At 40.3% G+C, this 144,179-nt stretch overlaps 6 protein-coding genes, 2 long non-coding RNA genes and 2 pseudogenes across 12 annotated transcripts; 8 read left to right on the forward strand and 2 right to left on the reverse strand.

The window, feature by feature from the left end:
* The first annotated feature begins 4,075 nt into the window (after positions 1-4,075).
* Positions 4,076-13,720, forward strand: LOC131250909 (2-alkenal reductase (NADP(+)-dependent)-like). The gene is made up of 5 exons (XM_058251308.1): positions 4,076-4,405; positions 9,399-9,576; positions 10,677-10,843; positions 12,571-12,653; positions 13,144-13,720. Exons 1-5 carry the CDS (start codon positions 4,181-4,183, stop codon positions 13,520-13,522), a joined length of 1,032 nt encoding a protein of 343 aa, XP_058107291.1. The 5' UTR covers positions 4,076-4,180; the 3' UTR covers positions 13,523-13,720.
* A 5,225-nt stretch (positions 13,721-18,945) lies between these two features.
* On the forward strand, positions 18,946-19,809 carry LOC131251912 (uncharacterized). Its single transcript, XM_058252906.1, has 2 exons — positions 18,946-19,126; positions 19,232-19,809. The coding sequence occupies exons 1-2, from the start codon at positions 18,946-18,948 to the stop codon at positions 19,807-19,809; spliced, it is 759 nt and encodes a 252-aa protein (XP_058108889.1).
* Positions 19,810-24,934: 5,125 nt separating this feature from the next.
* LOC131250904 (2-alkenal reductase (NADP(+)-dependent)-like) lies at positions 24,935-42,687 on the forward strand. Of its 2 annotated transcripts, XM_058251299.1 has the most exons (6): positions 24,935-25,346; positions 31,866-32,043; positions 32,160-32,243; positions 33,160-33,326; positions 41,443-41,525; positions 42,111-42,687. In XM_058251299.1, exons 1-6 carry the CDS (start codon positions 25,119-25,121, stop codon positions 42,487-42,489), a joined length of 1,119 nt encoding a protein of 372 aa, XP_058107282.1. In that variant the 5' UTR covers positions 24,935-25,118; the 3' UTR covers positions 42,490-42,687. The 2 variants fall into 2 exon arrangements, with proteins under 2 accessions (XP_058107282.1, XP_058107283.1); XM_058251300.1 differs by lacking the exon at positions 32,160-32,243 and having other exon boundaries at positions 24,942-25,346.
* On the reverse strand, positions 33,504-68,112 carry LOC131250914 (uncharacterized). The gene is made up of 2 exons (XR_009173493.1): positions 67,768-68,112; positions 33,504-33,620 (listed from the first exon to the last, which is right to left on the reverse strand). It is a non-coding gene; the product is annotated as an uncharacterized LOC131250914 (long non-coding RNA).
* Positions 58,154-78,386, forward strand: LOC131250905 (2-alkenal reductase (NADP(+)-dependent)-like). 2 transcript variants are annotated; one of them, XM_058251301.1, is made up of 6 exons: positions 58,154-58,688; positions 66,498-66,675; positions 67,327-67,493; positions 69,218-69,300; positions 69,849-70,203; positions 78,275-78,386. In XM_058251301.1, exons 1-6 carry the CDS (start codon positions 58,461-58,463, stop codon positions 78,356-78,358), a joined length of 1,095 nt encoding a protein of 364 aa, XP_058107284.1. In that variant the 5' UTR covers positions 58,154-58,460; the 3' UTR covers positions 78,359-78,386. The 2 variants fall into 2 exon arrangements, with proteins under 2 accessions (XP_058107284.1, XP_058107285.1); XM_058251302.1 differs by lacking the exons at positions 69,849-70,203; positions 78,275-78,386 and adding an exon at positions 69,353-69,790 and having other exon boundaries at positions 58,182-58,688.
* Positions 78,387-87,017: 8,631 nt separating this feature from the next.
* LOC131250913 (uncharacterized) lies at positions 87,018-88,469 on the forward strand. Its single transcript, XR_009173492.1, has 3 exons — positions 87,018-87,344; positions 87,560-87,998; positions 88,102-88,469. It is a non-coding gene; the product is annotated as an uncharacterized LOC131250913 (long non-coding RNA).
* Positions 88,470-90,829: 2,360 nt separating this feature from the next.
* Positions 90,830-94,082, reverse strand: LOC131250903 (putative disease resistance protein RGA3). The gene has a single exon (XM_058251297.1). The coding sequence runs from the start codon at positions 94,009-94,011 to the stop codon at positions 90,928-90,930; it is 3,084 nt and encodes a 1,027-aa protein (XP_058107280.1). The 5' UTR covers positions 94,012-94,082; the 3' UTR covers positions 90,830-90,927.
* An 8,555-nt stretch (positions 94,083-102,637) lies between these two features.
* On the forward strand, positions 102,638-107,403 carry LOC131251915 (2-alkenal reductase (NADP(+)-dependent)-like; annotated as a pseudogene).
* Positions 107,404-121,006: 13,603 nt separating this feature from the next.
* On the forward strand, positions 121,007-139,291 carry LOC131250907 (2-alkenal reductase (NADP(+)-dependent)-like). Of its 3 annotated transcripts, none has more exons than XM_058251305.1 (5): positions 121,007-121,491; positions 135,013-135,190; positions 136,242-136,408; positions 138,136-138,218; positions 138,713-139,291. In XM_058251305.1, the coding sequence occupies exons 1-5, from the start codon at positions 121,264-121,266 to the stop codon at positions 139,089-139,091; spliced, it is 1,035 nt and encodes a 344-aa protein (XP_058107288.1). In that variant the 5' UTR covers positions 121,007-121,263; the 3' UTR covers positions 139,092-139,291. The 3 variants fall into 3 exon arrangements, with proteins under 3 accessions (XP_058107288.1, XP_058107290.1, XP_058107289.1); XM_058251307.1 differs by having other exon boundaries at positions 121,009-121,491; positions 138,754-138,913; XM_058251306.1 differs by lacking the exon at positions 121,007-121,491 and adding an exon at positions 125,675-125,788.
* A 767-nt stretch (positions 139,292-140,058) lies between these two features.
* LOC131250911 (2-alkenal reductase (NADP(+)-dependent)-like) overlaps positions 140,059-144,179 on the forward strand; it is an 8,893-nt pseudogene continuing 4,772 nt past the window's right edge.

A 144,179-nucleotide genomic window follows, 5' to 3' on the forward strand; every position in this document is an offset into this window, starting at 1 on the left:
TCAACGTGTGGCCAGATCACTAACTTAATTCATTCCAATATTGTCTCAACTTTAGTTTCACATAATCCTTCAGACGGAGTTAACTCAATATAACAATTAACTAATATCTAAACTAGGTTGTATTCAATAAACATATTGGATCATTAAGAGTTGAACGGTTCGTCGGATAGCCGCACACAAGTTTCAAGTTTCATCGATTAGTGGCTATAGTTTAATCAACGTAATATATTGAGTTGACTCATCGAGTCCAACTTTGTTGCTTTATTTCATGTTAGCTTCATAATACCGGAACCTACACACACACACACACACACACACACACATACATACATATGATTTTATGTAGAAATTCTCCCGTTGCATCGAAAAGAGTATCGAAACACCTTAAGTACAAGTACAATGAATTACATTTAACTTGAACCGAGTCGGACCATCTTCACGTGATCAGACCTTTATATGTCAAACTAGGTAGGTGATCATCCCTAGTTGAGAATTTTACAAATTCTATCTTTTGTAAGTCCAGACGTTGAAATATTTTTAACTAAATTCAAAACGTTAATTTACACAGGGCGTTGTCTTTTCATTATATGTCATGAACTTTTAGTCTTGAATTTAGATCATATTACTGTGAGCGTGAATGTTGAATCTATCATTTCCATTGGTAATTGTACATGTGTAAATGTTAATCATGAATTTTTTACTTGCATTGTCAATTCCTAATTCAAATTGTTGCTATAATGTTTAGAGAATCATGGATATAGAATTCTAAAATAGCGAGGGAGGTTGTTGAGATTGTATGCCATGGATGTATATTTTTATTCCTTGAATATATAAATTCAACCCTATGAACTCTACCATTTGAATTATATACTTTTGAATTTTGTTGTTAATCTTTCAAGTGTAATAGTGTGAATTCGTTTGGTTAAATTGTTAAGTCAAAGATCATACTATTCATGTATATATCTTTCATTGTCTATTAGTAAGTTGCTGTGAATATTGAGGAAATGAAAAAAACGGTTCAATATATTGACACGGATGCTCTGCTTGGAGTCATTACCAAAAGGATCGGTGCGATATGGGGCCTCTGCCCGGGGTATTTAATTTCCTAAAAGATATGCACACATGAGTGCTTTGCACTAGGCTTTCCTCACTAAAAGTTTGTATCGATGCTCTGTCGAGGATCATACCAAGAAAGGATCAACACCGGTGCTCTGATGTGGGTCATCCCCTAAAAGAATCATCACAGATGGGTGTCTTGCCCACTATTCTAAAAAAAGTTGTGTTAGAATAATTTATTCATTTATATTCATGACTGACGGATTATTAACTGTGATTTTAAATACAATACTTGTCTTATTTTGATTGATGTGTTGGACTCATCTTTGATAACATTTGTGAAGCTTTCAACTCGGGATTGATGCGATCCTATTGAGTTGTCAACTCATTATGTTTTAACCATTTCAAGTTATGAATATTTCGAAGTACAACATGCTATTATTAGTATTGAGAGTATTGGATGTGATTGGATGCACGTGATATATCATTATGCATATAATTAGTTTAATTTTCTTTTAAAATTATGAATGTGATAAAGCCTTAAACTTGATTATAATTCTTTTACTTTGAGTTAAGTTAAATAATTATGGATTAATAAATTGACTGACTATAGAATTATTTATCTTAATATGTGGTTTAGATTTTTAATTTTGTAAAATATGGTGGGAGGAAATTAAATAAATATTTCCTTATGATACTTTACCTTTTTCATAGATCACGGGTTTGAAATTCAGGTATTGGATACTCCATTCAGATACGCAAATTGGGGCGTGACAAGTGATATGTGAAATCAATGGATTCAAATCTCTCCCTCTCTCTCTCTCTCTCTCTCTCTCTCTCTCTCTCTCTCGCAAATTGGGGCGTGACAAGTGATATGTGAAATCAATGGATTCAAATCTCTCTCTCTCTCTCTCTCTCTCTCTCTCTCTCTCTCTCTCTCTCTCTCTATTAGGGATTTGCTAAATTCGTGGATTTCTTGGATCCACGCCTCCATTAATTTAGGAAGCTGTGACAAATTCAAATCCTAAAAAAATAACAACTTATCAAATCCTCAAATGAGTCATTTAAAAAAATATATATCTTTGCAATAAATGCCACCTGAGTTCATGGATATGTAGTTGGATTGGACCTTGGAATTGCCAAATTCAAATCCAATGCAAGTCCATGAATTTGACAAGTTTCTGGATTTTCCAAATTCCCATTCTCATTTCCTTAATCCCATAAGGCCCTAAATTGATGTAAACTGGGTCGCGGACAGTTTCATGGCCAAGATGGATCAGAAAAGGCCCAGTCGACCACAGAAGTGATCCGGACCGTTAGACCTTAGATCGGGCGTATCTCGCAAACTGGAATGAGTTATCTGACGTAAAATATATGATTTTGGGGTAGTACGAGCTACTTTAGCCAACCAACCCAGCCATGTCAGGTTGTGCAGCCCGGATTTGTGAGAAACCCCTGGATCGACGGTCGTTTCCTTGTTTTATATTTGTTTTTACTATAAATAGTAAGTTTTTGTTTGAGTATAACTCTTCATCCATTGGGCCTTAGGAGTTGTGTCCAACATGAAAAGTGCTTAGAATAATTAGGAGAACGGTTTGGTGAAGCCAAATAGGACACTTACTATTTTTGGCCAAAAACCTTGCGTACTAGTAGACATCACGACCGTCTATAAATAGTAAGTTTACTATTTATAGTAAGTCGCGAATTCTACGAGTGTAAGTTGTAGTTTGATTCTGATTTCTTTCCTATTGCTTGGTACGCTTATTTAAGGGGTTGTGAACTTGTTTTTATTCATTCATTAATCAATTTCAAATTTTATTAGAATTTATTTCTATTCTCTTGCTTTCTTTCCTCGTGGATTCGAGAAGTCTCTGTGAGGAGTCCAAAGAAGCTCCGTGGATTTGGAGTAGTTATCCTTGAGGAAGACGGTGACCGACTTTATCATGTTCATCCCTGTGTCATAAATGGATAGTACACATTCAAATTAACTGTACTCGACTCTTTTATAAGGACGTGGAATCCATCCAGGCAAGGCTTTGTGGGGCCCAACTTGATGTAAGTATTTTATCCACTCCATTCATCGCTTTTCTCATATCATTTTAATTCCTATCATTATAAAGGATGGACATCTCTCTTCTAAATATTTCCTTCATTGTGGCCACTTGAACACATCTCAACTTAATTCTTTTATCCCTAGAATTAACACGTGATTATACATCTAATTGTCAAAGTGGATCTCACCTACACGTGTTAGTGGGTGCCATATAAAAGCAAGGATGGGGGCTTCGGAACTTAAAAAAAGAAGAAGAAGAAGAAGAAGGACAGAGAGAGAGAGAGAGAGAGAGAGAGAGAGAGAGAGAGAGAGAGAGAGAGAGATTGTGTAAGTCCGGGGATGGTGAGCTATGGTCCACCCATTGGATGACTTCCAACCTATTGATCGAATTAACATCCCTTCCAATAGGTTAGCCCAACCGTAAGGATCACCTATGAAAAATCGGCCTCATTTAATCATTGAGTTGGCCAGACTATATAGAAAACAATTTTCTTCATTAATAAGTAACAAAATACAAATGACCTCCGGTGAATAAATGAATGTGACTGACTTTTACAAGAAAATATAACAGTGGTGATCCCAACCATATTGGATCAGCTGAATGTTGCACTCATATGAAAGGTTGGAATGTATCTTTTGGATGGACAGTCAATCATTTGTGGTCCAATAATTTATTATCCAACTAATGACAGATATCTCATACCTTTACTTTATAAATGACCCACTGTATCATATATGTGAAATGTCTCCAACCTTTAATTTTTAAATGGCCCACCGTATCATATATTTGAATTTTCTCCGACCTTTAATTTTTAAATGGTCCACTGTATTATATATCCGAAATCCAATAAGCTTCAGAAAGTTCGAGAGAATAGGTGGTACGTCATGCGAGACGTTTCAATGCGAAATCATTAATGCTTTCGCCAGGACGTATCAGAGGCGGGTTTACTTCCATTCCTAACATATATATAGCAAAGGTGGAAGAAGCGAGTGTTTTCAACCGAAGTAATAAAAAGAAGTAAACTCTTCTGTATTCTAGGAGCTTCGAATTTTCTGGAACAGGGAAGAGAAATGGCAGAAGAGGTTAGTAATAAGCAGGTCCTTTTTCAAGATTTCGTAACGGGATTTCCAAAAGAATCCGACATGGTATTGAGTACCGGCACGATACGTTTGAAGGTGCCGGAAGGATCGAAGGCAGTTCTCGTCAAGAATCTCTACCTTTCTTGCGATCCCTACATGCGTATACGGATGACCAAGGGCGCCCCTGATGATTTTTCTCCTTACATTCCAGGATCGGTAATCTCTTTTATTATCTTTTTACTATTAATAGCATTGGTTTCTTTCTGTTAGATTCGAGGGGTGCGCGGGATTTACTGCAGTAGCCTTTGGCATGAAATTATGCACTGGGAACCTAGGTGGGGCCCGCTGTGATGTTTTTGAGAAATCTAATCCGTCCATCCGTTTTGTGAGTTCATTTTCGGAGACCAGGACAAACATTAGCAAGATCCAATACTCAAGTGCCGAAAACGTGAGAATTGAACATACACGGTTGAAATATTCGTGGCTTCACATAAGTTCTGAATCATGCTAATATGTTTGTTTTCAGCTCATCCTAGTAGGAATGACGTTGTGAACAGTATGGATGGCATGTAAACATGACTGTCCACACCTCATGAAGGTTTCCTTTAGTGCAGCCAACTTGAGTCTTGGATCTGCTCACTTTTGGTGTCATACCTAAGATGAGCTCAAAAAAGGAATGGACGGGATGGATTTATAACAAACATCACGGTGGGCCCCACCAGATTTACAGCGCAGGAACTTTTTGGCAGGAAATCCGCGTACGATTCGAGGGATCTTATCTTATCTAGGAAGCGGATTGGCTGATGTACCACACACTAGCTATATAGCTAGTGTAGGTACGTGTCGTGCGAAGACTAACGCTGACGATCTTCGAGCTCCTGAGTTGTACGAACGGTTCAAAGGAGATCAAAGTTACATGCCCCCAAAAGGATGTATTTATTATATCCACACCGTTCATCAATTTTTCGATATCACGAGCATGCTCCAAAAAAATAATCATATCCAAAGCTCAAGACCACACCACAAATAGCAGCGGGGAGAATGATTTTAATCGTTAAAACATTCGTAGGGCCCACCATAATGTTTAGTTTCCATCCAATCTGTTCATAAGGTCAAAAGGACCTGGATGAAGTGGAAAATAAAAATTCATATTGATCCAAAACTTTTGTGACCGCCAAAAGGGTTTCAATGGTAGACGTTTAATCCCCTATTGTTTTTTGCAGTGTGGTCCATTTAATTCTTATATCAGTCTTATTTTTAGTTCCAAGCCTTAAGATGAGCTCTCCAAATGGATGGACGGTTTGAATATAATACATACCTCATGATGGGACCCACAGAACTTGCTGACGTGAATACACCCGCTATATAGTTGGTGTGTGGTACACCAGCCAATCGGTTTCCTCTTATCTAAGGGTGTTTGGCATACATGCCAGATCCAGACCATCCATTATCAGGTCTAGAGTTGGGCATCGGTCCGGATCAGATCGGATTAGGTCCAACTCGATCTGATCCAAAATCTCCATGGCCTGACCCGAACTCAATTCGATCCGGGAACGAGTCCGGGTCACCTGACTTGGACCGATCCGATGCAAGGTTGGCCTGACCCAAACTAAGTTCGACTCGGTCGGGGAAACCAAGTCGGATCGAATTGGGTACAATTCGGATCGTATGAATTTAATCTAACTGTTTCATGTGGTGTGGTCCACTTTAGCCTTCAATATACCGCATTTTTGTACTCAAGGCCTAAAATAATATATCAAAATGGATGAACGGCTTAGATAAAACATATACATCAAGGTAGGCCCCACATGGCTCTGAAAGAACTGTATCCGCGCTTTCATCGGACGTATTATAGTGTTGACGTGCACTGCATGAAAGTGTAGTGACGTCCTTTTCACGCAAGTCTGTGCACAGTGTGACTTGACGTTAGCAAGTTCTGTGGGTCTGATCATGGGGTATGTATTATATCCAAACCGTCCATCCATTTGGCGAGCTCGTCTCAAGGCTTGAGACAAAAAATAAGAAAGATCTAACTATCAAGTGGACCACATGCGAATTGTTCAACGGTGAAAATTATTCTCTGCTGCTATTTGTGGTGTGGTCCAGATGATCTTTGGATATTATTCATTTTTTGGATAATGCTCTATAATAATCTCTAAAATATATATTAATGGTGTAGATATAATAAATATATCATTGTGGGGCCCATGTAACTTTGATATCCTTTGAACCGTTCAGACAACTCGGAGCTCGAGGAGCGTTAGTGCTCGTCTTCACACGACACGTACCTATAGCAGCTATATAGCTGGAGTGGATGTCAGACAGACATCATGGTAGGTGCATAGAGAGTAGGTGTTGCAGAGAATTCTGGTCCAGAGAGAGAGAACTAACCAGTTACTTTCTCTGTCCACCTGATCAAATTCAACACTCCTGTGTAGTATCCTGTGCTTGCTCCTTGCCGTTTGGAAGCGAGCCAAGCTAATCCATATCTGGTTGTGAAGCCACCTCCACACCAGTAGTAATTGGATAATCATCATGTTTAGCAAATCTTTCTCTCCTTTTCCCACGCAATACATATAGAAGCTACGTCCCATAAACGGTGCCAGCAAATGCATGTGGTTTATCCACTCCGAATCGGGTTAGATCTAATTGGATTGGATTCCGGAAAGGATCGGTTCGAGTAGGCATGGATCCGAACTCGACCCAAAAAGCTTTCGGATCTGGACTACCCTACTGGATCCGCACTAATCCAGGTTGTCGAATCGGGTCGGATCCATCGGATCGGATCAAGATTGCCCAGCTCTAATCAGGTCCCATCGTAATCGTGGCCCTCGCCTAAAATTTGGTGGGTGTGCTCATGGAACGGGTTGGTGTGGACTGTAGATCAATCTTTTTGTGGAACGGGGCCGCATGATGAATAGCTTAGATTTCAAACACAGGTTTCACAGCCAAAAGGATTGGGATTTTGACTGTACCGAGTGGTACGAACGGTCCAAAGCTGATCAAAGTAACATGGCCCCCACAATGATGTATTTATTATATCTACACCGTTCATCCGTTTTCTGAGATCATTTTAGAGCATGAAACCAAAAAAGAGTTATATCCAAATCTCAAGTGGACCACACCACAAATAGAAGTGGGACAATGATTCTCACCTTTAAAACATTTGAAGGGCTCACGATAACGTTTATTTTCCATCCAATCTGTTCATAAGTCACACAGACCTGGATGAAGAGGAAAAACAAATATCATATTGATCTAAAAATTCTGTGACCCTCAAAATGGTTTCAACTGCTGTTTTTTACATTGTGGCACACTTGATCTCTGGATCTATCTTATTTTTCAGCTCAAGCCTTATGACATCGATTCAAAATTGTTGGATGGTTTGGATATAACACATATCTCATGATGGGACCCAAAAAGTTGGTGATGTCAACACACCAACCAGATCGGTGGTGTGGTACACCAGCCAGATCCCATCTGATATGGTTTTAAAAGTTTTTTCGAATTGACTTCATTCATTGTCTTTGTAAGCATCTATTTATGTGGGAAGATGATAATTTCTTGCTAATACGATCTTTATGTGCCCCGCAAAACCTGATAACTTATAACGGTGTCTGTTTGATACGAACTATTTTTTTATAATGTGGTCAATGTAACTAGCGGATGTTAATCATGCTTCTAACCATGATATTTCATGAAGTTTCGAAGTTATTGGATGAAGTGAATTCCATATATATGTGACAGTGGACCTATAAGAGTACTCTTATAAAGGCCCAAGCATTACATTTTTTACACTTTTACATGAGTCCTTTCTCTTTCTTGGAAAAGTGAATATCATAAGACCCATTATCACTTTTTCTCCGTCATTTCTCTCCAATATTTTTGAGCTCATTATTTAAAGGATTATAATTTCTTTTTTTTAATTATTTTTTAAAATTTTATTATCAATCAATTTATTTCAAATTTATTAGAAATTATTATTGTTATTTTTTTAATCTCTCGGGGATTTGAGGAGTCCAGAGAGCTCCGTAGATTCAAAGTAGTTATTCCCTGAAGATGACGGTGATCAACCTCATCATGTCCCTCCCTGCGTCAGTTATGTTTTTTTTAATTAATTATCTATCTGCAGGTCACCTATCAAAGGGTCAGGATTGTCCCATTGAAGAGATCTCTGGGGCCTATTCCATCCGCCGTTAAATCGATTAATTTATGGTGTGAATCATGCAATCATGGGCTCTGTTGTACGAACTGATCACCTAAAGAGAATATACATATCCCAAGGTCGACCCTGGTATAATTCTGTCCCCGGCATCTAATGCCGTCTCCTTGCAGATGCAACTCACACCCTTCATTTGAGCCATACATCAATTACTTACTGGCCGTTCACTTTCTTGTGGAATCTGTCACGCACCCAAATTCTTATTTATACGTTCGCACTTTGTGACCCAAGAACTATAATTGAAATGATCCTTAGGACTGTTTAGATGCAGTAGAGCCATGTATCACATGCTATGGTGCGTGGACAGCATAAGCGCAATTTGGCGCCCTTTAGCACAACAAAGAAGAAAATAAGGACATGTACAGCCAATAAAACCATTACTCGATGATAATTTATACTCCGCTAAAATGGTTAGATAGACTACACATGCTAAAAGTCTCATTTGGTGCATGCTAGAATATGATGTTTTATGCATATGCATTAGTGCTATATATTCTATATGTACAACGATCCATGTTTAAGCAATCACATGTGCCACTATTAATCTTCAAGTGCCTCAATGTGCCACATGAAAGATGCATAAAGTTCAATTTTTTTTAATTATTTTATGGAAAAACTAATCTATATCCTCATAAAATAAAAATAAAAATTGGTTGCTTTGCTTTTCTTTATATAGAAAGAATTGTATGTGTTAATCGCTTTCTTGCAAAGATGACAGATCTATTAACACTTAAAAAGCACAAAACTCTCAAGCTTATTATATGTTTAAAAATAGGTCGAGTATGAGAAATGAAGTTGGGAAATCATTTTTCTTTCTTTTCTATGTTTCTATAGCATGAATTTTTTTGAAGCTAAAAGAACTCATTGACTACTGACACTATTTCATGCTAACTTGGACAAACGTAATTAAAATTTGAGTTTTCAAACCTTTTTCTTCCTATTTTTAAGTATGGAACTTGCATTTGTTAATTTCTCATTATTGTGCAGCCCATTACTGGCTTTGGAGTGGCTAAAGTTTTAAACTCAGGACATCCAGACTTTAAGGAAGGTGACTTGATTTGGGGGATAATTGGATGGGAAGACTTCACTCTTATATCAGAGCCCGAGACCGTGTTTAAAATTAAATATACTGATGTACCTCTTTCTTATTATACTGGTATTCTCGGTAAGTTGTTTTTCCTAATTGGTTTTTTTTTTTTTTTTACAAAAAATAAAAAGCAAGAGCACAAATAAACCCTAGGTTTCTTTAAAATAATTCAGGACAAGATGGAAGAGAGACCAAAAAGAGAATATACATACAAGAGCAGAGGTTGTACGACCTACCTCTGCGTTTGTTAACGTTCTACTCATATGTCATTTTACAGTTTCTTATTGTTCATCCAGGCTCTATTTTCAATTGGCCATTAGCATGAAAATCAATCCCACTTGAGTCATACTACCTGTTTGATTAAAGGACATTTCACTTGTTAGAAGTGAAGCCATTGTTAAATTTTTCTAGCTGCCCATTTATGAACCATTATTTTTTTTAGGATGTGTCCAGTTAAAGCAAGTTTGGGCTATGGCCCTAACACGATGGACCTGCCCTATGAGAGGAATGAAGCATGTTGACACATGTAGTTAAGCCCAAGGATCTTACCAATAATTTCCTGAAAGGGGTAAGATATGTAGAGAGAGAGAGAGAGAGAGAGAGAGAGAGGATGTTGGGAGGCTCATCTCCTCTTTATATTGTTGTTGCCCACTCGACTTCCAGATTTGCCTCAGTTTTAGGCCCACGTCTTAACATGAAGCAACACAAGAAATGTACAGAGTGGATGCGACTGTCATCATGGTGGGCCCACATAACCTTTGTTACATACGCTCCCTGAACACTACATGTCTATGCGGGCGACACACAAGGAAGCATGAGCCAATGCCAATAAAGAAGTGAAAGGAAATAAATGCCCTCAATTAAAAGGCAACATGCATCCATTTTTCTTTTAAAATAAAATTTGTATGCCCCTTCTTATGATGGATTTTTAAAATGGGTCACTGAGCTATATTCCAATTAATATGCTGCTTTCAGCTACCTGAACCATTTGTGTAAGGCACTAATTCCAAAGGCCCCACAAGTAAAATTATGAAGTGTCTCAGTTTAACCATCAGATGGAGTTCAATCAATCCACTTAAGCAATTTATGTGACAACCACATTCATTTCAGATAATGGATTAGCATTCTCATTTCCATAAAGTCTGACACCTCATCTGACTACATTGTTTGATCTGCAGGTATGACTGGTCTTACAGCTTATGCTGGATTTTATGAGGTCTGCACTCCTAAGAAAGGCGAATACATCTTTGTGTCAGCAGCTTCCGGTGCCGTGGGTCAGCTAGTAGGACAATTCGCAAAGTTGTCGGGCTGCTACGTTGTTGGAAGTGCTGGTTCTAGTGAAAAGGTTAGTCGCCAGTTAGCAATGACAAGTGACATTTTCACTTTGTTAAGTGAAAGATATATTACCACACAACATATTAGTTCATAAAAGCAAAAGATCTAGTAAAAACAAGTATTTTATGATCCTGAACTAAAGGCTTTGCACAACTTGCCGAGGTTTTCAGCTTCTAAGAGTAGGACCTTGGTCCAGTGATCCAGACGATTGATCTGTTGCAAGCATAGTTTTGTAACTCGCCAACTCAACTCAAAACTTCGCCGAATCAACTCGATTCAACGAAGTTTCGAGTAGGATCTGTAAGAAACTTTTCACTAGCTTGACTTACTCTGAACTCAACAAGACTTGTAGGATCAGCTCGATAACTCATCCGACTCGAAATGACTGATGTGACTCCAACAAAGTCAACAATCCAGTCAGGGGCTTTTGGTGATTAAGAAAGATAGCCAATGAGAACCAAACCCGCATCAGTACTTTGCAAGTGTAGCAAGTTACCAGCATTCTCCAAGCAAAGTTTTATTTTTTAGATAATTTTATACATTATGATTTTAAAATTTTATTCACATTACTTCAATTCTTGAACTACATATTATAATATTGAGTCGAGTCGATTTAAGACTTCTTTGAGTCTTTGAATTGAGTTTTGGGCATTTGAACTATGGTTGCAACAATCCATGGATGGACCATGTGTCAAATACCTCCCAGATTGGAAGATCCTAGCATCAATCCTTGTCTTTTTTCCATTGCATGTGGACTGTTGATGTATTCCTCTTCTCAAACATTATGTTGAGGCCAAAGTTTGATTGGTTAGGTTTTTTTATTGAGGAGGTTCTCAGATCATGGTTCATCCACATTGGGGCCCATCATTCCAACGGTCGGGATGGATATCTATGGATGGATATCTGGTAGTTCCTAGTAATATAGATATGTTGGTGATGCAGGGAAGGCCTTGATGAAGTCGTTCACCGTCTTCCTCAGGAATAACTACTCCAAATCTACGGAGCTTCTCTGGACTCCTCACAGAGATTCCTCGAATCTACAAAAGATAAAAATAGGAATAATTTCTAATAAGTCAAAATAAATTGATTGATGATATAAAAAAATAAAAAACAAAATTACAATTCTTTAAATAGTGAACTCAAACCTAGGAAGAAGTTTTAGACCCAAACTCAAACTTAAAATCCCTAAAAGCACGATTACTATAAATAATAAACTTACTATTTATAGATGGTCATAATTCCTACTAGAATTCATAGTTTCCAGCCAAAAATAGTAAGTGTCCAATATGGCCTAACCACGTTATTCTCCTAGTTTTTCTAAGCCCTTTTCATGTTGGGCATGACTCATACAACTCAAAAGGATCAAGAGTTATGATTGAATTAAAACTTACTATTTATTGTAACCATCGATCTGATGGAATCTTGCAAATCTGGTGTGGACAACCTGACATAGCAGGGTTGGTTGGCTAAAGTAGCTTCTCCTACCCCAAAATCATATATGATATAACAAAAAAACTCATTCAATTTTCGAGATATGACTATTTTAAGGTTCTGACAGACCCGATCACTTCTGCCTCTGATCGGGCCTTCGCTGGTCCATCTTGGCCATGAAAGTATCCGTGACCCACTCTACATCAGTTGGCGTGCAGTCCTAAGGTGCAAACTTCTAGAAAGTGAAGAGTTTCTGTTATCACTTGTACCTAGAAATTATTTTCTAATATCATTTTGTGGGCTCAGGTTGATCTATTGAAGAGTAAGTTTGGGTTTGACGATGCTTTCAACTATAAGGAAGAACCTGACTTGAACGTGGCTTTAAAAAGGTAAGTAACGCTGTTAGTGTTAGCATATAAGAATCTCAAATACCATCGATTTGGTTTCCTTCAAAAAACATCATTGTTTGTTCATCCACAATCCCCTACACATGGCTAATTAAACACACACACACCAACCACATTGGCTTTGTCATGCAATGCAAATGACATGGCCCATTAATCAGGTTGGCCCACCTGAGAGGCAGGCAACACTGGTTGAAGATGCTTTAGAAAAACCAGCCAAAATCCAACATTCTACTTGTGTGATGTCCGCCTGTACTTGATTGCATAACCTGATTATTCAGATAGATCATCTACTCAAACAGATACATAGCCCAGTTGCCCCTCAAGAGGCATCTGCATGTGAATGTGGGCTTAGCAAAGCTCTACACTGCTTAGGTGGCAATTCAAAACAAAGAAAAATGGCATCTGGGTCATGCTTAAAGACCCCACATGTTCTGTTTCCTAGTTTGTGAAAATGTTTGGAATCTATTGTCAGGTATTTTCCTGAGGGCATCGACATCTATTTTGAGAACGTAGGCGGCTCGATGCTTGACGCAGTACTAGCGAACATGAGGCTCCATGGTCGCATTGTGGTGTGTGGTATGATCTCTCAGTACAACCTTGAGAAACCTGAAGGCGTGCACAACTTAATGTACCTCATCACAAAGCGCATCCAGATGAAAGGGTTCGAGGTGTTCGACCACTTCTCATCATATCCTAAATTTCTCGAGGTTACTCGACAATATGTCAAAGAAGGGAAGATTGTTTATGTGGAAGACACAGTGGAAGGTCTCGAGAGTGCTCCTGCAGCCTTAATAGGAATCTTCACTGGACGCAATGTCGGGAAACAAGTAGTTGTAGTTTCCCATGAGTGATTCCGAGGCACATTGAAGTAGAAAGGACATAAAAATGAACTTAAATTAGTCATAGAATAATCCATGATTAGATTTTAAACATGCATGGAACTTTTAAGTTGTCCCATTTCGAACAATGTTTTATGTATCAGATTGTCACTATGTATTACATCTCTGGATTACGAAAATATCATGGAAAATATCATAGGTATTACCAAATGTCTACTCTTATCTTGAATTTTTTAAAATTTAGAATTCTTAAATGTTTAGGTTGAGTCTTCAAGTCAACCTGCACTGGCTAAACATGGGCTAAGTCTATACTATAGACCGTACTTTCTTCTATAAACTGGAAGGACAAAAAAATCAAATAAAAGGAAATAAATCCCTCACCAACGCAACTTTGCAAAACTCTGCGCGATTGTTCGGTGGCGCTTTTGATGGCATTTTTTATGGCATTTCGATGGCATTTTTTATGGCACTTCGATGGCATTGACAGACTGTGGATGTCATCGAACTAAACATCAAAACGTTCCAACAATAAAACATGAATTTTCGGAATTTTCCTATGGCATCGAAGTCTGCTCGATGGCATTGTGTTGTCTTCGAAAGACCTATTGATTTTCAGATTTTAAGACAACGACAACAAGATCCACTTCTGAACCTCTTTTATAAGCATGTACTATGACCTTAGGTGTATCAACATCCCCAGCTTCAAGAGAACTTGCCTCAGAGTTGGGTTCCTACATTGATCTGTCTCACATTCACATTTCCATCATGCAGCTCAAGCCTCTCATTAATTACTACCACAAGTAGGCCTTCAAGATGAGAGGCTGCTATATATTATTGCAAGGCAAGGATCATAGAATCAAGGCAATAGACAGTATTTATGTTTGTACAAGTCCCACGGTGCAGTAATCCAGACTTTCTCATCAAGAACCGATCACCTACGGGCAATTAATGGACCACAACTTGCAGTGTCATGTTGATAATTTTTCTGGCATATACCACTTGTGCAAGACATCAGTGCCATGAAAACTTTAGGTGGCCCATTTATACTGGGGAATCAGTTTGGTGGTTTCTAGCACGTCCTGTTTTGGGCATTATTAAATCCAAATTTGATGCAACTACAAGAATTTTGGGCTATCGCCGGGTTTGGATTTGAATCATCCCATACAATAAAAAGTTCCATGAGGCTCACTATGATGTCTATGTGATGTCCACTCCATCCATCAGTTGGTGCCAGATCCCAAAAATGGTGGGAATCCAAAACTCAAGTGGGCCACAGATGGGAATGCCATCATCAAAACCTTCTTGTGGCAGATCAAAGTTTTGGGAGTTGTGGATCAAGCTAATGTTAGTTGCATTCATCCAGGTAGAACGAATTCACCTTATAAAGGGATCAGATGGCAAATGACATCATGGTGGCCTCAATATGTTTCAAGTGTATACCTATCTAAAATTATAGGGACCGACTTTCTCAAGGGGATAACTGTTCCGAATCCACGGAATTTCTTTGGACTCCTCATAGAGACTTCTCGAATCCACAAGAAAAAGAATAAGAAAATAGAAAATAAATTCTATAAAATTCGAAATTGGTTGATGAGTGAAATAAGCGATTTCACAACCCTTTAAATAGGGATACCAAGCAACGGAAAAAATTTCAGAATCAAACTACAACTAAAACTTTGTCTACTAGTTTGCAGGTTTTCGGCTAAAAATAGTAAGTGTCTTATTTAGCTTCACCTAGCTGTTATCCTAATTAAGTTATAATCAAACTAAAAGTTACTATTTATAGTAAAAATAACAAATCCGGCTTGGGCAACTTGGTGCAGCAGGTTGGGTGGCTAAAGTAGCTCGTCCTACCCTAAAATCATATATTTTACGTTCGATAACTCATTCCGGTTTGTGAGATACATCCATTTTAAGTTCTGACGGTATGAATCATATCTGTCTCCGATCGGGCCTTTTCTGGTCTGTCTTGGCCATGAAATTATCCGTGACCGGCTCTACATCAATTCATCTTTAGGCGGCATCATAACAAGCCCTTAGGTTTTTTGGAATTTTGATTTGACCAAAATTCATGGATCTCCCAAATCTACATATATTATGGTGGGCCCACCGTACCTGGTGACTTCAGTAGCCAATTTGGGTATGACTATGTCAGTAGCTGGGGACGCCGATTAGCTGCGTGTTTGGCTACAAGTGATGTCACCACGTTTTTTTGGGCCCCACCATGATGTATGTGTTGTATCCACACCATTCATCCAGTTGGAGAGATCATTTTAGTATATGATCTAAAGAATGAGGCAGATCAAAAGTTCAAACCCCACCACAAAAAAGAATGGAGACTGACTCCCACCGTTGAAACCTTCTTAGGGCCCACCATGATGTTTATTTGAGATCCAACCTGTTTACAAGTTAATGTAGACTTAGAACAAGGGAAAACATAAATATTAGCTTGATCTAAAACTTTTATGGCCCAAAGAAGTTTTTAATGGTAGGCATTTAATCCCCATTGTTTTCTGTAGTGGGGTCCACTTGAGCTTTGGATCTGCCTCATTCTTTGGTTCTTCCCCTAAAATGATCTCTCCAAATAGATGGATGGTATGGATGCAACACATACATCATGGTGGGCCCTACAGAATGTGGTGACGTCACTTCAGTAGCAGACTGCTACTGTCGAGTTCAGTAGCTAATCCGCGTCCCCCATAAACAGGCCCTAAACCGACATTACACATTCATCCAGTACAAACTCTCGTGACAGGGCACATCTTCAGTGGGCCTACCGTGGTCAATACGTCAAGTTGATTTTTGGGACTTGGGTGGTGCCCCTCGAGCGCTAGCTTGATGTTGGTCGCTGAGGGGAAAAAAAAAAAGTCTACGTGGCCCACCATGATATATGTGTTTTGTCTACGTAATCCTCTTATTTTCTCATATCATTTTAGGGCATGAGACTAAAAAGAAACAGGTCCAAATCACAAGAAACAATGGATCAAAAGCCTACTATTAAAAAAAATTTGGCCCAGGATAAAGCTGATATTTGTATTCTCTGTCCAAGTTGTATGACCTTACAAAGATCCATAGCTCAAGTGGTAGACTGAGTGAAAGATACCTCATTTCACCGCGAGGTCTTGGCATCGATTCCTGGTGGGGCTGGCTAACAGTGAAGTGTGATCTGACAGTGGGTGTACTAACAAGCTAACTCAAAAAAATTTCTTTTTTGTAAGCTTTTTAGTGCACACCCATGTCAGTACACGCTCCACTGTATGACCTAATCAATAGGTTAAATGTCAAATAAACTTTACAAAAAACTTTGAGAAGTTTTAATGGTGGGCATTCAATCACCACCGCTTCCTACAGTGAGGTCCATGTAAGATTTGGATCTACTTCATTGTTGGGCTAATGCCCTAAAATTAGCTCGCAAGATGGACGGACAATGTGATAAAATACATGCATCATGGTGGGGCCTACAATACTTTTTTTTAGTGCTAGTGAATTAGGAGAGGGAGGAGATTAAGTGAGACCCCAACTCACCCAAGATGGTGCTACCGTGACCAAGCGCCCATCTTGATATATGTATTTTGTATCCACACTGTACGTCCTTTTTTATGGGTATTATCCCAAAAATGAAGCAGGTCCAATTATCAAGTAGACCATACCATAGGAAATGGTATTGATTGACCATCAAAGGGTTACAAAAGTTTTGGATTAAGCATATATTTGTTCTTCCTTTCATGGAGGCTTATGTGACCTTATTAATAGATTGGATGGCTAACAAACACTAGGGAAACACAAAGGTATGCCCTAAGAAGTTTTCAATCGAAGGTGTCTAATCACCATTGTTTCCTATGGTACATTTTCACTTGATAATTGGATCTGCTTCATTTTTGGGATAATACCTTAAAATGATCTGAAAAGGCCGAAGGACAGTATGGCTACAGGATACATATATCAAGGTACGCCCTACGGTTGGGCCACTCTGTTTTGGGTAAAGCTGAGGTCTCACCTAAGCTGCTCCCATTAGAAGATACTGCATCTAACATGGGAAAAAATTGGAGGCATCTTCGCTGCGACCCGGAACCAGCTATGTGAGTGGTACCCTGGCCATGGGGCTCAACTCTCAGGTGGACTGCACTACAGGAAACTGTGGTCATTTGGCCATCAAAACTTTTATGGGCTGCAAAAGTTTTAGATCAAGCTAATGTTTGTACTGTTTTCCCTTCATTTAGATATGTGTGACCTTATCAACAATGCAAATAAATATTATGGTGGACCCTAACAAGTTTTTGATGGTTTGCATTCAATGACTACTGTTTCCTATGATGTGGTCCACCTAAGAATTTAATATGCTTCATTTTTTGGAAGATGCCCTAAAATAAGTTGTAAAATTGGATGGAATGTGTGCATATACATTGCATACATCACTGGTTCAGTTGCAGAAAAAAGGCGTTAGAAAAAATTACTAATCCAAAACATGCCCAAATCCAGGAGCTCATTTACAAAACAATAAAAATCTAGGTGAAGAAATAGAGTGGAGATCTCATATAGCCTGCCTACCTATACAGCATATCACCATAAATAGTTGAAATATGTAACAAGACAGTCCACTAAAGAAAGGACGAAAAAAGGACACGTACAAAATTCATCGATTTCTTCTTCAATAATGAATCATTGGTTTAGCTAAGCAACTAAATAAAATAAATAAATTAACCTTTCTCTTCATCTTAGGCCAATAGATCTTCCATAACCATAAATCTCCTTAAGGGCTGTTTTGAGGTGAGGGATTTGGAGCGGTGATTCATGAAATCCATGGATTTCAATCATTTTTTTTAATCTTATTATTATTATTATTATTATTAGGGATTTGCTTATAAATTTGTGGATTTCTTGGACACACACCTCTATTTAATTCAGGAAGTTGAGACAAATTCAAACCCTCAAAAAAAAAAAGTTATCAAATCCTCAAATGAGTCATTATTATTATATATATATATATATATATATAACCCAAGTTCATAGATTTGACAAGTTTATGGATTAAAAAAATTCACAGTAAACTAGCAGATGGTCACGGTCAACGTAGCAGATTTCTCACGTGAAACTGATGAATGCAATGGAGAATTACATGGGGTGTGATTCTTCCCAGAGTCACGTCCAACCACTCTCCCATCCTTCTATCAAATGTGGAACACAATTGAGGGCCAAAGCCCTTTAGGTTTGATTCATCTTGGTTTAAAATAGAAGGATTCTATCAAATGTTAGCTGAATGGTGGGCTGCCTTTCAGGATGATGGTTTTGCACGGTATTCCTTGTTTTCTAAACTGAAGCGGCTGAAGGGCCGCCTGAAGCAATGGAAGTAAACAGAACTTCGTGCTAGAGAGCAAGAAACAGAGGAGCTACAAGCCGAGCTACACAAGATAGATCAGAAAACTGAATCCTCCCCCATGTCCCCTGCGTCGATGAGAAGCAAAATCCAGCTGATCCAAACCCTATCTTCGAGGGCTCTTGAAAAGAAAATAGCCTGGAAACAGAAGTCAAGAGCAAAGTGGCTCAATAAGGGCGACAAGAACAGCCGCTACTTCCACAGAATTGCTAACATCCATGCCAGCTGCAACAAAGTTTCCAGTATAATTATGGAAGGGGTCAGAATCGAAGCCGAGGAATCCATCGCTGAAGAGGCGATCTCACACTTTAGCTCCTTGCTAAAAAGTGAAGAATGACATCGTCTAGGCCTAGACCACCTCCGGATAGATAGCATCTCGTCGGACGAAGCTTCTCAGCTGGAAGCACCATTTTCAATTGAAGAGGTGAAGTCTGTAATTGATTCTCTCAGCAGTGAAAAGGCCCCAGGGCCGAATGGTTTTCCCATTATGTTTTTCCAACGTTGTTGGAAGGTCATAAGGGCAGATGTGATGGCTTTCTTCAAGGAGTTCTTTGATAGAGGCAGACTGTCCAAAGGTTTAGGAGCATCCTTCATCACCCTTAATCCCAAAATGCCAGGGGCTGCCTCCTTTAAGGACTTCAAATCGATCAGTTTGGTTAGAGGGCCATACAAAATCCTGGCGAAAGTTCTCACCTCTTGGCTCAAGCAGGTGATCGACAGGGTTATTTCAGGCCACCAAAGCGCCTTCATAACCGGGAGACAGATAATCGACAGCGCGTTAATAGCAAATGAGTGTCTTAATTCAAGCCACCGATCTGAGGTGAAGAGTCTGGTGTGTAAGATAGATATCGAGAAAGCTTACGATCATGTCGATTGGAATTTCCTCGACTACATGATGAAGAGGATGGGTTTTGGGGACAAATGACGCAGGTGGATAGGAGAATGCATAGGTTCAGCGTATTTCTCGGTGCTCCTAAATGGATCTCCCAAGTGGTTCTTCAAGAGCTCTAGAGGCTTAAGGTAAGGCGACCCCGACCCCTTTTCTTTTTCTCATGGTGGTCGAGGCCTTATCAAAGCTCCTCCTAAAAGGTCTTTCAGCAGGCATCCCAGGAGGCATTTAGATAAAAGGCATGAGCAGTCCGTTATTGCACATTCAGTTCGCAGATGATACAGTAATTTTCTCCAAAGTCAGCCCTGTCCAACTGCAAAATTTGCGGACAATCATCTGTTGTTTCGAAGCTGTGTCGAGTTTGAGAGTTAATCTCGCCAAATCGAAGCTATTCAGGGTAAACTTAGAGCTTGAGGAGCTCGAATCCTTCGCTGGCATCCCCCATTACTCACCTGCTGCCCTTCTGGTTACTTTCATGGGGTTGCCTTTATGCATAGGCAGCCCTCCAATGTCCCACTAGGAAAAGATTATATCCAGAATTCAAAAATACTTGGCAAGATGGAAATGCCGATGCTTATCATTAGGAGGTCGCCTCACTCTCATTAAGGCGACTTTGTCGAATTTGCTGATCTACTATATGTCCCTGTATAGATGCTCAGGCAAGATTATATCATCAATCGATAGACTAAGACGTGACTTCCTCTGGCATGACAAGGAGGAGAGGAAGTTCCATCTCTTGCGATGGGAAGAGGTGTGCCAGCAATATTCAGTAGGAGGGGCTGGTGTGAAGGACTTAAAGGTGATGAATCGGGCTCTTCTTGGCAAGTGGATTTGGCAACTAGGAACAGAAAATGGGGCCCTGTGGAATTCGGTCATTAAAGGTAAATATGGAAAGTATGCAGGTGGCTGGTGGACCAAAGAGTCCTCATTTTACAAGGCGTCGACAATCTGGAAAGGAATCTTAAAGCAGCATCAAGTTGTGTCGAGGGGTGTGGCCTTTGAGTTGGGCAAAGGGACTAGAATTCGATTTTAGACAGACCTCTGGATTGGTTCCTCCCCTCTGAAAGAAAGATTTCCTAATATTTATCTCTTAGCACCCTTAAAGGACTACTTTGTAGCCAATTGTTATGACCTCTAAGGTAATAACATCGTGTGGGATCTGCCAAGCGGGCATAACTTGCAGGATTGGGAAGTCGCTAAATACGCGGAATTGCTGAGTTGCTAGCCATAGCCTCTCCAAATCAGTCCGCTAAAGACTCCTTAACCTGGAGCTTGGCAAAAGACAGTTCGTTCTCGGTTAATTCATTGTACACCTCACTTCTCATCAGTCCGGCGCCCTCTGAACTCTGAATCTCAGAAGGTTCATTGGATCTGGTAGTCCCTCACCCCGCCAAAAATTCAGGTGTTTGGTTGGCTCGCATACAAGCAGAGAATTCTCACTGTCAACAATCTACGCAAGAGAGGTATGGTTCTTGTTAACATCTGCCTCTGCTGCATGCGGAATGAAGAATCCATGGATCATTTTCTGCTCCACTGCCCTTTCTCTTCTCAAATCTGGGATGATTTCTGCCTCCAGTTTAACGTCAGTTGGTGTGCTCCTAGCTCGACAAACCATTCCTTTCAAGCCTGGTATGGGATTAGCTTCAGCAATCTCAAAACCATCCTATGGAGGATGGGTATCTACACGGTCTGGTGGGTAGTTTGGGAGGAAAGGAACTAGAGATGTTTTTCGGACGTATCTAGTTCAGCTCACGTGGTTATTTCTAGAGCTAAGTGTTTGCTGGTGGAATGGGCGTCCCAATCAGATAGGCTAAAGGGTCAGGATTTGTCTTTTATTGGCATGTAATGGCGTCGGTTTCTTAGGAGTCTCTGCCCTCTCAGCAGATTCTCCTCCTTTGTATTTCCTCCTTTTTTATACATATGACATTACCTTTCAAAAAAAAATTTACATGGGGTGTGATTGAAGAGGTGAATCACATCACACATGCCAATGTGGGACATTTGCAAGATCTAGTGCAATTACTTGTTGGGGCCAACCGGTTAATCAATGCGCTGGCCCATATAAATCAGTTTAGTTTATTCACCAGCTGGGTAAAACTCATGTGGATGGTTAGAAAGAAAATCTCCAACAGCCAAGGTAGATGTTTGGCCCACCAGATGAGTATACAAGTCACGTTCTCATAGACGCATGGTTTGATCTCACATATGTCCACCGGGTGTACAGCTCAGATCTTGCATACACATGCCATGTTTTGGTTCTTCAATGTTATACCGAGGGATTGTTTGGCACCATGGATTTGGGGGATTTGAGGGGATTTCAATTCTCGTTGCTTGTTTGGCACCCTAAAGTAACTAGGGCTTGAAATTGATTGTGAGAGCTTGAATTACATTTAAAGTCCTTCCAAGAGTTGCATGTGTAACATGTGTGTCACTAGACTATTAATTTATTAGACACATGGCCTACTAATGATATCTTAAAATAATTAGATTATCAATTGCATCACTATAATTACTTTAATAGGATGATCATCACCATCCAAACATTGTCCATGTAAATCAATGGTTAAAAATCATTGGTTAGTCACTCAGACATGATCTTGTGCTTGTGACTCATCTGAGACTTCGAATTTCATCAATTTCTGGCAAAGTATATATTTAAGCAGGCTTATTACAACTATTGTATCAAAATTGTAACAACCCTGGATTTAGGTACATTATAAAAAAAAAAAAACTAAATTAAATATTTAAAGATTTTATTTTTAAATAAAAAAATAACAACAAGTCAATAATTGAGTTGGTAGTGAAATTCTTAATTGAGAGAGAGGTTTAGGGATCGATTCTTGAAGTAGTAATAATAATTTTTTTATTAAATATCATAAAAAAAAATTTAAGAATTTTCTTTAAAAAGGGATACGGAAGGTTTCTGCATTAAAAAACAAGGGAGATAGAAAGCCCTAAAGTAAAAGGAAGAGGAAAATCTAAGAAGGCTCGATCAGGTAAGTTTTAATCGTTAGATCTTTTTAACTTTTTATTATGTTGTTAATTTCTTCTTGATTTATATAATGGATGACGTGGATCATCCACACCATCATTGTATAGGTGTGTAGAGTCAATTTTAATAAAGTGATGTTTTTATGATTTTGGTCTAATTAGTAATATTTTACGAATAAATTAAATGGATGGAATCTGATTATGCTAAGATAGATCTGTACGGATCATATGATCCTTAAGGCCAAAATATACAAGGGCCATAATTTTTAGATCAATCTAACAATCAGATAGGCCACATTAGTCAGATCTAAAAGTGTTTAATAAAGGAATCTTAGATTTTTGCACAAGTGTTGGTATCACTTGGCATAGAAGGTCGAGATGGGCCATCGGTGTATATGTGGTTAGATCCACACCATTCATCTAATGTGTAGAGGCAAAACATGATAATACCTCAAGAATCTGAATGATCTGACCATCCGATGGACCACCCCGATCAAGTAATTATCATTCAATTTTATAATCTTAAAAAGGAGAAAAAAATAGAATAGAAATTTTAGTTATTTGATTATTTTGGATCTGGCCACCTAGGATGTTAATCAGAGGTGGGCCCCATCATGTAATAAAAACATATGAATAATAATGTTGTTGATATAACTGATAGGATTTCTGAATTCAAACCAACATAAGACTCAGGTGAGTAACCCAACTTGTCTCATAATTCATTAAAATTAAAATAAATCATTGTGAATGTTTGATTTATTTACTGGTTTGAATATTTTGATATGATGATTGTACGATAAATTTATATGTGAATATTTTAATTGAGACAACTATGCCAAATATGAAAAATACGCATTTACTTATCATCCCTCATTCATTGCATTGCATAATGCATGGTCGATCCTAGGGGCCCTCCCTGGAAGAAATGTCGATCCTGGTAGAGCGTTACTAGATGCGGGCTATGCCTAAGCCTACCGAAAGGTGGAAGCCTACCCAACGGGTGGATGCGGGTTGACGACCTCCAACCTAAGCAGATGGACGATCACCCCATCTGATGCATTCATATATCATTTTACATTTATATCATTGTATATATATTTATGTATTATTTTAATTGCTATGATTATGAACCATGCTGGGTTATATCACTAAGCCTGGCCAGCTTACATTTTTATTGATGGAAAAACCGTACAGAGAAGCCATTAGCAGATGATGTGACGCAAGAACCGGAAGGATCTACTGTACTTGAACACGACATGCCTGAAACATGGCCATACCTATCCAAGGATGAAGTGGCGGCATTAGAAAATTTTTAATTATATGTTATATTTTGTTAGCACAGTTTAATTAACGAATAATGCATACTGGCATTTATTTTGAGACTTTAAGCAATTATTTAGATTTATTTCTTTGTAATAATGTTAGCATGGAATAAATATCATTATATTATAATGGTATAATAAATTAATAATTTTAAGGTTCATTTTATTTTAAGAGTCGTCAAGATTTATATATGTTTAGTTGATTGGTGCTAAGTATTATGTATGTGTGATTGACATTATGGTGGACCTTATATTGAATATAATTATTATCTTTGATTAAATTGATTAATGAATTAAATTAGTACACTTTGTGTACGAGTTACAAACTGAAATTCGGGTCTGAGGGTGCACACTCTGTACTCAAATTTTGGAGCGTGACAAAAATTACATAACTTCACTAATTAGATATATTAAAATTGATTTAGTAATTAAATTCAAACAGCTATATATACTATTAATAGCTACTTTTGGATTAAAGTTAATTTTCAAAATCGGGGACCGAACACAGCAAGAGGATTTCAATTCCAGTGGGTTGTAAATCCACGCTCCCAATGGGGCCCTAATGTCCATCATATTGCCTAGATGTACGGTCCTAGATGTCTAATAAATGGATTTAAGGTGACAATTAAAAAAAAAAAGAAAAGGCCTGGTGATTCGCATGGAGATTCGAGCTAAGTTTTGGCTCTATAATCTAAAAGAACTGAAATTCAACTTTTTATTTGAAGTTTTGCCAACCTTTAATTTTTAAATGGTCCACTGTATTAGATATCTGAAATTCTATTAGCTTCGAGATAGGTCGAGGGAATTGGTGGTAAGTAGTGCGACACGTGTCAATGCGAAATTATTAATGCTTTCGCCAGGACGTACCAGAGGCGAAAGATTGCTCGGAAGAAAGAAGAACTTAAAGCTAGGATTTCCATTCCAAAGATATAGTAAAGGTGGAAGAAGCGAGTGTTTTCAACAGAAGTAATAAAAAGAAGTAAACTCTTCTGTATTTTACAAGCTTCGAATTTTCTGGAACAGAGAAGAAAAATGGCAGAAGAGGTTAGTAACAAGCAAGTCCTTTTCCGAGATTTCGTAACGGGATTTCCGAAAGAATCCGATATGGTATTGAGTACCGGCACGATACGGTTGAAGGTGCAGGAAGGATCGAAGGCCATCCTCGTCAAGAATCTCTACCTTTCTTGCGATCCCTACATGCGTATACGGATGGCCATGACTGACTTCGCAATTGATTTTCCTCCTTTCATTCCAGGATCGGTAATTTCTTTCTATCATCGTTTTACTATTATTAGTTTTGGTTTCTTTCTGTTAGATTCGAGGGACCTTATCTTCTCCTCTTGAAGAGGAAATAAGGGATGTTTGGCACACGTGCGAGATCCAGACCGTCTATTATCAGGTCCCATCGTGATCGTGGCCCTCGCTTAAAATTTGGTGCGTATGCTCATGGAACTGTGGATCGATCTCTTTGTGGCACGGGGCCGCATGATGAACAGCTTAGATTTCAAACACAGGTGCCACGTTCCCATGTTCGCAGCAAATTGGGATTTTGATACTAGCCTTTTGGTACGGTCAAATTCCAAAGGCAACGGATTGGCTACTCCCCCTGTCACCAGCCAATGGCTGGTGGTGGGTGCTGTGGGCCCCACCATGATGTATGTGTTTCATCCATGCCGTCTATCTATTTTTCTAAATCATTTTATAGTATGAGACAAAAAGTGAGGTATATCCTAATCTCAAATGGACCACATTATAGGAAACAGTGTTGAATGAACGTCGACCATTAAAAACTTTTTGGGGGTCATAAAAGTTTTGGATCAAGTCGATATTTGGTTTTTCCCTTCATCTGGGTCTGTATGACCTAATCGAAAGATTAGATGTCAAATAAACAATACAATAGGCCTTGGGAGGATTTTAATGGTAGATATTCAATTGCTATTGTTTTCCTGTTGTGTGGTCCACCTGAGATTTATATCCCTCTCATTTTTGGGATGAAGCCCTAAAATGATATTTAAAAAATAAAAATGGAGGAAACACATACATCATTGTGTGGGGCCCACAAAGCACCAACCACCAGACACCGACGGTTGGCAGGGGAGTAGCCAGTCCTTTTTCAATTCCAAAAAAGGTAATGAAGTTTATTAGTTTTGGTTTCTTTCTGTTATATCCGAGGGACCTTATCTTCTAAGGTAATGAAGTTTAAAATTTTTTGGAAACGGATTGGCTACTCCCCTGCCACCATCCCGGGGGCTGATGGTCGGTGCTCTGTGGGTCCCACCATGATGTAGGTGTTTCATACATGCCGTTCATCCATTTTTATATATCACTTTAGGGCTTAATCCCAAAAATGAGAGGGATATAAATCTCAGGTGGACCACACCACAGGAAAACAAGTGATTGGATATCCACCATTAAAATCCTCCTAAGGCCCACTGTACTGTTTATTTGAATTCCAATCTATTGATTAGGTCATACAGGCCCAGATGAAGGGAACAAATAAAGATAAACTTTATCCAAAACTTTTATGGCTTCCAAAATGTTTTTCATGGTCGATGTTCATCCAACTCTATTTCTTGTAATGTGGTCCACTTGAGATATATACCTCATTTTTAGACTTGTACCATAAATGATCTAGAAAAATAGATGAACAACATGGATGAAACACATATATCATGGTGGGGCCCACAGAGCACCGAACACCAGCCATTGGCTGGGGGAGTAGCCCATCCGTTTCCAATATTTCGAGGGTAGTACCACATACCTACGACCTGGCTGGTGTGGGTATGTGTAGTGTGAATACGAGTTGTACCAACAGTCCATAGGAGATCAAAGTAATATGGGCCCACAATGATGTATTTATTATGTCCACACTGTTCATCCATTTTTCGAAATCATTTTAGAGCATGAGACCAAAAAAGAGTCCTATCCAAATCTCAAGTGAACCAAACCACAACTAGAAGTGGGGACAATGATTCTCACCTTTAAAACATACATAAGGCCCACCATAACGTTTATATTCCATCCAATTTGTTCATAAGGTCACACAGACCTGGATGAAGAGGAAAGACAAATATCATATTGATTCAAAACTTCTATGACCCCCAAAATGGTTTTAATGGTAAACGTTCAATCTCCCAATGTTTTTTTACAGTGTGGTCCACTTGATCTTTGGATTTGTCTTATTTTTCAACTCAAGCCTTACGACTTGCTTTCGAAATTGATGGATGGTTTGGATGTAACACATACCTTGTGATGGGACCTGCAGAACTTGGTGATGTCAACACACCAACCAATCCGCTTCCCCATCTAACTGGGTTTTAAAAATTTTTCAAATTAAATTACTCCTGTCTTTGGATAAGCAATTATATGGATTTTGAGTGAAGAAGTTTTCCTTGTATCAAATCTTGAGGTAGTGATGTTGATGAGATTGTTATTGGGCTTACTGGAACCTAGATTAAATTCGTTCATTTTCTTTGTAGCTCTTTATTTATATGAGAAGATGCAAACTTCTTACTAACATGATCTTTGTGTGGCTCACAAAACCTGATAAACTATAACAGTGTCCATTCAATATGAACTATTTTCTTGTGATGTGCTCAATGTGACTAGCGGATGTTGATCATGACTCCAATCATGACCTTTTATGAAATTCCAAAGTTAATGGATGGAGTGAATTCCACACATGTGATGGTGGACCCCATTGATAGTGTATGAACGCCCTTAGAAAGGGCCAAACATTACATTTTTTACACTTTTTATAGAGGTCGTTTTTCTTTCTTAAAAATTTAAAGATAGTGGGACCCACTACCACTTTCTGTTCGTCGTTTCTCTTTGGCATTTCTCTCATTCGGCGTGCATCTAGCACAATCCGACGTTCATAAAAAACAACTCATCTTCTTTGAAGTCCGTTGTTTCTCTTTCCTATTTCTCTCCTTCTGCGTCTATCTAGCATTCTCCAGCGTACATCCCAAAACTCATCTTCGTTAAAGCTTCGTCCACCACTCCCACCACGATTACAGCATTCTCCGGCGTCTTCTAGCGTCTATCTAGCAGTTCTTTGGTGTCCTTACTATCATAGTAAATTACAATATTAGTCATTTTTTAAGATAAATAAAACATTAAATATTGGCATTGTCGAGGTTGTTTTTTTAAGGGACTAGGTTGTGATGTGTTTTGACATTATTTTAAGGAAGATTGAAGTGGAGAAGTGATAATAGTGGAAAATGTTAACCAATAAGGGTCGTGATTATCATCCAATAACGATCATGGTTATCATCCAATAAGGGTCATGATTATCACCCAATAAGGGTCGAGCTTGACAGTCAAAATGTGAAGGGTCGAGATTAGGGGGCGTGAATGGTCGGGGTTGACAATTGAGGAAGTTGACAAACTTGACCCTTAACATTTGACAACCTCGATCCTTCATATTGTTTTGCAAACTTCGACCCCTAGTCGATGACAACCTAGGCCCTTCACATTTGACAACCACAATCCCTTAACAGATGACGACCTAGACCCTTAACAATTTGACAACATCGACCCTTAACAGATGACAACCCTTCACGTTTGACAACCTTGTCCCTTCACATTTGACAATCCGTACCGGTCTATTTTTATTATAGGTTAACCCATATTAAAAGATTATGGCTCATCGTGCCATCCTATGCTATTATGATGGGGAGGGTGTATTCAAAAATAGGACTGTCAATGCACGCGAGGAAAAAGAAAGCAAGTTTGCATTCTATCATGTAATGAATTTCTTCGAACTGGACATGCTTGGGGCCTAGTCATGTCATGGCTTACGTAGGATTGGGTTCAAATCTAACGGATTACTTCTGATTCCACTTGGCCTTCTTTTGGTCCATCCATGTTAGGAATGTATCTACTCCATGTCCTACATTAGCTCCCTCTACTTGTAAAAACTTGTCCTTGAGTTATTCAATGGACTTGGTTCATGAAACTCATATTGGCATGTCAGACTTATATAAGATCTTTACACCCTCAGGAAGATTAGCAATATATGTGTTATCACTAATTTTCTTAAGGATTGGAACATGTCTGATATCTTCTGATTCCTTAACTTATTATATGTCCCAGTTGAAAACTTTCCCTTGTGCAGGTGAACTAGCACATTAATTATCACCTACCTCAAATACTTTTAGCATTGATGTTTATCAACCTCTTCCTTATACTTAGTGTTAGACTCATGTAATTTTTTAAACATAAACAAAGCTAGCACAACACAGACATTAAACCTTTATGGATTAGTTGTTCCTGTTATCCCTGTATAATCTCACATTCTTTCAGATTCATCTGATAATGTGGGAAATTAGGCAGACTTGCCCCTAAGATAATATCAATGTGATGATATGTATCCTGCATGAGGGGCAATTTATCGGGAAGTTCATTGGGCATGATTGCCTTGAATTCCTGCAATACTAGTTTTAATTTCTCTTGAATACTCATGGGCCTTCTTTCTTTTCCATTTTCAACTAATGAATCCATCTCACTCATCTTATCAGATTCTTTGATGATCTCTAGGATGTTGTGGGTTTTACCTCTTTTCCCTTTTCAACTAATTATTGATCATTGATCTCTCCCATTTCATCAAATTCTTTGATAAAATCTTTTACAGTTATAGGAGACTACCCCTCTACTTTAGAAGTTTATAGTTAGTTTCTGTTTTTATATGGGAGAGGATTATCTTTTTACCATCTTTAATAAAAGTAAAAATATTGTCCTGACCTTTATGCATTGCATAAACACCGTACTGTCATGGTCAACCAAGTAATAAGTGACAAATTTCCATATCAATTACGTCATACATTACTTCGATCTTATAATATTTACTAAGGGAGAAAGGAATACGACATTATTCAGTTACCTTGGTTTTGTTGATCTCCTTAATCCATCGAATCATGTATGGAGATGGGTGCCTTTTTGTCTTTAGTTGTAACTTATCCATCATAATCTTTGACATGAAGTTCTCACTACTCCCGCCATATGATTGTTGGCCACATCATTATTAGATGTCATCAAATCATGGAAAAGCCTTGCTCTGATACCAACTTATGCAAGTAAGGGTGTGAAGAGGAAGATCATCCTCTACCTTAAGTATGCAAAACCTTGAATTCACGGGACTTTTCTAGAATCCATAAGAATAAAAGGAAAATTTTAAAACAATATTATTCAATAATGTATAATGAATTTGTTTTTTTAATATTACACCACTAATAAAGAAAAAATAGTATGCTCATTCGAAATTACCCAAAATAACAATATTCTAACCCTAATAAAAGTCCTAAGCCTAGCAAAACTCTTCTAAAGCCTAATTTCCAAAAATGAAAAATCCAGATAAGCCTTATTAAAAGAGTTCAGGCATAATTACAAGTTATTTCTAAAAAGATGGAAATTCTAAAACTCTAAAAATAAGGAGAAAATATAAAAATTGAAATTACTAAAAATAATAAAATTTCCTAAAATCCCGTTTATGAATCGGAAGCATGTGCTTTCTCATGAATTGGCCGGACGCAACCTACTAAGTGGGTCGGTTGACCCTAAATAGCCCATTAGGTAAAGATTGATAGGCCGTCTTTTTATGATACCTGAATCAAAAGCTATGGTTGATTTAGGATTCGAACTTCAAACAACAATTTATCCCTGTGCCAAGTTGCCAACCCCTTGTGTCCAAACCCCAACTTCCATTTAGAAACATAACAAAAGGAACTGGGATGGTAATAACGAATCAATGGGGTAGCTTATTGTACAGCTTTTTGAAAAAGATATAAGGATGTAAATGCCTAATTAATGAGACAATAATTTATAAAATTCTTAAAAAAAAAAAAACAAGTGACTCTTTCTAGTTTCGCAGAATTGAAATTGAGTCCAACTCGTCAACAAGTTTCTTGGTCACTCGGCTCGAAATAGAGTTGAATCAAAACAGCTTAGTTTCAAGTCCAACCATTGAGTTTTAGAGCCATATACTATACATGTATCCTCAGGGTGCAACTCGAGTAGGTTGGGCTCAGGTTGACCTGCAAACTAGACCTGACCTGACCCTAATTGCAACCCAAGGTGCCCAATCTTCTGTATTTGACACAATGGGAACTAGCATAACCAGCCCAACCCAACTACATGTGATTATTCCCTACCGACAAAACCTGACCCATATGCTCTACTTGAACCAATCCAAGGACAGGACCTCCACAACCTGACCCGGGTTCCAGCTGACCCGAACCCAAGTTCCAGACCCAATGATAATACCATTCTTCCAGAAGAAATGGGAGAGGGATGTTCTTGTATCCTCCGACAACTAGTACCAATTTCAATGGAAACCACCCGTGGATATTAAGGACCCAATTTATAATGCTAGTCATCTTCTCAGAGGCTTACAAACATAATGAGAAAATGGCCAGGATTGCATATAGTTTAGATCTGGTATATGCATTCTACATTCATGGTTTTAGATTGAAGGACAGACTATTTTGTCTTATATAGAAAGAGTTGTATGTGTTAATCGCTTAAAAAGCACGAAACTCTCAAGCTTATTGTAATGTTTTAAAGCAAGGTCGAGTATGAGAAATGAAGTTAGAAGTCATATTTCTTTCTTTTCTATGTTACTATAGCATGAATTTTTTTTGAAGCTAAAAGAACCCATGACTACTGACACTATTTCATGTCAACTTGGACAAACCTAATTAAAATTTGAGATTTTAAACCTTTTTCCTTCCTATTTTTAAGTCTTGGACTTGTATTTGTTAATTTCTCATTATTATGCAGCCCATTACTGGCTTTGGGGTGGCTAAAGTTTTAAACTCGGGACATCTGGACTTCAAGGAAGACGACTTGATTTGGGGGATAACTGGATGGGAAGAGTTCAGTCTTATATCAGAACCCGAGACCTTGTTTAAAGTTAAATATACTGATGTACCTCTTTCTTATTATACTGGTATTCTCGGTAAGTTGTTTTCCCCTTTTTTGTTTTTGTTTTTGTTTTTTGTTTTTTTTTTTTTGACAAAAAATAAAATGCAAGAGCACAAAGAAACCCTGGGTTTCGTTAAAAAAAAAAATCAGCACAAGATAGAAGAGAAAGAGCAAGAAAAGAATATACGTATAGGAGCAGAGGTGTGTACAACCTACCTCTGCATTTGTTAACAGGTTCTACTCAGATGTCATTTATTTAATTTACAATTTCTTATTGTTCATCCAGGCTCTATTGTCAATTGGCCATTAGCATGAAAATCAATCCCACTTGAGCCATACTACCTCTTTGATTAAAGGACATTTCACTCGTTAGAAGTGAGGCCATTGTTATATTTTTCTAGCTGCCCATTTATGAACCATCATTTTAGTCAAGCCCCACCCTATGAAAATCAATCCCACTCGAGCCAACAGAATGAAGCATGTTGACATATGTAGTTGTAATTTCATGAAAGTGGTTCAGTGAAGTTTATTGGCTCCTTTTATTCCTGCTAAGGGGTATGGCACGTGTAACGGATATGTAGAGAGAGAGGATGTTGGGAGGCTCATCTCCACTTTATAGTGTTGTTGCCCACTCGATTTTCAGATTTACCTCAGTTTTGGGCCCACGTCTTAACATGAAGCAACACAATGAATGCACAGAGTGGATGCCACTGTCATCATGGTGGGACCCCACATAGCCTTTGTTACATGCGCTCCCTGAACACTACATGTCTATGTGAGTGACGCACAAGGAAGCTTGAGCCAGCGCCAATAAAGAAGTGAAAGGACATAAATGCCCTCAATCGAAAGGCAATATTCATCCATTTTTCTTTTAAAATAAAAATTTTATGCCCCTTCCTATGATGGATTGGTAAAATGGGCCACTGACCTATAGTCCAATTGATATGCTGCTTTTATGAAGTGACTAATTCCAAAGGACCCACAAGTAAAATTATGAAGTGTCTCGGTTTAACCATCAGATGGAGTTCAATCATTCCACTTTAGCCAATTTGTGTGACAACCACCTTCATTTCAGATTATGGATTAGCATTCTCATTTCCATTTATGGAGATGTCTAACTCCTCATCTAACTACATTGCTTAATCTGCAGGTATGCCTGGCCTTACAGCTTATGTTGGATTTTATGAGGTCTGCACTCCTAAGAAAGGGGAATACGTCTTTGTGTCAGCAGCTTCCGGTGCTGTGGGTCAGCTAGTTGGACAATTCGCAAAGTTGATGGGGTGCTATGTTGTTGGAAGTGCTGGTTCTATTGAAAAGGTTAGTCACTAGCAATGACAAGTGTCATTTTCACATTGTTAAGTGAAAGATATATCACCACACAACATATTAGTTCATAGAAGCATAAAATCTAGTTAAAACAAGTATTATATGATCCTGAACTAGAGGCTTTTGCACAACTTGCTGGGTTTTCAGTTTCTAAGAGTAGGCCCTTGGTTCAGTGATCCAGACAATTGATCTCTTGCAAGCATGTTTTTGTAACTCACCAACTCAAGTCAAAACTTAGCCGAATCAACTTGACCCAACGAGGTTTTGGGTGGGATCTCTAAGAAACTTTTCACTAGCTTGACTCACTTCCCCGGGATGTAACAACTCTCCTTCAAGATGAATGACTTAGATTTGTTGCACTCTTGATCACAGCCATACAAACTCAAGAATATTCGAATTGATTTGTCCAAAGAGAATGCAGAAAAAAACTATAGAAGAAAGATTTTTCGAATGATTTTGCAAAAGAGAGGAGATGTCCTTATAAAGGAAAGGTAGGTTGCTATTGGGGGATCGCCGCCGCACAAAAAGAAGTTAGAATGAATAGAGCATGAAAGAGGATTTAGGGCATTGCCGCTGCAGTCATCCCCCTGCTAGCAGAGGGGGGAACTGGATCTCCCCCACCAGACATGAAGCTAGACCGCAAGATCGCAGAGGTGGATTCAGTCTCTTTGTCAGTAACATTCCCTTCGATTGCACGTCGCTTGACCTGTGGAAAATTTTCAACAAATTCGGCAAACTCTCAGATGTCTATATTCCCTCGTTCCCGGGCACCAATCGCCCGAAGGGCTACACCTTCATCAGATTCCTATACGAGTAGGAGGCCATCAACGCCAAGGGAACTCTCAATGGTCGTCGGGTGGAGATGGGCGTATCATATCCGTCGCCCCTGCCAACCCTAAGAAAGATTCAATCAGTCGCCCGAGATCGACTTCTCCTGCAGATCCCGTCTCTAGGGTGCAGGCGCCCCCTCTGCCCCGATCCTATGCAGGAGTCATTTTAGCCGCAGTGCAGGAGAGGCCACGAAGAACAGTCCCCAAAGATATCTTCTCTGTAACAGCGGATCCACTCCAGGTTAACCAGAAATTGCAAGATTTGAAACTGGCAATAGTTGGAGAAGCATCTACTCCGAATATTTCCATCATCCGGCTGTTAGATTCCATCAGGAATTCCCGCTTTGCAGCTTCGGCGATCGACGTTGCCAGGTTAACCCCTAGTTCCTTCCTTATCATCTTCAAATCTAGATCCGATCTTGCAGATTTCCTGGAGGACACCCACCTGATGACCGTGATGGGTCTCTCCTCTTCAATCACTTGGTCGCTGGACGTAGTACCTGTGGAAGAACGTACCTGGATTCGGATGCTCGAAATACCAGTTAATGCCTGGTTCGAATCGGTCCTATTCGACCTTGGTAGTACCCCCAGAAAGGTGGTCCAGATCGACCCCCGCTCCAGGTCAGGTGTCTTTCTGGTTTTTGCCAGGGTCAAGGTCATCCTTAGGCCTGGCATTAATCTACAGAATGTGCTACAGCTGAGAGTGAAAGATAGAACATACCCGATCCATGTCGAGCTAGACAGAACCCCTCGCTCCCCGGCCCCCAAGCTGCAGCGTCAAACCACCAGAGCCTGGGTGGAAGAGCGCTTTCATAGGGGAACCCCCCTTCCATCTTCCCACTCAGCGGGTGTTTGTGGAAATGCCTCTGAGAGGGTGACAACCAGAATCGAGTCACCTAAGGATCCGCAAACCGATCGCCGTGAAGACCCTGAGATGCACCTTGACCCGTCGTGCCTGTTTAATCCTATGGAGGGTGAGCCTTCCCCTCCTCCTTCCCCTGCACCCGTCCCTGTTCTTTCTGCTTCCACCAGTTCTCCTCTAAATGGCCCTGCCCATTTGTTGACAGATCCCCCTCTTATGCACCCTTCTTCTGGCGTACCTCCCGATACCTCAATCCTTCCATCCCCTCCTCATCAACCCCCTCGAGATGTCACTAAACATCAAAACCACTCCCCTGCCCCCATGCTATCCTCTCCCATACCCCCCCTTATGCAGGTTCGATCCAAGTCTGCAGGAAACTCCCCCTCCAGACTGGGTTGCCCTGAATTGGATCAGAATCTGCCCCCTCCTCCCCTGCCCCTCCATCCGTCCTCTCCGGAGATGTTGAGAAACCTTCTCTCAGCTTCCGAGACCCCACTTTCGTTACAGCCCCATTCCACTCCCCGTGTTCTCCCTTTTGATTCCCGTGATCGAAGCTCCTCCTTGCATATAGATTTATCCCCCTACTTTAACAGGGCCTGTTATGCGGATGAGGAGGATAATTGCTCCTCTCTTAAAGGTGATACCGAGGATGGCAGACTTCTAGCTGAGGACCCTCCTGGTGAAAGGAAGTCTTCAGAACCTTGTGTCATGGACAATGTAGCTAGACACCATGGTGAATCTAGAACCATTGGAATGCCTGCAACCTCGTTCAGCAGCCCCAGTAAGAAGGGAAAGGAAATCCCTGCTCCGGCTAGCGCCAATCATCAATTGAATCAGGAGATTGAGACTTTAGAACTAGGAGCCTCCAGGAAGCGGAGACTTAAAAGGAGAGACGAGCTGACAACAGGTGTATTTAATGAATAAGATTTTAGTTTGGAATGTTCGTGGTATCGGTAATTTGTGAACTATCAAGTCGGTCAAGAGGTTGGTAGTCTCCCACAACCCCTGGTTGGTGGCCTTATTGGAGCCCATGCTAGGGGACGAGAAGAGGACTGGCATCGGGCTCAAACTTAGTTTTCACTCTTCTAGTTCCAATGCTTCAGCTGGAGGAAAGATTTGGCTATTGTTTAATAGTCTTATCGCACTTTTAGTTCATAGCATATCCTCCCAAACTATTACTATTGCCATCCATCTACAGAATTTTCCTACTCCCATTTATTTGACATTCGTTTATGCTAGTTGTGACAGACGCGCGAGAAGAGTTCTTTGGCAGGAATTGGCTGATCTATCTCGTTCGCTTCAAGGCCTTTGGGCGGTAAGTGGTGACTTCAATGTGATTTCTAACTCAGCCGAAAGGAGAAGCAAAAGACCGCTGGACTGCCCCAGCTCTGAGGAGTTCGTGGAGGCGATTAACAATGTGAACCTCTCAGATGGGGGCTTCGTGGGCCCCAGATTTACCTAGTCCAACAACCAAACAGGGTCTTCAAGAGTTTGGGCCAGGCTTGATAGAGTGCTCATCAATGACGCTTAGAGTTCTTCTCTCCCCTCCTTCGTGCAGCACCTGCCTCGGATCAATTCTGACCATGCTCCGTTATTACTGTCTGCTCCTAGTCAGCCCCCTTCCGTGCCCCGGCCTTTTAGATTCCAGCGCATGTGGACTCAGCACGAGGGATTCCAGCTCATCGTCAGTCAAGCGTGGAATTCGGTTGAATCTTCTCATCTGTTCTCCAGCATCCTGCTCAAGCTGAAAGCTGTCAAGAGGGCGCTTAAGATTTGGAATGCAGATGTCTTCGGAAACATCTTTGCTCAGGTCAAGGCAGCAGAGCGTAATCTCGCTGACCTGGAAACGCAAATGCAAGATGTGCCTGTTTAAGATAGTGCAGACAGCGACTGGAATCTTCGGTTTGCTGTGGCTTTGGAAGATCTTAGGCGCCTAGAGCTGAGGGAAGAAATTTTCTGGAAGCAAAAAGCCAGGATCTCCTGGCTAAAAGAAGGAGACAGGAACACGAAGCTTTTTCACTCCTCGGCCATCGATAGACATTGAAGATCCTCTATTAGATTTATCCAGTTAGTGGATGGTACTCGTCTGGAAAATTTGCAGGATATCAAAGATGTTGTCGTCCGCCACTTTGGAGAACTATTTTCGGCGAACAGTGTAGTTGTTGATCCCGAGTTGCTAAATGTAATCCCTCACTCTCTTTTGCTTGATCAGAATGAGCGGCTGATGGCGTTGCCCACGCTTCAGGAAGTTCTCGATGCAGTCAGGTCGATTCCTCCAGACGGCGCTCCCGGCCCTGATGGTTTCGCCGGTAGTTTCTTCCTGTCCTGTTGGAACACGATTGGCCCTGACCTCCTCAAAGCTGCGACGCACATATTTCAAGGTGACTCCTTCCCGCGGGCAGTCTCCGCCACCCTAATTTGTCTTATTCCTAAGAAAGCGAACCCCTCTTCATTCTCTGACTTCCGCCCGATTAGTCTCTGCAACTGCCTTTACAAGGTCATTGCAACCATCATTTCGATCAGGCTTAGCGAAGTCCTCCCCGGCCTTATTTCTCCCGAGCAGGGAGCTTTTGTTAAGGGCAAGTCAATGGCGGCAAGCATCGCTTTAGCGCAGGAGTTGGCTAGGGATCTCAACAGGAAGGTGCGTGGGGGCAACATAATCTTAAAGCTGGATATGGAGAAAGCCTACGACAGGCTGGACTGGAACATCCTAAAGCAGGTCCAGCTAAAGTTCGGTTTCTGCCCTCCCTGGGTGCAAATGGTGGAAAAGCGTTTGAACAATGCGTGGTTCTCGATTCTCATTAATGGAGAAGCGGGGGGTTTTTTCAAGTCAGCTAGAGGCATCTGCCAGGGGGACCCCCTATCCCCAAGTCTCTTCATTTTGGCGACTGAAGTGCTAATTTGGGGCTTGAACTGTCCAGTGCATCAAGGGAAATGCACTCCTTACAATCTTAGGAGGGGATGCAAGCCTATATCCCATCTTCTCTATGCAGACGATACTTTAATCTTCACCAACGGTGGTTTGAAGTCCCTTAGAGCGCTCACAGACTTTCTAGATTCATACCAGAGTGCCTCGGGCCAGAAGATAAATCTGTCTAAGAGGTCATTTTTCTGCTCCAACAATCCAGCGTTATCCAGAATCAAAGCCATTGAAAGATCGTTGGGGATTGCTAAAAGTACCTCTCCTTTGACATATCTTGGGGTTCCAATTGCATTTGGCAGGGTAAAGCCGAGCGATTTCCATCCGTTGATTAGTAAGATTGAGGGCCGTATCAGTGGCTGGCGCGCCAAATGTCTATCCCAGGCCGGAAGGCTAGTCCTGGTTCGTCACGTTTTGGCTAGCATTCCCGTCCACTCGTTAGCTGCCACCCTTATCCCAAAGCAAGTGCTAGTAGTTTTGGAGCGTCGCTTTGCAAATTTTCTGTGGGGATGGTCCGAAGGTAAGAAGAAGCTTCATTGGATTTGGTGGAAAACGGTCGGGTGGCCTAAGGAAGAAGGAGGTTTGGGTGTTCGAATGCTGTCTAATTTTATTCAAGCACTCAGGCTGAAGCTAGCTTGGGCGGTCAGTTGCAATGATACGGCCAGTCTTTGGAAGGATTTCATGCGCTCCAAATACTTCTTAACTCATCCTCTTCCCCTAGCTGTAGCCTCTCCGATGTGGAAGCAAATCTAGGTTCTGCTCCCCCTGTTAGAGCGCCAGCTGCGCTGGCAAATTGGTCGGGGCACGTGCAAGTTTTGGCTCGATAATTGGACGGGTCTGGGGCCTTTGGTCCTTCACGCATCTCAGCTGGTGCCGCCTGATCTCTTGTCAACCCAAGTCTGCCAAGTCATTGGGGCGGCTGGGCGCCTTCCCCCCTCCTCTGTGTATAGCTTCCTACCCCAGAACATAGTTGATTACATCTTCCAGGCTGGTTTCTTCATCTCAGACAACCCGGATACCTGGATTTGGCCGCTAACTCCAAGCGGCGAATTCTCGGTCAGCTCCGCCTGGAACCTTTACAGAGTGCCAAGTCCCTGTAAAGAATGGTCGCGCTGGGTTTAGCACCCTAGTCTGCCCCCTAGAGTGTTGATGTTTGTCTGGAGACTCCTGCATAAAGCAATTCCTGTCGATGTAGAAGTTCAAAAACGAGGTGTCTCTCTCGCCTCCTGCTACAATTGCAGCTCAGATTTCCTCCCCTCTTGCTGCTCGCTAGAAACTCTGGATCATATCTTCGTTAGCAGCCCTCTCGCGTCGTCGGTGTGGGCGCATTTTAGCGGTTTATTTGGGATCAGGCCAAATCCAAATCAAACAGTTGAAGCTTTGTTGACAACATGGTGGAACCCCACCCCAAATATTATCAAGCCATCGCCGATTCAGAAAATTGTTCCCTGCGTTATCATGTGGGAAGTCTAGAAAGCCCGCAACGCAGCCAGATTTGACAGAAAACGAGTCCAAGCTCTGACCATCTTGCTTTTGGTAAAACGTTGTCTCATCTCCCTCACCAGCAACTTCCCTTCTCTTCTCTCCCCGCCCCCCGGTACGTCGGCTGCGGCTGCTCTGGAAGTCCGGCCAGCCACCAGTTCCAAAACTTCTATATCTGTTGTCAGGTGGATCAATCCGCTTCAGGGGTTGGTCAAGCTCAAAGTAGACGGGTCGGCCAGAGGCAATCCTGGTCGCGCAGGTGGAGGAGGAGTCTGTAGAAGCGACAGGGGTCTTTTCAATTTTGCTTTCACATCCGGGTACGGGTCATCTTCCAATGTTTATGCAGAGTTGAGAGCTATCCATGACGGGTTATTCCATTGCGGTAAGTTAGGCCTCCTCGGCATTGAAGTTGAATCAGATGCAAGGCTCGTAGTGGACTTTTTGAATGGGACTGCTAAACCCAGTTGGAAGTGGTCTTACTAGGTGGCCAGGATCAGGAGGTTGGCCTCTTCTACTCAGGTTAAATTTTCTTATATTCATAGAGAAGGGAATGAGCCGGCCGATGGTTTGGCGTGGCTGGCCAGCAGCTCTCAACTTGATTCCTTCGTAAAGCAGATTTCTCTCCTCCCCCGCCGAGTTAGGGGCAGCCTCTTCCTCGACAAGGTGGGGCTCGGTGCTGTTCGGCTTGGCTAGCATGGATCCTTTGTAGGTTGCGCGCTCCAGCAGCTATTTTTTCCCGAGTTCTCCCTGCTCTATGTCTCTCCAACTCAGTCATGTAATTAGTAGCTTCACGATAGGCTTCTGTCTGGTCCTTTTTTCTGGATGTTGCCCGAATGGCCGTCTCTTGTAAATCTAAGCTGGTGTAAAGGCTTTCTTCAATGAATATATCAAACGCTTTTTCCAAAAAAAAAAAACTCAACAAGACTCTTAGGATCAACTCGATAACTCGGCCGACTCGAAATGACTCATTGTGACTCGAACCAAGTCAACAACCCAGTCTGGGCTTTTGGTGATTAAGAAAGATAGCCAACGAGAACCAAATTGACCAGCATCAGTGCTTTGCAAGTGTAGCATGTTACCAGCATTCCCCAAGCAAGGTTGTATTTTTTAGATAATTTTATACATTATGATTTTAAAGATTTATTCATGTTACTTAATTCTTGAACTACATATTATAATGTTGAGTCGAGTCGATTTAAGACTTCTTTGAGTATTCGAGTGGAGTTTTCGACATTTGAACTATGGTCGCAACAATCCATGGATGAACCATTTGTCAAATATCTCCCAGATTGGAAGATCCTATCACCAATCCGAGTCTTTTTTTCAGTTGCATGTGGACTGTTGCTGTATTCCTCTTCTCAAACATTATATTGAGGCCAAAATTTGAACGGTTGGGTTGTTTTATTGAGGAGGTTCTCAGATCATGGTTCATCTGCATTGGGGCCCATCATTCCAACTGTCAGGATGGATATCTAGTAGTTCGGAGTATAGATATGTTGGTGACACAGGCAAGGACGTGATGAGGTCGATCACCTTCCTCATGTATAACTACTCCGAATTCACGAAGCTTCTCTGGACTCCTCACAGAGATTCCCCGAATCTACAGGATGAAAATAGAAATAATTTCTAATCATTCGAAATAAATTGATTGATGATAATTTTTTATTTTTTTAAAAAATGAAATTACAATCCTTTAAATAGTGAACTCAAACCTAGAAAGAGGTTTTAGACTCAAATGCCAACTCAAAATCCCAAAAAATGTGACTTACTATAAATAGTAAACTTACTATTTATAGACAGTCATGATTCCTACTAGACTTCATGGTTCTAATAGTCCCGATCACTTCTGCCTCCGATCGGGCCTTCTCTCGTCCATCTTGGCCATGAAAATATCCGTGACCCGCTCTACATCAGTTGGCGTGCAGTCCTAAGGTGCAAACTTCTAGAAAGTGAAGAGTTTCTGTTATCACTTGTACCTAGAAAATGTTTTCTAATATCTTTTTTCTTACTCAGGTTGATCTATTGAAGAGTAAGTTTGGGTTTGACAATGCTTTCAACTATAAGGAAGAACCTGACTTGAACGTGGCTTTAAAAAGGTAAGTATCTCTGTTAGTGTTAGCGTATAAGAATCTCAAACACCATCGATTTGGTTTCCTTCGAAACATCATTGTTTGTTCATCCACAATCCATTTTTCCATAGAGCCTTCCTGTCGGCCCCTATTTGAAAATACGATAGATGAATGAGAGATGAATAGTCATTCGATGAATAATCATTTTACTATGTCATTTTCCCCTACACATGGCTAAACACACACACCAACCACATTGGCCTTGGTCATGCAATGTAAATGACATGGCCCATTAATCAGGTTGGCGCACCTGACAGGCAGGCGACACAGGTTGAAGATGCATTAGAAAAACCAGCCAAAATCCAACATTTGTGATGTCCACCTGTTGATTGGATAACCTGATTATTCAGATAGATCATCTACTCAAACAGATGCATAGTCCAGTTTCCCTGCAAGAGGCATCTGCATGTGAATATGGGCTTAGCAAAGCTCTGCACTGTTTGGGTGGCAATTTTAATTTTCAAAACAAAGAAAAATGGCATCTGGGTCATGCTTAAAGACCCGACCTGTTCTGTTTCCTGGTTTGTAAAAATGTTTGGAATCTATTGGCAGGTATTTTCCCAAGGGCATCGACATCTATTTTGAGAACGTAGGCGGCTCGATGCTTGATGCAGTACTAGCGAACATGAGGCTCCATGGTCGCATTGCGGTGTGTGGTATGATCTCTCAGTACAACCTTGAGAAACCTGAAGGCGTGCACAACTTATTCCACCTCATCACAAAGCGCATCCAGATGAAAGGGTTCGAGGTGTTCGACTACTACTCATCATATCCTAAATTTCTCGAGGTAACTCGACAATATATCAAAGAAGGGAAGATTGTTTATGTGGAAGACATTGTCGAAGGTCTCGAGAGTGCTCCGGCAGCCTTGATAGGACTCTTCACAGGATGCAATGTCGGGAAACAGGTAGTTGTAGTTTCCCATGAGTGATTCTAAGGCACATTTAAGTAGAAAGGATATAAAAATGAACTTAAAATAGTCATAGAATAGTCCATGATTAGATTTTATACATGCATGGTACTTTTAAGTTGTCCTATTTCGAACAATGTTTTATGTATCAGTGTGTCACTATGTATCACATCCTTGGAATACGAAAATATCATGGAAAATATCATAAGTATTACCTAATATCTATTCCTATCTTGAATTTTTTAAATTTTAGAATTCTTAAATGTTTGGGTTGAGTCTTCGAGTCAACCTGCAGTGGCTAAACATCCGGATAGGTCTACGCCATAGACCTTTCTTCTATAAACTAAAAGGACAAAAAAATAAAATAAGAGGAAATAAATCCCTCACGTAACTTTGCAAAACTCAGCGCGATTGTTCGATGGCACTTCGATGGCATCGACAGACTGTGGATGTCATCAAACTAAACACCAAAACGTTCCAACAATAAAACATGAATTTTCGGAATTTTCTGATAGCATCGAAGTCTGCTTGATGGCATTGTGTTGTCATCGACAAACCTATTGATTTTCAAATTTTAAGACAACGACAACAAGATCCACTTCCGAACCTCTTTTATAAGCATGTACTATGGCCTTAGGTGTATCAACATCCCTAGCTTCAAAAGAACTTGCCTTAGAGTTGGGTTCATACATTGATCTTGTTGGGAGTGTTGCACAAAAACCTTAGGATCTCGCCTCCCAAAACACTAGAATTATGGGATCTAATAAAATAATAAAATAAATCAAAGCACAAATCACACGACACGAGATTTTACGTGAAAAGCCCTCAAAGAGGTAAAAATCACGGGACTTAGTTTAGAGCAACAATTCACTATGAAGTAGAACATTACAACCGATCATAAGCATACACCGCTTGGATCAAACTTTCTTCACTCACGTAGGAGTAGATAAACAACAAGAGAATAATGAAAACAAAGAGATTTTACCGATCACGAGGATGTAGAAGCACTAAGACGTCGACTACGCAGTAGATCACCTCTATGAGCAAAATCTTTCCTTCCACAAGCTTCATCTCTTTCTCTCTCTCTCTCTCACCTTGGTCGTGAAAATGGCCTAGCATGCCCTAGAATAGCCTTAGGGACTCCTATTTATAATTTAAGAATCCTTTTCCGTACCTCTGTGAAACCGCCTCAAATTAACGCAGTTCGCACAAAATTTGCGCAGAATTTGCGTAACCCTCGACTAGTCGAGCCGGGTCTTCGACTAGTTGAAGGACCCCTTCGACCGATCGAGCTTGACCCTCGACTGGTCGACGCCAAAAAATCTAGCACGCTGGACTTCGAGTTGAGTAGCTCCCTTCGATCGGTTGAGCAGCTTGGTGAAACAAGATTTAAGACATCCGTGTTGCACTACCTCTCCTCTAAACTGAGGAGGAAAACTCCATCAAATCTCTCCCTTTCCGACTCAGGAAGAATTCGCCTTCTTCAAGCCAGACATGTTTATACAAACCTTAAACTTGCCCTTGAGCAATGCCTTGGTGATCATATCTGACCCATTATCGTCCGTGTGGACCTTCTCAAGCTGTAACACTTTTTGTTCCAAAGTATCCCTGATCTAGTGATACCGAATCTCTATGTGCTTTGACTCAGAGTGCTGACTTGGATTCTTGCTCAAGTGTATAACACTTTGACTATCGCAATAGACTACGTGCTGCTCCTACTTCAGGCTAAGTTCCTATAGGAGCCTTTTTATCCAAAGCATCTCTTTACATGTCTCTGTGACCACAATGTACTCGGCCTCTGTCATCGATAATGCGACAACATTTTGTAACTTGCTCTGCCAAGAGACCGATCCCCTTGCAAACGTGAACATAAACCCCGATGTAGACTTCTTGGAGTCTTTGTCACCTGTCATATATTATCATCTGTGTAGCCTTCTAACACAGGTTTTCCGTCACCATATCATAGGCTCAACCTGGATGAGCCTCTTAGATACCGCAGTATCCATTTCATCATTGTCTAATGTTCTTTATCAGGATTGATAAGATACTGGCTGATAACATCAACCGCTTATGATATATGTCTGGGCGCGTATACACCGTAGCATACATCAAACTTCCTACTGCTGACGTGTAGGGTATCTTCCTCATCTCATCCACATTTGCCTTCATTTTTGGACACTACTTGTCGCTCAATTTGAAGTGACCATTCAGTAGAGTACTAACCGGCTTCGCTACATTCATATTGAACCGCTATAGGACTTTCTCAATATACTGCTCTTGTGACAACCAAAGCTTTCTGCTGCTTCTGTAACGGGTTATTTCCATTCCTAGGATTTGTTTAGCCGGGCTCAAGTCTTTCATCGCAAATGACTTACCCAACTCCTGTTTTAGCTTGTCAATCTTCCTGATGTCTTTACCCATGATGAGCATATCATCAACGTATAATAGCAGAACTAAGAAATCACTATCTGAGAACTTGCGAGTGAATACACAGTGGTCCGATTCCATTCTGTCACATCCATGCTTTAACATGAACGAGTCGAACTTCTTGTACCATTGCCTTGGAGCTTGTTTCAGCCCATACAAGCTCTTCCTAAGCCTACACATGATATGCTATTTGCCCTTGACTTCGAACCCCTCTGGTTGGTGCATGTAGATCTCTTCTTCCAGTTCACTATGGAGAAAGGTAGTGTTAACATCTAACTGCTCTATCTTCAGATCCATGCTAGCCGCCAGCCCAAACAACACCCGTATGGATGTCATCTTCACCACTGGTGAGAATATCTCCTCGAAGTTTATACATTTCCTTTGACCAAACCCTTTTACCACAAGTCTGACCTTGAACCTCGTTTGTGAATTCTTCTGCTCAATTTTCTTTCTGAACATCCACTTGTTGCTTAGAACTTTATTGCCCTTAGGCAATTTCACCATATCATAGGAGTGGTTCTTATGCAAGGATTTCATTTTCTCTTGCTTAGCTTTCAACCACTCCCCTTTATGCTCGTCGGTTAGAACCTCAGAATAATCTTCTGACTCTTCCCCATTAGTGATCATAATATACTCATGTGGTGAGTACTTCTTGGATGGATGTCTGTCCCTAGATGTCCTCCTCACCTGTGGCTCAACAGGTAGATCAAATGGGGGCTGTTTCTCTGGTCCATCTTCTGTAAGAACTCCCTCGTCCTTTGCACCTTACTGTACCCCCTGTCATCAGGCACCACAGGAGGAGTAACCGGATGCATGTCCTCTAGCTCTCTTGAACTAGGATGGGTCTTCTCTAGCTTATAAATGTCTTATATACATTGATCTTCAAAGAAGACCACATCTCTGCTCCCAATGAGTTTCTTCTCGGTCGAATCCCACAATCTGTAGCTAAACTTTTCATCACCGTATCCCAAGAACACACATTGCTTGATCTTCGTATTGAGCTTGGACCTCTCGTCCTTTGGTACGTGAACGGATGCCCTGCATCCAAACACCCTAAGATGACTGTACGATAGATCTTGTCAAGTCCACACCTTCTCAGGTACCTATCCATTCAATGAGGCTGATAGAGACCTATTTATCAAATACACTGTCGTGTGCATTGCTTCTCCCCAGAATGTCTTGGGCAACTTTGCATGGGATAACATGCATCTAATTCTCTCTGCAATGGTGTGATTCATTCACTCAACCACACCATTATGTCGGGGGGTCTTGGGAATCGTCTGTTCATGCCGTATACCCAGGGACTTACAATATTCATGGAAGTCACCAATGTATTCACTACAATTGTCAGTGCGGATGCACTTTAATAATATACATGCCTCTCTTTCTCAACCATAGCATGAAACATTTTAAACACACCAAAGACCTCGCCTTGGATTTCAAAGCATAAACCCACACCCTCCTAGATGCATCATCTATAAAAGTGATGAAATACAATACCCTACCCAAGGTTTTTGTCCTCATAGGACCACAAACATCAGAATAAACCAAATCTAATGCATGCATTTTATTAACATGAGAAACAGATTTAACAAATGAAACTCTATGTTGTTTCACTGATAAACAGTCAATACAAGTTTTGAGAGGTATCCGTCACTTTTGGAAGGAGTCGCTTCTTCGCTAGTAGCTGAAGTTCCTTTTCACTCATGTGGCCTAGATGCCTGTGCCACATGTTAATAGCTAAATCTTTTGTTGCATTCAACCCACCCCTTGCACACACTGACACTTGCCTTGTAAAGGGTGCAACACTTCTTCCCTCTGGCTGCAATCAATGAACCCTTGATGAGCTTTCAGCGCCCACCAGTAAATCAGCTTTCATATCTATCTTCATCCAACTTTCCCGTCGACATTAAGTTGAGGCGAAGGTCTGGAATGTGCCTCACATCCCTGAGAACTAATGTGCAGCTCAGATCGGTCTTCACACAAATATCATCGACCCCTACGATCTTCGATACGCCAGAATTTCTCATCTTCACGATCCCAAAGTCACCTAACTTATAGCTTGTAAAGAAATTCCTTCGTGGAGTCGCATGAAACGAGACTCCCAAGTCTATTGCCCAGTCGGTATCCTGACTCGTAGCCATGAGATAAACATCATGATTTGCTAAAAGAATAATTATAATGTCGTCATCTGAAGCGACCGCAGTGGAGTCTGATTTATCTTCCTTCTCCTTTTCTTTTCCTTTCTTGTCATTTTTCTTCTTATGACATTCATGTTTGTAGTGGCCCTTCTTGCCACAATTCCAGCATGCAGCATCCTTCCTGACACTCAACTTGCCTCTTGATTTATCTCGGGCATTCCTGCCCTTTCTGTTATTTTTCCTCCCCCGATCTTGTGTCACAAGGGCCTCTTGTTAAGTAAACTCCTGAGACTTCTTCCTTCTCTCCTCATCGAAGAGACAACTAGTTACTTGTTCCATGGACACCTTTCCGTCTAGCGCGGAGTTATTCAGAGACACCACTAATGTCTCTCAACTGTCATGTAATGAGCTAAGCAATAATAAAGCCTGTAGTTCATCATCCAGGACTATCTTCATATCGGAGAGCTGGTTCAATATGTTGCTGACCTCATTCATGTGCTCAGCCACAGAACCACCATCTTTGAACTTGAGATTCACAAGTCATCTTATCAGGAAGATTTTATTACCGGCTGTCTTCCTCTCATACAGCCCTTCCAATTTCAGCCATAGGTTAGTGGCTGAGGTCTTCATAGACACATGGTGGAATATGGAATCATTCAGCCATTGTCTAATAAACCCCACCGCCTTTCGGTCTAACTTCTTCCAATTTTCATCTGACATATCCTTTGTCTTTGCTGATATGCCTATAATTGGAGCATACAAGTCCTTGCAATAAAGCAAGTCCTCCATCTTAGCCTTCCATATGGTCCAGTTAGAACCATTGAGACTGATCATCCTTGATGAGCCACCTTTCATAATTCAGAACCGATCCCACTCTGTTCAACCAAACTGTCTCTGAAACCACTTTATTGAGAGCGTTGCACAAAAACCTTAGGATCTCGCCTCCCAAAACTCTAGAATTATGGGATTTAATAAAGCAATGAAATAAATCAAAGCATAAACCACACGACACGAGATTTTACGTGGAAAATCCTCGAAGAGGTAAAAACCACGGGACCTAGTCCAGAGCAAAAATTCACTATGAAGTAGAACGTGACAACCGATCACAAGCACACACCGCTTAGCTCAAACCTTCTTCACTCACGTAGGAGTGGATAAACAACAAAAGAATAATGAAAACGGAGAGATCTCACTGATCACGAGGATGTAGAAGCGCTGAGACGTCGATTGTGCAGTAGATCACCTCTACAAGCAGAATCTTCCATTCCACAAGCTTCCTTTCTCTTTTTTTTTTCTCTTTTTTTTTCTCTCTTTCTCACCTAGGTCGTGAAAACGCCTTAGCATGCCCTAAAATAGCCTTAGGGACCCCTATTTATAGTTTAGGAAACTCTTTTTTCACACCTCTGCGAAACCGCCTCAAATTTACGTAGTTCGCACAAAATCCGCGCAGAATCTGCGTAACCCTTGCTAGTCGAGGTAGGTCCTCAACTGGTCGAAGGACCGGTCGAGCCTGAACTTCGACTGGTCGACGCCAAAAAATCTAGCATGCTGGACTTCGAGTCGAGCAATCCTCGACCGGTTGAGCAACTCCCTTCGACCGCCATGACTGGTCGAGCGAATCTCGACCGGTCGAGTAGCGGTGTGAAACAAGATTTAAGACATCCGTGCTGCACTACCTCTGAATTGAGGAGGAAAACCCAATCAGATCTGTCTCACATTCACATTTCCGTCATGCAGCTCAGGCCTTTCATTACTACCACAAGTAGGCCTTCAAGATGAGAGGCTGCTATATATTATTGCAAGGCAAGGATCATAGAATCAAGGCAAGAGACAGTACTTATGGTTGTACAAGTCTCACGATGTAGCAATCCAGACTTTCTCATCAAGAACCGATCACTTACAAGCAATGGACCACAACTTGCAGTGTCTTGTTGATAATTTTTCTGGCATATACCACTTGTGCAAGACATCAGTGCCATGAAAACTTTAGGTGGCCCATTTATACTGGGGAATCAGTTTGGTGGTTTCTAGCACGTCCTGTTTTGGGCATTATCAAATCCAAATTCAATGCAACTACAAGAATTTTGGGCTATCACTGGGTTTGGATTTGAATCATTCCATACAATGAAAAGCTCTATGAGGCTCACTATGATGTCTATGTGATGTCCACTCCATCCATCGGTTGGTGCCAGATCCCAAAAATGGTGGGAATCCAAAACTCAAGTGGGCCATAGATGGGAATGCCATCATCAAAACCTTCTTGTGGCAGATCAAAGTTTTGGGAGTTGTGGATCAAGCTAATGTTAGTTGCATTCATCCTGATAGAACGAAATCACCTTATCAAGGGATCGGATGGCATATGACATCATGGTGGCCTCAATATTTTTCAAGTGTATCTCTATCCAAAATTGATGGAGGGAAGGATGTGAGGTCGAGCACCGTCTTCTTCAAAGGGATAACTGTTCCGAATCCACAGAATTTCTTTGGACTCCTCATAGAGACTTCTCAAATCCACAAGAAAATAGAAAATAAATTCTATAAAATTCGAAATTGATTGATGAGTGAAATAAGCGAGTTCACAACCCTTTAAATAGGGATGCCAAGCAACGGAAAAAATTTCAGAATCAAACTACAACTAAAACTTTGTCTACTAGTGTGCAGGTTTTGGGTAAAAATAGTAAGTGTCCAATTTGGCTTCACCAAGCTATTATCCTAATTAAGTTATAATCAAACTAAAAGTTACTATTTATAGTAAAAATGGCAAATCCGGCTTGGGAAACTTGGCGCAGCAGGTTGGGTGGGTAAAGTAACTCGTCCTAGCCTAAAATTATATAGTTTAGGTTCGATAACTCATTCCGGTTTGTGAGATATATCCATTTTAATTCTGACGGTATGAATCATATCCGTATCTGATCGGGCCTTTTCTGGTCCATCTTGGCCATGAAATTATCCGTGAACTGCTCTACATCAATTCATCTTTAGGTGGCATCATAACAGGCCCTTAGTTTTTTTGGAATTTTGATTTGACCCAAATTCATGGATCTCCCAAATCCACGTATATTATGGTGGGCCCACCGAACCCGGTGACTTCAGTAGCCAATTTGGGTATGACTATGTCAGTAGCTGGCGACGCCGATTAGCTAACCCGGCAGTAGATGTCACCACATTTTTTGGGCCCCACCATGATGTATGTGTTGTATCCACACCATTCATCCATTTGGAGAGATCATTTTAGTACATGATCCAAAGAATGAGGTAGATCAAAAGTTCAAATGGACCCCACCACAGAAAAGAATGGAGACAGTATTGACTCTCACCGTTGAAACCTTCTTAGGGCCCACCATGATGTTTATTTGAGATCCAACCTGTTTACAAGTTAATGTAGACTTAGAACAAGGGAAAACATAAATATTAGCTTGATCTAAAACTTCTATGGCCCAAAGAAGTTTTTAATGGTAGGCGTTTAATCCCCATTGTTTTCTGTAGTGGGGTCCACTTGAGCTTTGTGTCTGCCTCATTCTTTGGCTCTTCCCCTAAAATGATCTCTCCAAATAGATGGATGGTGTGGATACAACACATACATCATGGTGGGCCCTACAGAATGTGGTGACGTCACATCAGTAGCAGACTGCTACTGTCGAGTTCAGTAGCTAATCCGCGTCCCCAATAAACAGGCCCTAAACTGACATTACACATTCATCTACAACTCTCGTAACAGGGCACGTCTTATGTGGGCCCACCCGGGTCAATTTGTAAGTTGATTGATGTTGGTAGCTGCTGGAAAGAAAAAAAAAAAAGGTTTACGAGGCCCACTATGATGCATGTGTTTTATTAACGCTGTCCTCTTATTTTCTCATATCATTTTAGGGCATGAGACTAAAAAGAGACGGGTCCAAATCATAAGAAACAATGGTAATCAAAAGCCTACTATTAAAAATTTCTTGGGCCACAAAAGTTTCCGATGAAGCTGATATTTGTGTTCTCTGTCCAAGTTGTATGACCTTTTTTCTTTTTTCTTTTTTCTTTTTTTTTTTGGGTTAGCTTGGTAGTACACACCCATGTCAGTACACACACTCCACTGTATGACCTAATCAATAGGTTAAATGTCAAATAAACTTTACTAAAAACTCTGAGAAGCTTTAATGGTGGGCATTCAATCACCACCGCTTCCTGCAGTGAGGTCTATATAAGATTTGGATCTACTTTATTTTTTGGCTAATGCCCTAAAATCAGCTGGCAAAATGGACGGACAATGTGATAAAATACATGCATCATGGTGGGGCCTACAGTACTTTTTTTTTAAGTGCTAGTGAATTAGGAGAGGGAGCAGATTAGGTGAGACCCCAACTCACCCAGGATGGTGCTACCGCCCATCTTGACGTATGTATTTTGTATCCACACTGTACGTCCGTATTGATTGACCATTAAAGGGTTACAAAAGTTTTGGATTAAGCTTATATTTGTTCTTTCCTTTCATGGAGGCTTATGTGACCTTATTAACAGATTGGATGGCAAATAAACACTAGGGAAACACCAAGGTGTGCCCTAAGAAGTTTTCAATCGAAGGTGTCTAATCACCATTGTTTCCTATGGTACATTTCCACTTGATAATTGGATCTGCTTCATTTTTGGGATAATACCTTTAAAATGATCTGAAAAAGCCAAAGGACAGTATGGCTACAGGATACATATATCAAGGTGCGCCCTACGGTTGGGCCACACTGTTTTGGATAAAGCTGAGGTCTCACCTAAGCCACTCCCATTAGAAGATACTGTGTCTGACATCGTTGGAAAAAATTGGAGGCAACTTGGCTGCAACCCAGAACCAGCTACGTGGGTGGTACCCTGGCCATGGGGCTCAACTCTCAGGTGGACCGCACCATAGGAACCTGTGGTCATTTGGCCATTAAAACTTTTATGGGCTACAAAAGTTTTAGATCAAGCTAATGTTTGTACTGTTTTTCCTTCATTTAAATATGTGTGACCTTTTCAACAGTGCAAATAAATATTATGGTGGACCCTAAGAAGTTTTTAATGGTTGACATTCAGTGACTACCGTTTCCTATGGTGAGGTCCACCTGAGAATTTAATCTGCTTCATTTTTTGGAAGATGCCCTAAAATAAGTTGTAAAATTGGATGGAATGTGTGCATATACATTGTATACATCACTAGTTGAGTTGCAGAAAAGTGGTGTTAGAAAAAATTACTAATCCAAACATGCCCAAATCCAGAAGCTCATTTACAAAACAACAAAAATCTAGGTGAAGAAATAGAGTGGAGATGTCATATAGCCTGCCTACCTATACAGCATATCACCATAAATAGTTGAAATATGTAAAAAGTCAGTCCACTAAAGAAAGAACAAAAAAAAGGACACGTACAAAATTCATTGATATCTTCTTTAATAATGAATCATTGGTTTAGCTGACCAACTAAATAAAATAAATTAATTAATCTTTCTCTTCATCTTTTAGGTCAATAGATCTTCCATAACCATATCTCCTTAAGGGCTGTTTTGAGGTGAGAGATTTGGAGCGGTGATTCGTGAAATCCATGGATTTCAATCACTTTTTTATCTTATTATTATTATTATTATTATTAGGGATTTGCTTATAAATTTGTGGATTTCTTGGATACACACCTCTATTAATTTAGGAAGTTGAGACAATTTCAAATCCTCAAAAACAAAAAACCAAAAAAGTTACCAAATCCTCAAATGAGTCATTATATATATATATATATATATATATATATAACCTACCCACCTTCTTATGGGAGCACCCATGCACACCTTTACACAAGCGTCATGGACATAAAATCTGAATAGTCCACGTGATGTAGCACCCCTTGAAAATCTACAGGCCCAAATTTCAGTTTGATCCAAAACTCTAGTGCGCCATTGCAAAGAGAAATGCAAATCAAGGAAGGAAACAATTTCCTTTTGCTATGGCTCACCAGAATTTTGGATCGGGCTGAAAGTTGGGCTTGTCAGGTTTCAAGGGGTGCCGCATTACGTGGACTATTTAGATTCTATGCCCATAACACGTGTGCAAAGGTGTGCATGGGTGCTTATATATATATATATATATATATATATATATATATATATATATATATATATATATATATATAACCCAAGTTCATAGATTTGACAAGTTTATGGATTTTCCAAATTCCCATTTTCATTTCCTTAATTCCAAATAAGCCCTAAATTGACAGTACACATTCCAATTAACTATACTTGACTCTTTTATAGAACCAACCACCCAGGTAACATTTAATATCTGGTTGAAATTTTTGATAAAAAAATTCACAGTAAACAAGCAGGTGGTCATGGTCAACGTAGCAGATTTCTCACGTGAAACTGATTAATGCAATGGAGAATTACATGGGGTGTGATTCTTCCCAGAGTTACATCCGACCACTCTCCCATCCTTCTATCTAATGTGGAACACAATTAGGGGCCAAAGCCCTTCAAGTTTGATTCATCTTGGTTTAAAATAGAAGGATTCTATCAAATGTTAGCTGAATGGTGGGCTGCCTTTCAGGATGATGGTTTTGCAAGGTATTCCTTGTTTTCTAAACTGAAGCAGCTGAAGGGCCGCCTGAAGCAATGGAAGCAGACAGAACTCTGTGCTAGAGAGCAGGAAACAGAGGAGCTACTAGCCGAGCTACACAAGATAGATCAGAAAACTGAATCCTCCCCCATATCCCCTGCGTCGATGAGAAGCAGAATTGAGCTGATCTAAACCCTATCCTTGAGGGCTCTTGAAAAGGAAATAGCCCGGAAACAGAAGTCGAGAACAAAGTGGATCAAGGAGGGCAATAAGAACACCAGCTACTTCCACAGAATTGTCAACATCCATGCCAGCTGCAAAAAGATTTTCAGTATAATTGTGGAAGGGGTCAGAATCGAAGACGAGGAATCCATTGCTGAAGAGGCGATCTCACACTTCAGCTCCCTGCTAAAAAGTGAAGAATGGCAGCGTCCAGGTCTAGACCACCTCCAGATAGATAGTATCTCGTTGGATGAAGCTTCTCAGCTGGAAGCACCATTCTCAGTTGAAGAGGTGAAGTCTGCAATTGATTCTCTCGGCAGTGAAAAGGCCCCAAGGCCGGATGATTTTCCTATTCTATTTTTCCAATGTTGTTGGGAGGTTATAAGGGCAGATGTGATGGCTTTCTTCAAGGAGTTCTTCGATGGAGGCAGACTGTCCAAAGGTTTAGGAGCGTCCTTCATCCCCTTATTCCCAAAATGCTAGGGGCTGCCTCCTTCAAGGACTTCAGACCGATCAGTTTGGTCAGAGGGCCATACAAAATCCCGGCAAAAGTCCTCACCTCTCGGCTCAAGCAGGTGATCGACAGGGTTATTTCGGGCCACCAAAGCACCTTCATAGCCGGGAGATAGATAATCAATAGCGCGTTAATAGCAAATGAGTGTCTTGATTCAAGCCACTGGTCTGGGGTGAAGAGTCTGGTGTGTAATTTAGATATCGAGAAAGCTTACGATCATGTCGATTGGAATTTCCTCGACTACATGATGAAGAGGATGGGTTTTTGGGACAAATGGCGCAAGTGGATAAGAGAATGCATAGGTTCACTGTATTTCTCGGTGCTCCTAAATGGATCTCCCAAGTAGTTCTTCAAGAGCTCTAGAGGCTTAAGGCAAGGCAACCCCCTGTCCCCTTTTCTTTTTCTCATGGTGGTCGAGGCCTTATCAAAGCTCCTCTTAAAAGGTCTTTCAGTAGGCATCCTAGGAGGCATTCAGATAAAAGGCATGAGCAGTCCCTTATCGCACATCCGGTTCGTAGATGATATGCTAATTTTCTCCGAAGCCAGCCCTGTCCAACTGCAAAATTTGCAGACCACCATCTGCTGTTTCGAAGTTGTGTCGGGTTTGAGAGTTAATCTCGCCAAATCGAAGCTATTCGGGGTAAGCTTAGAGCCTGAGGAGCTCAAATCCTTCGCTGGCATCTTCCATTGCTCTCCTACTGCCCTCCCGGCTACTTTCGTGGGGTTGCCTTTATGCATAGGCAGCCCTCCAATGTCCCACTGGGAAAAGATTATATCCAGAATTCAAAAATACTTGGCAAGATGGAAATGCTAATACTTATCGCTAGAAGGTCGCCTCACTCTCATCAAGGCGGCTTTGTCGAATTTGCCGATCTACTATATGTCCCTGTACAAATGCCCAGGCAAGATTATATCATCAATCGATAGACTAAGACGCGACTTCCTCCAGCACGACAGGGAGGAGAGGAAGTTCCATCTCTTGCGATGGGAAGAGGTGTGCCAGCAATATTTAGCAGGAGGGGCTGGTGTGAAGGACTTAAAAGTGATGAACTGGGCTCTTCTTGGCAAGTGGATTTGGCGACTAGGGACAGAAAATGGGGCCCTGTGGAATTCGATCATTAAAGGTAAATATGGAAAGCCTGCGGGTGGCTGGTGGACCAAGGAGTCCTCATTTTACAAGGCGTCGGCAATCTGGAAAGGAATCTTAAAGCAGCATCAAGTCGTGTTGAGGGGTGTGGCTTTTGAGTTGGGCAAAGGGACTAGAATTCAATTTTGGACAGACCTCTGGATTGGCTCCTCCCCTCTAAAAGAAAGATTTCCTAATATTTATCTCTTAGCCCCCTTAAAGGACTACTTTGTAACCGATTGTTACGACCTCCAAGGCAATAACATCGTGTGGAATCTGCCAAGCAGGCGTAACTTGCAGGTTTGGGAAGTCACTGAATCCGCGGAATTGTTGAGTTACGTAGCCGTAGCCTCTCCAGATCAGTCCGCTGAAGACTCCTTAACCTGGAGCTTGGCAAAAGACAATTCGTTCTTGGTTAATTCATTGTACACCTCTCTTCTCATTAGTTCGGCGCCCTCTGAAGCTTAGAGGTTCGTTGGATTTGGAAGTCTCTCGCCCCGCCAAAAATTCAAGTGTTTGGTTGGCTCGCATACAAGCAGAGAATTCTAACTGTCGACAATCTACGCAAGAGAGGTATGGTTCTTGTTAACATCTGCCTCTACTGCATGCGGAATGAAGAATCTGTGGATCATCTTCTGCTCCACTGCCCTTTCTCTTCTCAAATCTGGGTTGATTTCTACCTCCGGTTTAACATCAGCTGGTGTGTTCCTAGCTCGATAGCCCATTTCTTTCAAGCCTGGTATGGGGTTGGCTTCGGCAATCTCAGAACCATCCTATGGAGGATGGGTATCCACGCGATCTGGTGGGTAGTTTGGGAGGAAAGGAACTAGAGATGTTCCTCCGACGTATCTAGTTCAGCTCACGTGGTTATTTCTAGAGCTAAGCGTTTGCTGGTGGAATGGGCATCCCAATCAGATAGGCTAAAGGGTCGGGGTTTGTCTTTTATTGGCATGTAATGGCATCGGTTTCTTAGGAGTCTCTGCCCTCTGAGCAGGTTCTCCTCCTTTGTATTTCCTCATTTTTTATACATATAACATTACCTTTCAAAATAAAAAATTTACACGGGGTGTGATTGAAGAGGTGAATCACATCACACATGCCAATGTGGGACATTTGCAAGACCCAGTGCAATTACTTGTTGGGGCCAACCAGTTAATCAATGCGCTGGCCCATATAAATCAGTTTAGTTTACTCACCAGCTGGGTAAAACTCATGTGAATGGTTAGAAAGAAATTCTCCAACAGCCAAGGTAGATGTGTGGCCCACCAGATGAGTATACACGTCACGTTCTCATATATGCATGGTTTGATCTCACATGTCACCGGGTGTACAGCTCAGATCTTGCATACACATGCCGTGTTTCGGTTCTTCAATATTACTCTGAGGGATCATTTGGCACCATGGATTTGGGGGGATTTGAGGGGATTTCAAATCCCCTTGGTTGTTTGACACCCTAATGGCCTGTTTGATTTTTCAAGTGCACTGGTAAATACCAGGTAAAAGTGTAATAATTATTCTCGTGTATTTACAAGGCACTTGATTTAACTACTTACTTTTTTGACATGGAAATCAAAAACATTACAAAATATATATAGGTCTCACCGTGATGCATTTCGCTTATCCACACCATTCATCCATTATGCCTTTTGAATTTATAATATGAGCAAAAAAATGAGGTATATCCAAAACTCAAGTGGACCATACCATACGAAAACAGGAATCGAATACTTACCGCTAAAAACTTTGTGAGGCCACTATTTCTTTTGGTGTGGGCCACTTGAGTGTTGGATCATCCTCATTTTTTGGCTCATGCCTTAAAATATTGTGGTAAAACATATGGACGGAATTGATATATCATATACATTTACTTTGAGGTTTAAAAATTTTAAATAGCTATTTGAACTGGTTCCCAATGCAAAAGTTTCCCTGAATTTTCAAACGGATGAAATGGTAATACTTACCCATTTATTAGGTATTTACCCAAGTTCTTGGAAATCAAACACGCCCTAAAGTAACTAGGGTTTGAAATTGATGGTGAGAGCTTGAATTACATTTAAAGTCCTTTCAAGAGTTGCATGTGTAACATGTATGTCACTAGACTATTAATTTATTAGACACATGGCCTACTAATGATATCCTAAAATAATTAGATTATCAATTGCATCACTATAAGTACTTTAATATGATGATCATCACCATCCAAACATTGTCCATGTAAATCAATGGTTAAAAATCATTGGTTAGTCACTCAAACGTGATCTTGTGCTTGTGACCCATCTGAGATTTCGAATTTCATCATTTTCTAGCATAGTATATATTTTAGCAGCTTATTACAACCATTGTGTCAAAAATTATATAACTTCACTAATTAGATATATTAAAATTGATTTCGTAATTAAATTCAAACAGCCATAAATATATTATTAATAGTTATTTTGGATTAAAGTTGAATCTCAATACAGGGTGCCGAACTAGGCAAGAGGATTTCAATTCCGAGGGGTTGTAAATCCGCGCTCCCAAACGGGCCCTAATGTCCTCATATTGCCTAGATGTACGGTCCTAGATGTCTAATAAATGGATTTGAGGTGACAATTAAAATAAATAAATAAATAAAAGGCCTGGTGATTCGCATGGAGATTCGAGCTAAGTTTTGGCTCTATAATCTAAAAGAACTGAAATTCAACTTTTAATTTGAATTTTTTCCAACCTTTAATTTTTAAATGGTCCCCTGTATTAGATATCTGAAATTCAATCAGCTTCGAGAAAGTTCGAGGGAACTGGTGGAAAGTAGTGCGACACGTGTCAATGCGAAATTATTAATGCTTTCGCCAGGACGTACCAGAGGCAAAAGATTGCTCGGAAGAAAGAAGAAATTAAAGCTAGGATTTCCATTCCAAAGATATAGTAAAGGTGGAAGAAGCGAGTGTTTTCAACAGAAGTAATAAAAAGAAGTAAACTCTTCTGTATTTTACAAGCTTCCAATTTTCTGGAACAGAGAAGAGAAATGGCAGAAGAGGTTAGTAACAAGCAAGTCCTTTTCCGAGATTTCGTAACGGGATTTCCGAAAGAATCCGATATGGTATTGAGTACCGGCACGATACGGTTGAAGGTGCCGGAAGGATCGAAGGCCATCCTCGTCAAGAATCTCTACCTTTCTTGCGATCCCTACATGCGTATACGGATGGCCATGACTGACTTCGCAATTGATTTTCCTCCTTTCATTCCAGGATCGGTAATTTCTTTCTATCATCGTTTTACTATTATTAGTTTTGGTTTCTTTCTGTTAGATTCGAGGGACCTTATCTTCTCCTCTTGAAGAGGAAATAAGGGATGTTTGGCACACGTGCGAGATCCAGACCGTCTATTATCAGGTCCCATCGTGATCGTGGCCCTCGCTTAAAATTTGGTGGGTATGCTCATGGAACTGTGGATCGATCTCTTTGTGGCACGGGACCGCATGATGAACAGCTTAGATTTCAAACACAGGTGCCGCGTTCCCATGTTCGCAGCGAATTGGGATTTTGACTGTACCAGCCTCGTGGTACGGTCAAATTCCAAAGGCAACGGATTGGCTACTCTCCCAGCCACCAGCCAATGGCTGTGTTCGGGGCTATGTGGGCCCCACCATGATGTATGTGTTTCATCCATGCCGGTCTATCTATTTTTCTAAATAATTTTATGGTATGAGACAAAAAATGAGATATATCCTAATCTCAATTGGACCACATTATAGGAAACAGTGTTGAATGAACGTCGACCAGTAAAAACCTTTTTGGGGGCCATGAAAGTTTTGGATCAAGCCGATATTTTCTTTTTCCCTTCATCTGGGTCTGTATGACCTAATCAACAGATTAGATGTCAAATAAACAGTACAGTGGGCCTTATGAGGATTTTAATGATGGATATCCAATTGCTATTGTTTTCCTGTGGTGTGGTCTACCTGAGATTTATATCCCTCTCACTTTTTGGAGTAAGCCCTAAAATGATGTGAAAAAATGAACGGCATGGATGTAACACATTCATCGTTGTGGGGCCCACAGAGCACCAGCCACCGGGCGTTGGCAGGGAGTAGCCAATCCGTTTCCAATTCAATTAACGGAAATGAAGTTTAAAGAGAAAACTATCACTGTAGACGCCACCTTTTATCCAGCTCCATTTATCGACAGTCTAAAACCTACCTTCACAACTTAGACCTTTCACGTACGAAAAAGCATTTGAGGACGAAAATACCCCTGAACGGGGGTGACAACTAAAAAGCGGAAGCGGATTGGCTGATGTGCCTCACACCAGCTGTTGTATGTACGTGTCATGCAAAGACGAGCACTGACGCTACTCGAGCTCCGAGTTGTACGAACGGTTCAAAGGAGATCAAAGTTTTATAGGCCCCACAGTGATGTATGTATTAGATCTACACCGTTCATCTATTTTTAGAGATCAGTTTAGAGCATTATCCGAAAAATAAATCATATCCAAAAATCATCTGGACCACATCATAAAAAGCCGGAGATAATGATTTTAATTTTTAAAAAATTTGTAGGCCCACAATGATGTTTATTTTCCGTCCAATCTGTTTATAAGGTCACACATACCTGAACGAAGAGGATAAACAAATTTCATAACGACCGAAGACCTCTGACCTCTGTGACCCAGAAAGGGTTTTAATGGTAGACGTTCACTCCACCCACTGCTTTTTTTCTTTTTTTTTTCAGAGTGGTCCACTTTATAATCAGTTCTGTCTTATTTTCGTCTCAGGCCTTAAGATTAAAAGCAGACGCGGATTCCCTGCAAAAGACTTTCGCAGGAAGTTCCTGTGGTGGGAACTCAGGTGGGGCCACTGTGATGTTTGTGAGAAATCTTACCCGTACATCCGTTTTTTGAGTTTATTCCAAGACATTATGTTAAAATGAACCGTTTTCAAAGCTCAAATGGGCCATAAACGTCATAATTGAATGTCCACGTTTGAAATATTCGTTGAAATATTGGTGGGCCACATAAGTTTTGAATCATGCTAATATTTGTGATTTCAATTCATCCCGAAGTTATTAACGGTATAGATGGTATGTAAACATCATTGTCGAACCCAAAATAGGTTTCAACGGTAGGAATTTCCCTAACCATATTATCCTTTAGCATGGCCCACTTCAGCTTTAGATACAGTTCATTTTTTCGCTTATGTCCTTAAATGAACTCACGAAACTGATGGAAGCGGAGGATTTCTCACAAACATCACATTTGCCCAGTCTACCTGACGAAATCTGCCACGAGAAAAGCAGAGGTATTTTCGTCCTCAAATGCTCTGCCCGTACGTGAAAGGTCTAAGTTGGGCAGGTAAGTTTTGGGCTGTTGAGAAAAGAAGCGGGATAAAATGGGGCGTCTATAGTGATGTAGATGTTTCATCCATGCCGTTCATCCATTTTTACCTATCATTGTAGGACTAAATCCAAAAATATGAGAGGGTTATAAATCTCAGGTGGACAACACCACAGGAAAACAATAGTGATTGGATATCCACCATTAAAATCCTCCTAAGGCCCATTGTACTGTTTATTTGACTTTCAATTTGTTGATTAGGTCTTACGGACCGGGATGAAGGTAAAAATAAAAATCAGCTTGATCCAAAACCTTTATGACTCCCAAAAGGTCTTTCATGGTCGACGTTCATTGGTATATATTGTCTCGTACCATAAAATGATCTAAAAATATAGATGATCAGTAGGGATGAAACACATACATCATGGAGGGGCCCACGGAGCACCAACCACCAGCCGTTGGATGGTGGCAGGGAGAGTAGCCCATCCGTTTCCAATATTTCGAGGGTAGTACCGCATACCTACTACCTGGCTCGCGTGGGTACGTGTCGTGCGAATACAGTTGTACTAACTGTCCAAGAGGAGATCACGGTAACATGGCACACAATAATGCAATATCCAAATCTCAAGTGAACCACACCACAGATAGAAGTGCGGACGATGATTCTCACCTTTAAAACATTCATAAGGTCCACCATGACGTTTATTTTCCATCCAATTTATTTGTAAGGTCACATAGACCTGGATGAAGCGAAAAGACAAATATCATATTGATCTAAAATTTCTATGACCCCAAAATGGTTTCAATGGTAAACATTCAATCCCCCCTATGCATTTTATAGTGTGGTCCACTTGATCTTTGGATCTGTCTTATTTTTCAACTCAAGCCTTACGACTTCCTTTCATTTCAAAGTCTATCGACTTCCTTTCATTTCAAAATTGATAGATGGTTTGGATATAACACATACCTTGTGATGGGACCACAGAACTTGGTGATGTCAACCACCAACCAAATTCGTGGTGTGTGGTACACCAGCCAATCCGCTTCCCCATCTGACTGGGTTTTTCAAAAAATTCAAATTAAATTGCTCCTGACCTTGGATTAGCAATTATATGGATTTTGAGTGAAGAAGTTTCCTTCTATTAAATCCTGAGGAAGTGATGTTGATGAGATTGTTATTAGGCTTAGTGGAACCTAGATTAAATGCGTTCATTTTCTTTGTAGCTCTTTATTTATATGGAAATATGCTAATTTTTTGCTAACACGATTTCTGCGTGGCCTACAAAATCTGATAACTTATAACGGTGTCTATTCAATACAAACTATTCTCTTGTGATTTGCTCAATGTGACTAGTAGATGTTGATCATGACTTGATCATGACTCCAATCATGACCTTTCGAGAAATTTCTAAGTTAATGGATGGAGTAAATTTCACACATGTGATGGTGGACCCCACTGACAGTATACGAATGCCCTTAGAAAGGGCTAAACATTACATTTTTTACACTTCTACAGAGGTCAATTTTTTTTCTTGAAAACATGAAGATGGTGGGACCCACTACCACTTTATGTCCATCGTTTCTCTTCGGCATTTCTGTCATCTGGTGTGCATCTAGCATTATCCAACGTTCATTAAAAGAAAAAAAAAAAAAAAAAACAACTCATCTTCTTTGAAGTTCTTCGTTTTTCTTTCCCATTTCTCTTCTTATGCGTCTATCTAGTTTTTTCCAGCGTCCATTCCAAAACTTATCTTTGTTAAAGCTTTATCCACCACGATCGCAGCATTCTTCGGCGTCCTCCAGCGTCTATCCAGCAGTTCTTTGGTGTCCTTACCATTATAGTAAATTACAATGTTAGTCATTTTTTTAGATAAATTAAACATCAAATATTAGCATTGTTGAGATTGTTTTTTTAAGGGACTAGGTTATAATGTGTTTTGGCATTGTGTTAAAGAGGATTGAAGTAGAAAAGTGGTAATAGTGTATAATGTTATCCAATAAAAGTCGTGATTATCATCCACCAAGGGTCATAGTTATCATCCACCAAGGGTCATGATTATCACCCAATAAGGGTCGAGCTTAATAGTCAAAATGTGAAGGGTCGAGATTACGCGCGTGAAGGGTCGAGGTTGACAACTGAGAAAGTTGACAAACTCGACCTTTAACATTTGATAACCTCGATCTTTCATATTGTTTTGACAACTTTTATAGCTCCCAAAAAGTTTTTAATGGTCAACGTTCAATCAACACTGTTTCCTGTAATGTGGCCCACTTGAGATTGGGATATACCTCATTTTTGGTATCAAGCGACAAAATGATCTAGAAAAATGGATGGATGGCATGGATGAAATACATACATCATGGTGGGGCCCACATAGCATCGACCACCAGCCATTGGCAGGCTGCAGAGGGAGTATCCAATCCGTTAGGGACAGCCTTGTGGTACGGTCAAATTCCGAAGGAAGCCGATTGGCTGTGTACCACACACCACCAATATGGCTAGTGTGTTGACGTCACCAAATTTTGTGGGTCCCATCATGAGGTATGCGTTATATCCAAACGTAAGGCTTGAGACGAAAATTAAGACATTGACAGATCCAAATATCAAGTGGACCACAATGCAAAACGAAGCTGGGGATTGAAACCATTTTGGGAGTAACATAAGTTTTTGATCAATATAACATCTGTTTTTCCTCTGCATTCATGTACGTGTGACCTTATAAACAGATTGGATGGAAAATAAATGTTATAGTGGGCCATACAAACATTTTAATGGTGAGAATCAATTGTCCCACTGCTATTCATGATGTGGTCCACTTGAGCTTTGGATATAAATCATTTTTGGGCTCATACTCTAAAATGATCTCGCCAAATGGATGAACGGAGTGGATATAATAAACATTGTTTGGCACTTGTAACTTTGATATCCTTTGAACCGTTTGCACAAGATCTCGAGGAGCGTCAGCGATCGTATTCGGACGACACGTACCCACACCAGCCATATTGGTGGTGTGTGGGTGCTGTGTGGTACACCAGCCAATCCGCTTCCAATTCAAAAAAAAAAAAAATCTTTAATATTTATCTTTATCAATCTTTTACATTTTGTTAGCTGGTTTTAGCCATTGATAAATTTAATTAATCTGAAATTACTTCTTTAACCTAACGGCCAGTAATGAGCAGCTGCGGCTTCGCCACAACCGAGGTGAGACCCTCATGTCTTCTTGAAATCTTTTGGAGGATATAGTTTCTTGGATGGAACAAAGTACCCCTCCAATGATTTATTATCATTCTATTCTTTTTCAAGAAAAAGAGTTTGTAAAAGTGGTGCCCATGTTTTAGAGGTCCTGGCTGTCGAGGTAGTGGGCCCCACTGTGGCCCAGAAATCTCCTCGGGCAGTCCTAATCCTTCAAACACGGACGGTCAATGCACGTGAGGAGAAAGAAAGAGCAAGTTTGCATTCATCGGAGAAAAATGCTAAGGATGAGGTGGCTGTTATTTTAGATATTTATGGTGCAAGCATGTCCTTGGTGGGGCCCATCAGATCAATGGATTGGATCATGGAACAAGGGGCTCTGCTTTTACAGACTCGATGCTGGAGGTTTGGATTAAAAACATCTTGACTGGACTTGATATCTAGCTGGGTCGGTGGACTCAAAACTCGACTGGACTTGACCATTTTTTATTTTTATTTTTATTTTTTATTTTTTTATTTTTTTAACACACGCACACACACCACCACACACTCACGCCATGGTGGGATTTCACCACTTATGGGTACTCGAACCCTCAACCAGGTGTTGAAACTCCTAAGAGTCTACCACGGGAGTAAGAGTAAGGATCCCGACTGGACTTGACTTAGTGCATAATAATTAAATTATTAAGTATATTAGACTATTAAATGATACTAAAGTAGTATATGTTATGGGTAAGATCAAGCTGACCTAATATATGCTACACAATCATTCGAACAGACTCCCTGAACTACCAAAGGGCTAAAAGAGAAGAGCTGAGCAAAAAGACCCGATGACCAAACTAAAACAGTTAAACCTAGTTTGGAAATAAGACTCATTAATAGACCTACAGATCTCGACTACAAGCACCAACCTCAACCTCTACAAATCTCTCTAAGTAGTCCAAAGAGCTCCGTGCATTCGAAATAGTTATTCCCTAAGGATCACCGTCATCTCCCTCCCTGCGTCAGCTATGTTCTTTTATTAACTATCTATTTGCAGGTCACCGATCAAAGGGTCAGGAATGTCCCAATTGAAGAGATCTGTGGGGCCTTTTCCATCCACTGTTGAATCCATTAATTTATGGTCTGAATCATGCAACCATGGGCTCTCTCATACAAACTGATCAACAAAAGAGAATATGCATATCCCAACGTCGACCCTGATATAATTCTGTTATCTGCATCTAATGGACGTTCACTTGAGCCATACATCAATCACTTACTGGCCGTTCACTTTGTTGTGGAATCTGTCACACACCCAAATTCTTATTTATACGTTCGCACCGAGTGACCCAAGAACTATAATTGAGATGATCCTCATGGCTGTTTAGATGCAGGTAGAGCCATGTAGCACATGCTATTGTGCATGGAAAGCATATGCGCAATTTGGCACCCTTTTACACAAGAAGGAAGAAAATAAGGACATGTGCAACCAATAAAACCGTCACTCAATTATACTCTGCTCGTTAGATAGACTACACATGCTAAAAGTCCCATTTGTTACATGCTGGAATATAATATTTTGTGCATATGTATTACATGTGCTACATATATATTCTAGATGTACAACTATCTATGCTCAAGCACTCACATGTGTCACTATCAATCTTCAAATGCCTCAATATGCCACACGAAAGACGCATAAAGTTTTTTTTTTTTTTTTAAACCATCCATTATTTTATGGAAAAACTTGTTAGTCTTTATGTGGAATGACAAAAGGACCTTGATATGCATTGAACATGGAGATCAGAAGAGCTAGATGGCTTAACTTGTTGGGATGCTATTGTTGTTGTAGGTCAGATGCTGGAGTCTTCCTCTCCTTACACCCTTAGAGAAGCTTTGATGGGATTGCTACTTCTGTCGATGGTGTTAGATTGGGGACCCAACCCTGTTTTTACAGCTATAGAGGGTAGATGAGTTTGAAGCCCATCAAAACTCATCTCCCTATGGCTCCACACGAATTCGGTAATCCCAATCTCACTTGGAAACTGTTTATGTATTATAGCTATAGCATCCCACCCCTTGCATGAATTCTAGAAACATCACAACTTAGTGAGGTCCACTAGTGTACTCGATCACATTATTCAACCCTTAGGACAATCTAAATTGTTGATCAATAAGGCCCACCTTATAGAATTCTTACAAAACAAATCTATATCCTCATAAAAAAAAATTGGATGCTTTGCTTTTCTTTATATAGAAAGAGTGTTAAGTGTTAATTGCTTTCTTGCAAAGATGACAGATTTAAGCATGAACTCTCAAGTTTATTATAATGTTTAAAAATAAGGTCTAGTATGAGAAATGAAGATGGGAAGTCATTTTACTTTCTTTTCTATGTAATTATAGTATGAACTTTTTTGAAGCTAAAAAAACTCATTGACTACTGACACTATTTCATGCCAATTTGGACAAACCTAATTAAAATTTGAATTTTAAAACATTTTTCTTCTTAATTTTAAGTCTTGAAGTTGCATTTGTTAATTTCTCATTATTGTGCAGCCTATTATCGGCTTAGGAGTGGCTAAAGTTTTAAAATCAGGACATCCGGACTTCAAGGAAGACGACTTGATTTGGGGGAAGACTGGATGGGAAGAGTTCACTATTATATCAGAGCCCAAGACCTTGCTTAAAATTAAATATACTGATGTACCTCTTTCTTATTATACTAGTATTCTCGGTAAGTTGTTTTTCTTCAAAAAAATTTATTAGAAAAATTAAAAAGCAGGAGCACAAAGAAACCCTAGGTTTCTTTAAAAAATTTCTGCACAAGATAGAAGAGAGACCAAGAAGAGAATATACATACAAGAGCAGAGGTGTGTACAACCTACCTCTGCAACACAATAAATGTACAGAGTGGATGCCACTGTCATCAACTCATCACAGTGGGGCCCCACGTAGCCTTTGTTACATATGCTCCCTGAACACTACATGTCTATGCGGGTAACACACAAGGAAGCATGAGCCAGTGCCAATAAAGAAGTGAAAGGACAAAAATGTCCTCAATTGAAAGGCAATATGCATCCATTTTTCTTTTAAAATAAAAATTTTATGCCCCTTCTTATGATGGATTTGTAAAATGGGTCACTGAGCTATAGTCCAATTGATATGCTTTTTTTGCTACCTGAACCATTTGTGTAAGGCACTAAATCCAAAGGCCCCACAAGTAAAATTATGAAGTGTCTTGGTTTAACCATCAGATGGAGTTCAATCAATCCACTTTAGCCCATTTGTGTGATAACCACATTTATTTCAGATAATGGATTAGCATTCTCATTTCCATTTATGGAAATGTCTAACACCTCATCTAACGACATTGCTTGATCTGCAGGTATGCCTGGTCTTACAGCTTATGCTGGATTTTATGAGGTCTGTACTCCTAAGAAAGGCGAATATGTCTTTTTGTCAGCAGCTTCTGGTGCTGTGGGTCAGCTAGTCGGACAATTCACAAAGTTGATGGGCTGCTATGTTGTTGGAAGTGCTGGTTCTAGTGAAAAGGTTAGTAGCTAGCAATGACAAGTGTCATTTTCAAATTGTTAAGTGAAAGATATATCACCACACAACATATTAGTTCATAGGAGCATAAGATCTAGTTAAAACAAGTATTATATAATCCTGGACGAGAGGCTTTACACAACTTGCTGGGGTTTTCAGTTTCTAAGAGTAGGCTCTTGGTTCAGTGATCCAGATAATTGATCTGTTGCAAGCATAGTTTTGTAACTCGCTGAATCAACTTGACTCAACGAGGTTTCGAGCGGGGTCTCTAAGAAACTTTTCACTAGCTTGACTCACTCCAAACTCAACAAGACTTGTAGGATCAGCTTGATATCTCGGCCTACTCGAAATGACTCGGTGTCCAAGTCAAATAACCCAGACAGGGGCTTTTGGTTATAAAGAAAGATAGCCAACAAGAACCAGTGCTTGGCAAGTGTAATATGTTACCAGCATTCCCCAATCAAAGTTGTATTTTTTTAGATAATTTTATATATTATGATTTTAAAGATTTATTCATGTTACTTAATTCTTGAACTACATATTATAATATTGAGTCAAGTCGATTTAAGACTTCTTTGAGTCTTCGAGTCAAGTTTTGGGCATTTGAACTATGGTTGCAACAATCCATGGATGGACCATGTGTCAAATATCTCCCAGATTGGAAGATCATAGCACCAATCCCAGTCATTTTTCAGTTGCATGTGGACTGTTGCTGTATTCCTCTTCTCAAACATTATATTGAGGCCAAAATTTGAATGGTTGGGTTGTTTTATTGAGGAGGTTCTCAGATCATGGTTCATCCGCATTGGGGCCCATCATTCCAACGGTCAGGATGGATATCTAGTAGTTCCTAGTAATATAGATATGTTTGGTGACGCAAGGAACGACGTGATGAGGTCGATCACCATCATCCTCGGGAATAACTACTCCAAATCCATAGAGCTTCTCTGGACTCCTCACAGATATTCCTCGAATCCATGCGGAATGAAAATAGAAATAATTTCTAATAATTCAAAATAGATTGATTGATGATATATATATATATATATATATATATATATATATATATATATATATATATATATATAAATTGAAATTACAATCCTTAAATAGTGAACTCAAACCTAGGAAGGAGTTTTAGACTCAAACTACCTAAAAACGTGAGTTACGATAAATAGTAAACTTACTATGTATAGACGGTCATGATTCCTACTAGACTTCATGGTTTTTGGCCAAAAATAGTAAGTGTCCAATTTGGCCTAACCAAATTATTCTCCTAATTTTTCTAAGCCCTTTTCATGTTGGGCACGACTCAAACAACTCAAAGGATCAAGAGTTATGATCGAATTAAAACTTCCTATTTATTGTAAAAACAGAAATACAATGGGATTTTGACCGTCAATCTGATGGAATCTCACAAATCCAGCGTGGGCAACCTGGTGTAGCAGGGTTGGTTGGCTAAAGTAGCTTCTCCTACCCAAAATCATATATGATACGTCGAAAAACTCATTCCAGTTTGCGAGATACGACTGTTTTAAGGTTCTAACAGTCCTGATCACTTCTGCCTCCGATCAGGCCTTCTCTGGTCCATCTTGGCCGTGAAAGTGTCCACACCCTCTCTACATCAGTTGGTGTGCAGTCCTAAGGTGCAAACTTCTAGAAAGTGAAGAGTTTTTGTTATCACTTGTACCTAGAAAATATTTTCTAATATCATTTTGTGGGCTCAGGTTGATCTATTGAAGAGTAAGTTTGGGTTTGACAATGCTTTCAACTATAAGGAAGAACCTGACTTGAACGTGGCTTTAAAAAGGTAAGTAGCTCTTTCTTTCAAAAAAAAAAAAAGAAAGAAAAAAAAGAAGAAGGTAAGTATCTCTGTTAGTGTTAGCATATAAGAATCTCAAACACCATCGATTTCGTTTCCTTCAAAAACATCATTGTTTGTTCATCCAGAAGCCCCTACACATGGCTAAACACACACACACACACCCCAACCACATTGGCTTGGTCATGCAATGTAAATGACATGGCCCATTAATCAAGTAGGCCCACCTAAGAGGCAGGCAACACTAGTTGAAGATGCTTTAGAAAAACCAGCCAAAATCCAACATTCTACTTGTGTGATGTCCACCGGTTGATTGGATAACCTGATTATTCAGATCGATCATCTACTCAAACAGATACATAGCCCAGTTGCCCCTCAAGAGACATCTGCATGTGAATGTGGACTTAGCAAAGCTCTGCACTCTCTGGGTGGCAATTTCAATTTTCAAAACAAAGAAAAATGGCATCTGGGTCATGCTTAAAGACCTGACATGTTCTGTCTCCTAGTTTGTAAAAATGTTTGGAATCTATTGTTAGGTATTTTCCCGAGGGCATCGACATCTACTTTGAAAATGTCGGCGGTTCGATGCTTGATGCAGTATTATTGAACATGAGGCACCATGGTCGCATTGCGGTGTGTGGTATGATCTCTCAGTACAACCTTGAGAAACCTGAAGGTGTGCACAACTTGCTCTACCTCATCACAAAGCGCATCCGGATGAAAGGGTTTGAGGTGGTCGACCACTACCCATCATATCCTCAATTTCTCGAGGTGACCCGACAATATATCAAAGAAGGGAAGATTGTTTATGTGGAAGACACAGTTGAAGGTCTCGAGAGTGCTCCGGCAGCCTTAATAGGACTCTTCACTGGACGCAATGTCGGGAAACAGGTAGTTGTAGTTTCCCGTGAGTGATTTTGAGGCACATTGAAGCAGAAAGGACATAAAAATGAACTTAAACTAGTCATAGAATAATCCATGATTGGATTTTAAACATGCATGGTACTTTTAAGTTCTCCTATTTCGAATAATGTTTTATGTATCAGTGTATCACTATGTATCACATGTAAGAATCTATAAGGTGGGCCTTATTGATCAATGGTCTAGATTGTCCTAAGGGTTGGATAATGTGATCGGGTATACCCGTGGGCCCCACTAAGTTGTGATAAATTCAGAAATTCGTGTAAGGGGTGGAGTGCTATAAGTGTAATACACACACAGTGTTTTAGAGGAATTGGATTGTGAAGTACGTGTGGAGCCATAGGAGAGGAGTTTTGATGGGTTTCAAACTCCTTTGCCCTCTGCATTATAAAACTAGACTGGGTCCCCAATCCAACACCACCGACAGAAGTTACAGCCCCATCACAGCTTCTCTAAAGGGCATAAGGAGAGGAAGACTCCAGCGACCTACACTATAGTTCTTAAGATCTCCATATTTGATGCACAAGCAAGGTCCTTCCGTAGTTCCGCATTAAGAAAATCTAACAGTTGGTATCAGAGACACCGTGAAACACCGTGCATCAGGTATGGAGGATCGATTAGATCATTAGGGATTCCAATTCCCAATTTAGAAATCTGGAATTTTGATTCCCATCCATTAGGGATTTTCGAATCCCTAAACCAGAGATCAAGTTTTTTTGAATTCCCAAATCAGGTAAATTGGGATCTCGAATCATGGAACCATCAACGAGGGATTTCAGATCCAGAACCCCAAATCCAGATCCTAAATTAGAGATTTCGAATTCCCAAACCCATAATCAGGAATTTGAATCCTCAAATACAACAATCAGGGTTCTTTCGAATTCCCAAATCAAGATTAATTGGGGATTTCAGATTTGAATCCCAAAATCAGGTAATTGGGGATTTCGATTCCCAAATCAGGTAATTAGAGATTCGAATTCCCGAATCAGAGATTAAGGATTTTGATTCCCAAATTGACTATTAGGGTTTCTTTGATCCCTAAATCCAACGATTAGGGTTACAACAAACCGATTCAGAATAAAATAAAAATAATAATAATTCATACCATAGCTGCTGCCGGCACCCATGGCAGACAACTGCGCTCATTCAAATGTTGTATAAAGAGAGATTGTGAAGACGAAGAAGAAAACCTTGTTGCTTGTTGTCGATGTCCGACAGCCATTCACGACCGATCGCAGCGTGTCTCGATCTCTCTCTGTGGTATCTAGCAGAGACAGCAGCAGTTGCTGCCATCGATTCCGATGAATCCCTCCTTCGGGAGTAATCCGGGCATATGAATGGTGTGGAATGCCCAATCTTCGATGGCGTCATCTCCTTTAGCATCCGGCGATGGCGTCATCTCCTCCAACATATAGCTTTTCTTCCTACAGCTGCACCGCAGGAATTGCTGGTTGATTTGGATCTTCGGAGATAGGCAGCAACGGTTTCCCAAGCCCACAGCAAACCCTCTACTATCTGGGGTTTATTGCAATCGGGATTTTAGACCCGATTACTATCAGCCATCGGGTCTATCTTACTGACCCGCAACCGAAGGCCACTCTTCCTTGCTTTGGTTGAGTTGGGCCTGACCCTCGTTTTGGGCCCTAATTGTGGGCGTTGTCCCTAGACTCATTTGATTTTGCAGTGGGCCTGGATTGCGGGCCCTCATTTGGGCCCAAATCCCCAGTAGCAGCTCTTTTGTAGGCCTTATTTAAACCGATCTTTTTCGAATATTTAGGGCTTGTTTTAGGCCCAATATAATCCATGGGCGGCAAAGTCTAGTGAGCCCTGCATCCATGGCCCCTTATTTGAGTATATGATCACTTAAGATTTATTTTGGATCCATTTTAGCCTCCTGGACTGATCCTTTATTTAGGCCTGGTATTGACCAGATATAGCCCCTATTTACGCCTATAAAATTTTAATTATGCCTAATTTGAGGGCATGTTGAATGCCCGTTTAGTGTCTGGGACTTCACTTTGGGGCCAACTTTAGGATCCTTTTCTTAGATTTGAGCCGTCATTTTAGTTAAAAATGAGCATATAATCTGGATCATTTACTAAATGGACAATAAAGAATATGGACCTTTCATCGTGTGGATCTTAAGTATTGGATCTAATCTGCCCATCTTATGGACACTAATGTAAAGATCTAACCATCCATTTAAAAAGTTCCATACTAACTGTCTATCGTGTGAGTTTTAAAGACTAGACTTGTAACATTCATTAATGATGACGAGATCATATAGACTCTTGATTCCGCCTTATTGTGGGCCCATTACTCATTCTTTAGGAGTTGATATAGACCGTTGGAATGCGGAATGCGAAACCTACCCGTCTGTTTCTCTTTGAGGTTCCTCAATTCTCCCAGCAATTAATATCAACTACCTTATGGGCCAAATCAAACTAATTTATATTGTTAATTCATTGAGGGCAGGATTAAAATCGCAATCCTAAGTCCTAAAGTTAGAATTTATGGGATTGAATCCGGTTGTGTTAGCCACCACAGTGACCTCAATCGGTGAAAATTTTCACGAATCAGGACTTGTGATATTGAGAATCCAGTTAAAGGATTGCATTTAGTTGCGTTCACGTTTCATGCGAACGATGACAAAAATAAAAATGATCATCGTTTGGCAGGAGCATGAACGGAGTAGAGTAAATGGTGCTTATGATGTAAAGCTAAAAGACTCATCTTACCCGTAGGTGTTGAGTGTCTCGGATTTACATAATTAGCATTGCTTAACTTCATGTTCAGGAGGGTCACTTGCATATTAACATTACCTCCCATAGGAGGAGTGATGATGATGTAACTGATTCTCACCAGGATTAGATGTTTAGGCCCATTTTCATCTTGGATAGTTCAGTTGAAAGCCTCAAATCAATTGAATTAATAAGTTTGCTTGATATTTGGTTTTATTCATGAATTGTTCTATGTAAATCAATCTTCTTATGTGAGTATATTTTAAAAGTTTAAATTCCAACTCAAGCGCATCTAGTTCCCATCTTAAACGGGTCTGATTATGTTCAACGAATAGAGGCCATAGAGAGAGTCATGGGATGCTTACATTTGGAGATTACTCCAGATAATTCTGAACCTTCAAAATCTTTTGAAAACAGTCAGAATATTGATCTTGTAACATCAGGACATGTACCTGAACATAATGTAAACAGAAAAAGAAACATGGTTCTAACGAGGGATCATCAGGACCTCACGGTCCTTCAGGTTCTCTAATTGAAAATTGACCTGTGAATGGATCGAGCCACAAGCGGGCTAAAGGTAATAACTGTTTCTTTTGCAAGAAGCATCAAAAGAAAGACTGCGTAAAGTATAAGCAATGGCTCGTAAAAAATTATAATAATTCTATTCTAATCCGTTTTGAATCTAATCTAATTAATGTGTTGGTGAATTCTTTGTGGATAGATTTGGGAACCACTATTCACATATATACTTCTATGCAGGACTTACTATAGACGAAGCCACCAATTGATGCAAAGCACTCGGTATACGTAGGCAATAGTGTTAAAGTCGGCGTAGAGGGAATTGGAGTCTATAGGCTTAGGTTAGAGTCTGGTTATTTATTGGATTTGGTAGATACATTTTGTGTGCCTTGTATAAGGCGCAATCTAGTCTCTATTTCTCGTTTGGATAAATTGGGATATTCGTTCCAATTTGATAATAAAGGATTCAGTATTTACCTTAATTCGATTAAAGTTGGCACCGACTCTATGGTGAACAACCTATACCAGCTAGACTTGATTGCCTCACACGTATATAATGTTATTAGCTTGTATAGAAATAAAATAGGATCTAAACATAGACTAGACTGTGAGAATTCCTTCATGTTGTGACACAGGCGATTGTGTCATATATCTCGTGAGAGATTGGACAAACTTGTGTAAGAAGGAATTCTTCATTTTCTAGACTTCTTCGACTATAAAGTATGCATTGATTGTATAATAAGAAAATAGACCAGAACCACAAAGAAAGGTGCAACAAAGAGTATAACACTCTTAGAGGTGATATACACGGACATTTGTGGACTATTCCCTACGACATCCTAGAGTAAATACAAATATTTTATTACTTTCATTGATAACTATTCTCGTTTCGGGCACTTTTATCTTATCAGTGAAAAATCAGATGCCCTGGATGCTTTTAAAATCTATAATGCCGAAATTGAAAATCAACTCAATAAAAGGATTAAAGTTGTTAGATCTGACCATAGTGGTGAATACTATGGTAAATATGACGAATCAGGTCGCAATCGAGGGCCATTCGCTAGATACCTAAAAGATTCTGGCATTGTCGCCCAGAACATTATGCCTGGTACTCTAGAGCAGAATAGTGTGGCTGAAAGGCGTAATCGCACTTTTATAGATATGATGGGATGCATGGTTAGCAATTCGACATTGCCAGAATCTCTGTGTGGGGTGATGCAATTAAAACCGTGATTCATATCCTTAACAGAGTTCCCTGTAAGGCTGTAAGTAAAACCCCTTTTGAGTTGTGGAATGAGAGAAAACTAAGTCTTCGATATCTGCACATTTGGGGATGTCCTGCTGAGACTAAAGTTTATAACCTGCACGATAGAAAGCTCAATCTCAGAACTATAAGTTGTTTCTTTATAGGATACCCGGAAAAGTTTAAAGGTTATCGATTATACTGTCCTTCCCACTCTATCAGGATCATTGAGACTAGGGAATGCCAGATTCATTGAGTACACTGAAAATAGTGAGAGCACGAACATTAGGAACTTTGTATTTGAGGAAGAAATGACTATGACTCTGGTTATAGTCGCTCAAGATCACGTGGATATAAATACTACAGTCGACCCTGCAGTCATTGCAAAACACCACGTTGAACCTCATGTACAACCCACTGATGAGGAAAATCAAAATCACACCCAACAAGCTGAACCATTGAGAAGATTTGAAAGAGAGAGAAGACCTATAAATTGAGACGATTACATTGTATACTTATAGGAGCACGGGTTTGACATTGTGATGGAAAATGATCCTGAATCCTTTGCACAAGTCAAATAAAGTGCTGATCCTTCTCGTTGGTTTAATGCCATGAAAGATGAGTTGAAATCCATGAAGGACAATAAAGTATAAGATCTTATTGAGTTACCCTTTGTAATAAGGCCGATTGGTTGTAAATGGATATTGAAAACCAAGTGGGACTCTAAAGGTAATGTCGAAAGATATAAAGTCAGACTTGTTACCGAGGGTTTTAACCAGCATGAAGGCATTGATTTTAAAGAGACTTTCTCACCAGTATATAAGAAATACTCATTCAGGATCATAATGGCTCTTGTAGCTAATATGAATTTAGAGTTACATCAGATGGATGTAAAGACAACATTTCTCAATGGGGATCTGAATGAGAATGTATATATGTTATAACCCGAAGGTTTTGTAGCCCATGGCTCAGAACATTTGGTTTGTAAACTAAAGAAATCCATCTATGAGTTGAAACAGGCATCACGATAGTGGTACCTAAAGTTTTATGAAGTAATTTCCTCATATGACTTCATAAAAAACACTATAGATGAATATATTTACGTTAAAATTAGTGGGAGTAAGTTCATTATGATGATTTTGTATATTGATGACATTCTGTTAGCTAGCAGTGACATCAGGATGTTGAGCGACACCAAGAAATTCTTATCTCAAATATTTGAAATGAAAGACCTTGATGAAGTCTCTTATGTCATTGGCATTGAGATTTGTCGTGATAGATCTCGTGGACTGCTCAGCTTGTCTCAGAAGGCCTACATCACTAGGATACTCGAAAGGTATGTCATGCAAAATTGTGCTCCTGGACAGTCACCCATTGTAAAGGGTGATAAATTCAGTTCAGCCAATTGTAGTGTCCTAAGAATGATTTGGAAAAGAATCGAATGAAGGAATTTTTGTACGCGTCAGTAGTAGGGAGCATCATGTATGCTAAAGTCTGCACTTGGTCGGATATTGCCTTTGCTGTTAGAATGTTGGGCAAGTATCTATTTAATCCAGGAACGTAGCATTGCATAGCTGCAAAGATAATGTTACGCTACCTACATAGAACAAAAGACTTCGAACTCACCTATAGGAGGTTTAACCATTTCGAGTTGGTTAGATATTCAGATGCAGATTATGTTGGCTGCGATGATACTAAGAAGTCTACCTCAGGCTACATCTTCATAATGATTGTAGGGTTGTATCTTGAAAAAGTGTAAAATAGTCAGCCAACCTCATCCACCATGGAAGCTGAATTAATTATTTGTCATGAGGCATCTAATCAGGCATTGTGGTTACAACGTTTTTTATCTGATATGCGGGTACTATAGTATATCCCTAAACCATTAAGAATATTTTACAATAATTCAGCTGCGATTTCCTTATCTAGTAACAACAAATACTCATCAAGGTCGAGGTATATCAACGTCAAGTATCTTGTTGTAAAGGAAAGAGATCAGAATCATCAAGTGTCTGTGGAGTTCATCGGCACTAAGCAGATGATTGCGGATCCGCTTATTAAAGGGTTCCCTATCACACCATTTCAGGAGCATGTAACATCGATGAGAGTCATTGATCCTACAGATGTTTTCAGTTAGTGGGAGTTGGGCGTGTTTTATTTTCATAGACATTAAAGAGATCTCATTTAATAAAGTTATTTGATGATTCTGATATAAAGTTAATTTCTACTTCTCTCTAAGTATGCGCAATATAGTTTGAGTAAGCAGAACTACAGTCATGTCTCATTGGAGATATTTGAAAGCTTCAGGACCTCTTAAGGATAAACACACATCATCACATTACGTGTGTAATCCTTATACCACACTTTTTAGTTCCAGATCTATGTCGTTAAGACTATCAGTATTTGTGACCGCGCTTAGCCTTACTTCGCCTAAATTAAATGTTGTGATGACTACCGCAATTCGATACTGACAGTCTTAATGGACCAGATTATCATAGCACTACTCGTATTATCCAACAATGTAATCGGTTAACTATTTAGATGTTTCTTCAAATCAAAACATGTTTTTCAAATTATTTTAAAAGATTAATCATTAACATTGATTTAATGTGGCCCAAGTGGGAGAATGTAAGAATTCTATAAGGTGGGCCTTATTGATCAACGATCTGGATTGTCCTACAGGTTGGATAATGTGATCGGGTATACCAGTGGGCTCCACTAAGTTGTGATACATTCAGAAATTTGTATAAGGGGTGGAGTGCTATAAGTGTGATACACACATAGATTGTGAAATAAGTGTGGAGCCATAGGGAGAGGAGTTTTGATGGGTTTCAAACTCCTCTGCCCTCTACATTATAAAACTAGGCTGGGTCCCCAATTCAACACCATCGATAGAAGTTACAGCCTCATCATAGCTTTTCTAAAGGGTGTAAGGAGAGGAAGACTCCAGTGACCTACAGCAGCAATGACATCCCAACAAGGTACGCACTATAGTTCTTAAGATCTCCATATTTGATGCACAACAAGGTCCTTCGGGAATTTCGCATTACGAAAATCTAACATCACATCCTTGGAATATGAAAATCTCGTGGAAAATATCATAGGTACTACATAATATCTACTCCTACCTTGAATTTTTAAAATTTTAGAATTCTTAAATGTTGAGTTGGGTTGAGTCTTTGAGTCAACCTGCACTGGCTAAACATCGGGCTAGGTCTTTGCCATAGATCTTGCTTTCTTCTATAAATCAAAAGGACCGAAAAAAAAAAAAAAAAAGAATTATACAAAATTGGTTCATGTTTAGAACCATCTTTGTGGGCTGAGAAATTTAATTGGACCATTGAGTGGGCATGAAATTCAATCTTGGCCGGGACTTAGGTTCCATTACATGTGAGGTCCAGTTCCAAACTTCTTTTATTGTAAGCATGTACTATGGACTCATATGCATCAACATTCCTGGCTTCAAGAGAACTTACCTCGGAGTTTTGGTTCCTATATTGATCAGTCTCACATTCGCATTTCCCGTCATGCAGCTCAGCCCTCTCATTACTACCACAAGCAGACCTTCAAGAAGAGAGGCTGCTATTATTGCAAGGCAAGGATCATAGAATCAAGGCAATAGACAGTATTTATGCTTGCACAAGTCCCACTGTGGAAGTAATCCTGACCATTTCTCATCGATAACTAATCACCTACGACAATGTACCACAACTTGTTGTGTAATGTTGATAATTTTGCCAGCATATACCATTTGTGTAAGACATCAGTGCCATGAAAACTTTAGGTGGCCCATTTATACTGGGGAATCAGTTGGGTGGTTTCTAGCACGCCCTGTTTTGGGCATTATCAAATCCAAATTCAATGCAAATACAAGAATTTTGGGCTATCACCAGGTTTGGATTTGAATCATCCCATACAACAAAAAAGCTCTATGGGGCTTACTGTGATGTCTATGCGACGTCCACTCCATCCATCAGTTGGTGCCAGATCCTAAAAATGGTGCAAATCCAGAACTCAAGTGGGCCACAGATGGGAATGCCATCATCAAAACCTTCTTGTGGCAGACCAAAGTTTCGGGAGTTATGGATCAAGCTAATGTTTGTTATTTTCATTCATGTCGGATGGCGTGTGAACATCACAGTGTCCCCAATATGGTTCCAAGGGTATCTCTATCCCCACTATTTCTACGGTGTGGCCCACTTTAGTTATGGATCCCCATGAGTTTTGGGATCATGTTCTAATATTGGCTGGCACAACAGATGTTCAGAGTGGATGTGAACATCACGTAAGACATTATGGTGAGACCGAAGGAACCTTTTGTTGCATGCGTTGCTGCAATGCTCCCTGCAATTAGGAACTTAAAATACAATGGCAAGCCTGCAATCCAATTAAGCAGCTAACATAAGATTATTATGATTTTCCAATCAGCATGGTTTTATGGATGGCTCCACAATGAGGTCCACCATACGGACAAATCTGAATTGACATACACGGGAGCACTTCATTGATTATATGGCCCATTGCCAGTCACATTAGCACCATTCATTAGTCTAGCACTGCACATTGCATTTGTTAAGATTTTTAAGTGGTGAAAGATAGAACTATATGAATTCAACACAGGGTAGGACGTGATGAGGTCGATCACTGTCTTCCTCAAGGATAAGTACTCAGAATTCACAGAGTTTCTCTGTGTTAATTGGTATTAGAGTGAGGACTCCTCTCGAATTGATGGCAACTAATGACGGAATGGACTAAAATCCTGTGAACAGTGATTCGGGGATTCATTATCTATTGGGAAGAATGGAAGCTTTCCACCGAAAGAGTTAGTTGACCATACAAGAGTTGCAGGTAACCCTCGACTATATTGTGGATGCGCTAATTCTGTCCCGAGCCCAAGGCAATGCTCAGCCGTCCATATTCACCGTATGGAACAACCCCGATTTCCGTAGAGCATATCAGGAGGTGAATCATAGGGCTACCCCAGATGAGTCGAGGTCCAGTGATGAGGACATTGGTGGCGGCGTTGCCTGCCGACCAGTCCATGAAGATGATCGAGTAGATCGTGCTGAAAGAAATTATCGAGGTAAGGCTGAACTTCCTAATTTTAATGATTTATTGTGTATAAAAAATTCTCTTGATTGGTTAGTCGAAGTAGAATTATATTTTGATTACATGGACGTGTCAGAATATAAAAAAGTAAAATTTGTGAATATAAAAAAGTAAAATTTGTAGCATTCAAATTAAAATCCGTTCATTTTACATTGTGGGAGCAATTACAACTCTTACTTGCCCAACAGAACAAGGCGCCCATCCGATCATGGCCACAAATGAAAAGCCCTTTTCGATCACGATTCCTCCTCAATGATTACGAGCATGTATTGTTCCAGCAATACAAAAATTACCAACAAGGAACCATCATAAATTACACAGAAGAATTTCAGCAGTTGGCAACACGAAATGACTTGTCGGAGACCGATCAACAATTCAGGACCAAGTTCATAGACGATTTACGATCGACAATTCAGGACTGAGTTCAGATGCATCCGGTCGGGACTGTAGATGAAGCAATTCAGTTGGCAGGTAGGGTGAAAATGCAACTTACAAGAGTCTCTACTCAGCCTTATCCTTCAACTCGGCCTCCCATGATGGGTCCCATGTAGGATTCAATGCTGGCCAAAAGAAATGAACTAGTAGGAGGACGTCCTTACCTCCTACAACTACAAACCGTGGCACAGGGAGCATTCTATTAATGCCTCAACATACAACACCAACAACAACGAGTCTGAGTAGAATTCTAAATCCTTATGGTCGACCACGACCGAACAATTGTTCCCACTATGGCCAACCGGGCCACTTATTAAGCACTTTCCCATAACGCCTCACAACTCCCTTGACCATTAACGAAGGTAGCACCGAAAGTGATGCAGCGGAAGAAGGCCCTGGATTTGATGAAGATGAAAAAGACGTTGAGGAAGGAGCTGGTGACAAAGAATTAATGGTTGATTAAGGATCATGACGAATAATTATTCATGAGGCGATTATTGTACACTCTAAGAAAGGAGGTGCACCCACAGCGGTCCAATATATTCTGTATGCTGTGTATCGTCAACAGCAATGCGTGTGATGTAATCATAGACAGTGGCAGTAGGGAGAACATCGACTCGAAGGTGATGGTGGACAAGTTATGGTTACTTACGACAAAACATCCTTACCCACACTCGATTGGCTGGATAAAGAAAGTGAATGAGACCAAGGTAACCAAATAATGCAGTCTTATTTTCAATTGTTAGGAATTATAAGGATCAAGTACTTTGTGATGTGGTCGACATGAAAGAATGTCATATGTTACTTGGTCAACCATGGCAATCGAACCGTGATGCCACCTACCGAGGACGAGACAATGTTTACGTCTTCATCAAGGATGATCGAAAGATGATCCTTGCCTCTATTGTACCAGAGAACCACCCTCGAAGCTTTTAAAGTGGAGAGGAGCTCCCGCTTAACCATTGATCCTCCGAGAAATCAATGACAATACTTCCATTGTTGATCTTCTAGATGACATGGAGATCTCGCGTACTTTTAACGTTGCAAACCCGAGTATCATGGAACAATGTTTAATCCATTTCACCTCATTTTGAAGACCAGATGAAGTTTTAAGTATGTTTGGTTGACACTTACACCTCAATTGTCATTTGTAGGGGTGCATTTTGGGTCCCTTTTTCATTAGTGGGGAAATGACGCAAACCCTCGTTTTTTAATCGTGAATGCTCTTTATGGGACTGCCTCTGTTGTCAGAAAGTCTTCACCGCCTACAACCTGTCGTAGGGATTGCTCGACCGGTCGTAGGGGTTGTCTCGACCGGTCGTAGCCTGCTCGACTCAAAGTCCAGGGGCTCTCTTCTTTAGTGTCCGAGATTCATGATCGGTCGTAGGGATTGCTCGACCGGTCGTAGGGGTCCTACGACTAGTCGTAGCCTCGGCTCGACTAGTCATAGTTACGTAGATTCATTTCCGAATCTGATGCGGACTGCGGAACTTTGAGTCGGTCTTTCGCAAGGTGCGAAAGGAAGTTGCCTAAACTATAAATAGGGGTCCCTAGGATTTTTTTCTAGGGGGATGAGAAATTATTCTAAAGCTTTCTAAAGGGGTTCTAGGGTTATCAAAGGGTGTAGCAAGGCTAAGATTCAAGGTTGTTTGAATCGGGTAAGTCCTCTCTCTTGTAACTTTCTTTTCATAGTGGATTTCTGTCGCTTTGTGCCGTGGTTTTTTCCCGCAAGGGTTTTCCACGTTAAAACTTTGTGTTCTTCTGTGATTGCTTGTTACTATTGAATTGCTATCCTAGATCTAGATCTGTGTGATTCCGCAGAGCAAATCCCCAACAAGTGGTATCAAAGCAATCGTTGGGGCACAGATCTGAATCTGCAGGATTAGTAATAATGGGAAACGGCAAGTTTGATATTGAGAAGTACTCAGGCAAAAATAATTTTGAGTTATGGAAGGTTAAGATGATTAGCCTGTTAACCAAGCAAGGCGAGATTAAGGCTCTTGAGGAGCGAAAATCTACCATGAAAGATGATGAATGGGAAAACCTTGATAGTAATGCTTTAGCCTCTATCCGTTTATGTCTCACGGATGAGGTTCTCTATAATGTTTTGAGGGAGAAAACTGCGGCTAGTTTGTGGGCGAAGTTAGAGAACATCTATGCAAAGAAGTCCTCTGAAAATCGCCTACACTTGAAGCTACAGTGTTATTCCTTCAAGATGGCAGAGGGTGGAGATCTAGAAGCCCATATCAGCAACTTTAATAAATTGATGTGCAAATTGCTGGATATGGAGGAAGTGGTCAAAAACGAGGAACAGGCATGTATATTGTTGAATTCTCTTCCTGCATCATATGGGTCTTTCAGGGACACGATGTGCACCGCAAATAAAACCCTAAGTGTTGACACCATTAACTCAGCCCTTCAAAGGAAGGCTATGAGAAAGTTAAACGGCGACATAGGGGCATCTTCCAAGGCACTGATTACGAGGGGTAGAGATTTTGAGCGAAGTACAGGATCCTCAAGACCTAGATCTAAATCCAAGGGCAAGGGCAAAGGAAAATTAAAGTATTAGAATTGTGGGTTGTCTGGATACATGAAGAAGGATTGTAGAAATCCTAAAACGAAGAAAGAAAATTCAGTGGCTTCTTCCAAGGAGGCCAATGTGGTCACATCTGATGAAGAACAAAATGGTGGTGACGTTCTGTCTGTTTCCATGATTGGTCACCTACACGACAATTATAAAGATGAGTGGATACTTGATACTGGAGCATCTTATCACATGACTCCTCATAGGAGTTGGTTTACCAGTTACAAGGAATGTAATGGTGGACAAGTTTTTATGGGCAATGACAATGCCTGTAATGTTGTGGCTATTGGCACGGTGAGCATCAAGATGTTTGATGGGATGGAGCGTACCTTGACTGACGTTAGGCATGTTTCTGATATGAAGAAAAGTCTGATTTCTCTCGGTGCACTCGAGGCTATAGGGTGCAAGTTCACTGGTATTGATGGTGTCCTTAAAGTTTCAAAAGGGGCACTCGTGGTTATGAGAGCACAGAGGCACGAAAACTTTTACAGGTTGATTGGAATCACTTCAGCAGGTGAAGTGGCAGCAGCTATTGCAGGCTCCACGTCTCTACGTATGTGCATGCTCGTCTAGGCCACATGAGCGAGCGAGGCATGAAGGTACTTTCTGATCGATGTTTGATTCCAGCTTTTAAAAATTCTGATTTAGATATATGCGAGCATTGTATATATGGTAAACAATCTAGATTGTCTTTTAAATCTGGAAAACATGTTTGTAAGGGAGTACTTGATTATGTGCACTTTGACATATGGGGGTCATCGCCAGAAGTTTCCATTGGAGGGTCGTCATGGTTTGTTTCATTCATTGACGACTACTCCAGGAAAGTTTGGGTTTAATTTACTTCACGAAACGTAAATCCGAAGTTTTCATCATATTCAAACAATGGAAGGTAATGACGGAAAAACAGTCAGGGCGAAAAATGAAGGTTTTAAGGACTGACAATAGTGGAGAATTCACTTCCACTAAATTTAATGAATATTGCAAGGATGAAGGGATCATCAGGCACAACACAGTGCGCCACACGCCCGAGCAAAACGATGTGGCTGAGCGAATGAATCGGACTCTCCTAGAAAGGGCTAGATGCATGTTAAGCAATGCTACGTTGGGCAAGGATCTATGGACTGAGACTGTTAACACGACTTATTATTTGGTGAACCAGTCTCCTTCCATGACAATTGAATGTAAAATTCCAGAGAAAGTATGGAGTAGTTAGAAAATTGATTACTCAGTTCTACACATATTTGGTTGTGAGGCTTTCTCTCATGTACCGTCAGTCGAGAGAGATAAGCTAGACCATAGAGCCAAAAAGTATATCTTTGTTGGCTATGAGAGGTTATTCGACAAGGTCACACGCAAGGTCATCACTAGCCGTGATGTCAGATTCGATGAAAGCTTCTTATTTTGAAAGAATGATCAAAAGAAGCAAGAGAAACCAGAAAATGTGATCGTAGACGTCCGAATTGACTCAGATGATACTCAGGTAGACACAAATGCGAAGACAGAGGTATAGGATCAGGTGGAGTAGCCACCTTTGAGAAGGAACCCACCGCGTGATCGCAGGTTACTGGCAAGATACAGGGACGACTCTAATATTGCATATGCCCTCATTATAGATGAGGGGGACTTGTCTACTATTCAGGAGGCTCTTGATGAGCCTGAAGCAGAAAAGTGAAAGACGGCGATGGATGATGAGATGAACTCGTTGCACAAAAATCACACATGGGAGCTGGTAGAGCTTCCTGTGGGCCAAAAGGCGATCGGATGTAAGTGGTTATTCAAAAGGAAACATCATAGATATAAAGTAAGGTTGGTAGTGAAGGATTATGCTCAGAGAGAAGGAATCGACTTCACAGAAATATTCGCGCCTGTGGTTAAGCAGGTATCTATCAAATTCGTGTTGGCGCTGGTTGTCCAATACGATCTTGAGTTAGAACAGATGGATGTGAAGACTACATTCTTGCATGGAAAATTGGAAGAGCAGATCTACAAGAAGCAATCAGAGGGCTACGAAGTTAAAGGGGAAGAGAAAAAGGTTGCAGGTTAATGAGGTCATTGTACGGCCTGAAACAATCGCCTAGGCAGTGGTATAAAAAATTTGATTCTTTCATGGTGAGTCAGAAATTTACTCGGAGTGAATACGATTACTGTGTCTATTACAAGACACTGAGTGATGGAAAATTCATCATCCTAGTACTGTATGTTGATGATATGTTGATCGCCTGTCATGATATGTTTGAAATCAACGTACTGAAAACTCAGTTATCAGGGACATTCGAGATGAAAGATCTGGGGGCTGCAAAGAGGGTTCTCGGCATAGATATTCATAGAGACAGGAAGATGAGCTGGCTTTGGTTATCACAGGCAGAATACCTTGAAAAGGTATTGATCAAGTATGGGATGGATCAGGCAAAGTCGGTAAGCGTTCTTCACGCGGCTCACTTCAAGCTTTCCTCAGAACAATGTCCTAAATCTAATGAGGAAAAGCAGGTTATGTCTCATATGCCTTATTCAAATGCGGTTAGCAGTTTAATGTATGCCATGGTGTGTACGAGACCGGATATTTCACATGCATTTGGTGTTGTGAGCAGATACATGTCAAATCCCGGCAAACAACATTGGGAAGCGCTGAAATGACTACTTCGATATATGCAAGGTACGAAACACTACGTCTTAATTTTTGAGAAAACATGACAAAGTTGGTAGGGTATGTGGATTCTGACTACGCAGGCAGTATAGATTCCAGGAAGTCTATTTCAGAATACTTGTTTGTATTATTGGGTGGAGCAATTAGTTGGATGTCAAAACTTCAGTCTGTGGTGGCTCTTTCCACGACCGAAGCAGAATATATGGTAGTGACAGAAGCTTTTAAAAAAGGTGTTTGGCTTAGAGGCATGATAAATCAGTTGAGACTTCAGCAGGAGGCCGTGCTGGTTAACTGTGATAGTGAGAGCGCTATCAATTTGGTTAAAAATTCTGTTTATCACTCACGTACTAAACGCATTGATGTTCGTCACCACTTTATCCGATAGGTGCTTGAGGAAGGAGGCGTCACATTGGAAAAGATACACACTAGTGTGAATCCAGCAAACATGCTCACCAAGGTCATTCCTACAGAGAAGTTCAAGTTCTGTGCAACTTCTCTAGGCTTGGCGATGGCGTAAAAGAAGGATGGAGTGTGCACGAGAAGCGTTGATTGAAGCTATGATGCGATGAAGAGATAAGAGAAGAGGTCAAGGTGCTACATGGTTGAAGGTTGAAGACTTGGTGGAGATTGTTGTCAGAAAGTCTTAAATCTAACGTTTTTACCATGCTCGACCGGTTGAGGGAGCTGCACGACCGGTCGTAGGGATTGCTCGACTCAAAGTCCAGGGAGCTCTCTTCTTTAGTGTCTGGCACTCACGACCGGTCTTAGGGATTGCTCGACCGGTCGTAGGGGTCCTACGACCAGTCGTAGTCTCGGCTCGACTAGTCATAGTTACGCAGATTCGTTTCTGAATCTGATGTGGACTGCGGAAATTTGAGTCGGTCTTTCGCAAGGTGTGAAAGGGAGTTACCTAAACTATAAATAGGGGTCCCTACGGTTTTTTTCTAGGGGGATGGTAAATTATTCTAAAGCTTTCTAAAGGGGTTCTAGGGTTAGCAAGGGTAAGCTTCAAGATTGTTTGAATCGGGTAAGTTCTCTCTCTTGTAACTTTCTTTTCATAGTGGATTCCTGTCTCTTTGTGCCGTGGTTTTTTCCTGCAAGGGTTTTCCACGTTAAAACTTTGTGTTCTTCTGTGATTGGTTGTTACTATTGAATTGCTATCCTAGATCTAGATCTGTGTGATTCCGCAGAGCAAATCCCCAACAGCCTCATTCGCTGCACTTTGAAAACCTCATAAAAGATAGCACCTGTATTCTCTCTCTCTCTCTCTCCCTCTCTCTCTCTCTCACACACACACCTCCAATGGCAGACCCCAAAATCAAAGTAGAAGAATCTCTCCTTGATCCAAACAAGGACCATGAAGAGGAATCCAGTCCTCTCCTCGACATGACCTCTCTTCTTCTTTTTTTCACACACACACACACACTCAGAACAGTGGTTTTTCGCCACAATGGGTACTCGAACCCATGACCTCGTGTTCAAACTCTTGCAAGTCTACCACTGAGGCATGAGTAAGGTCCCATGTCCCCTTTGAAATCACCCTCTTAACACCTCAAAAGCTTTCCTCTTCCTTTTGGCTTGCACCACCACTCTGTTTTCACGATCATATTCCTCTGTTGGGCTGCTTTTATCCTTCGGGCTATCTCGATCGTGCTCCTCGAGGTCAAGCTCTGAGTGTTGCCCCGACTGCAGCAGGTTCCCAATCACTGTGCTTGAGTTTTACATCCTTGCTTTGGAGGTGTTATTGGCTGCAGTTTCTTTGCTTTGTGTTTTCAACAATCTTCGCAGGTATGACAAATGGTCAGTTTTCTCAAGGAGTATGAAGAAAAGATTGAGGTGAGTCGGACACAATTTGCATTTTGGGTGTTTTTGTTGAATTCTTGCTAAATGTTTGAATTTGGATTCAGGTGGATTACATGTTTGGATTAAATAATTTGGTTGTGTTCTGTTTTTCTTTGTATACGGATTTGGCAAGATACGGAGTTGATTCTATAGAAATGTTTTTTTGACTGGAGCTAGCACCTTTTAGTTTGGGGTTGCATTCTGTATAGGTGAGGCCTAGCTCTGCTCAATCTAACCCATTCATATGGTGGCTTCAAAGAGAGCGTGTGAGTGGACCAAAACTACTGAAAAACCTCAGCTATCCAATGGGTCAGCTTTTTCCAATTGCGAATTGTCTGTTATCTATATTTTGCTTATGACTCTTTCAAAGAGCTGACGACTAGGATCGTATGATGTGGTTATTTCGGGTCCATTGCCCATCCTTTGTGGGTCCCACTGGATGGTTAGTATGCAGGATAGGTTGGATGCTGTAAGCACACCACAGTAAGCCCCACCTGCAACACAAGCTATACATGTTTGACATGGTCATGTAAGTTGCAGGTCTTTCAAAAAATTATTTCCTTTACGTAAGTTCAAGGCCACATGTGGCACACGTTTATGAGATCCAAGCCATCCATCAGATTGGGCACACTGTTAGATGCTTTTGGGGTAAAATTTGGCTTTTGCACTGATTATATGAGCCAGTGTATGATTTTAAAAAATGTATGTAGGAAAGACATTTAGGCTGATATTGTGGCCTGTTGATGTGCAGAATGGCTTTATTTTTGGGCAAGAGTATTACATGATGGGTAACACCTTATGTTCAGCTTGGATCTCGAGCACATATGCCACATTGGGACATGAGTAGATCCTCTACACTGTTTGTTTGCAAGATGTTAAAATAACAATAAAGAATCCCTTTACAAGTATAGAGTCATTTCTAGTTATGCAATTCCACTTTCATTGAATTTCTTAATATGCAAGTCTTATGGACTTTGCATATAAAAGTAAGTGTTAGAGGAGGTCCATTAATTATGTAGGCCACAATTTATAAAACAAATCAAAACTATGCAAAAGTTTTCAGGATGTCCATTTCATTCAAACATTGTGGCCCATGTAAAAAGTGTATTCCATTGTGAAGATGGCCAGTACCAATCTAGGCCAATAAATTCAGCAAAGTTCGCCAGGCCACCAAAAGAAACTGATGGTTGAGAATCTAACCCAACGAACATATGTGGCTCCCCCGATGGGTAGATAGTCTGATTTAATCTTCAAGTAGTGTCTATCAAGTTAAGAAAGCTTAATTATTTTCTAGGTTCATGTACACACATCTATGCATGTACATATCCACACTGTATATGCTTGTATACATATTGAACCAAGGATGCTTGGAAGTCTAAAAATTCGAAACCACATATATAAATCAAATCACGGGGCTTATGGGACAATCTTAACTATTCAAATAATATTGGTTTTATGGACTGTGTGTTATGGAAAACTGCTAAGAATCTAAGTTCCTAGGACGAGTGAATGAGGCTGTGACTTCAGGTGAAGAAAGGGATGTATAGAAGTAACCAAATGGCATGACTTCAGGGGAAGAAGTCGGGCCCATATGATGAGAAGAAGCCGCGACTTCAGGTGAAGAAAGGGATGTATAGAATGACTTCGGTCGAGAAACGCCCTGATCCAGCAAGAGCCCATCTTAATCCATCTTCAGCTGTTGGAGAGAGAGCAAGAAGCTGTAACTGAGAAATAAGTTGTGTTAAATCCTGCAGTTGAACTTTGGACAAAGTTTCTTCTGGTAGGGGAAATTCATGTCCCAACTCCCTCGAGTTTGATAAAGCACTCATTGACGAAGATATTCTGGTTATTGGTCACTGCAAAGAGCACAGGAAAAGATTCAGCTAACGTGGAATTCCCATCCCAGCAATCCAACTAGAACCTTCTATTCATACCATTACCCAGAGAAAACTGACATCTATCAAACATGATGGGGGCAGCCCTAGCTATTCCTTTCTATAGGAAGGGAGCAAGGTACATTGAAGACTGCTTTGTCCACCAACCTAGAGGAGAAATACTATATTTGGCTGCAACAATCTGCCTCCAGAGGCTATCCATCTCAACTTTAAACCTCCAGACTCATTTCCCAAGGAGAGCAACATTCATTGTCTCAATGTTCCTGATATTAGCAGCCCATTCAGAATACTGATTACAGACCTCACTCCATTTAAGAAGGAGAAACTTACCATCAACCTCCCCTGAATTCCATATGAACTGTCTCCGAATTTTGTAATTTTTTTGAAAAACCGACTTTAGACATTGAAATAAGGAGCGGAGGTACGTAGGTATGTTAGATAGGGAGGCTTTTATCATATTCAACCTTCCTCCCAAAGATAAGAGATTCAACTTCTAGATAGAAAGATATCTCTCCATTCTTTCTAACAATTTATTTCATAAAGCCAAATGAGGTTTACCAATACATAAGGGTAGCCCAAGACAGTGTGGAAAGAGAACTGACCTTGCATCCAAGAGAAATAGCTAAGGAAATAGTTACCTTATTAGATAGGTTGACCTCAAAAATATCACTTTTGGAAAGATTGACTCAAACCTAAAACAATCTCAAACGAACAAATAGTCATGCCAAGAAATGTGACAGTATTATCATCAACTTCATAGAAAATCAGAGTATCATTGGCAAATTGAAGATGGTTTATTGATTGATGATAATTATCCACTACCTAAGAAAGAGGTCTATCTTTTGACTCCTAGAAATCATCCCACTTAAGGCCTCAACCACAATGACAGAGAGAAAAGGGAATAAGGGATCACCTTGACGAATACTTCTAGTCGGTTTAAAGTAACCAAATGGCGCACCATTAATCAAAACTTAATATTTAGGCGACGGGATACTCTAATGCTGGTTCTCCATTTCTACCCAAATTCCATTCTTTGTAACATATAATCCGAAAAATACCAATCAACATGATTGTATGCTTTTTGAAGATCCAGCTTACAAATAATCCTGAACTTCTTAGCCCAAACATAAGAATGCACTCATTCATTAGCAATAACCATGCAATCCAAAAACTGCCTATCTTCAACAAAAGAAAATTAGAAAGGAGATATAATCTTAGGGATAACCTTCCTAATTCTTTGGCTCAAGATTTTGGAAATAATTTTGTATGGACTGCTAAAAAGACTAGCCCCATCAATTCTAGAGATCAAAAGGCTAAGAAGGTGCTCCCCATCTCAGTGGCTAGCCTATCATTATAAAAGAAATCCACAACAAAAAGGAACCATGACAATGAACAAGACTGCAGAACAAATAAAAAGCAATCAACATCTAACAGGCATCTTTTGTTTATTGGTAGAACAAAGCAACAACCGAGTACTTCATACATTGATCGGCTAAAGAAAGAAAAGAAAAAGTAAAATGACTTAAAAAGTACAATAGTTATGCACTAAGCAACACGATTCCTTGAAACAAAAGGAACAGGAAAGCTGCCCTCGATTTCCTTTCCACCTCTTTAGTATGTCACCAATAGCTTAATTTTATAAGAGGAATGTGTGCAATCTTGTCCCGATCTTCTCCTCCATCTCAGCAGCGCTCTTCTAGGACTGGACACCCGATGATATACAAATTTTGAAGCATGGTGAGGCGTTGCAGCTCTTCTGGTAGAGACCCCAGCTGTGGACACCACTTGATTTCCAGAGTTTGGAGGGCTTCGAGTTGTCCCAACTCCTCTGGTAAAGACTCCAGCTGTGGACAATAGGAGATCTCCAGAGCTTGGAGGGCTTTGAGTTGTCCCAACCAACCACCAGGTAATGATGTCAGATCATTAATCCAACCAATCACCAAATGGTTAAGGTTGGGGAGGACGGGTAAGGGCCCTCCCCATAACATCCTGTCATTAATTCCTTCCAAAGTCAGCTTCCAGAGGAGTGGTAAAAGGTTGCAGTGCAATGCCTTCAGCTTTCGGCGGTTTCGTATTTCTAATTGGAGGAGTGATGGCAAAACCCGTCCATCTCCACCTCTCAATTCCCACTCCTCCCAATTTGGCATTCTCTTGAAGTAAAGGGTCTCCAGCTTAGGGAATAAGACACCACCACCACCACCACCACCACCACCGCCATTGTTATTATCCCCAGTAAATTCACCACTCACACACATCACCTCTTCCATTCCATCAATTTCAAGGTATTTAAGGGACGGTAGTTTCCCAAGACCCGGCAATTGTTCACACTTATAACAAAACTGGAGTTTGACAGTGACTAGATTGGAGAACACCGGATCCTCTAACCATGTGGGAAGCTTGGAACCTTGGTAACTCCGTATTCTTAACTCTTTTAAGTTTGTGTGGGGCTGGAGGCTTTGGAGCACATCATCCATCCTCTTCACCTCATCATCATTCAATTCACCACCTTCGCCGCGATACGACAAGTGTAGAGCATGAATGTCCTGCTTCTTATCCAGTTCTGCCTCCCTAGCTTCGTCACTGATCCTGACATTTCCCAAGCCAGTAATTTTAAGTTTTCCTTGAAGATGATTGAGGTGTTTCAGTTCTCCGCATTTACATCCTTCATCGCCATCCCCCACAATGAACTTTGTTAACTTCCGAAGGGCAGTTAGTCTCCCTATGCCCTGTGGTAAATATCTCAGATGGTTATAATTGTCGAATTCCAAAAGTCTCAGGCTAATCAATTTCCTCATCCCTCTGGGCAGTTTTATTAGCTCATAGCAGTGATTGAGTATCAAGGCCTGTAAATTTATGCAATTACTCAACTCCTCTGGCAACTCCTCTATGCCTGTGTAGGATAAATCAAGATGTCTCAAGTGTTTCAACTGTCCTACTGTTCCAGGCAATTCCTTAATGCTAGTGCCACTCAACTTCAATGTCCTAAGGCGATTCAAATGATGAAATAAATCATGTGGAACTCTCAATATCTTAATGTCAGTGGGAGTCCTATCCAAAGGCAATGGCAACCTGAAGATTCTTGACTTGAGTAACAACGTCCGCAACTTGTGGGCCTTATAGAAAGTGCCCCAAATGGAAGCCACTTCATCACCGGCTTCATCACTGACAATTAAAAAAGAATGACGGACATTGTATAGCTTGAGTGAAGCTTGCCTTTTGATGTCCACAGTTGAACAGTCACTTCCTGCAACAGATTGTGCAAGATCATGAACTAAATCATGCATCTTGCACCAGTCTGTCATTCCATCACTACCTGTTACTGCATCTTGGAGTAATGAACGCCTTAACAAATCATCAAAATACAGTTTGCTGATTTCCTCCATGTCTGTACTTCCCTCAGAGCGGATGAAACCTTGGGCCACCCATTGCTTGACTATCTCATCCTTCCGAATCCACCAATCTTTTGGGTAAACAGAGCAATATGAGAAGCACTGCTTCAGTGCATAAGGCAAGTCATGGTAGCTTAGCAACAAAGCTGGTAAAATGCCTCCAAAGACATCACCTGAGTTCCATATCTCGCTTTCCAAGACAAGCTTCCATTGGCTTTTTGTCCTTCTTGACCGCATGGCACTCCCTATTGTCTTTGCTGCGAGAGGAAACCCTCCACACTTCTTTACGATTTCCCTTCCAATCTCTTCCAATTCCGAATGGTCTTCGACACTCTGATGCTCGAGCGCTCTATGGCTGAACAGGAACCAGCAATCGTCATTAGATAAAACTGCCAGTTTGTGCATGCGTGTGCTTCCCACTGTCTGTGCAACATCTTCTCTACGAGTGGTTACAATGATTCGGCTCCCAGGTGCACCAGCTTGGAAGGGAAGTCTCAGCTTGTCCCACATCTCGCTGTCATTGCTCCAAACGTCGTCAAGCACAAGCAAGAATCGCTTTGCGTCCAACATACCACAGAGGCGATCCTGCAATGTGGCCAAGTCTAATGACTCGCAACCAGTCCCAGTTGCAGATTCTATGATTGATTTTGTAATCCGTTTCATATCAAAATCTTCTGAAACACACACCCACATTCTCTTGGTGAAATGCCCCTTGACATCTTCATCGTTGTAGGCGAGCTGGGCAAGGGTGGTTTTGCCCACGCCCCCCATGCCAACAATAGAAATGACCATGGACACCTCATTTGCCTCTCCACCACTCAACAAAAAGTCTACGACTTCATTTTTGTCATCTTCTCTGCCTACAATTGATGATCGGTCGAGTAGGAAGCTCGTCTCTCGCTCTCTGATCATGCCTGAACTCACTTCAGCATCCAGACCTACTGTAAGACTCAATTGGCTCTTCTCTTTGGCGACATTATCTAATCTACCCCTCACTTCCTTTATCTTACTCCCAATTTTGTGGCGTAACTTGACATGATTGAAACAATTAACGGGGGAGAGGAAGCGTCTTAACCTCTTCTTGCTGAAACAGGACCCATCACCTTCATCGGCTGCTGGTGATCTGAGATCATCTGTCATCCACTCATCTAGTATGTCATCCACATCGTAGGCCACGTCTTTGACCTTCTCCAACCAGATCTTCACTGCTTTGTCCTTCAATTGCCTAGTTTCAGCATCTTTAAGCACAGCTTGGATCAAGGTGAATGTACTGGAAAGCTTTTCGATCTCGTCGGTGACACCCACCAACAAAGCCACCTCATCTTGGAGGATGCTGTTCAACTTATCCACTGCGGTCGAGACCAGCGAATAAGCCATGGTTATTTCTCTCTCCTTTTGGTACGTTTGGATGGGAAGTAGGAAGGACTTTGATGTGTGAGAGTGCTCGGGAAGGCTTAGAAATATGCAATGGACTTTGATGAATCACAAAGAGAGGGGATAGAGAAGCAAAGAATGCTGAGAGAGAGAGAGAGATCAGTGAAGGATGGAAATGTAGAGAGGCTCTTCTTGAAAATAGAGTATTAATTAATTAGCCCTGATCACCTTACACATAGCACAAATGAATGAAAATCGGATTGCGTACTTAGTTACTCAGCTCTTATCCTACCGAGTAAACTCATTTGGACCCACCGTGAATGTATGTAGTTTATCCACGCCGTCCATTTTTTTTTTTCCAGCTAATTTAAGGGGTTGATCCAAAAATTGGAGCATATCCAAAGATTAAGTGGATCATACCACAGGAGCAGTGGAAATAATGACTTTCACCATTGATACCTTTCTAGGACCCACAGTGATGTTTATTTGTCATCCAACCTGTTCATAAGATCATATATACATGGATTAATGGAAAAAACAAATATAAGCTTGATCCAAGACTTCTGTGGCCTCCAAGAAATTTTCAACGGTAGATGATCAATGCAACTGTTTCCTGTGGTGTTGTCCATTTTAGCTTTGGATATGCTTCATTTTTGGAATAAAGCCCTAAAATTATCTAGTAAAATAGAAGGATGGAGTGGATAAAATACATAAATCATGGTTAAGCTCACAGATTTTACTCAGTACGCTAAGCGTAGTGAGTTACCACGCAATCCGCTTCCCAAATGAATGGATCCACAATCTTTGTTGACTTGAAGGCGAAATTTCTCATTGGACGTTGACTAATGCCGAGACTAGTGTTTCCTGAGCGAGGCTTCTGGATCCACCGAAGTGGCTAGATCACTGATGGTAGGGCCCACCCTGATGTATTTTCCTTACATCTATTCCATCTATCCATTTTGACAGCTCATTTTATTTCATGCTTCCAAATATTAAGCATATCCAAATCTTAGATGGACCACACTGTAGGAACTAACGATGATTGAATACTCACCATTAAAATTTTCTTGGAGGCCTGTGGGATGTTTATTTGCCAACCACCTGTTGATAAGGTCACAAAGACCTTGACGAAGGAACAAAACAAATATCAGCTTGATCGAAAATTTTTGTGGCCCATAAGAAGCTTTTAATGGTCAGTAACCACTATTTCCTGTAGTGGTCCACTTGAGATGCGCATCTTCTTCATTTTTGGGATCATGACCTAAAATGATCCATCAAAACGGATGGATGGCATGGATGTATGGAACATATATCATGATGGGCTCACAGTCAGGTATCCGCCCACCTCGGGGATCACCAAAGCCTGGAGGCTTTATCCAAACGAGTCTACTGAGAAAACTGATGAGCTATCGTGCCGTACACGGCACAGATGAATGGATCCACAGTCTTCACCGACTGATGGAGCATTGGAGAGGATTTTTCTCATTGGATGTTAATTAATGGCTAGACTTCCTAAGGCGGGAGTTTGGGCAACTGCTTTAGGGTGAAATACATGGGTTGGAATTACAGTGACGGTCACATTTATGACTTGCGGTGGATTGTCCGTGTATGATGGTATACACCTCTATCCCAGGACTGGTCCTCGTTATGTTTGGATTCCATGGGCATCATATGGGATATCTGAGTGGGGCTGTTTAGATTATCCGTGGGATACGACTGGGTTTATTTAGGGCCCGTTTGGCCGGGTGGATTAGAAGGGATTGAATGGTATTAGGGTGGATGGCATGGATTTCGAGGTAATGATGGTGTTGTCAGTGGATTGTCTTGAGATCCATGGGATTGCTATATCCAGTCCTATTGGCACTTCCGGCCAATCCCAGGATTAAACCTTCCCATCCCTTCCAATCCCTCGAACCAAACACGTCCCAGGCAAATTTGAACGGATTAAGATGGATTGGATGGGATTTAAAGGAAATGATGGTGTTGTCAGTGGATTGTCTTAAGACCCAGGGGATTGGGATCAGATCACCGTCTTTGTTTGGCACGCCCGACCAATCCCGGGATTTAACTTCCAATCCCTTCCAATACCATCCAATCCCTTCCAATCTGACTGGCCAAATGAGCCCTTAGCTATAATTTTGGGGGAATTGAAGGCATTCAGGTGGGCCATCATTGGTGTGGTTGGGATCTACGATAGGTGTAGTTTATAGAGGTCGTTGTCTAGCGTCTTCCTAGGGAAGACGGTCTTCGCTCCCATGGTGAATACCTCCCCAGCCCCGATCTCCTTGAACTGGTTCTTCCAAAGGGGTTGGATTTATCACATGGAGCTTGGGGAGTCATCAGATGGATGGTCCAGATTGCTTCTTTGATGGGTCCAGCGAGAATGTGCATTTTTCGGCTTTGCAAGTGGTTTTTATCTAAAATCGTCTTCTTCGGCACTCCTAACATTGTCGGGATTCACCCACCTTTTCTGGGAGTTTTGATAGGAGTCGGATCCTCCCTTTTTGAGGATTGAACGGCTCAGACTTGATTAGAGTCGTCGAGCTGGGAAGTTTTGGCGAGGAAGTTCCTGTGGGCGTTTCCAACGCCAGATCGCTCGAATCCCTCTCTTCTGACAGACGTATTGAGGTGTGAAAGATGAGAAGGATGCAGCGTTGTCCAAACGTGCAAGGGATGGAAATGGGGTGGACTTTACAATTCTACCCCTCGTAATCCACCCTAATGCAGTTGCCCAAACACGGCCTAAGTTGCTCTTGGATACCGCGGAGACACACATAGGTGAATCAAGAAAATTAAAGCAAAGTACATGTGTTCACTAGGGCCGAAAGTTCGTGAGGGTTGGTGCTTAACCCTATCCCAACCCAAGGTTCATGTACCTCAACTTTAACCCAACCCAACCTCAGATTGGGAATTCTCAAACCAAGCCCAACCCAAGAGGGCAGTTGGTCGGGTGGATACATACTAATATTTGCATTATTACATTAGTTTATTATATTTCAATACATATGTTATATATATATATATATATATATATATATATATATATATATATATATACATACTAATATTTGCAATATATATATATATATATATATATATATATATATATATATATATATATATATATTAACCTATGATTTTATTAATTTTATACGCAATTATTTATCATAAAGAACTTCATTTTTCTACATAAGCTAAAATATAAAACAGCCACTCCTTTAAAAGTCTTGTTGTGTAACACACAATCTATTTGGGAGAGAGAAATCCGGTGTATATAGTTACCTTAAGTCATAAAAAATAACGTGGACTAGTGAGACCCTGACAACACTAGAATTTCTTATGCCTTCAACAGAGACAATCCACACTCAATTATATATTGATCAAGATCAGGTTGGATTGGGCAACCCAGACCTCAACCCAAGCCCAACCCAAGTTTTATCAGGTTGGTGTTTGTATAGCCCAAGCCCGAGACCAACCCGTGTCCAACCCAATGTCAGGTCGATCATGCGGTCATGGGTTGGTTGGGTTGAACCCGCCCAACTTTGAGCCCCAGTAATCACACAACCAAGTCTAAATAAAAACAATCCGAATTTTACATGGAAAAACTCTTATGGAAAAAAATCATTGCATATAAAACGACGAGTGATGCACTATGAAAGTAAAAATTATAAGAAGTAGAGTCTTATCGTTTCAAATATACCTTGAATCCACTCCACAAGCCCTAGTTATGCCCTTGAACTCTTATAAACCAATTAAAAAGCCCTGGAACACCTCTCTCTCCCAAATTTCGATTACACTTGATTTTACACACACACACACACACGGGGAATGGTTCTATGCGGTTGACCTCATGGGAACTTTCCATGAGGTTGAGCTGTGTGGGCCCCACCGTGACGCGTGTCAACACCTACCCCATCAGTTAGATGCACCATTCCTTGGTGGGCCTCAGGCTTCTTAAAAATCAAGTCAATCCATTACTTGTGTGGGCCACACCACATACAGAAGTTGAGAGGGGTTACCATCTCATTAAAATATTCATAATCATTTGTTAGGCCCACTGAGATGTGGTTCACAAATCTAGCCCATCCATTATGTGTGTCCCACTTGGATGAGAGGTCGAACCAAGTTTCAGACGCATCCAAATTTTAGGTGGGCTCCGCCAAGTGCTTTAATATGTTTTAGGCATGTCTTCACATGATTTTAGATGGTATGGCCCACCTGAGTTCCTTATATGGCTGGTTTTTGGGATATCCCATAATTTAAAGGGGACCCATCAAATGCACGGTGTTGATGTTCGACACACATCACGGTGGGGCCCACACAGCTCAACCTCTTCTCCATAAGGTCGACCAAATAGAGCCATTTCCACACACACACACACACACACACACACACACACACACATAGGGAGAAGGTTCTATAGGGTCGAGCTCATAGGAACTCTCTATGAGGTCGAGTTGTGTGGGCCCCATCATGATGTATGTCAAACATCAACACCATTAGTCAGATGCACCATGACTTGTGTGGGCCAATCCACATACAAAAGTTGAGAAGGGTTTCCCTCCATTAAAACATTCATAATAATTTTTTGGGCCCATAGAGATGTGGTTCACAAATCCAGCCCATCCATTATGTGTGTCCCACTTGGATGAGGGGTCAGACAAAGTTTCAGACGCATCCAAATTTCAGGTGGGCCCCACCAAGTGCTTTTATATGTTTTAGGCATATCTTCACATGATTTTAGATGGTATAGCCCACCTGAGTTCCATATACGGTTGATTTTCAGGATATCCCATAATTTCAAGGAGACCCATCAAATGTACAGTGTTGATGATCGACATACATCACGGTGGGGTCCACACAGCTCGATCTCATGGGGAGTTCCCATGAGCTCGACTGCATAGAACCTTTTCCTCTGTGTGTGTGTGTGTGTGGGAAATGGTACTATAAGGTCGAGCGCATAGAACCTTGACATAAGGTCGAGTCGTGTCTTAGTGTGAGCCGTTGGATGATAAATATTCAAAATGCGCAATGTGATGGGAAGATGCGACCTCTCTGGGAAGCTTAATGTGATAGGAAGCTAGTTAGGGCCCACCATCAATGTTATGAGAAATCCACATCGTCCATCTATTTTTTCATGTCACGTTAGGATATGAGACAAAAAGTGGGGCAAATCTGAAAATAACATGGGTTCACGACAAGAAATAGTGAGGAATGGATGTCTGCTAGTGAACATTGGTGGGGTTACAGAAGTTTTGGATTGGGCTACTGGCTAATATTTTTGTATTTTCAGTTCATCCTACTAAGAATGACCCTGTGAACAGTATGGATGGCATATAAGAATAATGGTAGACCTTAGGAAGGATTCAATAGTAGGCATTTAACTACTCACATTTTCTCGTTGTGTGGCCTAGTTGAATTATAGATATATCTCAGTATTTTTTCTACGTCCTAACATGACCAGAAAAATGAATGAACGTGGTGGATTTCTCATAAACATTATAATGGGCCCACCTATCTATGTAGATAAAAATTCCTTCCCACACAATCGAGATGACAGGCTGTCTGCGCGTGGGGAGTGTATTAGGTGCGGCTCAAGCCTGAACCAAGACGGTGCAACCCTTATTGTAGGCCCACATTGACGTGTGAATTTTATATCCACTCCACCCATCTTTCTTTATAGATCATTCTAAGATATGATTTAGAACCCGAAGCAGATCTAATTCTCTGGTGGACCAAACCATAGTAAAAGGTTGTGATCGACAATTAATGGGCCACTTATATTTTGGATGAAGCTGATATATATATATATATATATATATATATATATATATATATATATATATATATATATATATATATATATATATATATATATATAGGGAAAAGGTACTATGCGCTCGACCTCACGATAAGCTCCCGTGAGGTCGAGCTGTGTGGGCCCCATCGTGATGCGTGTCAACCATCAACACCATGCATTTGATGGGTCCCCTCTAAATTATGGGATATCTCAAAAATCAGCCATATAAGGAACTTAGGTGGGCCATACCATCTAAAATCATGTGAAGACATGCCAAAAACTATATAAAAGCACTTGGTGGGGCCCACCTGAGTTTTGAATGCTGCTGAAACTTGCTCTGAGACCTCATCCAAGTGGGACACAAATAATGGATGGGTTGGATTTGTAAACCACATCTCGGTGGGCCCAAAAAATGATTATGAATGTTTTAATGGTGCACGGCCCCTCCCCACTTCTGTATGTGGTGTGGCCCACACAAGTCACGGATTGACTTGATTTTTGAGACCTGGGCCCATGATGGAATGGTGCATCTGACTGATGGGGTAGATGTTTGAAACGCATCACGGTGGGGCCCACACAACTCGACCTCATGGGACGGTCTTGTGTGGTCGAGCGCATAGTACCTTTTCCCATATATATATATATTACTTCATCCAGGTTTATGTAACGTATTAACAGGTTAGATGAAAAATAAGCATGATGTAAACATTACAGTGGGCCATGGGAAGTTTTTAATGCCAGAGTATTCAATCATTACTGTTTCCGATTGTATGGTTCACCTTAGAATTGGATCTTCTTTATTTTTGGAATCAGGACCTAAAATTGTCTTCCAAAATAGATGGACCGTGTGGGTACATAATATGTAGATCAAGTTGGGCCCCATGATGAGGGACGCACTGTCGTAGGTTAGGCAGAGGCCACACCTAATCTGCTCCATTCCGCGAGGTGCGGATTAGCTACTGACAGGTTGAGTAGCGAGACTAGCTATTGAAGTGACATCAACAAGTTCCGTGGGCCCCACCATGATGTATGTTTTGTATCCATACCGTTAATCCATTTGGAGAGATTATTTTAGGGCAATATCCAAAGAACAAGTTAAATCTAAAGCTCCAATGGACCCCAACACAGAAAACAGTGGGACAACGACGCCCACCATTAAAAACTTCTAAAGGTCATAAAAGTTTTAAATCAAGTTGATATTTGTGTTTTCCCTTATTTCATATCTTTTTAACTTTTGAACATGTTGGATTTCAAATAAACATTATGATGGGCCTTAAGATAGTTTCACTGGTGGGAATCACTTTCCCCACTGTTTTCTTTGGTGGGTCAACTACTGATTTTTATTTTGCCCCATTCTTTAGTTCATATCCTATAACGTCCTGGATTTTCACTCTTTTGGATTTCCAAAAAATCCTTGAATTTCTTTTGGTAATTAATTTATATTATCACTTACTGGCCATTAGCACTCAATGTTAGTTTATACATGGGTGGTACCAATAAAGAACTGCACAAGTCCAATTAATCAACCGTAGGAAGCCAACGAATCCGCCCGATCACTTAGACACCGAATTTAGCCACATAATTTGCTCACACAGAGCTTAAATCTAACTGACCTACCACTGATTAATCAAGACAATCGCAACTAAATTAAAGGATCTATTCGAAGCCGAGTTAGATAAGGCCTGGATCTTGACTAATAAACCAAATCAACCCCGTTACTCTTTTAGCCTAAAATCAACGGTTTAGAGTAATCATGACCAACTTTCCACTTTCACTAGTTATAAATAGGTCATACTGTGAACATAATTAATTTAAACCGTAATAATTGCCCACAAGAAATCTCAATACCGAATTCATTCAAAAAATGTCCCGATTTTCCAAACAAGCTCTAAACCGCTTGTTAGTGGGCCACTACTTTCAAAACTATAGAATAATATCCGTCTTACTATGCTCAACGTCCATCGCGGGAGTCGGACCTGGGTAGTGTCTAGAACTGCTCAACTTGAGCCAAAGGATGAGTGCATGAGAAGTGCAAATACCCTAAAAGAAGAAGCTGAAACTTAAGTGAATTGGGATGTCCACTCTTATGCAAAGTTGAGAATTTCGGACCGTCGGTTTACGACTAAACTTCACATGTAGAGTAAGGATATTTTCGTGCTCATATCCATATAGCCGCGGCCCCGATCGACCATCGGTGATCGTTGAGTAGATTTCTAATCATATCTATCGATTGACGCATCCAAATGGCGGGCCGATCATGTTCATACGTAGATCATCATTGGGCTAACTATCCCATGGTGTATATTGATATGTACACCCCATAATGGGCCCTAGAGGTTAGAAAAATCCTCCCATAGGGCTAGTATAGTAAAAACCCAACCATTGGGGCCATTTATACCAAATCTGACACTATATAAGGGCCTCATTTGGGCACCCCATCTCTCCATACGAATTTACATCCTCCAAGGGGGAGAGAGAGAGAAAGAGAAGGAGAAAGAAGAAGATAAGAAGAGTAAGAGTAGGGTGGGGAAGCTTTAGCACTTATCTCCTCCAATCAAAGCCCTATCATCGATCACTTTCCTTCGCCGAATCCACCCCATTTACGATTTAGAGGTAAGAAACAAACCTACTTCCTAACCTAAGTTCTTTCTAAAATAGATTACATGAATCTCATATAATTTTTAGTGTTTATATATAAATTTGTGATTTTCCCCAAACCCCTAACCATAGGAACCTTGCATCCACCACCACAAGAGTAAGATTCCTAGATAATCACAATTCTTCTCCATATATGCGTTTTGTAAGCTAGCCCCTTGTATGTATCCTAATATGCCGATGCATTTGACTCAGGACCTCGGCAAACCCTCCCGCGAGTCCAACACCCCTAGAACGATTCCACAAGCCCTCGGCGACCTAAAGGTGCGGACCATTATCCCTCGGTGGCCAAGTACCAATTTGAGGATAAATTTAATGATTTTGGATGCTAGAGTGATATGCATGAGTGATTTGAGAAAAAACCTAGCTAGAAATCTACATATTAGGTCCACCAACATCCATACAACGATAGATTGCTATTTGTTTGGTTTTCAACATGTTTGAGTATAAAATTGGTGTTGCATGATCTTCTCATATTTGATTTTTGCATGATTTTCTCTATAACATGTATGATTGTATTATTTCTTTTTGTATTCTTGTATTATAAGTGATGTACTGTCTTTGGTCTCTTCGGTAATCTAGCACCACATGCACACACGTCTAACGCATGCTATTAAGAGTAGTTGCATTTATATTAACAACCCAAGACTTCATGCTCGACGTATTGTGCACATGATTTCACTTGTGCTAGAAGATGAACTCTTAATTATTAAAGTGTTATTGAATACAACCTATTCTCTGGATTGGTCAGGAACTGAGAATTGTGAGGATGGACCGGTTGGTTGGATCGCCCTGTGACCAGATTGACTGATTTGGGTGGACACGAATGGGCGAGAGTAGTGGGATTACTTGGGTTGCTTGCACCCGATGTTGTGCATTACATGCTCGCCTGAACTTGGGCAGTCTAGTCCACCGACTGACCAACTATGCTTATTAACCATATTTTCTTACACATGTTTGGAACATAGAATACCTCTCGTCCACTGACGCCCACTGACAATAGCTGGAAACTGATCCACAGTCTTGTGAGTCGGGTATGGTGGAATGGGACACTGTATCTGAGTTATCGGTCTACGCTGGGGTGACGACCCTCCCCATAGTGACCGAGAGCGATCCCTCTTTCCAACGCTCCCTACGTGCTTGCAATCGCGAGTGGGGACCTCGATGGGATCAAGGATCGTGGGGTCATGGCCTCGCGCGTTGAGGAGTCCGGGCCTCGCAAATGGATGAGTGCGTTGATATCGTTGGGGTGTACTAGTTTCTCCAACCTATTGGATGAACGAAATTAACTAAATACTTGGCTAACATTATTCATGTATCGCATTAGCTAGGATTTGATGACTCGGCAGTTGAGGTCGCAATGAGAGAGTGTTGGTCATGCGCGACCGTGAGACAAAATCGCTTGAGGGAGTGTTGTGGGTGAGGTCATGCATCATACACAACTCATGCATACATATTAACAAAGACTAGTTAGTGATTTATGAATGTGTGCTTTTCATTAAATTCATCATGGAATTGTTATTTGATGTAACTTATGGCTGATGGCACCCACTGAGTTAGCTACTCACTCCCACTCTGGGACGGTGTTTTAAAACACCAACCAGACCCTTTACTAGATGCAGGTGAGGCGGAGCTCGACGAGCCGAGCGAGGTGAGCATGGATAGGGAAGATGAGCTTTCCTACTTCCAGCTTATGGATGGATCATCGTAGACTGTGCGGGTTGTTTATGGGTTGTTGAGTAGGGATCTAGCGTACCATTTCTTTTGGGCATTTCTTATATAAATTTTGTTGGGCGACGCCTTGTGTGACCCGTTTAATATTTCTATAGACTTGTATTTCTTAGTCGCATTCATTTCAGTAGATTAGTGGTGGTTATGGTTTATGTTCCAGCCGATTTCTTTATTACTCATTTAAACTGATTTATGTACAAATCACCATAATTAGGATATAAGCGACACTTGTGAATTTGGAGGCCGAGTTCCTACACGACTCCTGAAAACCCGGGGTGTTACATATCCTAAAATGATATCTAAAAATGGATGGATGGTGTGAATATAACACATACATCATAGTGGGCCCCACAGAACTTGGTGACGTCACTTTAGTAGCCGACTTGCTACTCAACCTGTCAGTATCTTATCGGTGTCCCCTTCCGCGTGGGAAGCTGAAAGGTTGGTATGCTACACGCCACTGACCTTGGTGGTGTGTTGCCATCGCTAAGTTCCATGGGCCCCCCCATGATATAGGTATTATATCCACATCGTCCATCCATTTGGAAAAATCATTTTAGGGCATTAGCATAAAAATTAAGCAGATCCAAAGCTCAAGTGGACCATAACATATAAAGTAGTAGGGATTGAATGCCTACCATTGAAAACTTCTTGGGGCCACAAAAGTTTTGGATCAAGATAATATTTGTTTGGTCCCTTCATCTAGTTCTATGTGACGTTACGGACAGGTTGGATGTAAAACAAACATCATGATGGTCCATAGAAAGGTTTCAATAGTGGGCATCATTGTCCCCACTGCTTTATGTGTCGTGATCCACTTGAGGTTTGGATATGCCTTAGTTTTACGGTCAAGCCTTAAAATGATATATATCTCAAAATAGATGGATGGTATGGATATAACAATATATCATGGAGGAACAAATACTTGGTGACGGCAACGCACCCTAAGATTGTATAATGGTAGTTTATTCGGTTTTACCTTTTTTGGGGATGGCATCTCCGCTATATATTTTGAAAATTTATCATCCAATGGTTCAGACTATGACACAACTCGACCTTGTGTTAAGGTTGTATGCGCTCGACCTTATGTTAAGGTTGCATGCGCTTGGTGGAATTCCTTCCCAATTCTGCATACACCCCTTTATATAGGTTTAGAAAGAAGTAGAATCGGGATAGGAAACAAAAATCGCAGAATCTGTATTTCTGCAAACGAATTTACGTAAACCTTCGATGACATCGAACTAGACATCGAACCTAGTTCGATGTAATCGAAGGACCAAAACTGTTTAGTGACCGGGGCTGAAAAACGCGAAAAAAATTGATTTCATCGAGTTTGCTTTGATGTCATCGAGCTGGTTTTGATGACATCGAAGCTGGTTCGATGACATCGAACCAAAATATACAGATTTAAGACATCTGTCAGTAACACTTAGATCATGGTTCATCCACATTGGGGCCCATCATTCCAACGGTCAGGATGGATATCTAGTAGTTCCTAGTATAGATATGTTGGTGACGCATGGAAGGACATGATGAGGTCAATCACCGTCTTCCTTAGGAATAACTACTCCAAATCCACGGAGCTTCTCTGGATTCCTCATTGAGATTCCTCGAATCTACGAAGGATAAAAATAGGAATAATTTCTAATAATTCGAAATAAATTGATTGATGATATTAAAAAAAAAAAGAAAAACGAAATTACAATCCTTTAAATAGTGAACTCAAACCTTGGAAGAAGTTTTAGACCCAAACTCCAACTTAAAATTCCTAAAAACAGGACTTACTATAAATAGTAAACTTACTATTTATAGATGGTCATAATTCCTACTAGACTTCATAGTTTCCAGCCAAAAATAGTAAGTGTCCAATATGGCCTAACCACGTTATTCTCCTAGTTTTTCTAAGCCCTTTTCATGTTGGGCACGACTCATACAACTCAAAAGGATCAAGAGTTATAATTGAATTAAAACTTACTATTTATTGTAACCGTCGATCTGATGGAATCTTGCAAATCTGGTGTGGACAACCTATCATAGCAGGGTTGGTTGGTTACAGTAGCTTCTCCTACCCCAAAATCATATATGATACATCGAAAAACTCATTTAATTTGCGAGATACAACTATACCTCTAATGGGGCCTTCTCTGGTCCATCTTGGCCATGAAAGTATCCGTGACCCGCTCTACATCAATTGGTGTGCAGTCCTAAGGTGCAAACTTCTAGAAATAATATCATTTTGTGGGCTCAGGATGGTCTATTGAAGGGTAAGTTTGGGTTTGACAATGCTTTCCACTATAAGGAAGAACGTAACTTGAACGTGGCTTTAAAAAGGTAAGTATCTCTGTTAGTGTTAGCATATAAGAATCTCAAATACCATCGATTTGGTTTCCTTCAAAAAACGTCATTGTTTGTTCATCCACAATCCCCTACACGTGGCTAAACACACACACACACACAAACCACATTGGCTTGGTCATGCAATGTAATGACATGGCCCATTAATCAGGTTGGCCCACCTGACAGGCAGGCAACACTGGTTGAAGATGCTTGAGAAAAACCAGCCAAAATCCAACATTCTACTTGTGTGATGTCCGCCTGTTGATTGGATAACCCGATTATTCAGATAGATCATCTACTCAAACAGATACATAGCCCAGTTGCCCCTCGAGAGGCATCTGAATGTGAATGTGGGTTTTAGCAAAGCTCTACACTGTTTGGGTGGCAATTTCGATTTTCAAAACAAAGAAAAATGGCATTTGGGTCATGCTTAAAGACCCCACATGTTCTGTTCCCTAGTTTGTTAAAATGTTTGGAATCTATTGTCAGGTATTTTCCCGAGGGCATCAACATCTATTTTGAGAACGTAGGCGGCTCGATGCTTGACGCAGTACTAGCGAACATGAGGCTCCATGGTCGTGTTGCGGTGTGTGGTATGATCTCTCAGTACAACCTTGAGAAACCTGAAGGCGTGCACAACTTATTCTACCTCAACACAAAGCACATCCAGATGAAAGGGTTCGAGGTGTTCAACTACTACTCATCATATCCTAAATTTCTAGAGGTAACTCGACAATGTATCAAAGAAGGGAAGATTGTTTATGTGGAAGACACTGTCGAAGGTCTCGAGAGTGCTCCAGGCTCCTTAATATATAGGACTCTTCACTGGACGCAATGTCGGGAAACAGGTAGTTGTAGTTTCCCATGAGTGATTCTGAGGCACATTGAAGTAGGACATAAAAATGAACTTAAATTAGTCATATAGAATAGTTCATGACTGGATTTTACATACATGCTTGCTTTTAAGATGTCCTATTTCGAACAATGTTTTACGTATCAAATTGTCACTATGTATCACATCTCTGGAATACGAAAATATCATGGAAAATATCATAGGTATTACCTAATATCTACTCCTATCTTGAATTTTTTAAAATTTAGAATTCTTAAATGTTTGGGTTGAGTCTTCGAGTCAACCTGCACCGGCTAAACATCGGGCTAGGTCTATGTCATAGATCTTATTTTCTACTAGAAATTAAAAGGACAAAAAATAAAATAAAAGGAAATAAATTCTGCACTTCCATAACTTTGCAAAACTCTGCGCGATCGTTCGATAACACTTTTGATGGCACTTCGATGGCATTGACAGACTGTCGATGTCATCGAACTAAACACCAAAAGGTTTCAACAATAAAACATGAATTTTCGACATTTTCTGATGGCATCGAAGTCAGCTCGATGGCATTGAGTTGTCACCGACAGACCTATCGATTTTCAGATTTTAAGACAACAACAACAAGATCCACTTCCGAACCTATTGTAAGCATGTACTATGGCCTTGGGTGCATCAACATCCCCAGCTTCAAGAGAACTTGCCTCAGAGTTGGGTTCCTACATTGATCTGTCTCACATTCACATTTCCGTCATGCAGCTCAGGCCTCATTACTACAACAAGTAGGCCTTCAAGATGAGAGGCTGCTATATATTATTGCAAGGAAAGGATCATAGAATCAAGGCAATAGACAGTATTTATGTTTGTACAAGTCCCACGGTGCAGTAATCCAGACTTTCTCATCAAGAATCGATCACCTACAGGCAATGGACCACTACTTGCAGTGTCATGTTGATAATTTTGCTGGCATATACCACTTGTGCAAGACATCAGTACCATGGAAACTTTACGTGGCCCATTTATACTGGGGAATCAGCTCGGTGGTTTTTGGCACGTCCTGTTCTGGGCATTATCAAATCCAAATTCGATGCAACTACAAGAATTTTGTGCTATCACCGGGTTTGGATTTGAATCATCCCTTACAATGAAAAGCTCCATGGGGTTCACTATGATGTCTATGTGATATCCACTCCATCGATCAGTTGGTGCCCGATCCCAAAAATGGTGCAAATCTAAAACTCAAGTGGGCCACGGATCGGAATACCATCATCAAAACTTTCTTGTGTCAGATCAAAGTTTTGGGAGTTATGGATCAAGCTAATGTTAGTTGCATTCATCCTGGTGGAACGAATGCACCTTTAAGGAATCGGATGGCATATGACATCATGGTGGCCTCAATATGGCTCGAGTGTATCTCTATCCCCACTACATTATGTGGTGTGGCCCACTTGAGTTATGGGTCTCTATGAGTTTTGAGATCATGTTGTAATATGAGCTAGCATAATAGATGTTTAGAGTAGATGTGGACATCACATAGGCATCACAAGGCCCCAAGGAGCAAGGTATTCCATAACGGTAATGGTGGTCATAATGGCCACCACTGTTACCTTTATGATATGGGTCGTAATAGCTGTTACAACTCTTGTAATGGCTGTTATGGTCACTTTTTTTATTGAAAGAAAAAACTCAAAAAACATTGTCTACCCCTTAACATTGAAAAAAAAAAAAGAGAAAAATCTATATTTGCCACGCAACAGAGTATTACAGGGTTGTAACAACCTTTACAAAGAGTGTAACAGGCCATTAATGGTGGTTACAAGTCATTTTTTTACATTACAGCTATAATGACATTTACGACCCCTGTAGACACCCCACCCGGGCTAGCATCTTGAGACAACTAAAACAATCCGAAATCCCTGATCATATCATAAACCAAACCCTAATCCCAATCCGAACCATAACCTCAACATAAACTCTAAACCCAGCCGAACCCTAACCCAACACTCAACTTAAACCCTAAACCCACCCTAACCCTAGTCTAAAACTCAACCTAAACACTAAACCTAGCCTAACCCTAGCCCTAGACCCAATCTAAACCCTAGACCCGACCTAATCGTAGCCCAAAACTCAGCCTAAACCCTAAACCCAACCTAGCCCTAGCTTAAACCCCAATCCAAACCCTAAACCATCGCCCAAGCTAGAGGGTATGTGCAAATCAGTATAAACCTCAAAAATATACTCGACCATTTGAGTCCAAAAGCCCCATAAACATCATCACATTTGTCTTTCTAGACACATCCCTGGACGTATGCTCTGCAGCTTGTCGGAATCCCGGATCTTGTCGTATCAGAAATCCTTTTGTGCTTAGTCCTATTCCGACCATATCATTCAACCCTTGAGATTTCTTACCACACCAAGTAGAGACCGTACATTTGTACGGACAAAGATAGTGTCTAACACTTTCCTTCTTTGTAACTGAGGTCCCTTATTTGGAATCTCGGATTGTAGACTAGGAATCAATTTAAGGCAAGAGAATATTTGGATCTCTCTACCCTTACATATTCCGTGGGTTGTAGCTGACCGTGAGATTTTGAGATTAAGTGGCTAGTGGCAACTCCAAACTGACAATCAAGGTCACACCCCCACTCTAAAAAAAATAAAAAAGAAAAAAAAAGAGATAAAAGCAAGATCGCCTAAAGCATGGGTGCTAATCTCCTAGCGTTCACAACCCCATAATGTATTGATGCAGGGATGAACGTGATGAGGATAATTACTCCGAATCCACGGAGCTTCTTTGGACTCCTCACAGAGACTTCTCGAATCCACGAGGAAAGAAAGCAGAAAATAGAATTAGTCTTTTAGATCATCAAATCTTTCTTAAAATCCAATAAAATTTTCATACTCCTAGAGACCTTAAATAGTATGGACCTTCATGGCGCCATAATAACCTTTACAGCACACCATGTCAAGGAGACTTTTGTTGTATGTGTTGTTGCAGTGCTTCCTACAACAAGTGTTGTGGGAAATTGTGTCCCATGGATTTGGTGGGCATTTATTTTGGGGAGCCCCTCTCATGTTTCTGCGCTAGGGCCTGTCCATGTGACATGGAAACATGAGTTCCATATCTTTTTAGTTAATCTTAATTAGATGTTAGGGATCATGGTCATGACTTTCAACATTATTTTTAATGGCTACCAAAAGTAATATGATCTCTATTATTTAATTATGATTAACTAAAATGAGCTGAATTCATCTTTAGGCCGCGTCATAACAAGCCCTTAGTTTATTTGGAATTTTGATTTGATCCAAATTCATGGATCTCCCAAATCCACATACACTATGGTGGGCCCACGGAACTTGGTGACTTTAGTAGCCAATTTGGGCATGACTATGTCAGTAGCTAATCACGTCCGTTTAGGGAATGCCGATTAGCTACTGAACCCGAATGTAGCCAGTCTGGCCACTGAAGTGATGTCACCACATTCTTTGGGGCCCACCATGATGTATGTGTTGTATCCACACCATCCATCCATTTGGAGAGATCATTTTATGACATTAGCCAAAGAATGAGGTAGATTAAAATTTCAAGTGGACCCCACCACATAAAAGAATGGAGACAGTTACTCCCACCGTTGAAACCTTCTTAGAGCCCACAAAAATGTTTATTTGAGAATAATTGAGATACAACCTGTTTATAAGTTAATGTAGACTTGGAACAAGGGAAAACATAAATATTTAACTTGATCTAAAACTTCTATAGCCCAAAGAAGTTTTTAATGGTAGGCGTTCAATCCCCCACTGTTTTCTGTAATGGGGTCCACTTGAGCTTTGGATCTGCCTCATTCTTTGCCTCATCCCTTAAAATGATCTCTCCAGATAGATGGATCGTGTGGATACAACACATACATCATGGTGGGTGCCACAGAATGTGGTGACGTTACTTCAACTGCGAGATTGCTACTGTCGAGTTCAGTAGCTAATCCGCGTCCCCCCTAAACAGGACTTAAACCGATTTACACATTCAACCGGTACAAACTCTCGTGACAGGGCACGTCTTCTGTGGGCCCATCCGGGCCAATGCGTCAAGTTGATTTTTGGCTCTTGTGTAGTGCTCCTATAGTGCTAGCTTGATATTGGTCGCTGCTGGGGAAAAAAAAAAAAGAAGTTTACGAGTCCCATTATATAGTATGTGTTTTATCAATGCTGCATGTCCTCTTATTTTTTCAGATCATTTTAAGGCATGAGACTAAAAAGAGACAGGTCCATATCTCAGGCAGGCCAAATCATAAGAAACAATGGTAATCAAACACCTACTACTAAAATTTTCTTGAGCCCACAAAAGTTTTGGATGGAGCTGACATTTGTGTTCTCTGTCCAAGCTGTATGACATAATTAATAAGTTGAACGTCAAATAAACTTTACAATGAACCCTGAGAAGTTTTAACAGTGGGCATTCAATCACCACCGCTTCCTATAGTGAGGTCCATATAAGATTTGGATCTACTTTATTTTTGGGCTAATGCCCTAAAAATACATGCATCATGATGGGGCCTATGGTACTTTTTTTTAGTGTTAGTGAATTAGGAGAGGGAGCAGATAAGGTGAGACCCCAACTCACCCAAGATGGTGCTACCATTACTGTGGGCCCATCTTGATGTATGTATTTTGTATCCACACTGTATGTCTTTTTTATGGGCATTACCCTAAAAATGAAGCCGATCCAATTATCAGGTAGACCATACCATAGGAAATAGTATTGATTGACCATTAAAGGGTTACAAAAGTTTTGGATTAAGCTTATATCTGTTTTTCCTTTCATGGAGGCTTATATATGTGACCTTATTAACAGATTGGATGGCAAATAAACACTAGGGAAACACTAAGGTGTGCCTAAGAAGTTTTCAATGGAAGGCGTACATTGTTTCCTTTGGTACATTCTACTTGATAATTGAATCTGCTTCATTTTTGGGATAATACCTTAAAATGATCTGAAAAAGCTGAAGGATAGCATGGCTACAGAGTACATATATGAAGGCGCACCTAAGGTTGGGCCACACTGTTTTGGGTAAAGCTGAGGTCTCACCTAAGCCGCTCCCATTCGAAGATACCGCGTCCGACATCGATGGAAAAAAAATGGAGGCAACTTGGCTGTGACCCGGAAGCAGCTATGTGAGTGGTACCCTGGCCATGGGGGTCAACTCTCAGGTGGACCGCACCATAGGAAACTGTGGTCATTTGGCCATTAAAACTTTTATGGGCTACAAAAGTTTTAGATGAAGCTAATGTTTGTACTGTTTTCCCTTCATTTAAATATGTGTGACCTTGTCAACAGTGCAAATAAATATTATGGTGGACCCTAAGAAGTTTTTAATGGTTGACATTCAATGACTACCGTTTCCTATGGTGTGGTCCACTTGAGAATTTAATCTGCTTCATTTTTTGGAAGATGCCCTAAAATAATTAGTTGTAAAATTGGATGGAATGTGTGCATATACATTGCATACATTGAGGTGGGCTCTGCAGCTCCTACCCACAACACTGTTCAGTGTTTACTCCCCAAGTATAGGGTTGTGATGTAATAATAAACTCAGTGAGATCGAGTTCGAATCCTAAGGGATTGGAACTTGTACGTAGGCTGAAGGTAACTAGAACTAGAGCTAGAATAAGATGAAATCTAAACCAAGTGAATGTACGAGACTAATGGTGAAAATATTAATCCAAAAACTTAGAAAATTCAGTGGTAGAGAACTAGGGTGCCAAAAATCCACTTGTAGAGATCATGGAGATCTACGCGACTTCAAGTCCCATCTTCATCCAGTTGGAAGATATAACCATGAAACTCAATCAGAACATCTTTTGATCTAGTTTTCAAGAGATAAGAAGGATGTAAATTAGAATGGATTCCATCAAAAAATTATGCCCATGAGAGAAAGTAAACAACAGAATTAAGTCAATCCACAACCAATCTGAGAGATATATGAATGTTAGGAAGAGTTCCATAATCCAACCATGCCCAGGAGATGTTGGTGAACAACAGGGCCTCTTAAATTCACAAACCTTATAATTAAAATGACATAGTCAAAGCTATTGCAGATCTATTGTAATTTGAGTCACAATAAACCATTAAAAACTAAAAGTATATCTTATAATCAAACTATAATCAAAGAGAGTTCATAAATATAAATCAAAGTATAGAAAACCACCCCATCACACTACAAGCTTCACCTCTTAGCCCTAGCTAAGAGGCTTAGCCCATTATAGACATGATTCGGCTAGTTCCCTTAAACAAAAACCATAAGATAAAAATAAAAACACTACAAACTCTACTCTCCCTCTTGTGCACATCCAAGGAATTCACCTCCCCCTCTCTTCTCTCTTCTTTTTATAGTAGTATGAAAACAGTAGAGTGTTGGAGTGCGTAGAGAAGTCGGTTGGTTTGGAGTTGGACGAACCGACTCTTCTTACGCACGCCTCTCTTACACAGCGAATCTACGGAAGAAGACCTGCGTTTGAATGGAGTTTGGGACGGATGACCATCCCAAAACTCAGTTTCTCCTTCATGGTTGTAGTGTTGGGCCTCTTCTCTCTCTTCTGGACGGTCTAGATCTTCGAAAAGATTGATGATCGTGGCCCACAACTCCCCCGAATCTCCGCATTTTCCAGACGCACGTAAGGCTTATGCAAACGTACTGACGTGTTCCATGGGCCACATAGTGATGTTTTCTAAGAAATCAGACCCATTCATTGGATTTCTGGAGAAAAATAAGTCGATAATAAGTAGTTTTTATCGGGTTTTGGTGCGGTCCACTGATGTTTTTCTACCACCATCCATCCTGTGTTTGAATGGTGATTTGACTGTCTATACGTGTATAGGACTAAAATGAAAGCTTGTAGAAGGTTGTGGCCACCACCTTGAGTGAATGGACGGTTTAGATCATCCATTTAGATAATGAATGGGCCCACTACCTAAAAACGACGGACAGTGTGAGGACGCTGTGCGTTCTTGGATCTTTGAAGCAAAGAGTCGGTCAGCGCGGATCTTTGAAGCAAAGAGTCGGTCAGCGGGCGCTGACCGACCTCTTGCGTTCTGGTGCGGGTCCAACGCACGTGTAGCCCATGTAGGTGCGATGTACATGTGGGGTCCACTGTAATGTTTGTGAGAAATCCGTTCCAACCCTCCATCTTATCACCTCATTTAAGGGTTGAAACCGAATTTGAAGCATATCCACATATCAAGCGGGCCCCAAATCAGGTTTTAAGGGGCTGATCTATCCAACGCTACTTTCACAAGGATCTAATGGTTGATATTTGACTTGTATGGTTAATTTATGGTCCTCAGGCCATATATGAAGTTGCGAGCTGAACGGATGGTGGAAACCCTGTGATCTCGCATTCCGGATGATTTTCGGACTCGTTTAATATGAGTGGCGTGATTTTCTCAGATTTCTGGCATGTAAATTCCTCAATCTTGGTCCTCTAGGGCCCGTCCCTTGCCTTGGTGATTTTAGAGCATTAAATTCATGCTTTTAATACCCGTTTTCAGTCCAGGCTCCTAAATTCACCTTGCAGCACAAGCACGATTAAAGTAGGGTGTTAAATAATATCAAGTTCGTAAAATCAGGTAATAACCGGGATCCAGTATGCAATATTTAACCCTCAACATTCAGTTGCAGAAAAATGGCATTAGAAAAAATTACTAATCCAAACATGCCCAAATCCATAAGCTTATTTACAAAACAACAAAAATCTAGGTGAAGAAATAGAGTGGAGATCTCATATAGCCTACCTACCTATACAGCAGATCACCATAAATAGTTGAAATACGTAACAAGTCCACTAAAGAAAGGACAAAAAAAGGATACGTCTGACAAAATGTTCATTGATATCTTCTTCAATGATGAATCATTGATTTAGTTGAGCAACTAAATAAAATAAATAAATTAACCTTTCTCTTCATCTTAGGTCAATAGATCTTCTATAACCATAAATCTCCTTAAGGGCTGTTTTGAGGTGAGGGATTTGGAGTGGTGATTTCAATCACTTTTTTTATCTTATCATTATTATTATTTGTAGTAGCAGTAGTAGTAGGGATTTGCTAAATTTGTGGATTTCTTGGATACACACCTCTATTAATTCAGGAAGTTGAGACAAATTCAAATCCTAAAATTAAAAATAAATAAATAATAATAATAATAAAAGAACTAAACAGTTATCAAATTCTCGAGAAAGTCATTTGATGTGACTCCAAAATTTGAACAGTCCACGTGAAGCAGCACCTCATGAAACCGTCTGGGCCAATTTTTACTTTGAGACAAAACTTTGGTAGGCCATGAAAAATAAAAACAATTTCCTCCCTTGATTTGCATTTCTTTTTACTATGGCCCATCAGAATTTTAGATCAGGGTGAAAATTTGTCTTTTAGGGTTTCATGGGATTCCGCATCACATGAACCGTTCAGATTAGACGTCCATGACATGTGTGCAAAGGTGCGCACGTGCGTAGGTGCGCAGGGGAGCATGACTCTCTCTCTCTCTCTCTCTCTCTCTCTCTCTCTCTCTCTCTATATATATATATATATATATATATATATATATATATATATATATATATATATATATATGGGAAATGGTATGTTCACTCCCCAAGTATAGGGTTGTGATGTAGTAATAAACTCGGTAAGACCGAGGTCGAATCCACAGGGACTGATACCTGTACGTTATCTGAAACCAAGTAGAACTAGAACTAGGCTAAGATGTGATCTAAACCAAATAGAATTTAAGGAATAATTATTTAAAACTTTAAGGAATTCAGAGGATCCACTTGTAGAGATCAGGGAGATCTTATGCCTGCTTCAAAATTATGAAAATTAAACTGAACTTCTTCTGATATAATTTTAAAGAGATGAAAGGTATATGAATTAGAATGGATTCCATCACCACACCATGCCCAGGAGACAAAGTTAACAAAAGAATTAAACTAATTACCAACCAATCAACATGCCATGAAGGTCAGGAAGGGTACCGTCATCCAACCATGCCCAGGAGACGATGGCGAACAACAGGGCTTCCTGACGTCATAATCAAAATAAGGAAAAAGAAATACTCAAAGCCATTGCAAACCCATTGTAATTTCAGTCACAACAGGCCATTAAAAACTAAAAATATTCCCATATTAAAATTACATGAAAAACCTCTTCAATTTAAACAAAAAGGCACAAGCAACATCTCTCCCATCAGACTACAAGCTTCACCTCTTAGCCCTAGCTAAGAAGTTTAGCCGGTCACAAACATGATTAGGCTAGGTTCAAAAAAATAAAAAGAGAAAGAATAGAAGAAGAACCAGGTCTCTCTCTCAGCTCATGTGCAGCTCTGTCCCTGCCAAGCTTCAGCCGTTGCTCACGTCCTCGTCAGAAGGCTTTCTTCTCCCTGTCTTCACGTCACAACCAAGCCAAGCTCACGTGCCACCTTCCCCAGCCAACCTCCTTCCGTCCTCTCCTTTTATCCTCCCTGCAGATGGAGGCTAGACCTCGTTTTTCCGCAGTGGAGAGTGCCAAGAACTGTTTACGCACGGTATTGTGCGCAGCAACAGAAAACGCAAAAAAGGACTTGCGTTTCCATCGAGATTGCTCGGCTATTCTTCCAAATACCTCAAAAAAGACATCATGGACAAGGTTAGGGCCACAGTTTCAATATATTGGACCGCACAATGGCCCACAACGGCCGAATTTCACGGACGTGCGAAACAGAGCCAGCGCTTCTTGCGCTGGCTATCGGTGGGACCCACTTATTGACTTCGAATGATAAATCCACTCCGTTATTTGGATTCCCGACGAAAAACTGGTCAGGAAGGGTGGGTTTTCTTCAAATTATGCATGGCCCATTGGACCAGATACATTCACCGTCTATCTTTCTTTTGGACGATCAAAAATGAATCTCCGGGACCTTTTGAGAATTTGTCACCTAGGCATGCGTGATATGGCCCTTGTGATTCTCATGGACGGTCTAGATCTGCCTTTTGAACGATGCATGGGCCCCACAACTCAAAATCGGAAGGCTAGCGTCCGTCCGTTACACGGATGCTGGAGTCTTTTGGAAGGAGTCTTGGTCAGAGACAGAACGAAAGTTCTTTTCGTTGCCGTGCACGGCTAGTGCACTTATGCACTATGCACACCCGACTCAGGTGGGGTCCACAATGATGTATATATCAGATCTTCTCTGACCATCTTCTTCCTCTTTTTATTTAAGCCATTGAGTCCAAATCTGAAGCGTATCCAGAGATCAGGTGGGCCCCATATCACTGTTTTGGTGACTGATCTGTCAGCTGGGCCACTTTTAAATAAATTAACCTTTCTCTTCATCTTAGGTCAATAGATCTTCTATAACCATAAATCTCCTTAAGGGCTGTTTTGAGGTGAGGGATTTGGAGTGGTGATTTCAATCACTTTTTTTATCTTATCATTATTATTATTTGTAGTAGCAGTAGTAGTAGGGATTTGCTAAATTTGTGGATTTCTTGGATACACACCTCTATTAATTCAGGAAGTTGAGACAAATTCAAATCCTAAAATTAAAAATAAATAAATAATAATAATAATAAAAGAACTAAACAGTTATCAAATTCTCAAGAAAGTCATTATATATATATATATATATATGGTACTATGAGGTCGACCTCATGGTAAGTTCCCATGAGGTTGAGCTATGTGGGCCCTACCGTGATGTGTGTTGGACATCAACACCATGCATTTGATGGGTCCCCTTTAGGTTATAGGATATCCAAAAATCAGCCATATATGGATCTCTCAGATGGGCCATACCATCTAAAACCATGCGATGACATGCCTAAAACATATAAAAGCACTTGGTGGGGCCCACCGAAGTTTTAAATGTAGTTGAAACTTAGTTTGACCCCTCATCCAAGTGGGACACACACAAGGGATGGGTTAGATTTGTGTACCACATCTCAGTGGGCCCAATAAATAATTATGAATGTTTTAATGGGAGTTAAAGACTTCTCATATCCTATGATTCATGTCCTATCATCCTCAAGTCATGAATATATATATATATATATATATATATATATATATATATATATATATATATATATATATATATATATATAACCATGAGAACTTGTGAGAACTTCTCGATGCAAGTACGAGTAGTGGGTCAATGATCCAGAGTTGTGGTGAGGTTGAGTCACCTACATATGCCACTAAATCGATCCAAGAAATTTCGAGATCCAGGGTGTGCAAGAGTACCTAAACAGATGATACTCCAACGAATGACAGGGAAACAGTGCCTGCATTAGTAATTGCCATCTTAGTTACATTCTTCTTCTTATATATAATCATTAAGCTGTAGTTTCAGTGTTTCAACACTTATTCTCACTCTGTTTTAGGTAGACATTAGATATTTGAATCCAGTAGGCTTTTTCAATAGCATGTATAACTGCAGGATACGAATATGTTTTAATTATGTCTAGATTTGCATGTATTTAATAGTACTGATCTATTCCAGATGAATGTAACATATATTTCAATTTCCTGCATGCATTACAATCTTATAACTGTCGTCGCATAATCTCTATGAGTATGGAGTTCACAACATTCTGTCCCGATACCTAAACACAAGTTCCCAAGGGCCAGGTATGATGTCTTCAAATTGTGATCAAATTAATGTATAACTCTATATCTTTTGTGAACGCATGTGTAGGCAAGATTTATCATGGAGGGTAACTACCGGATCATCTGAGGATTGTATGTTAAATTGGTATGAATTTCTATTTCCAATTTACATTATAAGTCATCACATATTGACATCAATCGAACATGTATAAGTAGTGGTTAGAACTAGTAGAAGAATATGCATTGCGTTTCTCTGGGTTGATGTACGATGCTTTTCATCCATCACCTAAAATCTCCTTCTCAAGGTATGATTTGCATTAATCGTAGATTTCTTTTATTTGTAGTCGGGTCGTAATTGATTTACTAAGCAGTTTATCCATGAATGCCCTTGTTGTCAACCTCCTTTTATAGTAAGGTCATGCAGCAAACAACCATGCAGGCCGAACTCCAACTCCGAGACTTGATTCCATCGGCTTGTGTAAGTTCTATAGAATGGCCTAGATCATCTCATTTTATTTTTTTCTTATAGATGATTACAAGGTGCATGAAAATGAGATAGGATTTCAATTTTCATTCCATATTGCTTTTGCAGACAATAATTCATGTTCCTAGTTCACGATCCGTAAGGCTCCATCTTTCCGATCTATCACACGACATAGAAATTGTAGTCGTCTTGTAGGAGAGATTGGAGGAACATGACAGAAGAACCAAAGATAATTGCATGATGTTTATTCTGAGTTGATGTATTTGTTGCATGTAACTTAATCGTTGAGTGTGACTTATGTCTTTCAGTGGTAGCGTCAATATAATGAATGTAGTATATTCGGTGATATTGGAAATATGTTAACCCACATTTCCAGGGCTGTGATCCACCCGATGTAGCCAATGGTTGCTGGTCGGTGTGGTGGACCCAACCATGATGTATAGCTTCCATTCATGCCATCAATCATTTTTTTTTTTCTTTTTGTTACATGGTTTCATGGTATGAGACCAAACTATGACATTTCAAAATCTCAAGTGGACCATGTGACAGGAAACCAACTCAAATGAGTGTTGGTGGTTAAAAAACTCTTTAGGTGGGCCATAAAATGCTTTGGTGGTTAAAACTCTTTAGGTGGGCCATAAAAAGCTTTTGATCTTCATATAGTTGATTTCCGTGAATCTTGGCCTTTGGGCCTGATCAATATGTTGGATATCAAATTAGCGGTGACCATGGGGCAGACAGACGTTGATTTTAATAGGTGTTATTGATGTATAATGTTCTTTCCTGAACTGGGCCGACGGCGAAGTAAAATGGCTTATCCATGCCCTCCATCCATTTTTCCAGCTAATTTGAGGCATTGAGTTGAAATGTGAAGCATTTCAAAAGCTCTACCGGACCCTACCATAGGAAAGATTGGGAATAATGATTCCCACCGTTGAATTCTTCGCAGGACCCACTGTGAGATTTATTTGTCATCCAACGTTTTCGTAAGATCTCGAGGACATAGATAAGGGAAAAAAACAAATGTCAGATAGATCAAAAACTTCTGTACCCCATAAGACAACTTCTACACAGAAGTTCAATTGATACTGTGGTCCACTTGAACTTTGGGTGTGCTACAAGTTTTGGCTGAACACATAAAATTATCTACGAAAATGGATGGACGGAGCGGATTAAACACAAATCTCACCGTGGGTCCCACATACCAGCCGTACAGTGGGTAAAGTTGCTGGGAGAGGCGTCCGTCTCCGACATGCAGTTGAATCCCATGGGGGCATCCAAAGAACCTGTATCAGCTAACCCATGGATGGTTGCAATCCCACAGAACCCAAACAGGCCCCGGCGGCGCATGGGATAAAGTAGTACACCATAAGCGACAATTCACTGCGCGGATAGTCGTAATTCCATCCCATGTAATCCGCCGCACTTCACGCGGCCAAACAGGGCCTAAAAGAACTGTAATTCAACCTTTAATTTGAATTTTTTCCAACCTTTAATTTTTAAATGGTCCACTGTATTAGATATCTGAAATTCAATCAGCTTCGAGAAAGTTCAAGGGAATAGGTGGTATGTAGTGCGACACGTGTCAACGCGAAATTATTAATGCTTTCGTCAGGACGCACCAGAGGCAAGAGATTGATCGGAAGAAAGAAGAAATTAAAGCTAGGATTTCCATTACAAAGATATAGCAAAGGTGGAAGAAGCGAGTGTTTTCAACAGAAGTAATAAAAAGAAGTAAACTCTTCTGTATTTTACGAGCTTCGAATTTTCTGGAACAGAGAAGAAAAATGGCAGAAGAGGTTAGTAACAAGCAGGTCCTTTTCGGAGATTTCGTAACGGGATTTCCGAAGGAATCCGATATGGTATTGAGTACCGGCACGATACGGTTGAAGGTGCCGGAAGGATCGAAGGCCATCCTCGTCAAGAATCTCTACCTTTCTTGCGATCCCTACATGCGTATACGGATGGCCAAGACCGACTACGCAATTGGATTTTCTCCTTTCATTCCAGGATCGGTAATTTCTTTCTATCATCGTTTTACTATTATTAGTTTTGGTTTCTTTCTGTTAGATTCGAGGGACCTTATCTTCTCCTCTTGAAGAGGAAATAAGGGATGTTTGGCACACGTGCGAGATCCAGACCGTCCATTATCGGGTCCCATCGTGATCGTGGCATTCGCTTAAAATTTGGTGGGTATGCTCAGGGAACTGTGGATCGATCTTTTTGTGGCACGGGGCCGCATGATGAACAGCTGAGATTTCAAACACAGGTGCCACGTTCCCCTCTTCGTAGCGAAAAGGATTGGGATTTTGACTGTACTAACCTTGTGGTACGGTCAAATTCGAAAGGCCTCGGATTGGCCACTCCCCTGCCACCAGCCAATGGGTGGTGGGCGGGGCTCTGTGGGCCCCACCTTGATGTATGTGATTCATCTATGCCGGCTATCTATTTTTCTAAATCATTTTATGATATGAAACAAAAAATGAGGTATATCCTAGTCTCAAGTGGAACACATTATTATAGGAAACAGTGTTGAATGAACGTAGACCATTAAATTTTTTTTGAGGGCCATAAAAGTTTTGGATCAAGCTGATATTTGGTTTTTCCCTTCATCTAGGTCTGTATGACCTAATCAAAAGATTAGATGTCAAATATATAGTACAGTGGGCATTAGGAGGATTTTAATTGTGGATATCCAATCACTATTGTTTTCTTATGGTGTGGTCCACCTGAGATTTATATCCCTCTTGTTTTTTAGAAAAGCCCTAAAATGATATGGAAAAATGGATGAACAACATGGATGAAACACATTCATCATTGTGGGGCCCACAGAGCACCAGCCACAGGTCCGTTGGCAGGGAGTAGCCAAGGTAACGAAGTTTAAATTATTCCCGGAGACGGATTTGGTTACTCCTCCAGCCACCCAGGGCTGATGGTCGGTGTTCTCTGTGGACCTGACAATGTAGATGTTTCATCCATGCTGTTCATCCATTTTTACACATCATTTTAAGACTTAATCCCAAAAATGAGAGGGATATAAATCTCAGTTGGACCACACCACAGGAAAACAATAGTCATTGGATATCCACCATTAAAATCCTCCTAAGGCCCACTGTACTGTTTATTTGACTTCCAATCTGTTGATTAGGTCGTTCAGAACCAGATGAAGGGAAAAAAAATAAAGAGCAACTTGATCCAAAACTTTTATGGCTCCTTATAAAATGTCTTTCATGGTCGATATATGAAACACATGCATCATGGTTTATATATGAAACACATGAATCATGGTGGGGCATATATGAAACACATGCAAATATGAAACACATGCATCATGCATCATGGTGGGGCTCACGGCATATATGAAACACATGCATCATGGTGGGGCTCACAGAGCACCAACCACCAGCCATTGAATGGGGCACGGGAGTAGCCCATCCGTTTCCAATATTTAGAGGGTAGTACCACATACCTACGACCTGGCTGGTGAGGGTACGTGTCGTGCCAATACATTTGTACTAACAGTCTAAGAGGAGATCAAAGTAACATGGCCCCACAATGATGTATTTATTATATCCACACCATTCATCCATTTTTCGAGATCATTTTAGAGCATGAGGCCAAAAAAGAGTTATATCCAAATCTCAAGTGAACCACACCACAAATAGAAGTGGGGACGATGATTCTCACCTTTAAAACATTCATAAGGCCCGCCATGACGTTTATTTTCCATCCAATTTGTTCATAAGGTCACATAGACCTGGATGAAGAGGAAAGACAAATATCATATTGATCTAAAACTTCTATGACCCCCAAAATGGTTTCAATGGTAAATGTTCAATCCCCCCAATGCTTTTTACAGTGTGGTCCACTTGATCTTTGGATTTGTCTTATTTTTCAACTCAAGCCTTAGGACTTGCTTTCAAAATTGATGGACGGTTTGGATATAACACATACCTTGTGATGAGACCCACCGAACTCGGTGATGTCAACCACCAACCAATCCGCTTCCCCATGTGACCGGGTTTTAAAAAAATTTCAAATTAAATTGCTCGTCTTTGGATTATCGATGATATGGATTTTGACTGAAGAAGTTTCCTTCTATCAAATCTTCAGGAAGTGATGTTGATGAAATTGTTATTGGGCTTACTAAAACCTAGATTAAATTCGTTCATTTTCTTTGTAGCTCTTTATTTATATGAGAATATGCTAATTTTTTGCTAACACGATCTCTTTATGGCCCACAAAATTTAATAACTTATAACGGTGTCCGTTCAATACGAACTATTTTCTTGTGATGTGCTCAATGTAGCAAATGTTAATCATGACTCCAATCATGACCTTTATGAAATTTCGAAGTTAATGGATGGAGCGAATTCCACACATATGTGATGGTGGACCCCACTGACAGTATACGAACACCCTTAGAAAGGGCCAAACATTACATTTTTTACACTTGATTCCTTTTTCTTTCTTAAAAACCTGAAGATAGTGGGACCCACTGCCACTGTATGTCCATCGTTTCTCTTCGGCATTTCTCTAATCCGGCATGCATCTATCATTATACGACGTTCATAAAAAACTCATATTCTTTGAAGTCCTTCGTTTCTCTTTTCCATTTCTCTCCTTCTGCACCTATCTAGCATTCTTTGGCGTACATCCCAAAACTCATCTTCGTTAAAGCTTTGTCCACCACGATCGCAGCATTCTCCAGCATCCTCTAGTGTCTATCTAGCAGTTCTTTGGTGTCCTTACTATCATAGTAAATTACAATGTTAGTAACTTTTTTTAGATAAATAAAACATTAAATATTGGCATTGTCGAGGTTTTTTTTTTTATTATTATTATTATTATTATTATTTTTTTAAGGGACTAGGTTGTGATGTGTTTTGGCATTGTGTTAAAGAGGATTGAAGTGAAGAAGTGGTAATAGTTTAAAATGTTATCCAATAAGGGTCATGATTATCATCCAATAAGGGTCATGATTATCACCCAATAAGGGTTGAGCTTGATAGTCAAAATGTGAAGGGTCGAGATTAGGCGGCGTGAAGGGTCAAGGTTGACAACAGAGAAAGTTGACAAACTCGATCCTTAACATTTGACAACCTCGATCCTTCATATTGTTTTGACAACTTTGATCCCTAGTTGATGACAACTTAGACCCTTCACATTTGACAAGCACGACCCTTAACAGATGACGACCTAGACCCTTAACATTTTGACAACCTTAACCCTTAATAGATGACAACCTAAACCCTTCACATTTGACGACCTTGTCCCTTCACATTTGACAATTTGTACCGGTCCATTTTTTTTACAAGTTAACCCATATTAGAAGGTTATGGCTTGTCGGCCCATCCTATGCTATTATGATGGGGAGGGTGTATCCAAAAATGGGACTGTCAATGCACGTGAGGAAAAAGAAAGAGCAAGTTTGCAGTCATCGGGGAAAAAATGCTAAGGATTAGGTGGCTATAATTCTAGATATTTATGGTGCAAGCATGTCCCTGGTGGGGCCCATCAAATCAATGGATTGGATCATGGAACAAGGGGCTCTACTTTTACAGACTCGATGCTGGATGTTTGGCTTAGATTGGACTTGATAATCTAGCTGGGTCGGTGGACTTAAAGCCTCGACTGGACTTGACTCAATATATAATAATTAAATTATTAACTATATTGGACTAATAAATGATATTAAAGTAGTGTGTGTGTGTGTGTGTGTGTGTGTGTGTGTGTGTGTGTAACTCATGAATTGGTGGTAGATGCCATTGGCTCTGCTCGAAGAGATGGGATGTTTGGATGTCATAGTGCATTTTCACTTTGATGTTTATATGAAATCCACTCTAATCTCGCCACATGTATCACCCCATATTAAGCCTATGGCATAGAAATAGCCCCATCCATGATTCAGGTGGACCACATGGTTAAAAATACTATATGGGACAATGCTTAGTCTCTACATTATTTCCCCTTAATGTAGCCCACTTAAATTACAAATAGGTCTGATCTTGAGCCCTAGGCTTAAATTTTGGTTTGGAATCTAGTGGTTGTAGTAGATTTCACATAATTATTATGGTAGGTTGATGCAGGGAAGGGTGTGAAGAGGAAGATCATCGTCTATCTCGAGTATGTAAAACCTTAAATCCACAAGGTTATTCTTAAATCTACAATAGTAAAAGGAAAAAAAAAAATTCAAAATTGTATTATTCAATAATGTGTAATATGTATGTTTTCCTGCCGCTGACTTCTTTGGCTGTTTTGCCGGCCAGAGCCCTTTCCCTGCTGCTGCTTGCCTTTTGGGGTTACAGTTGGGCCCGTTCTTTTGTTGCCCTTCCTCAGCCCCTAGTTCCCTCTCTTAGTTTTCCTTCCTCTCTCCTCTCTTGTCTTTCATATACGATAGGTTGAACCTGCTCTTTTAGTACTGCGCATGCTCGAATGGTTGTACATTTTGTCTATCTAATATATATAGTTGGTGGCCCGTTCCACCTTTTGCAAAAAAAAAAAAAAGAAAAAAGAAAAAGAAAAAAGAAAAAAAGAAGCATAATGTGTATGTTTTTTTTTTTTAAAAAAAAAATAAAAAATCACACCATTAATAAAGGAAAAATAAAATGCTAATAAAAAATTACTCAAAATAGTAAAATTTTAACTCTAACAAAAGTCCTAAGTCTAGTAAAATTCATCTAAAGCTTAATTTCTAAAACAAAAGGTCCAGATAAACCTTACTGGAAGAGTCTTACTATGATTACAAGCCATTTATAAAAATACAGAAATCCTAAAACTCTAAAAATAAGGAGATACAACAGAAAACAAAATTACCGAAAATAGTAAATTATCCTAAAATTCCATTTTTGAAATGGAAGAATGAGATTTTTCGCGAATTTGATGGACATGGCCCACTTAATGGGTCGGTTAACCCCAAATGGCTCGGTACAGTAGAGATTAATAGGTCGTGTGTCCCGTTACGATACTCAAATTAAAAGTTATGGCTGATTTATGGTTTGCATTTCGAATGACAATTTTTGTCTATCATATAATGAATTTCTTTGAACAGGACGTGCTTGGGGCCTAGTCATGTCATGACTTACGTAGGATTGGGTTCGAATCTAACGGATTGCTTTCGATTCCACTTGGCTTTCTTTTGGTCCATCCATGTGTTAGGAATGTATCTATATCACTTCCTACATTAGTTCTCTCTACTTGTAAAGAACTTGTCCTCGAGTTATTCAACGGACTTAGTTCATGATACTCATACTAGCATGTCATATTGAAAGTTCGTAAGATCTTTACACCCTTAGGAAGATTAACAATATATGTGTTGTCACTAATTTTCTTAAGCATTGGAACATATCTGATATCTTGTTATTCCTTTACTTATTATATGTCCCAATTGAAAATTTCCCCTTGCGCAGGTGAACTAGCACATTATCACCTACTTCAAATACTTTTAGCATTGATGTTTATCAACCTCTTCCTTATACTTAGCATTAGACTCATGTAACTTTTTAAACATAAACAGAGCTAGCACAATACAGGCATTAAACTTTTATGGATTAGTTGTTCCTGTTGTCCCTGTATGATCTCACATTCTTCCAAACTCGTCTGATAATATTGTAATTTAGGCAGACTTGCCCCTAGGACAATATCAATGTGATGTTATGTATCCTGCATGAGGGGCAACTTATCGGGAAGTTCATTGGGCATGATTGTCTTCAATTCTTGCAATACTAGTTTTAATTTCTCTTGAATACTCATGAGGGGTAACTTATCGGGAAGTTCATTCGTGTCTTTTATGATACCCAAATCAAAAGTTATGGTTGATTTGGGATTCACGCTTTGAACAACAATTTATCCCTATACCAAGTTGCCGACCCCTTATCTCCAAACCCCAACATCCATTAAGAAACATAACGGAAGGAACGGGGATGGTAATAACGAATAGACGGGGTATCTTATTATTCAACTTTTTGAAAATGATATAAGGATGTAAATGCCTAATTAATGAGATAATAATTTATAAAATTATAAAATTCTATATATATATATATATATATATAAAAACTAAACAAGTGACTCTATCTAGTTTTGCCGAGTTGAAATCGAGTCCAACTCGTCAACAAGTTTCTTGGTCACCCTGCTCGAAATAGAGTTGAACCAAAACAGCTCAATGTCAAGTCCAACAACTGAATTTTAGGACCATGTACTATACATGTATCCTCGTAGGTGCAACTCGAGTAAGTTAGGCTCAGGTTAACCTGCAAAATAGAACTGACCTGACCTTAATTGCAACCAGAGGTGCCCAATCCTCTGTATTTGACCCAATGGGAACCAACATAACTAACCTAACCCAAATACATGTGATTATTCCCTACCGACCAAACCTGACCCATATTACTCAACTTGAACAAATTCGAGGACAGGACCTCCACAACCTTGTTGGGATTTGGTCTGCAGAATCACACAAATATGGATCTAAGATAACAATCTAAGAGCACTAAGCAATCACAAGATAACACAAAGATTTAACGTAGAAAACCCTTTTGGGAAAAAACCACTGCAGAAAGCGACAGAAATCCACTATGAAAGCATAAATTACAAAGAGAGAGGACTTCCCCGATTCGAATAACCTCGAATCTCACCCTTGCTACACCCTTTGCAACCCTAGAACCCTTTCTATAAACTCTTAGAATACCTTTAGAAAACCTTAGAATACATTAGAATGGCCCTAAGAGCTCTTATTTATAATTTAGGAAACTTCACTTACGCACCTCTCTGAAACTGCCTCAAATTTACGCGGTCTGTGTGAATCCATGCACCATTTGTGTAACCTTCGACTGGTCGAAGGCCTCGGAAATTTCAGAAACACTGGTACTGGACTTCTAGTCGAAATTTTTCTAGAACTTTTCAGATTTAAGACATCTTTTTTAACAACAATCTCCACCATGTCTTCAATCTTCAAACATGTAGCTTTTTAATCTCTTCTCTTATCACTGCCTTTTACTATAGCTTCATCAATACATCTTGTGCACACTCCGTCCTTCTTTTACACCATCGCTAAGCCTAGAGAAGTCGCATAGAACTTGAACTTATCTGTAGGAATGACCTCGGTGAGCATGTCTATCGGATCTGAATCCATATGCCCAACCACATTTGCTCCTGTTTTCCTAAAAGATAAGACGTAGTCCTTCGTATCTCGAATGTATCGAAGTAACCATCTCACTACCACCCAATGTTGCTAGCCGGGGTATTTTCTCGCAACATCGATTGCTTGTGAAATAACCAACTAATTCAGACCATGGCATGCTCTGCTAACCACATTCGAATAAGGCTCAAGAGACATATCCTGCATTTTCTCATCTGTTTTGGGACATGTCCTGAGGAAAGCCTTGAATTGAGATGCGTAGGGAACTCTCACCGGCTTTGCTTGGTCCATCATATCCTTGATCAATACTTACACAAGATATTCTACCTGTGATTACCAAAACCTACTGCCTCTTCCAATCTCTATGAATATCACCGCTAAGAACCATCTTTGCAGCCCCCTGATCCTTCATCTCGAATGTCTCACTTAACCGAGTCTATAGTATGTTGATTTCAGACATGACATGATTGGCAATGTACATGTCATCAACATTCAATTCCTGACTCACCATGTAGGAACCAAATTTTATACAACTGCCTAGGCGATAGGTCGTGTAACGACCTCCTGTAAATTTTTTCTCACAACCCTTTAACTTCGAACGACTCTGATTGCTTCATGTAGATTTGCTCTTCCAATTTCCTTTGCAGAAGTTCAGACTCCACATCCATCCTTTTCAGCTCAATATCACATTGGAAACCAGCGCCAATACGAATCTAATAGACACCTACTATATCGCCGGTGCGAATATCTCTGAGAAGCCGATCCCTTCTTTCTGAGCATTACCCTTTGCTGCCAACCTCGCTCTGTATCTATGCTATATCCCCTTGAAGATCCACCTACATCCAATCACTTTCCGACCCACTGGAAGCTCCACCAGCTCTCATGTGTCGATCTGATACAATGAGTCCACATCGTCCATAGTCACCTTTCACTTCTCAACACCAGGCCCACCAAGAGCTATCTGAATAGAAGATTGATCCCCCTCGTCTATAACGAGAGCATATGCGATATTTGAGTTGTTCATGTACCTCGCCGATATCTTGCGATTATGCCGTGTGATGCTTCTCATAGGTGGCTGCTCCACCTGCCCCGTATCTCTGTCTGCGCGTCTCAGTCTTCATGCCCTGCCTGCTCATGTGGCCATGCCCAGCATGCCACACACGTGCAGAGGTGGAATCCGGTACAGCCACTGCAGCTCCACCTGTTGAAGTGCTCCTAATCAACCTGTAAAAATTACGGAGTCATTGTGCTTTCATAATTACCCATGCCCCCTTAGATACTTTAAGAGCACCATCAATACCTGTGAACTTGCGGCCCATTGCCTCAAGTACACCAAGAGAGATTCTTCATCAAATAAGGAACGTGCCTGACATCAGTTAAGGTACGCTCCGCCCCATTAAACATCTTGATGCGCACTGTACTAACAACCACAACAGTACAAGCAATGTCATTGCCCATAAACACCTATCCACCATCGCACTCCCTGTAACTGGTGAACCAATTCTGATGAGGAGTTATGTGAAAGGATGCCCCTTTGTCTAGATTCCACTCGCCCTTATGATCATCGTATGAGTGTCTAATTGTAGATACAAACAAGACATCACCATCACATTCAATCAATCCATCTAACGTGGCAGCATTGGCCTCCCCGTATGAAGCTTCAGATTCTTCTCTTTTCGATTTAAGATTTTCATAATCTTTCTTCATGCGTCCTTCCATCCCACAGTTCCAACACTTTACCTTTCCTTTTGCCATTTCCCTTGGATTTGGATCTAGAGCTTGAAGATCCTGTACCTTGTTCAGAATTCATGCCCCTCGTAAACAGTGCATCAGAAGATATCCCCATGTCGCCGTTTAGCTTTCTCATGGCCTTTCCTTGAAGGGTTGAAATAATGGTGTCGACACTCAAGGTTTTATTTGTGGTGCACATTGTGTCCTTAAATGACTCATACGATGCCGGAAGAGAATTCAACAACATACATGTTTGTTCCTCATCTTTCATCACTTCTTACATATTTAGCAATTTGCAAACCAATTTATTAAAGTTGCTGATGTGAGCCTCTAAATCTCTACCCTCTACCATCCTGAAGTTATACCAATGACGCTTCAAGTGTAGGCAATTTTCAGAGGATTTTTTCGTATCCTCTAACTTCGCCCATAACTTAGCCGCAGTTTTCTCCCTCATGACATTGTAGAGAACCTCATCCGTGAGACATAAACAGATCGAGGATAAAGTCTTCTTATTAAGAGTATTTCAATCATTATCAGCCATAATAAACTTTCTCTCCTCAAGAACACCATCTTCGCCTTGCTTGATTAAAGAACTGATCATCTTGATCTTCCATAATTAAAAGTTATTTTTCTCTAAGTACTTCTCAATATCATACCTAGTGCTTACCAATATTGCTTATTTCTCAGATTCAAATATGTGCCCCAATGATTGCTTTGATACCACTTGTTGGGATTTGGTCTACGGAATCACACAGATATGGATCTAGGATAGCAATCTAAGAGCACCAAGCAATCATAAGAAAACACAAAGACTTAACGTGGAAAACCCTTTCGGGAAAAAACCACGGCACAAAGTGACAGAAATCCACTCTGAAAGCATAAATTACAAAGAAAGAGGACTTACTTGATTCGAACAACCTCGAATCTCACCCTTGCTACACTCTTTGCAATCATAGAATCCCTTCTAGAAACCCAATTAGAATACCTTTAGAAAGCCTTAGAATAAATTAGAATGACCCTAGGGACTTCTATTTATAGTTTAGGAAACTCCACTTACGCACCTCTCTGAAACCGTCTCAAATTTACGCAGTTCGCGCAGAATCCGCGCACCATTTATGTAACCTTCGACTGGTCGAGCCTGTCCCTCGACTAGTCGAAGACCCCGAAAATTTCAGAAACATTGTTGCTTGACTTCAAGTCGAACTTGCTTCGACTAGTCGAACTTTTTTTCAGAACTTTTCAGATTTAAGATATCCTTTTTAACAACTAACCTGACCTGGGTTCTAGCTGACCCGACCCAAGTTCCAGACCCAATGATGATACCATTCTTCCAGAAGAAATGGGAGAGGGATGTTCCTATATCCTCTGATAACAAGAAGTGCCGATTTCAATGGAAACCACCCATGGATATTAAGGATCCAATTTATAATGCCAGCCATCTTCTCGGAGGCTTACAAACATAATGAGAAAATGGCCAGGATTGCATATGGTTTAGATCTGGTATATGCATTCTACATTCATGGTTTTAGATTGAAGGACAGACCATTTTGTTTCTTAAGGCAACAGAAAGGCTGGACCTGTATATATCTAAAAAGAAGCGTAGAACTTTGTAAGAAAAGGAATTCCATAATCCTCTACCCTAATTAAGCATGGACTCTTGGGTTTTCAGTTTGAGTTGGTGGACCATTTTTTTAATGATCCATGGCATTGATCTGATAGGCATAGCCGTTGATGGACCATGCAGCAAAACTCCTGGCCTTTCAATCTTTAGCCGATTTTCAGTTGAATGTGGGGCATGCTATTGATTTAGAGCGGGTTGCAGACACTTTCATGGAAAAGATGGACCAGAGAAAGCCCAATCGGAGGTGGAAATGATCTGGACCGTCAGAACCTTAAAACAGTCTTATCTTGCACCTATGATGAGTTTTTCGACATATCATATATGATTTTGGGATAGGAGAAGCTACTTTAGCCAACCAACTCCTGGGTTACCCATGTCGGATTTGCTAGTTTCCATCAGATCAATAGTTGAAAGTCCAATTTATATTTGTATTTACTATAAATAGTAAGTTTTAGTTTGAGTATAATTGTTAATCCTTTGAGTTGTAGAAGTCGTGCCCAACATTAAAAGGATTTAGAAAAAAAAAAATATGAGAATAATGTGGTTAAGCCAAATTGAACACTTACTATTTTTGGCCAAAAACCATGAAGTCTAGTAGGAATGGTGACCGTCTATAAATAGCAAGTTTACTATTTATAGTAAGTCACTTTTTAGGGTGTTTGAGTTGGAGTTTCAGTCTAAAACTTCGTCCGAGGTTTGAGCTCATTATTTAAAGGATTATAATTTAGTTTATATATAGATATCATTAATGAATTTATTTCAAATTCTTGCATCAGCTATATTCTTTTATTAACTATCTATCAATTGGTCACCTATCAAAGGGTCAGGATTGTCCCATTGAAGGAGATCTTTGGGGCCTGTTGCATCCACTGTTGAACCCATTAATTTATGGTATGAATCATGCAACCACGGGCTCTCATGTACAAACTGATGACCTAAAGAGAATATGCAAATCCCAAGGTCGACCCGACCCTGATATGATTCTGTCCCCTGCATCTAATGCTGACTCCTTACAGATTCAACTCACACCATACATCAATCACTCACTTGCCGTTCACTTTCTTGTGGAATCTGTCACGCACCCAAATTCTTATTTATACGTTCGCACTTGGTGACCCAAGAACTATAATTGAGATGATCCTCAGGGCTGTTTAGATGCAGATAGAGCCATGTATCACATGCTATGGTGCATGGACAACATATGCGCAATTTAACACCCTTTTGCACAAGAAAGAAGAAAATAAGGACATGTACAGCCAATAAAACCGTTAATGATAATTTCTACTCTGCTAAAATGGTTAGATAGACTACACATTTTAAAAGTCTCATTTGGTGCATGCTGGAATATAATGTTTTGTGCATATGCATTACATGTGCTATATATTCTAGATGCAGGAACATCCATGTTCAAGCACTCACATGTGCCATTATCAATCATCGAGTGCCTCAATGTGCCACGTGTCAAGAATTGTGCAAGTATAGGATAATGCTATATGTGAAACCAACATATTAAACTTCCCAAATATTCAACCACTTCATGCCCCAAGTGATTGACCAAGAGGATACAATATAGGTAGCCCAACATTGCATGACCCATTAGGGTGATCTCCAATGTCCACTGCCGGATCAGCCTAATCAGTCCTCTCCCTGCCTCTTCCTAAGGGAATGAAGCCGTCCAAGTCAAAAGCACTCAGAGCTTTGGGGATTGAAGGGCCAACGCCCAATATGAGGAAAGTTCACATGGTCAAGTGGGCCATACCACAACATGACTGGGTTAAGATAAACGTAGATGGATCAATGATAGGGAACCGGGCTGGGGGGAGGGGGTAGAAATAGCTCAGGTGAATTTCCGTTTGCTTTTTCCGCTACGTACGGCTTCAGCTCCAATACATGGGCAGAGATCAGGGAAGTCCTTGATGGTCTCTCTCTGTGTGCGGGATTCGGCTTCACCAAGGTGGTGGTGGCGACTGACTCTAACTCAGTGGTGACAGTCCTCTCTAAGAAATCTCCTTGTTCGTGGTCTATGTGGTATTGGCGGGTCAGGATTGAGTCTCTCATGAGTAGAATGGAGGTTCGCATCTCCCACACCCATAGGGAGGCTAACTCCGTCGCAGATGGTCTGGCTAGATGGGGGAGTGACGGTCAGGTGCATCGGCAATTTTGATCATCGGGGGAGCTTCCCCCCCCATCATTCGGGGGCTCTTGTTCTTGGATAAAGTGGGGTTGGGTAGCTTAAGGGAAGGCTAATTTGTTTGCTTCGATTTTAAGATAGGCGGGCCTACAACCTTTTGTCGGTGGGCCTGTCCAAATCTAGCATGTTTAAAAGTCGCTTCTGTAACAAAAAATAATTTTCTTTATTAAAAAAAAAAAAATTTTTTTAAAAAAAAACATGGGCAGTATATGATTTGGTGTTCATCTAAACATCGCCTTAATCTCTAGGGTCCAGGCAAGAATCTGTAAATGCATTTCATATAGTCGACACAAAATATAGAGTCATTAAAAAAATCCCTTAATAGAGATGATCATAATGAACTTGCAACCCAAGCAAAGCCACCAAGATAACCATCCACTTGTGTAGTACATTTGTGTTGAACAATGTTATTGTGCATGAGAGTTGCATTGGATCATTTCTATCGAATAAAAAGATACACAAAGTTCAATAAAAACAACCATCCAATATTTTATAGAAAAGCTAATCTATATCCTAATAAAAAAAAAAAAAATTGGGTGCTTTGCTTTTCTTTATATAGAAAGAGTTCTATGTGTTAATCGCTTTCTTGCAAAGATGACAGATCTAGTAACACCCAAGCTTATTGTAATGTTTAAAAATAAGGCCAAGTATGAGAAATGAAGTTGGTAAATCATTTTTCTTTCTTTTCTATGTTACTATAGCATGAACTTTTTTGAAGCTAAAAGAACTCATTGACTACTGGCACTATTTCATGCCAACTTGGACAAACCTAATTAAAATTCGAGTTTTTAAACCTTTTTCTTCCTATTTTTAAGTCTTGAACTTGCATTTATTAATTTATCATTATTGTGCAGCCCATTACTGGCTTTGGAGTGGCTAAAGTTTTAAACTCAGGACATCCAGACTTCAAGGAAGGCGACTTGATTTGGGGGATAACTGGATGGGAAGAGTTCACTCTTATATCAGAGCCCGAGACCTTGTTTAAAATTAAATACACTGATGTACCTCTTTCTTATTATACTGGTATTCTTGGTAAGTTGTTTTTCCTTATTGGTTTTTTAACAAAAAATAAAAATCAAGAGCACAAAGAAACCCTGGGTTTCTTTAAAATAATTCGGCACAAGATAGAAGAGAAAGACCAAGAAGAGAATATACATATATACAAGAGCAGAGGTGTCTACAACCTACCTCTGCATTTGTTAACACGTTCTACTCATATGTCATTTTACAATTTCATATTGTTCATCCAGGCTCTATTGTCAATTGGCCATTAGCATGAAGATCATTCCCACTGGAGCCATACTACTTGTTTGATTAAAGGACATTTCGCTTGTTAGAAGTGAGAACATTGTTATATTTTTCTAGCTGCCCATTTATGAACCATCATTTTATTTAGGATGTGTCCAGTTAGAGCAAGTTTGGGCTATGGCCCTTCAATGATGGACCTGCCTTATGAATAGAATGGAAGCATGTTGACATATGTAGTTAAGCCCAAGGATCTTACCAATAATTTCATGAAAGGACATCTCCACTTTGTAGTGTTGTTGCCCACTCAATTTTCAGATTTGCCTCAGCTTTAGGCCCATGTCTTCACATGAAGCAACACAATAAATGTACAGAGTGGATGCCACTATCATCATGGTAGGGCCCCACATAGCCTTTGTTACACACGCTCCCTGAACACTACATGTCTATGTGGGCGACACACAAGGAAGCATGAGTCAATGCCAATAAAAAAGTGAAAGGACATAAATGCCCTCAATTGAAAGGCAACTTACATGTATTTTTTCTTTTAAAATAAAAATTTTATGCCCCTTCTTATGTTGAATTGGTAAACACTAAGCTATAGTCCAATTGATATGCTGCTTTTAGCTACCAGAACCATTTGTGTAAGGCACTAAATCCAAAGGCCCCACAAGTAAAACTATAAAGTGTCTCGGTTTAACCATTAGATGGAGTTCAATCAATCCACTTTAGCCAATTTGTGTGACAACCACATTCATTTTAGATCATGGATTAGCATTCTCATTTCCATTTATGGAAATGTCTAACACCTCATCTAACTACATTGCTTGATCTACAGGTATGCCAGGTCTTACAGCTTATGCTGGATTTTATGAGGTCTGCACTCCTAAGAAAGGCGAATATGTCTTTGTGTCAGCAGCTTCTGGTGCCGTGGGTCAGCTAGTCGGACAATTTGCAAAGTTGATGGGCTGCTATGTTGTTGGAAGTGCTGGTTCTAGTGAAAAGGTTAGTCGCTAGCGATGATAAGTGTCATTTTGACATTGTTAAGTGAAAGATATAGAACAACACAACATATTAGTTCATAGAAGCATCAGATCTAGTTAAAACAACTATTATATGATCCTGAACTAGTGGCTTTGCACAACTTTCTGGGGTTTTCAGTTTCTAAGAGTAGGCCCTTGGTTCAGTGATCCAGACAATTGATCTCTTGCAAGCATGTTTTTGTAACTCAACAACTCAACTCAAAACTTTGCCGAATCAACTTGACTCAACGAGGTTTCGAGCGGGTCTCTAAGAAACTTTTCACTAGCTTGACTCACTGAAAACTCAACAACTCATAGGATCAGCTCGATAACTCAGCCGACTCGAAATGACTCGGTGAGACTCGAACCAAGACAACAACCCAGTCAGGGGCTTTTGGTGATTAAGACAACGAGAACCAAACCTGCATCAGTGCTTTGCAAGTGTAGCATGTTACCAGCATTCCCCAAGAAAAGTTGTATTTTTTAGATAATTTTATACATTATCATTTTAAAGATTTATTCACATTACTTCAATTCTTGAACTACATATTATAATATTGAGTTGAGTTGATTTAAGACTTTTTTGAGTCTTCGAGTCGAGTTTTGGGCATTTCAACTATGGTTGCAACAATCCATGGATGGACCATGTGTCAAATATCTCCCAGATTGGAAGCTCCTAGTACCAATCATAGTTTTTTTTTTTTTTTTTTTCAGTTGCATGTGGACTGTTGCTGTATTCTTCTTCTCAAACATTATGTTGAGGCCAAAATTTGATTGGTTGGGTTGTTTTATTGAGGAGGTTCTCAAATCATGGTTCATCCACATTGGGGCCCATCATACCAACGGTCAAGATGGATATCTAGCAGTTCCTAGTTATATAGATATGTTGGTGATGCAGGAAAGGACATGATGAGGTCTATCACCATCTTCCTCGGGAATAACTACTCCGAATCCATGGACTTCTCTGGACTCCTCACAGAGATTCCTCGAATCCTCAAGGGATGAAAAATAAAAATAATTTCTAATAATTCGAAATAAATTGATTGATGATAAAAAAAAAGAAATTACAATCCTTTAAATAGTGAACTCAAACTTAGGAAGAAGTTTTAGACTCAAACTCCATCTCAAAATCCCTAAAAATGTGACTTACTATAAATGGTAAACTTACTATTTATAAATGTTCATGATTGCTACTAGACTTCATAGTTTTCGGCCAAAAATAGTAAGTGCCCAATTTGGCCTAACCACGTTATTCTCCTAATTTTTCTAAGCCCTTTTCATGTTGGGCATGACTCATATAACTCAAAGGATCAAGAGTTATGATCGAATTAAAACTTACTTTTTATTGTAAAAATGGAAATACGATGGGCTTTTGACCATCAATCTGATGGAATCTCGCAAATCCAGCTTGGGCAACCCGGCATAGTGGGGTTGTTTGGCTAAAGTAGCTTCTTCTACCCCAAAATCATATATGATACGTCGAAAAACTCATTCCAGTTTACGAGATATGACTGTTTTAAGGTTCTAAGAGTCCTCATCGCTTCTGCTTCCGATCGGGCCTTCTCAGGTCCATCTTGACCATGAAAGTGTCCACGACCCACTCTACATCAGTTGACGTGCAGTCCTAAGGTGCAAACTTCTTGAAAGTGAAGAGTTTCTGTTATCACTTTTACCTAGAAAATATTTTCTAATATCATTTTGTGGGCTCAGGTTGAGTTATTGAAGAGTAAGTTTGGGTTTGACAATGCTTTCAACTATAAGGAAGAACCTGACTTGAACGTGGCTTTAAAAAGGTAAGTATCTCTGTTAGTGTTAGCATATAAGAATCTCAAACACCATCGATTTGGTTTCCTTCAAGAACATCGTTGTTTGTTCATCCACAAGCCCCTACACATGGCTAAACACACACACACCAACCACATTGGCTTGGTCATGCAATGTAAATGACGTGACCCATTAATCAGGTTGGCCCACCTGAGAGGCAGGCAACACTGGTTGAAGATGCTTTAGAAAAACCAACCAAAATCCAACATTCTACTTGTGTGATGTCCACCTGTTGATTGGATAACCTGATTATTCAGATAGATCATCTACTCAAACAGATACATAGCCCAGTTGCCCCTGATCAAGAGGCATCTGAATGTGAATGTGGGCTTTAGCAAAGCTCTGCACTGTTTGGGTGGCAATTTCTATTTTCAAAACAAAGAAAAATGGCATCTGGGTCATGCTTACTGACCCCACATGTTCTGTTTCCTAGTTTGTAGAAATGTTTGGAATCTATTGTCAGGTATTTTCCCGAGGGCATCGACATCTATTTTGAGAATGTAGGCGGCTCGATGCTTGATGCAGTACTAGCGAACATGAGGCTCCATGGTCGCGTTGCGGTGTGTGGTATGATCTCTCAGTACAACCTTGAGAAACCTGAAGGCATCCACAACTTATTCTACCTCAACGCAAAGCGCATCCAGATGAAAGGGTTCGAGGTGTTCGACTACTACTCATCATATCCTAAATTTCTAGAGGTAACTCGACAATATATCAAAGAAGGGAAGATTGTTTATGTAGAAGACACTGTCGAAGGTCTCGAGAGTGCTCCGGCAGCCTTAGTAGGACTCTTCACAGGACGCAATGTTGGTAAACAGGTAGTTGTAGTTTCCCATGAGTGATTCTAAGGCACATTGAAGTAGAAAGTATATAAAAATGAACTTAAATTAGTCATAGAATAGTCCATGATTAGATTTTACACATGCATGGTACTTTTAAGTTGGCCTATTTGGAACAATGTTTTATGTATCAGTGTGTCACTATGTATCACCACCCTGGATTGCGAAAATATCATGGAAAATATTATAGGTATTACCTAATATCTACTCCTATCTTGAATTTTAAAAAATTTAGAATTCTTAAATGTTGAGTTGGGTTGAGTCTTCGAGTCAACCTGCCTGCACCGGCTAAACACCGGGCTAGGTCTATGCCATAGATCATGCTTTCTTCTATAAATCGAAAGGACAAAAAGAAGAAGAAAAGAATTATGGCAAATTGGTTCATGTTTAGAACCATCTTTGTGGGCCGAGATGTTTTAATTGGACCATTGACTGGGCATGAAATTCAATCTTGCCTTGGACTTAGGTTCTATCACATGTGAGGTCCACTTCCAAACTTCTTTCATTGAATTTCTTCCAATGACATGCTTGGGGCCTAACTATGTCATGCCCAACGTAGAACTGGACGGAATCTAACTGTTTACTTCTGCTTTCGTTTGGCCTAATTTCCTTTGTCCATCCATGCTAGGAATGTACGTGTGCCTCGTCCTACATCATAGGTCCTATCAAAATAAAGGGTGGACATCTCTCTTACAAATAATTCCTTCAGTTGTATGGTCCACCTTAATCACATGTCAACCTGATTTTTTATCCCTAAAATCAACATGTGTTTATACATCTAATTGTCAAAATGGATCTCACCTACACATATTAGTGGTTACCATGAAAAAGCAAGGATAGGTGCTTAGGATTTTTTATTTTTTATTTATATATATAAAAAGAGATTGTGTAAGTCCTGAGATGGTGAGCTATGGTCCACCCAATGGATGACTTACAAACTATTGATCAAATTAACGTCCCTTCCAATACAAATGACCTCCAGTAAATGAATAAATGTGGCTGATTTTTACCAGAAGAAATGTTGGAATGTATCTTTTGGATGGATGGTAATCTGCGGTCCAATAATTAATTATCCAACTAATGACAGATATCTCCCACCTTTAATTATTTTCAAGTCCGGCTGATTTGGTCCTTCCCCGGCCCGGACGGATTTTTTAAAGTAGCCCACTGTATCATATACGTGAAATCCAATCAGCTTCGAGCAAGTTCGAGGGAATAGGTGTTATATAGTGCGACACGTACCACAGGCGAGATCGATCGGAGGAAAGAAGAAAGCTAGGATTACCATGCATTCCAAACATACAGAAAAATTCCAGCGAGCAAAGGTCGAAGAAGAGAGTGTTTTCGACAGCAGTAATACAAAGACGTAAAATCTTTTGTATTTTACTTTTGCATTACACTAAAATTCAGTTTAGAGAAGAGGAATGGCAGAAGAGGTTAGTAATAAGCAGGTTCTTTTTCGAGATTTCGTAACGGGATTTCCGAAGTAATCCGATATGGTATTGAGTACCGGCACGATACAGTTGAAGGTGCCGGTAGGATCGAAGGCCATCCTCGTAAAGAATCTCTACCTTTCTTGCGATCCCTACATGCGTGTACGGATGGCCAAGGACGGTCCTGATGAATTTTCTCCTTACATTCTAGGTCGGTAATTTCTTTTATTATCTTTTTACTATTATTAGTTTTGGTTTCTTTCTGTTAGATTCGAGGGGGCGTGGATTTCCTGCGAAAGCCTTTTGCAGGAAGTTACCGCAATGGGAACCTAGGTGGAGTTCACTGTAATGTTTGTGAGAAATCCACACCGTCCATCCGTTTTGTGAGTTCATTTTAGATTTTAGATACGAGGATAAAAATGAGTAGGATCCGATACTCAAGTGAGCCGAAAACGTGAGAATTGAACGTCCACAGTTGAAATATTCGTGGGGCCACAAGTTTTGAATCATGCTAATATGTTTGTTTTCTGTTAATCCCAGTAAGAATGACGTTATGAACGGTATGGATGCATGTAAACATCACTGTCCACCCGTGAAGGTTTTAACGGTAGTAATTTTCCAGTAACCACTTTTTCCTTTAGTACGGTACACTTGAGTCTTTAGATCCTACTTTCTTTTGATCTAATAATGAAAAATGAGCTCAAAAAATGGATGGACGGGGTAGATTTCTCACAAACATCACGGTGGGCCCCACCTAGGTTTCCAGCGCAGTAACTTTCTTTCACAGGAAATCCGCGTCCGATTCGAGGGGATCTCAGGGATCTTATCTTCTCCTCTTGAATAGGGAATAAAGGGGCGTTTGGCACACTTGTGAGATCCGGACCGTCCATTATCAGGTCCCATCGTGATCGTGGCCCTCGCCTAAAATTTGGTGGGTATGCTCATGAAACGGGTTGGTGCGCACTGTGGATCGATCTTTCCGTGGCACGGGGCCACATGACGAACAGCTTAGATTTCAAACACATGTATCACGTGGTATTTTGACTCTACTGGCCTTGGAAACGGATTGGCTACTCCCCTGCCACCAGCCCTGGTGGTTGGTGCTCTGTGGGCTCCACCATGATGTATGTGTTTCATCTAATTTTACAGGTAATTTTAAGGCCCTCACCCAAAAATGACAGGGATATAAATCTCAGGTGGACCACACCACATGAAAAAAAGAAAAATAGTGACAGGATATCCACCATTAAAATCCTCCTATGGCTTACTGTGCTGTTTATTTAACATCCAATCTGTTAATTAGGTCATACAGATGAAGGGAAAACACGGAGATCACCTTAATCCAAAACTTTTATAGCCTCCAAAAAGGTTTTAATGGTCCCGTTCATTCAACACTATTTCTTGAAACGTGGTCCAATTGAGATTAAAATATATCTACTCTTGGTCTAATACCATAAAATGATCCACAAAAAAAAAAAAAATACTAACGGCATGTATGAAACACATACATCATGGTGGGTATCACATAGCACCGACCATCATAGTAGCCAATCCGTTTATACTGGAAGTGGATTGGCTTGTATACCACACACGCCAGCTGGTGTAGGTACGTGTCATGCGAAGACCGCTTACGGTCATCGAGCTCCAAGTTGTATGAACGGTTCAAAGGAGATCAAAGTTACATGGCCCCACACAATGTATTTATTATATCCACACCGTTCATCTATATTTTGAGATCATTTTAAAGCATCATCCAAAAAATAAATCATTTCCAAAGATCAATTGGACCACACCACATACAGCTGCGGGGATAATGATTTTCACCATTAAAAAATTCACAGGCCCATCATAACGTTTATTTTAAATCCAATATGTTCATAAGGTCACAAAGACTTGGATGAAGAGGAACACAAATTTCATATTGATTCAAAACTTACGTGACTCCTAAAAGGGTTTCAATGGTAGACATTCAATCTTCCACTGCTTTTTTCAGTGTGATTCACTTGAAAGTTAGATTTATCTTAGTTTTCTTACCAAGCTTTAATATGAGCTTGCCAAATGGATGAACGGTTTGGATATAACACATACCTCAGGATTTTACCAACAGAACTTACTGACGTCAATACAACGCCAGCAATATACCAATCCCCTTCCTTTCCGCCAGCCTTGTGGTACGGTACGGTCAAATTCCCAAGGAAGCGGATTGACTGATGTACCTCACAGCTATGTGTTGGCGTCAGACCTTGGGTCCCATCATGATGATGTATGTATTATATCCAAACCATCAATCCATTTGACAAGCTCGTCATAAGGCTTTTCACAAAAATAAGACAAATTCAAATATTAACTGGACCACAATGCAAAACATAGCGGGGGATTGAACATCTACCATTAAAATCATCTTGGGAATCACATTAGTTTTGGATCAATACGAAATTTGTTTTTCCTCTTCATCTAGGTATTTATGACCTTATGAACAGATTGGATGGAGAATAAATGTTATGTGGGCCATACAAACATTTTAACGGTGAGAATTATTGTACTGCTATTTGTGATGTGGTCCACATTAGCTTTGGATATAACTCATTTTTGGTCTCATAATCTAAAATGATCTAGCCAAATGGATGAACAGAGTGGATATAAATTTTTTCATTTTTTTATTTTTTTAAAAAAAACTAGTACCACGCACGTCATAATTCGTCTACCTCGGAAAGAAATGGGTTTTTTTTTTTTTTTTAAGAAAATAAATTTTTTTTTAAAAAAACTTTAATATTTATCTTTACCAATATTTTACATTTTGTTGGCTGGTTTTAGCCACTAATAATTTTAATTAATCTGAAATTACTTCTTTAACCTGACGGCCAGTAATGAGCGGCTGAGGTGAGACACCCTCATATCTTCTTGAAATCTTGTGGAGGATATAGTTTCTTGGATGGAACAAAGTACCCCTCCACTGATTTATTATTATTTTATTTATTTATTTATATTTTTTTAAGAAAGAGAGTTTGTAGAAGTGGTGTCCATGTTTTAGAGGTCCTGGCTGTGGAGGTAGTGGGCCCCACTGTGGCCCAGAAATCTCCTTGGGCAGTCCTAATCCTTCAATCACGAACTGTCCATGCACGTGAAGAGAAAGAAAGAGCAAGTTTGCATTCATCGGAGAAAAATGCTAAGGATTAGGTGGCTGTAATTTTAGATATTTACGGTGCAAGCATGTCCTTGGTGGGGTCCATCAGATCAATGGATTGGATCATGAAACAAGGGGCTCTGCTTTTACAGACGCAATGCTGGAGGTTTGGATTAAAAACATCCTGACTGGACTTGATATCTAGCTGGGTCGGTGGACTCAAAACTCCACTGGACTTGACTCAGTGTATAATAATTAAATTATTAAGTATATTAGACTAATAAATGATATTAAAGTAGTATATGTTATGGGTAAGATTAAGCTGACGTGATGTATGAGACACTTAGTAAAAAGACCATTAGAACAGATTATCTGAATTACCATAGGGCTAAAAGAGATGAGCTGAGCAAAGAGACCCGACAACCGAGCTAAAACAGTTAAACCTGGTTTGAAAATAAGACTTATTAACAGACCTACAGATCTCGACTATAAGCACCAACCTCAACCTTACAAATCTCATGTAGTCCAGAGAGC

The sequence above is a fragment of the Magnolia sinica genome, chromosome 7 (genome assembly GCF_029962835.1).
Source record: "Magnolia sinica isolate HGM2019 chromosome 7, MsV1, whole genome shotgun sequence".
NCBI lineage: Eukaryota > Viridiplantae > Streptophyta > Magnoliopsida > Magnoliales > Magnoliaceae > Magnolia > Magnolia sinica.

Coding starts and splice junctions, on each gene's coding strand:
- LOC131250909 (XM_058251308.1), top strand. CDS start 4,181: ATGGCAGAAGAGGTTAGTAATAAGCAGGTCCTTTTTCAAGATTTCGTA. Junction 9,577..10,676: donor TTATTATACTGGTATTCTCG/GTAAGTTGTTTT, acceptor TTTGATCTGCAG/GTATGACTGGTCTTACAGCT. Junction 12,654..13,143: donor TTGAACGTGGCTTTAAAAAG/GTAAGTAACGCT, acceptor ATCTATTGTCAG/GTATTTTCCTGAGGGCATCG.
- LOC131251912 (XM_058252906.1), top strand. CDS start 18,946: ATGTCCCCTGCGTCGATGAGAAGCAAAATCCAGCTGATCCAAACCCTA. Junction 19,127..19,231: donor CAGCTGCAACAAAGTTTCCA/GTATAATTATGG, acceptor GACATCGTCTAG/GCCTAGACCACCTCCGGATA.
- LOC131250904 (XM_058251299.1), top strand. CDS start 25,119: ATGGCAGAAGAGGTTAGTAACAAGCAAGTCCTTTTCCGAGATTTCGTA. Junction 25,347..31,865: donor CTCCTTTCATTCCAGGATCG/GTAATTTCTTTC, acceptor ATTATTATGCAG/CCCATTACTGGCTTTGGGGT. Junction 41,526..42,110: donor TTGAACGTGGCTTTAAAAAG/GTAAGTATCTCT, acceptor ATCTATTGGCAG/GTATTTTCCCAAGGGCATCG.
- LOC131250905 (XM_058251301.1), top strand. CDS start 58,461: ATGGCAGAAGAGGTTAGTAACAAGCAAGTCCTTTTCCGAGATTTCGTA. Junction 58,689..66,497: donor CTCCTTTCATTCCAGGATCG/GTAATTTCTTTC, acceptor ATTATTGTGCAG/CCTATTATCGGCTTAGGAGT. Junction 70,204..78,274: donor GACGCAATGTCGGGAAACAG/GTAGTTGTAGTT, acceptor CATGCAGCTCAG/CCCTCTCATTACTACCACAA.
- LOC131250903 (XM_058251297.1), bottom strand. CDS start 94,011: ATGGCTTATTCGCTGGTCTCGACCGCAGTGGATAAGTTGAACAGCATC.
- LOC131250907 (XM_058251305.1), top strand. CDS start 121,264: ATGGCAGAAGAGGTTAGTAACAAGCAGGTCCTTTTCGGAGATTTCGTA. Junction 136,409..138,135: donor GTGCTGGTTCTAGTGAAAAG/GTTAGTCGCTAG, acceptor TTGTGGGCTCAG/GTTGAGTTATTGAAGAGTAA. Junction 138,219..138,712: donor TTGAACGTGGCTTTAAAAAG/GTAAGTATCTCT, acceptor ATCTATTGTCAG/GTATTTTCCCGAGGGCATCG.